The sequence below is a fragment of the Eumetopias jubatus genome, unplaced genomic scaffold, assembly GCF_037043125.1.
Source record: "Eumetopias jubatus isolate StellerSeaLion01/CBP00866 unplaced genomic scaffold, mEumJub1_p1.0 scaffold_2, whole genome shotgun sequence".
NCBI lineage: Eukaryota > Metazoa > Chordata > Mammalia > Carnivora > Otariidae > Eumetopias > Eumetopias jubatus.
Window position 1 is genome coordinate 172,548,828 of NW_028274808.1, and position 144,179 is coordinate 172,693,006.

The 144,179-nt window shown below is 38.0% G+C and overlaps 1 protein-coding gene across 1 annotated transcript; it reads right to left on the reverse strand.

Moving 5' to 3' along the window:
• Positions 1-57,350: 57,350 nt before the first annotated feature.
• DTHD1 (death domain containing 1) lies at positions 57,351-117,920 on the reverse strand. Its single transcript, XM_088021351.1, is given in 16 exon segments — positions 57,351-57,721; positions 60,617-60,674; positions 69,530-69,539; positions 86,890-87,124; positions 88,125-88,138; positions 96,406-96,570; positions 107,082-107,208; positions 107,211-107,325; positions 108,413-108,475; positions 108,477-108,592; positions 111,041-111,181; positions 111,184-111,367; positions 115,095-115,385; positions 115,388-115,438; positions 115,440-115,735; positions 117,707-117,920. Coding segments are annotated over 16 exon segments (2,451 nt in total).
• Between the last annotated feature and the right edge of the window lie 26,259 nt (positions 117,921-144,179).

Consider the following 144,179-nt stretch of genomic DNA (forward strand, 5'->3'; position numbering starts at 1 on the left):
GTCTAACAAATTTTGATTTTTTTTTGCCTTGTTGGTTAAGTAGATCTAAAATAGTTTAGAAACATGGACGAGAAAAAGCAAGTTGATGAGATTTTAGGACATCTGAAATGATTCAAACAACATAATAGCTTGTGTTGGATTCTGAGATCATGAATCGTGCATGAAGACAAAAATACACACAGGAAATGAGGTGGATTAGTGAGTAAGGAGAGAGAATCTAATTTAAAACTCATTGTAAAAATTTACCTATTAACAATTAAGACACTACACATTCACTTATAAGTGTATCTTAATAGACTACAAAATGAAAGAGAATTTATGAAGTGTTTAGCTCACAGCATAAAGCTACTGGAGCTGACAAGTTCATTTTTAATATTTGATTTGAAAATCCTGGGCACAGCAGTAGTAAGTTAAGAAACATTAAATTTTTCAGGAAACAGGAGAGATGCACATTTTAATTGAATTTCCCATGAATAAAAGTTTATTAAGTCCCTACTGGAGGGAAAGCATCATTGTTTTACAGCCTGAATTTACTTTGGATGGTTTGGGAGGAAGTCTTAATGTTCTCCTTTTTTTTTCTTATTTTGTTCTCCAGTTTGCATTAAGAACCCCCCTGCTGTCTCAGGGTATTGTAGGAAGGATGAGCAGGCCATAAGTTTTACTTTAAAAGCAGTCAGTTAGTGACAAAGGAGGCTAAGTAAATGAGTTCCCTGTGATAGGGTCAGAAGTGAATGCCTCCAGAAAGGCAGTGGTCTCAAGGACAACTGCCCAGGTAACATTGGGCTTGGGTTTGCAGGTAAAATGCAATCTGCAAGCATTTTTTTGTGAGAGATCTCAGGGAGCCTAAATTGAAATTTAAATCCCTTATTTCTTGATCAGCCAAAGGTAACTACCCTTTTCCCTGACATATGTAGCTCTCCATAACTTCATATTCAACTCCTAAGAGAAATAAAAAAGGTAAAAAAAAGATTGCTGTTACCAGCTGTATTAATGTTGTAATGAATTACCATATTCTCCCCATGAGACACTTTAAGGCTCACGTGTAGTAGGCTTTCCTTTGATTTCTGATGCTGTGTCCGTAACACAGTAAACGTACAGATGCATAAGTTTGTGAAGAAAAGAACAGTAGAAGGAAAAAATGGCATCAGGGATTAAATTTTGAAAGGGAACAGATTGCCATGCTTTTTTATTGAGGACAGTGATGAGATTGCAGAGTTCATGTCCCAAAGCAATGTCAACAAAGAAGCCCACAGGATGGGAGGTGAGAGTGTGTGGCTTAGGTCCAGGGCCCAGGGCTGTCATGTTGCATCTGTGTGCAGTCAGTCCAGGTCTATGCAGAGCTGGTAACTACAGTGGCAGGGAGGACAAGTAACAAGTGAGGATAGAGACTCTGAAGCAGAGCAAAAAGAGATGTCTGATGTACAGTGACTGATGGAAAATTTAGATACAAATTTGTAGACAACTAGTGCAGAGAAATATGCCATGCATTTTGTATATCAACTCCAGTTGTTTTTTCCTGTTTTTTGTTTGCTTGTTTTGAGAGGGAGAGAGAGGGAGAGAGGGGGGTCGGGGGAGCGGCAGAGGGAGAAGGAGAATCTTAAGCAGACTCCACACACAGAGTGGAGCCTGATGCAGGGCTCAATCTCCTGACCCTGAGATCATAACCTGAGCTGAAATCAAGAGTGGGTTGCTTAACTGACTGAGCCACCCAGACTCCCCTAACTCCATTTGTTTTTAATTTATTTTTTTGTACCTTCCCACAAATTTAATGTTTTGTTTGTCCTTGAACAAGCAGTCATCTGCAATTAAAACTAGATTTATGGGCACCTGGGTAGCTCAGTTGGTTAAGTGTCTGCCTTCGGCTCAGGTCGCTATCCCAGGATCCTGTGATTGAGTCCCACATTGCGCTCCTTGCTCAGTGGGGAGCCTGCTTCTCCCTCTCCTGCTGCCCCCCCTCTTTCTCCTGCTCTCTCTCTCTCTCAAATAAATAAAAATTCTTAAAAAACAAAACTAGATTTATAACACAAAAAAGGGAAGGAAAGAAACACACTACTGATAAATACTATATTACATACAGTATATAAAGGCCAGGCAAAATTCAGTGTTGCATATGATGAACAAAGAAAAAATTTACATTTTGATATATTTGAGATATTTGGAATTCTTCCAGTATAAACCTCTGGCATCAGGAGCTTTCTTCCCTTCTTATAATCAAAGACATTTAATATATTGAAAATACCTTTCAGCTTTTACTTTTATATCTCTGATTTTGAAACTCAATAATCATTTTACCACTTGTGAAATATTTATTGAAGTTTTTATTACATGTATGTAAGGATATGTAGAGTATATGTACACATGTATATGTAACTTATGAATACAAATAGCATATATATAGGGAAGGAGATTACATAAACTTTATTATTTACTACTCTGATGAAAACATGAAGTTGATGTTTGTATTGTTTATTCTAATTGGTCTAATGCATATCTTAACATATTACATTAAACAGAAAGCTAGTTGCACTTCAATAATGGAACTGTCCTCATTAACAATGATCCAGAGAAGAAATTACATTTCATCAATTAGTTCTGCAGCTACTCCTAGGAAATGTAAGCTATTACTGTGTGGGATTTTTGCATATTTAAATATTTATGATTGGTTTATAAATATTTATACTGCAATAATTCTGTGGATTAAAAGTAAATGAAAGCCTGCTATAAATGTATACTAAGATTGGACAATTAAGTGAATGGATGGTGGGTGGTAGGTGCCAAGTTTCTCATTGTTGTTGTAGGAGATTACAGATAAGCAAGGGGAAGGGGCAAGGATGATCCATGTAGTAATGGAGACATTAGAATGAACTCATTTAGCTGAATATAGATTCAAATGGTTACATAATGGAAATACATATAGGGGTGTGTGTGTGTGTGTGTGTGTGTGTGTGTATGTACGCATGCATGCATATAGGAGAATATATACACTTGTATCTCCTTTCTTCCTCAACTGAAAGAACCTAGAAGCAACTCACTAGCAATGAACACAACTAGTGCCCTATCTTGGTTGCTAAAAGCATTCTCAATGAAAGGATCCAGAGCTCCTGGAGTTCTTGGAGAAGGGATGATAATAACAAGGTGGGTCTGGAGCATTTTGTGGTGTCAGAAAGTAAGGAAATGCTAATTATTTTTAAATAAAAATAAACACTATTGATAGGGGTATATTAAAGGGACATAGGAACCAAATGAAAGGGTTCCAAATGGCCAAACTGTAATATTAAATGATAACCATAAGTACAAAGTAGTTACCAATGAGGCCATACTAATTTAAATAAATAAGACTATAATTCCACACCTTTAAGTGTGTATTGCACATAGCAACTGTTATGGGTTGAATTGTGTCTCCCAAAACTTCCTATGGTAAGGTCCTAGCTCCCAGCACCTCGGAATTTGACTTTGGGAGTAGGGTCATTGCAGATGTAATTAAGATGAAGCCCTAGTGGAGTGGGGTGGGCTTCTAATCCAGTATGACTAGTGTTCTTACAAAACTGGGAAATCTGGACACAGATAGAAGCTCAGTGAGAATGCCAAGTGAACATGAAGGCAGAGATCCGGGCAGTATGTGTCTGAAGAACTCCAAAGATGCCAGCAAACCACCAGAAGCTAGAGCAAAGTCATGGAACAAGTTCTCCCTCATCATCCTCAAAGGGAACCACCCTGTCGGCACCTTAACTCTTGGACTTTCTCACCTCCAGAATTTGGGGACAATAAATTCTGATGTTTACGCCAACCAGCTAGTGTCTCGTGGTTACAACAGCCCTTGCAAACTACTAATGATTTCCTTTCAAAGACTAAGAGTATGAAAAGAGAAAAAAAAGAGTAACTTTACAGTGGAGAAACCTGACAAACACTGTCTCAGCCAGGTGACCAGGGTTAACATCAGCAGTGATGAGGCACACTGATAATATTTACCCTCAATATGACATGAGAAAGAAGACACTTAACCTCTGTAGTCTTCCTCACAAAAACCTATAAGGACAATCTAGTCATAAGAAAAATACCAGACAGGGGCGCCTGGGTGGCTCAGTTGGTTAAGCATCTGCCTTCAGCTCAGGTCATAATCCCAGGGTCCTGGGATCGAGTCCCGCATCGGGCTCCTTGCTCAGCAGGGAGCCTGCTTCTCCCTCTGCTTGCTGCTCCCCCTGCTTGTGCTCTTGCTCTCTCTCTCTGACAAATAAATAAATAAAATCTTTAAAAGAATTAAAAAAAAGAAAAATACCAGACAAATCCCAATCAAGGGACTGTCTACAAAATACCTACCCAGTATTCCCCCAAACTGTCAAGGTCATCAAAATTACGGAAAGTCTGAGGGACTGCCAAAGCCAAGAGGGGCCCTTATAAGGAGACATCATGACTAAATGTAATGTGTTATTCTGGATGGGGCCCAAGAACAGAAAAAGGACATCAGGTTAAAAGTAAGGAAGTTTGAATAACTTACACACTTTAGATAATAATATGCCAATATTAATTATAAAAAGTATATCATATAAGATGTTAATAATAGGGAAAAACTGGGCTGGGTTATATAAGAAATCTCTGTATTCTCAACTTTTATGTGAATCCAAAACTGTTCAAAAATGAAAAGTGCATTTAAGAAATAAATGAAAAAAATGGATCAGCTACACGTTTATTAATGTCCTTAAAATGCATAAAGCAAAGTACTGTGAAATACAGGTATGTTTTACGTTAAATTCAGTTTGCAATAATTCCCAACATAGTCATAAAAGCTAATGTGCACATTAAATAAAAGATAGTATGATCATAAATTATTGATATAAATTATTCAGTTCAGTGAGGCAGAATGTATATTTCAAACACAGCCTCCGAGAGTTTTTTAATCCTTTCAAAACTATAACTAATAAATTGTTTTCCCCATCAGTTTACTAGGAATCATAAAATTCTTTGACATATTATTCTCAGACAGTCACATAAACAACTTGCGGTTCACTTCACTTCAGTTGAGCAATTTTTTTATGTTTTGCAGTAATGACTTAAAGAAGTAGAGTCAAAGATTTAACAGTAACCTTTATCTTTTGTATTATATTTAAAATCAAACCTGTCTGGGGATTTGGGGCAGACTTGTTCTGTCATTCCCTGCCTTGTCAATTTCAGGCAATTGCTTCTTAAAATGAACAGAAGTCAAGGTGACCATTTAGAAAGACATCTGAGGCACTGAAATATTAGGTCATGTGTGGCATATTAATTTTACCAATAGACCGACACTTTTTTTTCATAGTTTTTTCTCTGTGTGTGTGGTGACAATATTTAAGCTCTACTCTCTTTTAGCAGCTTTTGAGCATATAATATAGTTGCTACCCTGTCCATTAGATGCTTATAAGATGCTTATACAAGCATCTTATAAGCATCATATAAGATAAGAAAGTTCACATTCTTTGACCAACTTCTTTCCATTTCCCCCAACCCCCATCTCTGCCAATTACCATTCAACTCTGGATGAGTTCAGCTTTTTTAGATCCTAAATACAAGTATCCCCTGCTTTTTTTATTATTATTATTACGTTATCTTAGTCACCATACAATACGTCATTAGTTTTTGATGTAGTGTTCCATGATTCATTGTTTGTGTATAACACCCAGTGCTCCACGCAGAACGTGCCCTCCTTAATACCCATCACCAGGCTAACCCATCCCCCCACCCCCCTCCCCTCTAGAACCCTCGGTTTGTTTCTCAGAGTCCATCGTCTCTCATGGTTTGGCTCCCCCTCTGATTCTCCCCCTTCATTCTTCCCTTCCTACTATCTTCTTCTTTTTTTTAAACATATAATATATTATTTGCTTCAGAGGTACAGGTCTGTGATTCATCAGTCTTACACAATTCACAGCGCTCACCATAGTGCATACCCTCCCCAATATCCATCACCCATCCACCAAAATAAGTCAATCAGAGAAAGACATGTATCATATGACCTCACTGATAGGAGGAATTCTTAATGTCAGGAAACAGACTGAGGGTTGCTGGAGTGGTGAGGGGTGGGAGGGTTAGGATATGCCCTGCTTTTTGAAAATTCACATTATGTTGCTTCACTTTTACCTAAGACCCACATTAGTACCTGTTTTTGCTAACTGTGAGAAATTTGAAGATGATTTTTACTTTTACAAAAAAAAAGGTGAAAAGCAAAAATTGGGTCCAGCGTTTATATTTGCAGGGAGCCCAAATGGAGGCAGTGCACAGCTAAGCAGCAAGAGGGGCCCCACCAGGCTCCTTTCTGGCAACCACTCTCAGCCTCTCTGCATCAAGCCACCGTAGCTTTGAACTGTGTCTGTGAACATCTGTGCTATATCTCAGTTTATTTTGTGCATTTGTTATTAGGACTTACCCTGTGGTATCAGGAAAGCCTAAGAGAGGTAATTTTTTGGGTCTGGGGACACTCAAAAATTTTTCCATATGAATTAATGATAGTCACATCTTCACTTTATGCCATTTCAGCTTATAAATATTTTCATAAGAATACATTCAGATGGCCGGGAAAACCTATATAAGTGAGATCATATATTTATCTTTCCCTGTCTGGCCCATTTCACTTAGCATAACACCCTCAAGGTCCATCCATGTTGTCACAAATGGCAAGATTTCCTTCTTTTTCAATGCTGAGTAATATTCCATTATACACACACATGTACACACATACCAATGTACACATACACCCTCTATCTTTTTCCATTCATCCATTGATAGGCACGGGTTGTTTTCATGTCTTGGCTATTGGGAACAAGGCTGCAATGAACAGAGGGGTACAGACATCGCTTCAAAATAGGGACAACACTTCTTAAAAAGAGATTATAAATATTTTTGCTGAGAATTCTATACCTGGGAATAAATAATTGCCATCTTGCTTCCCGTTTTACTACTAATCATCATTCACTTCTTGTCGGTGAATCAACCCAAGTTGTCAGTAGAGAAGTGTCAGTTGGAATGTTTTGGAATAAGAGAGGGATTATAGGAAGTAGAGCTTAGACAATTGTTGGAAAATACTGGTCCAGAAGAGGGGCTTCTGAATCAGAGATTGAGTCACCAACCGGTCAATCAGAGAAACTATGTACTACCAGCTATAGATTAGAACCATGAAAGGTGTGCTTGTGGAGAAGCCTATGAGAAGCCATTGTTTCTAAGTAGCTATTGAATCAATGAGTCCACAGCCAAGTGTGGGAAGAGCCTGGGGTCACTGTTGGTCCTGGCCAGGAGTCTGGAGGCCTAACTGGATAAAGAGCAAGCACCTAGGTGAATGTCTGTCACCATATATGATTGGGAAAAGGTCTTCAGAGAATAATGGATGTGGCCTTATTTCTGGATTTCAAGTATGCACAAGTCCTTTTGACCATGCTAATTTGGAAGAATAAAGGGAAATATAACTCCTAGCCTAATCAAAGTGATCACCATAAATGTCATATATGTACTCTGTCCTTGTAAAAATCAGATAAAGCTATTAAGTGTGTCTCTGCTTGAAATCCTAGTCTATGTGCAGGTTAGTAGAACACATCTTTGGCCTTTTTTTAAGTTTTTATTTTAATTCCAGTTATTTAACATACAGTGTTATATTAGTTTCAGCTGTACAATATAGTAATTCAACAGCTCCATATATTACCCTGTGCTCATCATGACAAGTGCACTCCTTAATCCCATCACCTATTTAACCCATCTCCCTACCCCCTTCCCTCTGGTAACCACCAGTTTGTTTTCTATAGTTAAGAGTTTGTTTCTTGATTTGTCTCTCTTTCTCTCGGTCTCTTATTTTTTTCCTTTGCTTGTTTGTTTTGTTTCTTAAATTCCATGTATGAGTGGAATCATATGGTATTTGTCTTTCTCTGACTGAGTTATTTTGTTTAGGATTATACTCTCTAGTTCCATTCATATCATTGCAAATGGCAAGATTTCATTCTTTTTTATGGCTGAGTAATATTCCATGGTGTATGTGTATATATACATACATATATTGGTATATATACACATATATATATATGTATATATACACACACACCACATCTCCTTTATCCATTTTTCTATGGATGGACACTTGGGATGCTTCCATATCTTGGCTCTTGTAAATAATGTGCAATAAAGGGTGCATGTATCCCTTTGAATTAGCATTCTTGAATTCTTCAGGTAAATGCCCAGTAGTGTGATTGCTGGATCATAAGGTAGTTCTATTTTTAATGTTTTGAGGAACCTCCATACTGTTTTTCAGAGTAGCTACACTAGTTTGCATTCCCACCAATAGAGCCAAAGGGTTTCCCTTTCTCCACATCCTCATCAACACCTGCTTTCTCTGTGTTGTTGATTTCAGCCATTCTGATAGGTGTGAGGTGATATCTTATTGTAGTTTTGACTTGCATTTCCCTGATTATAAGTAATGATGAACATCTTTTCATGTGTCTGTTGGCCATCTGGATGTCGACTTTGGAGAAATATGACACAAAGAAATGGAAAGACATTCCATGTTCATGGATTAGAAGAACAAGTATTGTTAAAATATCTATACTACCCAAAGCAATCTACACATTCAGGGCAATCTCTATCAAAATACCAATAACATTTTTTCATAGAACTAGAACAAACAATCCTAAAATTTGTATGTAAGGACAAAAGACTCCAAATAGCCAAAGCAATCTTGAAAAAGAAAAGCAAAGCTGGAGGCATCACATTCCAGACTTCAAGTTATATTATAAAGCTGTAGTAACCAAAACAGTATGGTACTGAAACAAAAATAGACACATAGATCAATCAATAGAACAGAAAATGTAGAAATAAACCCACAATTATATGGTCAATTAACTTTAACAAAGCTGGAAAGAATACTCAAGGGCAAAAAGACAGTCTCTTCAAAAAAGGGTTGTGGAAAACCTGTACAGCAACATGATAAAAAATGAAACTTGACCACTGTCTTATACCAGACACAAAAATAAACTCAAAATGGATAAAAGACCTAAATGTGAGACCTGCATAAAAATCCTGGAAGAGAACAAGGTAGTAACTTCCTTGACATTGGCCATAGCAACTTCTTTCTAGATATGCTTCCTGAGGCAAGGGAAACAAAAGCAAAAATAAACTATTAAGACTACATCAAAATCAAAAGCTTCTGCACAGCGAAGGAAACAATCAACAAAACTAAAATGCAACCCATGGAATGGGAAAAGACATCTGAAAATGATATGTCTGATAAAGGGTTAGTCTCCAAAATATATAAAGAATTTCTAAAACTCAACACCCAATAAACAAATAATCCAATTTAAAAATGGGCAGAAGACATGAACAGACATCTTTGGCCTTTTAAGTTACCAGAATACATCCCTTATTGGACAGCTGAATGGACCTAGATAATGTTATGTTTAGTGAGGATCCTACAAGTTGAGATCTCACAGTAATGCTGCTTCATGAATGCCCTCAAGAGAAAGGTAAGAAAGAAAATAAGAAATACTAGCAGTGCTGTTATGATTATGTGTATGTCTGGGTAAAATCAGCAAATGTATTATAGACAAAAACCTATTATGTAGTAGAAATATCTGTGGCTAGAGCAGAGGACATAAAGGCAAATTGGCAGCCTGAGGTTAGCAGTAGGGAGCCAAGGAAATCACAGAACACAAATGGTATGGTAGGAGCCAGCACCTTAGTGTGGGAAAGCATCAGACCCCTAGACTTCAGGCAGGCCGGCTACTGCAGTTTAGCTCCCTTGCTTCCTGGTTACTGGGCCCTGATCAGTCCTCCTAAGCCTCACTGTTTTCATTCTAGAACTGTAAAATACTTGCCAAAAGAGAGACTATCTGAAAAAAAAACTATTCCTATTATGAAGAATAATCATAAATGTTTATAAAAATTCAGCCACAGTGTCTAGCACACAGTCATAAACTGCATGCAGGCAGGAATTTTTATCTGCTTTGTTCATTACTAAATCCTCAGCTCCTGGCACTTAGTAAACTTTTATATAATTAAATAATTAATGGTAGCTGCTTGAATTGCTGTTTTGTATTTGTTGTTAATGTAAGGTCATGAGGTGTACAATATTCATAAGGAGAAAAAGCACATTTTTTTAAATCTTCAAACTATGGAGGTATGTACTGTCCTCAAAATGTTTAGGAGAAATAGGTTTGCTGTTAGGTTTCCAGCATAACAGAGTCTCTACCTTCTGTGTGTAGCCATGAGAGTCAGGCTATTTTAACATCCTTATTGCTCAAGAGCATTCCTCCCCCCCCCCCAAAAAAAACACTTCACATGAATGATCTCTTAAAGGCTTATGATGGGGGGGTGCCTGGGTGGCTTAGTCATTAAGTGTCTGCCTTCGGCTCAGGTCATGATCCCAGGGTCCTGGGATCGAGCCCCTCATCGGGCTCCCTGCTCCATGGGAAGCCTGTGTCTTCCTCTCTCACTCCCCCTGCTTGTGTTCCCTCTCTCTCTGTGTCTCTCTCTGTCAAATAAATAAAATCTTTAAAAAAAAAAAAAAGGCTTATGATGGTTACTTTAGATTTTTACTTCTGGCCTCGGGCACTGTAGCATCTCTTTGCTGAAAAAGTGCTCTTACTTCCCAGCTCTCAGAAGCTATTTCATAGCACTTGAAATCATGTGTCATGCTGTCTTCTTTTTTTCCGTTAGCTCCTAGGAGTAGCAAATGCCATCGTTGTTTCTTGTTACCCTTGCAGTGTCTTGCATATAAAGTGGGGACAATGTGTGCCATTTTAAAGGCCACAGCCATTTCTGAAGTCTGGGGTGAATATCAACATCCTCCCTTGGCTCTTATAGGGAGTGGAGAACTGAAAGTGCACATACTTCAGATCAAGCTGTTGTTATATATTTAATCATGTAAAAGGCTCTGCTTATTTTGAGTTGAGTTAGTGTTTGCAGAGATTATTCTGTTTTTCAGGTATATTGATTTTCTCTGGCTAAGGGAAGGCAATGAGGGTGAATAAAGAGCTGAGAAAAAACGAATTCATCCCAAAGAAAGAGAGTCAATCCCCAAGTTATTCCAAGTAATATGGAAATAAGCCAGCAGCTAAGAAAAATGTATCTAGTAGAAGAACTTGAATCAAAGAGAATGCCCAGTATATTAAAGGAAGAACATTATCAGATAGTTTTTAACCTTTCCTTTTCTACATTACAATTTCCTTCCATTTAAGACAATGGACTTCATGGTCAAACTGCCTGAGACTATAAAGCCTGAGTGAATAACTATTAGTTACATGTTTGGGGGGAATTCATACACCCTTTCAGTGCTTCAGGGTTTTATCTTGAAACTAGGGATAATAACACCTATAATATAGGATTGGTGGGATAATTAAGTCACTATTGAAATGCACACATGCGCACATGTACACACACACACACACACACACACACACACACTAGTGTCTAGTCCTAGCAAGTGCTGAATATGAGATTGTTATTTTTTTAAAGATTTTATTTATTTATTTGACAGAGAGAGAGAGACAGCGAGAGAGGGAACACAAGCAGGGGGAGTGGAAGAGGGAGAAGCAGGCTTCCCGCCAAGCAGGGAGCCTGATGCGGGGCTCGATCCCAGGACCCCGAGATCATGACCTGAGCCGAAGGCAATCGCTTAACCAACTGAGCCACCCAGGCGCCCCTGAATATGAGATTGTTATTATTATCAGCATTGTGATTATCCCCAAGAGTCAAAAAATCTTAAACATGAGAGCATTGCTCTAGTTGTGTTTAGGCACCTTTGTCCATCTTTTGGAATGGAGTATGGTTGGGAATGAGAAAGTAGTGAGAGACAGCTGGAAGTAATCTGTAAGGAAGAAAAAGAAGTGACAAGCAAGGAAAGGTGGATTTCTAGGACACACAAGGGGTGATCTCAATAAAACTTGGGAAAAGAATTAGACTTCCTGCAATTATCCAGTATGGGAGTTCACATTATTGTTGTATATATATTAAAAGAATAAACACCCTAGAGGTCTAGGGAACTTTGGGACACTGAGGTTTTAATTATTATTTTAATAAAGATTTATTTATGTCACAAACATAATGTATTGATTACCCATGTGAGCCTGACACTTTACTAATTGTTGGAAGTATAGCTAGAACTTACAGTTTCGTTGGGGAGAAACATAATGATACAAGATAATGACAAAGATAATTATACAAGATAATTACAAATCATGGTGAGGTCAAGAAAACAGGGCATAATGATAAAGAGTAATTTCTGAGCATATATTAACATAAGGTGATTAGGAAAGGATTCTCTGAAAAAAAGAAATGTTTAGCTGAAATCTGAAATATGTTAAAGAGGAAGTCAATAAAAAGCCAAGAAAATAGTTTACCAGGCAGAAGGAATAGCAAGTGCAAAGTTCCTGGAGCACAAAGTTCCTGAAGCACAAAAAAGCCAGATGTATGCAGGGTACAGAAAGGAAACCCGTCTGGTTGGAGTTTAGTGTGGCAGGAAGAGTGGTAGGAGATGATACAGCCAAGAAAGGTAGAATCCAGGTCAAATCCAATCCTTGGTGAATGTAAGGGTAAGGACTGTGGATTTTGTTCTCAAACAAAGAGAAATCATTCATAGGTTTTAAGTGGGGGGAATTAAATAACAGATTTTGTGACTTAAAAGTACTGTAGATGAATTTTCCATATTTCTAAAGCACATCTCTCCACCTTTGCCCTAGATCAAGGACACACAACTTGACCTAGATCAAGTTGCCCTCTGTAGTGGATTTTCCCCAGCAACACACAAGTATGCTGTTTTTTTCCTACCATCTTAAAAAAAAAAAAAAAAAAAAAAAAAACTCTCACTCCCTCTTCCCACTTTAGTTACCATCTTATTTCCTTCATTTACTTTACATTATAAAGAAGAGAATGACTGAATGGGAGAACATATTTGCAAATAACGTATCCGATAAAGGGTTAGTATCCAAAATATACATAAAAAAACATATAACACAACACCAAGAAAAACAAATAATCCCACTAAAATATGGGCAGAAAATATGAATAGACATTTCTCCAGAGAAGACGTAGAGATGGCCAACAGACACATGAAAAGATGCTTAACATCACCCATCATAAGGGAAATGCAAATCAAAATCACAATGAGATATCACCTCACACTTGTTAGAATGGCTAAAATCAAAAACACAAGAAACAAGTGTTGGCGAGGATGTGGAGAAAAAGGAATCCTTGCGCACTGTTGGTGGGAATGCAAACTGGGGCAGACACACTGGAAAACAGTAGGGAGTTTTCTCATAAAGTTAAAAATATGAATACTATATGATCCAATAATTCCACTACTTGGTATCTACCCAAAGAATATGAAAACACTACTTTGAGAAGATACATGCACCCCTATGTTTATAGCAGCATTATTTACAATAACCAAATTATGGAAGCCACCTAAGAGTCCATCAATAGATGAATGATAAAGAAGTGATATATATATATAATGGAGTATTAACCATAAAAAAGAATGACATCTTGCCATTTGCAACATCATGAATGAATCTAGAGGATATAATGCTAAGTAAAATAAGACAGAAAAATACAAATACCATATGATTCCACTCCTATGTGGAATTTAACAAACAAAACAAATAAACAAAGAAGAGACAAATCAAAAAACAGACTCTTAAATATAGAGAACTAACTGATGGTTACCAGAGGGGAGGTGAGGGGGGGAGTGAAATGGGTGATGGGGATTAAGGGTGTCCTTATCATGATGAGCTCTGAGTAATGAACAGAATTGTTGAATCAAGTTATTGTACACCTGAAACTAATATAACACTGCATGTTAACTATATTGGAATTAAAATTAGAAAAGAAAGAAATGACTTGAAAAGGTTGTACTCTCTGATTGAAGTTTACTTCCATTCTCTCTCTCTCTTTAATTGAATCATAGTTGACACACAATGTTATATTCGTTTCAGGTGTGCAACATAGTGATCCAACAATTCTATACATTACTCAGTGCTCACCATGTTAAGTATAGTCACCATACAACAGTATTGCAATATTGTTGACTGTATCCTTTGTGCTCTAGTTTCCATTCCTGTGACTTATTCATTTTATAACTGGAAATTTATACGTCTTAATCCCCTTCCCTCATTCTCTCTTAATCTCACTCTGAATAGACTTTCCATTGCACCATTCTACAGAAACTGCTCTTTATCGTGGTCATCAATGACATCACTGAAACCACTTTGTCTGTTCTCAGTCTTCACCTCACTTGACCTGTCAGCGCCCTTTGCCACTGTTTATGCCATCTCCTTCTGGAAATATCTTCAGGATCGGCTGCCAGGATACCGCATTCTTCTGGTATCCCTCCTACTTTTCAGGATCTTCAGTCATTTTTGGTGGTTGCTTCTCACTCTCTAAATTTTGGCATCTCCTGGACCTCTTCTTCGTGCTCTCTGTACTCCCTCAATTATTTGGTCCATTCTCATGGCTTTTAAGTATCATCTATATTCTGAAGTCTCTCACATTTATATCTCCATCTTGAACCTCTAACCCTGAACTTCAGACCCACATATACAACTGTCTCCCTCACACCTCTGATGTCTAATAGACATCTCAAACTTAACCTGTTAAAGACATAACTCCCACTGTCCATCCCCACCCCCCCAACATAAAGCAACAGTTTCCTTTCTATCAGTGGTAGTTTGATTATTTCAGTTGCAAGGGCCAAAAACTTGAGGTCATCTTTGATGCCTTTTCTCTTTCTTCATCCAATTTTTTTTAAGTGAGAGAGCATGGATGCATGCTAGCAGAGGTGGGGGAGGTGGGCAGAGGGGGAGAGAGAGAGAGAGAGAGAAAGAGAATCTCACGACCCTGAGATCATCTCCTGAGCCAAAATCAAGAGTCAGAGCTTATCCAACTGAGCCACCCAGGTGCCCCTCTTCCTCCAATTTATTGACAAAATATACTCACAATCTCGCTAGTTATTTTACTTCCATTTCTACTACCCTAAAAAAAAAAAAAATCACCATCCTGTCTTGCTTGTGTGCTTATAATTGGCTCCTAGTAGATCTCTCTGGTTTTGTGTCATCCTAAATACATTCCAAATATAGCAGTCATAGTGTTATTCTTCAAACAAGATTCTTATATCAATCATCTCCTTGGAGAAGAGTGGCTTTAGTGGCTGAATGGCTTCCTTCAGCACTCAAAAGCCAACATTTTTTGGTTTTTGGTTTTCTATAAGTTAGAACGCCATGCATGATCTAGCCTTTTTTTGAAATCTCTAAATGCTTGTTTCTCATTCACTTTTCTCCAACCACAATGGGTTCCTTACTATTTTTCAAATATTCCAGGCATGTGTCTGCCTTAAGGGCTTTGTACCTGCTCTTTGCATTGATGGGACAGTTGTCCGCATAGACATTCACATGGATAGTTCACTAATTTGCTGCAAATAGTTATCAGTCATGAAACATTAAGAATATTAAACTAAATGTCTTGATGAAAGACATTAAATCTTTCCACAGAGATTTGATGTGGAATTGGTGAAGCAGGCACTGAAGAACAGGGACAGCCAAAGGCAACAAACAGTAAGGTTAACACAGATCTAAAGGCACCAGGTGTCTAATACTCCTACTACTAGGAATAGCAAATGGAAGCGTTCAGAGTTATCAGACTAATAGCTCAGGGGAGTGGCCATGGAGTCTAGGCTCAGACTTCTGAAGATGGTGCACTGATCTTCTGGTTTGGGGACCTTAGGAGCTCAGAATAGGAGTCCTGCAAGATTTGGTCTCCTATCTCAGAGGAGGGACCATTGCCCATCTGCATTGATGCCTCGGTTTGATCCAGTGAGGTGCCTGGAGAACTGGGACCTGGATCACTGAGAAAGGAACTTTTAGGGGTTAGAATGAGATTGATTCTGAAAGTGCCAATTAAAATTGAAGACTGGAATCAACTCTTTCTTTCAGGGTGAAAGGGTCATTTCTAGAGTGATGCCAACAGGAACAGAAAGCAAATAGGAAAAAAGAAATCCCTCCTTTCCTCCTGCCACATTCTGGTCTCCTTCTAGTGAACTCTACTGAAAGAAATGGTAAGAAGACAGCTGACAATGGAGAAATATAATTTACAGAGTCCCAAACATCAATATGCAGAATATAGAATCAGAATCACTTCATTTCTGGACTCTATTTACAGAATGTCTGATTCAGTGGATCTCAAGTAAGCACCAAAATCTGTATTTCTAAGGTATCCAATTGATTCTGAAGTTCAGCTAGATGTGAAAAACACTGATGGAGAACAAATGCTTCATTTTGTAGTGAGGAAACTGAGCAAGAGAAGTGAAAGTTCTTATGGTCTGTGATGGTTCATTTTAGGTATCAACCTGACTGGGCGGTTGGGTTTCCAGATATTTCTGGATGTTTCTGTGAGGATTTTGGGGGATGAGTTTAATATTGAAACTGGTAGACTGAATACAGCAGATTGCCCTCAACGATATGGCTGTGCCACTAAATCAGTTGTTCCCTATAGGCCCAGATACAACAGAAAGGCTGAGCTCTCCTCAAATAATAGGAAACTCCTCCTCCCTGTCTTTGAGCTGGGACATTGGTTTTTTTCCTACCTTTAAACTGGAACTGACACATCAGCTCTTCCTTAGTATCAAGCCTGAAGGGTTTGGGACTAAATCTACACCATTGGCTCTCCTGGTGGTCAGTTCTCTATACTTGGACTGGAACTATACCATTGGTTCTCCTGAATCTCCAGCCTGCCAAATGCAGATATTGGGACATGTCAGGCTCCATAAATGTGAATTTCTAATTCTTATAGTATATCTCTGTATGTATGTATGTGTGTGTGTGTATGTGTGTGTGTGTATATATATATATATATCTCCTATTGGTTCTGTTTCTCTGGAGAATCCTAATAAATGGTCTGTAATTCTGAAGTTCTGGCTAGATGTAAAAAAGCATTAAGACTTAATAAAGATGAAATCCTAAAAATTTGCCATCAACAATCACTGTCTGCTTAGCATAGAACATTTGTTCTCCCATATTTGGTTTATTCACCCACTGGGTATAAACTCTGTGGTTCACATTAGCTTGAATGTATATTAGATTATAGTGATGCGTTGTGTTTTTCCCAAATAATTAGGAGATAGCCAGTAAGGTACCACAAAACCGAGTACTTACCCCAGTGATGTCTATTGAATTCATAAGGTTCTGAAAGAGAAAGATAATAGTAAATTGATAAACTATGGGAATTATATAAAGCTTATAAGTGATGCAGCTGATAGCAAAGGGAAATAATGGGATAAATATACCTGCAGGGGTGTTTATTTATTCAGAATTCAGAATTTATTCAGAACAAAGTAGATTCAATATGAAAAAATCCCCGTATCAATGTAGTATGAAATGAAAAAAAAAATTCCAGTAAGATATAAGCAGGCTTACACCAGGATGTGACTGTCCTTTTCTATGTGACGTGGAAAACTACTTTTCCTGTGTTTAACAGGCAGATTTGGTAGGGAATAATAACATTTCTTCAGTATAAAGCATTGTCACAAATCCATAAGATTTAGTTTTTTAAAAATACCCCAGATCCTTGATCAAAAGAACAAAATCAACACCAATGTAAAGCACTCTAAATTTGCCCGAGCCTCCATACATATTAAACTGAGGGTTAGAATACCAATGGAGAATAATTAGAATAATTGTATTTTAACATTAAGATACAAATCTGGGAATATCTGATTACTTCTCTTCCTGATTGCTCCTCCTCTCCCAAGTGTATTAAATATCTGGTTCTTTCTCTTTCCCTCAAATATATCAAATTATAAACCATTTTTATTAAACGTGCTATTTCTTCTCAAAGAAAACAAAGATAGTTCTTGGTGTTACAAGCCCTTGAGAAATTTTCCTTGAATTTCATACACTATTGTTATTCTACTGACAACAATAAGCAGAAAAACACATGCACAGGACTTTGCATGACATCTGCTGGTTAAGGGTGTACATGATGCAAAAGTTCATTTTTCTTTTTTTCCAAATACATCACTGGATAACTTCCCCAAGGCTACCCATGAAAGGACAATACCCACAGGACTGGGAGGCTTCCTTTCACCCAAAGTGTCCCACAGATCCATTCTTTAAACCCCAAGATTTCATTTTACACAAACATTAATAAATTAGAAGAGAAAAGACAGTCTGATTGGAACATCCTAATCTCACCTTTATTATCTCATTATTTCTTGAGTAACACAGAAGGTCTGTGATAAGGTTGACAACTCATAAGAGATCAGTAGTGATCTGAGAGTCAGAGATCTGACTGTAATCCGAGTGATCTGAGTCTTCATCGACCCAAAATATTTAACATTACTTTAAATTTTACTATTAGAAGATTGTATCTTCCCTCTATTAGTATGTAAATAATTTATACATTTGCAAGATTTGCAACATAATTTGAATTATTTTTGTGCTGATAGCTCTCCATTTGCCTCAGATCCAGTCTCTGAACTCTGCCACCCCAAATATTGACCACAGCAGGCTTCATCACTCAGGTGCCTTTGCTGGCTGGCTTCTTAATTGGTCTGGCCAGTGTGAGGCACCAGCATGAGAACTGGTGTCAGGAGGAGGTAGATAGTCATGGTATTTTCCTTACTGCCTCCCTGTTTGGGTGCTGTGCCTTTGGCAGGAGCTGTGTCTCTCCATGAGAATAGCTCCTATCCAAAGCCTATTTCTTCAGGGTTTAGGAACGTGTCATTGTTAGTTCTGAGTCCCCCCACCATCCTTTGGTATTCCCATAGCTTTAATCATGCCTCTTCAAGTAGTGGCTTTAATAAAGTCTCTTTATTTATTGCCTTTCTTTTTTTAGGATTTTATTTATTTATTTGAGAGAGAGAGAGAGAGAGCATGAGCAGGGGGAGGGGCAGAAGGAGAGGGGGAAGCAGGCTCCTTGCTGAGCAGGGAGCCCAATGCGGGGCTCGATCCCAGGACCCCAAGATCACGACCTGAGTCGAAGGCAGATGCTTAACCAACTGAGCCACCCAGGCGCCCCTAATGATCTCTTTCTAAAGGAGACCCATCTTATATTAAGGGGAAGAAGCAAAAGGAGGGAAGGAGGAGCATAAGAAGGATGAAGGGCAATAAACGGTCAAGAGGCTACAGGGTGGACACCATATTGGTTTATTTGGGCCTGGGCATTCCCAAAATAACAACATCTGGTTATGTGAAAGTCCCTACCATTCAAATCAATATTCTGTGTCTGGGGTAATTTTTGTGTATTGCTCCATTAGAACTTAAGCTCTCTGAGAGCATGGTAGTTTTGGGTTTTGTTGTTGTTGTTGTTGTTGCTTTTTGACTGTTTTGTCCACAAATAACCAAATAACCTAGAGCTGAGCATATAGTAACTGGGTTATTGTTTGAATGCATAAATTAATAGATGTATGGATGGATGGATGGATGGATGGATGGATGAATAATTATTGACCGATTCTCTGTTTTCTTTAAATGGCCAGCATATCCTTGGATACTATCCTGACTGTTTTTTGAGGTCACAGTGGTATTCACTAAGGTTGTATTCAAGAAAAATAGGGGACTCTGAAGAAATGTGCTGTAGTAGGGAAGGGTTCTACCTAAATACATTTAACCTAAATACATTGTATAGCAATAAAGAATTAAATTAAGCTTCCTGGTTATTGCAAAGATTAAAAACTTGCTTATATATTCATTACAACAAACATTTTTATGGAGACAATTGAATCTCTATTCTGTCTTTTGAATGACTACTTCTCTATGTTTCCATTCATGTATTTAATAGGATACAGGAGAATATAATGGTGACAAGCAGTGATGTGCTAATAAGTGTTTAAAACTGTCCCTCCAGGAACAAAACATAAAAGCCAATTTATACCATTTGTTGATTTCTGTGGTGTAAATACTCCCACTAAACCCATAGTTTTATATTGCTGCCGTAGCAATTTCCTTTCCACACTGCATCTCATTGACCCTGCTTCTGTTTTTACTTTTCTTTCTCTGACTACAGGTGGGAAAGATTCTTTACTTTGAAGGATTCATGTGAATAGATTGACCCACCTGGATAAACTAGGATAATCTCTCCAGCATCCTTAACTTTAATGACATTTTCCAAGTCCTTTTTGCCATGTAATGTATTTACAAGTTTCAGGGATTAGAATATGGACAACTTTGGGAGACCATTATTCCGTCTACAACACCCACTACAAAGCCAGCTTCAAGCTGCCGATATGACATCAATTGACCACAAAATTCCTGAAAATTTAATAATCAGCTTATGCGCCAGAAGGAACTGGTTTTTCTATCAGAACTTTGCTATCTTAACCCTGCAGTAAACCAACTGTGTAACTGAATAAGTTACTTCTACATATCTCAATCCTTATCTGTATAATGACAATGAAAAAAAGTATTATTTCACTGGGTATTTGTAAGAATTTATAGCATAGAGATAATACATGTAATTAGAAAATGCAAGTACTTGATATATGTTAACTTTTATTTTTTTATTTGTATCATTTTTTTCATCTCATCACTGAGATTAGGAGAATGAATGTTCCTTATCACAGTGAACTAAAATATTAAAGCCCCATGTATATCGTGATCAAGGCTCAAAGCATTTGTTTTCTTCCCAAGGCACATGTAATTTATGTTCATAATAATTATTCTAAAATGTATCAAGAGGCTTATGGGCCTTCTGAAATTTTAAAGAAAGATGCAATCAACTTGGCAGTGTTGAGTTACTTCTACTTTGTACTAGCCAAGTTCTTGGATACACTGTTATTAGAATTTTCTAGGAACTAGAATTTCAAGATTTAAGAAGAACAAAGGACCCTAAAGTAGACAGTAAATTTGGAATAAAATTGTAGTGCAGTATAACCTTGGAAGAGAGAACAAACTAGCTCCTTTGGAGTCTACTCCTCTCAGTTTAGACATGGTGAAACATCAAGGAGGGGCTGAAGGAGCCAGGAAAAAATCTCTTCTAGGTCCTACAAAATTCTGACAAAGCATCGTCCTGAGCAAAGGCTAAGTTACAACATTTTGCATATTTGAGAAGAGGTCAGAGAAATCACCCTATGTTTTTCTCAAGCCTTCTGACCAAATAAAAATTCCTTAAGGATTTTTCTCAAATATCCTAAATATTACATATCTTTGGAACCATAACAAGACTGCCAGATGGGACAAAATTCACTCATTCATTTATTTAATTGTCCAACAAATATTTATTATGAAAATGCAGAAATTATTCATAAAAGAAGCCAGAATAGGACAAAGCATGTATGAGGCCCAGATGGGATATGCAAGTTTGCATGCTACTCCAGCTGGTTCCTAAATCCATTTGATCCAAATGTAGAGAGTAGTTTCTGAGTTACCTAAGGTCATGGCGTGCTTTGGGCATTGATTCTCTGCTTATTCCATGTGATGGATATAGAAATATGTGGACGAGGCATTCCTGATCCCTAAAAGTTTATGACTGATGTGGGAAAAAGATGAGAAATGTCTTCCTGGGTGATCTAAGTCATGTTAAAGGAAAAGTCCAGTAATCATAAAATTTGAAAAGGTCAGTAAGCTTCATCTAACGATTCATGAATTGAGAAGCATCCAGTCTAGAAAATAAAAAAGAGCTTCAAAGAGTGGTACAAGGTGAGAGAATGTTACAGACCAACATGAGCAGGAACCAGGAAGTTATCCTGGGCATTTGCTGATCGGTTAAAACAAGGTTACTTCCCACATATGGTGCAGAGGGAAGTCTGGGAGGGGGTCAGGTAACTTGTGCTGAGCAGGCAAGCCTGATTGGTTGGGGTAGGGCTTCCTTTTTTGGGAGAGCAGAACATAGACTCTTAATTTCTTCTGGTCTGTGATGTGGGGCTTAGCATAAGTACGTCTATCTTGGGTCCAGTCTGGACATTAACAATAATAACAAATAAGTGATCTAAAAAAAAAAAAAAATCACAACGCAGCATATGGTTAAACAGAGAAACCAGTGATAGAGACAAGCATAATGAGTTCAGAGGAGATCACTGTGTTTGGAAAAGCCATAAAGGAGGGAAGATTTGAGAAATATTTCATTGGGCTGGAGGTCAGAAGGGAAGAGAGTTTATTGCGTGTAGAGATGATTAGCATGTGCAACAGGCCAATGCTATATATAACATGTTTGCAGGATTGTGAGGAGAATAATTGGATGACCTCTCCTTTCATTAAGAATCTTCCACTACCAACCTGGGATAATAGATTTTCATTTCAATTGTCTCAACCACACTTTCCAGCTTTTCTTTTTTTTCTTTTTTTTTTATTATTATGTTATGTTAATCACCATACATTACATCATTAGTTTTTGATGTAGTGATCCACAATTCATTGTTTTCATATAACACCCAGTGTTCCATGCAGAACGTGCCCTCCTTAATACCCATCACCAGGCTAACCCATCCCCCCACCCCCCTCCCCTCTAGAACCCTCAGTTTGTTTCTGAGTCCGTAGTCTCTCATGGTTCGTCTCCCCCTCCGACTTACCCCTTTCTTATGAAAAAAAAAATCAGAAATAAAAAGAAAAATCATAGTCATAAAAACCAGCCATAGTTTTTTATTTTTCTCATGTGGGGGCTTTCTTGGTGTGGCCTCTACTTAAAATCTATTATTATTATTTTTTTAATTTCTATCCTCTACTAACAGTGTAAGATAAAGGAACCCTAAACTCTAACTTCCTGCCCAGATTTTTAGGAATGCCAGATGTCAGAAAACAAGACAGTCTGCTGGAGGGAGGTTTCCACATCAAAAAACCTAGCTGTGTCATTATTCTATTTCCTTTTAGGCTCTTTGTACTGTTTCATGTCATTTCAGTGTGAAAAACAGTGTCTTAACAACAATATACAGATAAAGAGGATTTAAAATATTTTTACTGTTTTTCTGAGTTTTTTCATCAGTTTTATATCTATAGTTATAATTATACTTTCCAGAATTCATTCTGCATTGAACCTAATATATGTTTCAGCATAACATGGTGATATGGTAAACATATATCAGATTAATCAGTTGACCTAACAATCTTCATTTCCAAGGCAAAGATTAACTGTGATTCCTCTCCCATGTGGTAAAGAGGCTTCTCCCTTCTCTCCCTGATTCTTTGTTGTTGTTGTTGTTGTTGTTATTTGAGTATAGTTGATACACAATGTTACAATAGTTTCAAGTGTACAGTATGGTGATTGGGCAAGTTTATACATTATGCTCTGCTCCCCACAAGTGTAGCTACCATCTGTCACCCTACTATGCTATTACAATACCATTGGCTATATTCCTTATACTGTGCCTTTTATTCTTATGACATCCATTCCATAACTGGAAGCCTGTACCTCCTACTCTCTTTCATCCATTTTTTTCCCATTCTCTCACTCCCCTCTGACAAATATCAGTTTTCTCTGTGTACTTATAGGTCTAATTCTGCTTGTTATTTGTGGGGTTTTTCAGATTCCACATATTAGTGAAATCATGTGGTATTTGTCTTTCTCAGTCTGACTTATTTCACTTAGCATAATACCCTTTAGGTCTATCCATGTTGTTGCAAATGGCAAGATCTCATCCTTTTTATGGCTAGATAATATTCTTGTGTGTGTGTGTGTGTGTGTGTGTGTGTGTGTGTGTGTGTGTGTAACATCTTCCTTTTCCCTTTGTCCATCAATGGACACTTGGGTTGCTTCCATATCTCAGCTACTGTGAATAATGCTACAATAAACATAGAGATGCATCTATCTTTTCAAATTAGTGTTTTGTTTTGTTTGGATAAATACCAAAATTAGTGAAATAACTAGATCACGTGACAAATATGTTATTAATTTTTGGAGGAAAAATTAATAACACTGGACTCTTCCACAGTGGCTCTGACAATTTACATTCTAACAGTGTACGAGGGTTTCTTTTTCTCCACATTCTTGCTAACTCTTGTTATTTCTTGTCATTTTGATTTTAGCCATTCTGACAGGTGTGAGGTGATAACTCATTGTTGTTTTGATTTTCATTTCCCTGGTGATGAGTAGTATGGAACATCTTTTCATGTGTCTATAGGCCATCTGTATGTCTTCTTTGGAGAAATGTCTGTTCAGGTTCTCTGCCCATTTTATAATCAGATTGTTTGGGGGGGTTTTAGGTGTTGAGTCGCATAAGTTCTTAATATTTTTTACATATTGACTCCTTATCAGATATATAATTTGCAAATATCTTCTACCATTCAGTCAGTTACCTTTTTTTGCTGTTGTTCATGGTTTCGTTTGCTGTGCAAAAACTTTTTATTTTGATGTAGTCCCAGGAGTTTATTTCTACTTTTGTTTCCCTTGCCTTAGGAGACACATCTAGAAAAATGTTGCTATAGCCAATATCAGAGAAATTACTGCCTGTTCTCTCTTCTGGGATTTTTATGGTTTCAGGTCTCACATTTAGTTCCTTAATTCATTTTCAGTTTATTTTTGTGTGCAGTGTAAGGAAGTGGTCCAGTTTCATTCTTTTGCAAGCAGCTGTCCAGTTTTCCCAACATAATTTACTGAAGACACTGTCTTTCTCTCTCTGATTCTTTAGTTCTAAAAGAGTAAGTTACTTTGCTGGGAGCAACTAGCCTGCTCCCGCACCCAGAAGCCACAGGCAGAGAACCTGATAGATTTTATTGGTATTCTCAGTGAAGTATTAAAAGAAAACTCTGAAATAATGAGGGCAGAGGTCTGGTCACATCTGGTTTGTTTACTATTCTATCCTTAGGACCTAGCATAATATATGCCTTAAAGTAGACATTTAAATAATATATGCTGAATGAAAGAATTAATGAATAAAACTTCTTGAGAAAAGAACCTTTTCCAAATTGCTGAAGTCACAGCATCTAGCTTGGTATTCAATGATTAATTTAATGGAAAAACAATCATGAATGACTGACTAAATGAATGAATAAAATGATCTCCATTAAAAAAATGCACAATATTCAAAAGGCATGGATACTACCTTTATTTTCTTCTGATATTTTGTCTAAGAGAAAAGATATCCAAAAATTTTAATCTATTTGTGGACTCTGTCATCTGAATATATCCAAATGGATACATTCTCATTTGGCCTGGTGATCAGAGTACTATGGAAGGCCCAGGCTGCAAACTGATGAATGGGGAAGTACTACCCATTGACACTTGCAACCTGTGCAGGGCAAGATTGGCTCTGTATCTGTTACTGTTGCTCATGATGCCAGTGTCATCACAGGGACACTTACTGAATTTTCAGCTGCCAAGGAAGGTATGTTTGCAGATTACAGGGAGAGATGGATGTGTTTTCAAGCATGTCTCTGGTGTTCAATTGTTAGATTAATGAATGGAGCAGATATGTCTTCTAAGAAAGAAAAAAATGGTAGAGTGGGATGTCCTTCTCCAAAGCAAGGACCACATCCATCAGTTTCATGCTTCTGCCAGAGCTCAGGGCAAGGCGCACTCCTGTTCCTACCTACTTAGCTTCAACATTGATCCAAGTGCTTCCTACTGGATAGAAATCATCATTCAATTGTAGTGCCCTTCATAGTTCATCATAAGTTCTCTGTACTATGACTCCCAATTGCTAGGAAGATCCTGTCCAGAAATGATGTCTCTTATAAAAGCATTGACATTTAGATTTTAAACTACTCAAAAACATTTTTCCCTGATCCCTGAGCAGACACTAATTGCACTCCTTCTCTATCTGTGGAAAACTAAAGTAGAGGTATTTTAGTTCTCCCATACTAGAATATGATCTTCTTGAGGACAAAAACTGATGTATTCATCTCTTTGTGCCTGCAAATAGTAGATGCTCAATAAATGTTTGTTGATTAGTGTGACGGATGGATGGAGACTGAGATGGACAGATGAGAGGGGCCTGCAAATAACAGAGCCAAGTAGCCCTCCATATGGGCAGGGTGAGGATAAATTTCATTTATTTGCCCTAGGTCCTAGAGATGTAGAGATAAATAAAACATCTCTCTAATTCTCCAAGAGCTTACAATCTAGCTGATAACTGATGTAATGGAGATTTTGCTCACTCATTAGCCTTCCACAAATACTTCCTATAAATGGAAATTCTAAAAATATTTTGGAGAATTTGTATCTGGTTGGTGATTACAGCAGCATCTTTCTCAGCCAGGAGTAAGCAAGGTGGCAGGTGAGGTGAGATTGGAAGGTAATTGACGGCCTTTGGCCTTGGGATGAACCATACTTAAATTGGCATATATGGTAAGTCAGAGGTGATTCAGAGCTTTTCCAGAAATCAGGCCTGGGATTACTGCCAGGCTAACTGAAAATGGTTTTTTAAATTTGAAAGATTGACATTTGGTCTCTCTTTTCCAATAAAAAGTATCCTATACTATACAATGGAAATTCTTACTCTCTATGTTTATCTAATTTTTTTTTGTTTTTTTCCATCAACAATGATAATAATGGTAATATGTTTTCACTCACAATTTTTTTTAATCTAGGAGTTGAGTTTTTGTGTGTTTCGTAAAAGATTTTGGTGAACTGTGGTCAACTAATCTTCAACAAAGCAGGAAAGGATATCCAAAGGAAAAAGATAGTCTCTTCAACAAATGGTGTTGGGAAAATTGGACAGCCACACGCAGAAGAATGAAACTGGACCACTTTCTTACACCACACGCAAATTAGATGAAAGACCTAAATGTGAGAAAGGAATTCATCAAAATCCTAGAGGAGAACACAGGCAGCAATCTCTTTAACCTCGGTTGCAGCAACATCTTGTTAGACACTTCTCCAAAGGCAGGGGAAACAAAAGCAAAAATGAAACTATTGAGACTTCATCAGGATAAAAGCTTTAGTACAGTAAAGGAAACAATCAACAAAACTAAAAGGCAACCTATGGAATGGGAGGATATTCACAAATGACATATCAGATAAAGGGCTAGTATCCAAAATCTATAAAGAACTTATCAAACTCAAAACCCCAAAAAACACAAAAATCCAGTTAAGAAATGTCATGAAGACATGAATAGACATTTCTCCAAAGAAGCCACACAAATGGCTAAAAGACACATGAAAAGATGCTCAACATCACTCATCATCAGGAAAATACAAATCAAAACCACAACGAGATACCACCTCACACTTGTCAGAATGGGTAAACTTAAGAACTCAGGAAACAACAGATGTTGGCAAGAATGTGGAGAGAGGGTGGGAATGCAAACTGGTGCAGCCACTCTGGAAAACAGTATGGAGATTCCTCAAACAGCTAAAAATAGAACTACCCTATTACCCAGCAATTGTACCTCTAGATATTTATCAAAGAATAAAAAATAGTGATTCAAAGGGGCACATGCACCCCAATGTTTATAGCAGCAATGTCCACAATAGCCAAAATATGGAAAGAGCCCAGATATCCGTTGACAGATGAATGAATAAAGAATATGTGATATATATGTGCAATGGAATATTAGCCATCAAAAAGAATGAAATCTTGCCATTGCATCGACGTGGATGGAACTAGAGGGTATTATGCTAAGTGAAATAACTCAGTCAGAGAAAGACAAATACCATATGATTTCACTCATGTGGAATTTAAGAAACAAAACTGATGAACATAGGGGATGGGAAGGAGAAATAAAATAAGATAAAAACACAGACAGAAGCAAACCATAAGAGTCTTAACTATAGGAAACAAACTGAGGGTTACTGGAAGAGAGATGGGTGGGGGATGGGGTAATTGGGTGATGGGCATCAAGGAGCATACCTAATATAATGAGCACTGGGTGTTACATGCAAATGACGAATCACTAAATTCTACCCCTGAAACTAGTAATATACTATATGTTAACTAAATTGAATTTAAATAAAATAAAAAAAAGATTTTTGCGAAAATATATGAAAACCACCAAAAAGGGGGGTGCCCGGGTAGCTCAGTTGGTTAACAGTCTGCCTTCAGCTCAGGTCATAATCCCAGGGTCCCAATATTGAGCCCACATCGGGCTCCCTGCTCAGTGGGGAGCCGGCTTCTCCCTCTCCCTCTGCCACTCCCCCTGCTTGTGTTCTCTCTCACACACACATTCTCTCTCTCAAATAATAAATAAATAAATAAATAAAATCTTTTTTTTAAAAAAAGAAAAGAAAACCACCAAAAAGGGCAGCCCTACCATCTGCCACCTGTCAAAATGTCTGAATTTGCCCATAGAAATCTATATATTTTAATATTTAAGTTTTTCAGACTCTCAGAGCCCCCTTGTGAGAGTGATAACATTTATTAGTGTCAAATAGTCTTCAAATTGAATTTTCTAGGTATATGACACTTGAGCCCTCATGGCATTATCATTCTCTGTCCCTCACCCTTAAACAGCTCATATGGCCTCAGAATCCTCAGGACATGTTCCTGGGCAGCTATCACAATGGGACTGGAATTGGCCTACGAAATGATACCTATTTGCTCTCCCAGCTCTAAGCAGATTTAATAAGAGCTAGCGGAGATCAAGATATTCATCTGCTTTGATCTCAATATAAGGTAATGCAAGTAATCACAGAAAAAAAATCTCCCTGACAATTTTGGTATTATTTTTTTTATTTTTTTATTGTTATATCACCATACATTACATCATTAGTTTTTGATGTAGTGTTCCATGATTCATTGTTTGTGCATAACACCCAGTGCTCCACGCAGAATGTGCCCTCTTTAACACCCATCACCAGGCTAACCCATCCCCCCAACCTCCTCCCCTCTAGAACCCTCAGTTTGTTTTTCAGAGTCCATCGTCTCTCATGGTTCATCTCCCCCTCCGACTTACTCCCCTTCATTCTTCCCCTCCTGCTATCTTCTTCTTTTTCTTTTTTCTTAACATATGTTGCATTGTTTCAGAAGTACAGATCTATAATTCAACAGTCTTGCACAATTCACAGCGCTCACCATAGCACATACACTACCCAATGTCTATCACCCAGCCACCCCATCCCTCCCAACCCCACCACTCCAGCAACACTCAGTTTGTTTCCTGAGATTAAGAATTCCTCATATCAGTGAGGTCATATGATACATGTCTTTCTCTGATGACCTATTTCACTCAGCATAACACCCTCCAGTTCTATCCACGTCGTTGCAAATGGCAAGCTCTCATTCCTTTTGATGGCTGCGTAATATTCCATTGTGTATATATACCACTTCTTCTTTATCCATTCATCTGCTGATGGACATCTTGGCTCTTTCCACAGTTTGGCTATTGTGAACATTGCTGCTATAAACATTGGGGTGCACGTACCCCTTCGGATCCCTACATTTGTATCTTTGTGGTAAATACCCAGTAGTGTAATTGCTGGATCGTATGGTAGCTCTATTTTCAACTGTTTGAGGAACCTCCATACTGTTTTCCAGAGTGGTTGCACCAGCTTGCATTCCCACCAACAGTGTAAGATGGTTCCCCTTTCTCTGCATCCCCGCCAACATCTGTCGTTTCGTGACTTGTTAATTTTAACCATTCTGACTGGTGTGAGGTGGTATCTCACTGAGGTTTTGATTTGGATTTCCCTGATGCTGAGCGATGTTGAACACTTTTTCATGTGTCTGTTGGCCATTTGGATGTCTTCTTTGGAAAAATGTCTGTTCATGTCTTCTGCTGATTTCTTGATTGGATCATTTGTTCTTTGGGTGTTGAGTTTGATAAGTTCTTTATAGATTTTGGATACTAGCCCTTTATCTGATATGTCATTTGCAAATATTTTCTCCCATTCTGTTGGTTGTCTTTTGGTTTTGTGGACTGTTTCTTTTGCTGTGCAAAAGCTTTTTATCTTGATGAAATCCCAATTGTTAATTTTTGCCCTTGCTTCTCTTGCCTTTGGCAATGTTTCTAGGAAGTAGTTGCTGTGGCTGAGGTCGAAGAGGTTGCTACCTGTGTTCTCCTTTGGGATTTTGATGGACTTCTGTCTCACGTTTAGGTCTTTCAACCATTTGGAGTCTATTTTTGTGTGTGGTGTAAGGAAATGGTCCAGTTTCATTCTTCTGCATATGGCTGTCCAATTTTCCCAACACCATTTGTTGAAGAGACTGTCTTTTTTTCCATTGAACATTCTTTCCTGCTTTGTCAAAGATGAGTTGACCCTAGAGTTGAGGGTCCATTTCTGGGCTCTCTATTCTGTTCCATTGATCTATGTGTCTGTTTTTCTCCCAGTACCATACTGTCTTGATGATGACAGCTTTGTAATAGAGCTGGAAGTCCGGAATTGTGATGCCGCCAGCTTTGCTTTTCTCTTTCAATATTCCTCTGGCTATTCGGGGTCTCTTCTGGTTCCATACAAATTTTAGGATTATTTGTTCCATTTCTTTGAAAAAGGTGGATGGTATTTTGATGGGGATTGCATTGAATGTGTAGATTGCTCTAGGTAGCAATGATATATTCACAATGTTTGTTCTTCCAATCCATGAGCATGGAACGTTTTTCCATTTCTTTGTGTCTTCTTCAATTTCTTTCATGAGTATTTTATAGTTTTCTGAGTACAGATCCTTTGCCTCTTTGGTTAAATTTATTCCTAGGTATCTTATGGTTTTGGGTGCAATTGTATATGGGATCGACTCCTTGATTTGTCTCTCTTCTGTCTTGTTGTTGGTGTATAGGAATGCCACTGATTTCTGTGCATTGATTTTATATCCTGCTACTTTACTGAATTCCTGTATGAGTTCTAGCAGTTTTGGGGTGGTCTTTTGGATTTTCCACATACAGTATCATATCATCTGCAAAGAGTGAGAGTTTGACTTCCTCTTTGCTGATTTGGATGCCTTTGATTTCTTTTTGTTGTCTGATTGCTGTGGCTAGGACTTCTAATATTATGTTGAATAGCAGTGGTGATAGTGGACATCCCTGCCGCGTTCCTGACCTTAGGGGAAAAGCTCTCAGGTTCTCCCCATTGAGAATGATATTCACTGTAGGTTTTTCATAGATGGCTTTTATGATATTAAGGTATGTACCCTCTATCCCTATACTCTGAAGAATTTTGATCAAGAAAGGATGCTGTACTTTGTCAAATGCTTTTTCTGCATCTCTTGAGAGGATCATATGATTCTTGTTCTTTCTTTTGTTAATGTATTTTATCACGTTGATTGATTTGTGGATGTTGAACCAAACTTGCAGCCCAGGGATAAATCCCACTTGGTCATGGTGAATAATCCTTTTAATGTACTGTTGGATCCTATTGGCTAGTATTTTGGTGAGAATATTTGCATCCATGTTCATCAAGGATATTGGTCTGTAATTCTCCTTTTTGATGGGGTCTTTCTGGTTTGGGGATCAAGGTAATGGTGGCCTCATAAAATGAGTTTGGAAGCTTTCCTTCTATTTCTATTTTTTGGAACAGTTTCAGGAGAATAGGTATTAATTCATCTTTAAATGTCTGATAGAATTCCCCTGGGAAGCCATCTGGCCCTGGGCTTTTGTTTGTTGGGAGATTTTTGATGACTGCTTCAATTTCCTTAGTGGTTATAGGTCTGTTCAGGTTTTCTATTTCTTCCTGGTTCAGTTTTGGTAGTTGATACATCTCTAGGAATGCATCCATTTCTTCCAGGGTATCTAATTTGCTGGCATAGAGTTGCTCATAATATGTTCTTATAATTGTTTGTATTTCTTTGGTGTTGCTTGTGATCTCCCCTCTTTCATTCATGATTTTGTTGATTTGGGTCATTTCTCTTTTCTTTTTGATAAGTCTGGCCAGGGGTTTATCAATCTTGTTAATTCTTTCAAAGAACCAGCTCCTAGTTTCGTTGATCTGTTCTACTGTTCTTTTGGTTTCTATTTCATTGATTTCTGCTCTGATCTTGACTATTTCTCTTCTCCTGCTGGGTTTAGGCTTTATTTGCTGTTCTTTCTCTAGCTCCTTTAGGTGTAGGGTTAGGTTGTGTATTTGAGACCTTTCTTGTTTCTTGAGAAAGGCTTGTATTGCTATATACTCTCCTCTCAGGACTGCCTTTGCTGTATACCAAAGATTTTGAACAGTTGTGTTTTCATTTTTATTGGTTTCCATGAATTTTTTTAATTCTTCTTTAATTTCCTGGTTGACCCATTCATTGTTTAGTAGGACGCTCTTTAGCCTCCATGTATTTGAGTTCTTTCCGACTTTCCTCTTGTGATTGAGTTCTAGTTTCAAAGCATTGTGGTCTGAAAATATGCAGGGAATAATCCCAATCTTTTGGTACCAGTTGAGACCTGATTTGTGACCTAGGATGTGATCAATTCTGGAGAATGTTCCATGGGCACTAGAAAAGAATGTGTATTCTGTTGCTTTGGGATGGAATGTTCTGAATATGTCTGTGAAGTCCATTTGGTCCAGTGTGTCATTTAAAGTCTTTATTTCCTTGTTGATCTCTTGCTTAGATGATCTGTCCATTTCAGTCAGGGGGGTGTTAAAGTCCCCCACTATTATCGTATTGTTGTCAATGTGTTTCTTTGCTTTTGTTATTAATTGGCTTATATAATTGGCTGCTCCCATGTTAGGGGCATAGATATTTATAATTGTTAGATCTTCTTGTTGGATAGACCCTTTAAGTAGCATATAGTGTCCTTCTACATCTCTTATTACAGTCTTTGTTTTAAAATCTAATTTGTCTGATATAAGGATTGGCACCCCAGCTTTCTTTTGGTGTCCATTAGCATGGTAAATGGTTTTCCACCCCCTCACTTTCAATGTGGACTTGTCTTTGGGTCTAAAATGATTCTCTTGCAGACAGCATATTGATGGGTCTTGTTTTCTAATCCAATCTGATAGCCTGTGTCTTTTGATTGGGGCATTTAGCCCATTTACATTCAGGGTACCTATTGAAAGGTATGAATTTAGTGCCATTGTATTACCTGTAAGGTGACTGTTACTGTATATTGTCTGTGTTCCTTTCTGATCTATGCTGCTTTTAGGCTCTCTCTTTGCTTAGAGGACCCCTTTCAATATTTCTTGTAGGGCTGCTTTTGTGTTTGCAAATTCCTTTAGTTTTTGTTTGTCCTGGAAGCTTTTTATCTCTCCTTCAATTTTCAATGACAGCCTAGCTGGATATAGTATTCTTGGCTGCATATTTTTTCTCATTTAGTGCTTTGAAGATATCATGCCAGTCCTTTCTGGCCTGCCAGGTCTCTGTGGATAGGTCTGTTGCCAGTCTAATATTTTTACCATTGTAAGTTACATATCTCTTCTCCCCAGCTGCTTTCAAGATTTTCTCTTTGTCTCTGAGACTCGTAATTTTCACTATTAGATATCAGGGTGTTGACCTATTTTTATTGATTTTGAGAGGGGTTCACTGTGCCTCCTGGATTTTGATGCTTGTTTCCTTCCCCACATTAGGGAAGTTCTCTGCTATAATTTGCTCCAATATACCTTCTGCCCCTCTCTCTCTTTCTTCTTCTTCTTGGATCCCAATTATTCTAATGTTGTTTCGTCTTATCCTATCGCTTTTCTCTCGAATTCTGCCCTCGTGATCCTGTAGTTGTTTCTCTCTCTTTTTCTCAGCTTCTTTATTTTCCATCATTTGGTTTTCTATATCGCTGATTCTCTCTTCTGCCTCATTTATCCTAGCAGTTAGTGCCCCCATTTTTTATTGCACCTCATTAATAGCCTTTTTGATTTCGACTTAGTTAGATTTTAGTTCTTTTATTTCTCCAGAAAGGGTTTCTCTAATAACTTCCATGCTTTTTTCAAGCCCAGCTAGTATCTTTAAAGTCATGATTCTGAACTCTAGGTCCGACATCGTACTAATGTCCGTATTGAGTTGGTCCCTGGCTGACAGTACTACCTCTTGTTCTTTTTGCTGAGGTGATTTTTTTTGTCTTGTCATTTTGTCCAGAGGAGAATAGATGAATGAGAGAACAAAATGCTAACAGGTTAACAATGTTCCCAGCAAATATACTCTATACAAATCAGAAAAGACCTGAAACCAGGGGAAAAGAAAGGGAAAGAAAGAAAAAAGAAAGAGAAAAAAAAAAAAAACAAAAAGAAAAAGATAAAAACAAAAACAGAACAATACAAAAAAAAAACAGAATATGATCAAATATGTTCAGGCTAGTGCATAGATCAGTGCCACACACTAGATTTTGGTTGTATTTTGGTCTGTTAGAAAAAAAGTGCCTCCAAAATTTTAAAGGAAGAAAGACTTATATACGTACAAAATAAGGGTTGATACAATGAAGGGATGGAAGATGACTGTAAAGATGAAAATTATAAAAGATTTTATAAAAGGAATTGATAAGATAAGAAGTTGTTTGAAAAAAGAAAGAAGAAGATTTAAAGAAAAAAGGGAGAGAATGTGATCAGACAGAACACTAGAACAAAGCCATACACTAGTGATTTAGGGTATATTTTGATCTTTTAGAAGAAAGTGTATCTCAAAATTTTAAAGAGAGAACAACTTATATATGTATATATATATGCCAAAAGTAAGGATAACTATGAAGGGATAAAATATGACTCTAAAAATGAAAAATAAAAAATGTTTTTTTTTTTTTTAAAAAGGGATTGATAAAATGTTGGTTGAAAAAGGGAAAAAGAAAAATTAAAAAAAAAAGTTAAAAAATTAACTTTGAAAAACTAATGAATCATGGTTAAAAAAGCCATGAATTCCATGTGCAGTATTCCCCTAGTGCTGGAGTTCTCCCGTTCTCCTTGATCTGTAAACTTGGTCTTGGCTTGCTGGCTGTTCGTGCTGATCTTCTGGGGGAGGGTCCTGTTGCCATGGTTCCCAAATGTCTTTGCTGGAGGCGGAATTGCCCCGCCCTTGTCCCTCCGGGCTAAGCAAGCCGCTGGGGTTTGCTCTCAGGAGCTTTTGTTCCCTGCAAGCTCTGGTACAGCTTTGGAGGACCAGGGTGAAAATGGTGGCCTCCCAATCTCCACCCGGAGGAGCTGAGAATTCAGGGCCCCGCTCCTCAGTGCACCCCCAGGGAAAAGCAGTCACTCCTGTCTCCCTGGTCTCCGGCCGTACTCCGTGCTCACCCAGCCTGTGACCGAGCGTTGCTATCTCTGGCACCCGACCCCGTGTGGAGTCTCCAAACCCAGCAGATCCCTGCGGTGCGCTCCCACGCCGCTCCTCCTGGGGGAGGATCTCCCCGGATCTGCCGCTTGTTGGGTCCCTGCTGGAGAAGCAGTGGCCCGACTGGGCCGCGGATCACAGTTTATGGCCACCCCGAGCTGCAAGCCCGCGCCTCGGCTCCGTCTCTGCAGCCGGCTTCCCCGCTCCGATACCTGGGAGCTCTGGCGCACTCAGGCTCCCCCGGTCTTTCTGTGACCCCGAGGGTTCTGAGACCCCACTGTCCCACAAGGGTTCCTCCCCCAGCTTAGCCACTGGAGCAGCGTCCCTCAGCGGAGCCGACTTCTAAAAATTCTGATTTTGTGCTCTGCTGCTCTATCACTTGCCAGAAGTGGCCGACGGAGGCCCCCTCCCCCGCCGTCTATCCTCCCGAATATCGCCTCGGATTCACTTCTCCGCACGTCCTACCTTCCAGAATGTGGTCACTTCTCTGTTCAGAGAGTTGTTGCTACTCTCTTCTTCGATCTCCTGTTGAGTTCGTAGGTGTTCAGAATGGTTTGATCCCTATTCAGCTGAATTCCTAAGACCAGACGAAATCCAGGTCTCCTACTCCTCCGCCATCTTCCTCCGCCCCCTCAATTTTGGTATTATTAATGATCCAAATCTTGAAGTCACGCTAAAGAAAAATATAGCTGTAATATGGTCTTCTTAACACTTGAGAGAAATTAGTAGTACAAAATTAAAGAAAAGCACAAAGAAACATTCATCTTCATAGGAATTGATTTTGTGAATAAATGCTTCATATTCATTTTGAACATTGTCATACAGGATCCCAAGGGAACTGAAGAAAGACATATGCTCTGTCCTAATGAAGCTTCCGATCATAGAGAAAGTTCTGCTGTTCAGCTATGGAAACATAAAGCACTGTTAAGGAACTCCATAAAAATATAGACCCAGGACAGAGAAATTAAGAATTTTTTTTCAATAAATTGGCAAATAGCATGGCATAGTATAGACACTTCACGGTTTTAATGAAGTGTTTCCCAAACTTCATTTATTCCTATACTGCCTTCATATTTTTATCATTTATGTAACCTACATAATTTTTTGAGGTTTAAAATAAAATTGTCTATTTTAAAATATTTTATTTTTGAATAGTTTTAGGTTTATAAGAAAATTGTGAAGATGGTGCAGAGTTCCCATATACCCAATGTCCCCTATCGTTGACATCTTTTATTAGTATGAAACATTGTCACAATTCATGCACTATTACTCATATATTACTATTAACTGAAGGCTTTAGTTTATTTGGAAATAGTTTTTACTTACTGTTCTTTTTATGTTACAGTACCCCACCCACAATCCCACAGTATGTTTAGTCATCATATCCCCCTAGGCTGCTCCTCTTGGTTACTGTAGTTTCTCAGACTTTCTTTGTTTTTGAGAACATTGACATTTAGGGAAAGTATGAATCAGGCATTTGGTATAGTGTCTCTGAATTGGAATTTGTCTAATGTTTTTCTCATGATTAGACTGGAGTTGTAGGTTTTTGTGAGGAAAACCACAGAGGTAAAGTGCCCATTCCCATCACATTATATTATTATATACTATCAATATGACATCTCTGTTGATAGTAACTTATTTATTTTTCACTGCAACCTTATCTAACTAGTAGAATATGGATCACACATTTGGTTGGCTGTTTATGTTTTTCTAATTCATTTTTCACTCTTTTTTGGTGTCTCAATTTGGGCAATTTCTGTGGACCTATTTTTCAGATTCACTGATTTTTTTCCTCATCTGTGAAAGGTCTACTGATGAGCCTATGGAAGGCATTCTTGTCCCTGCTACTGTAATTTTACTTCTAGCATTTCCATTTGACTTTTTCCTCTACTTTTCATCTCTCTGCTGAAATTGTCCATTCATTCATCCTTATTGACTGACCTTTCCACTAGAGCCTTTGATATATTAATCATGGTAATTTAAAATTGCTGTCTGATAGGAGGTGCATGGGTGGCTCAGTTAGTTAAGCATCTGACTCTTGATGTCAGCTCAGGTCATGATCTCAGGGTCTTGAGATCAAGCCCCATGCTGGGCGTGGAGCCTGTTTAAGATTCTCTCTCTCCCTCTCCTTCTGCCCTCCACCCAAATAAAATAAAAAAGAAAAAAAATGCGTTCTGATAGTTCTAATATCTAGTTTATATGTAAATATGATTTTATTTATTGCTTTGTCCATTAACAGTATGTTGCTTGTTGCTTCTTTGTGTGTCTTGTAATTTTTGTTGAAAATGTACCATTGTTAGAGGACAGTAGAGACTGAAGTAAATAGTATTTATTTCTGGAAGTGGGCACACCTCTTCTGCTAGTATTTTAGTGAGTAGAGGCAGGGAAAGGATTTTATTATTGCAGTGGTACACTTTCGGGACATTGCTGGCTTCAGTTTCATCTCCTCTCACCTTGTGCTTATGGTGTGGGCTGGTTTGCTGGAAGGGTTTTCACAGTGTTCCTGTTCTACCTTCAGCTGTAGACCTTCCCTGTAACTATTTCAGAGAGGCTCTCTCTCCACGCTTTTGTCCCTTCCCCAGCAGAAGATTGCTAGTGCTGGTTACTAAGTGCTTGCTAGTCCAATGGGTGAGGGAAGCTGAGTCTGCCCTTCACTTGATTCAGCCTCAGTCTTAGGCAGGCTATGTATCACTGCATCTCAGTGATCATTTCCCTCCCTCACAAGGAAGAGATTTCTTATGATCTAGGCCCAGGAAATTTCCTGCCCCTGCCAAGATGTATAGAGTGCTTTTCTTTTCAGTTTTCTAAGCCATGAAGAATCTTGGCCCATGTGATAGGATTTACTGCCCTTCCCTCAATAACATAGGGATATTTTTTTCCACAGGGAGTACATCTAGGTGGACTTTCTACCTTTCCTGTAGTAGTAACTTCTCCCTTTATCCAGAACTGGACCATGAGGAATACTTGCTTTCTTTTCTCACTTGCCCCTGATCTTCTAACCTTTCTTGTGAGCGCCCAGTGGAGAGCTATGGAAAAGAACTTCTGAGTGGGTGCAAATTCCCCTTGTATCCTTAGTTTCTAGGGGTTCTATACTCTCACATTTGCCCTACACTCCATCTTTAGCAACTTTTAATTAAATTTATTTTATTTATGGCTGAATTCTTCCTGCCAAACTTGCACGGAAGCCCCATCTTCCACCCATGATATTTCACATAGGGTCAGTGCTATGGCCTATACCTCCTTGAAATTACCAGTTGTTCCTTTACCTTCAGACTAGTTGGTTGCAACCTCATCTCCCTGACAGATTCAAGAAAATTTATGATTTTGTAGATTATCATGCTTCTTTTGATTGTTGGGTTATAAGCAATGCCCTTCCCAGATTTTTATATCCTAAGCAGAAACCAGAAGTCCCCAATGCATTTGAAAGTGAATGCATAATAATTTTTTTAATTTTCATCTGTATCCACCTGGACTCATCTATTTTGCCACCAGCATTATAAGAATCAGACTTTGTGGGGCTCATGGGTGGCTCAGTCAGTTAAGCGTCTGCCTTCAGCCAGGTCATGATCCCAGGGTTTTGGGATTGAGCCTTGAGTTGGGCTCCCTGCTCGGTGGGGAGTTCGCTTCTCCCTCTCCTTCTGCCCCTCTCCCCAGCTCATGCTCTGTCTCTCTCTCCCTCTCTCAAGTAAATAAATAAAATCTTAAAAAAATCAGACTTTGAAAAAATGCTGCTATACTGAAAGATAAATGAACTAGATATCAAGAAACCTGTATTCTACCCCTGCTTTGTCAATAATTAGGTGACAGGCTATGAAAAGTTATTTAAATACTTTGAACTGTAGTCTTCTCATATGCAAAATAAAAGTATCATATCATATTGATCTCTAAGGTTCTTTCCAGCTCCAATTTCTGTTATATTTCATATTTTTGGATGGAAAATATATTTTTACTTGCTTATAATTGCATGTACATTGTTTATTGAATAGGGATTTAAAGTCAGAACTCAGAAAGACAAATTTTCCCTATAAGCAATCTATAGGAAGCAGTTGGTACTTGATAAATTGCACTGAATGCTAAGTGTTACTTTAGGAAGTGAAGGTATTAGGCAGACCACAAGAAGTACCTGTGCTTTACTGGCTGAGGAGTCCATTAATTTTAACAGTTGATTAGATTATTGGCAAAATGTAGACAATAGTAACTCCACAAATTAAAAAATTATAAAAAAAGGTAAGTTTTCCCTGAATACTATCCATAGAATTGTACCTCAGATTTCCAAGAGGAAGGTGAGTTTATAATTCATAGGAAATATTAAATTATCCAAAATCTGAATATTTTCATAAAATATATATATCTATGTGTTCCCTTTGTTATTCATTTTTTAGACTAAAGGAGATATCCAAATAAATACTGCACTTATTTAAGTGTTACTATTAATCTTTTAAGATTTCAATTTAAGTCTTGATTTAAAGCATACATAAAAATTATTTGTTGAAGTTTTACTAAAATGAGAAAACACAGATTTAATATAGTTTATTACAGCAGAAAGTATGTGCTAGCATACTTATTCCTTGGCTTCCCATCTCACTGGTGTCTCCAGAAGCAATATCTAATTTAAAATCTACATTGAATCTCTTCTTATTCTCTGACTTCACCTGATAAATGTTGACATAGAATTTATGTGAGTGTCAAATATTACATATTAGAAATATTTTCATTTATTCAAGTAAAATATGGGTTTTTAACTGACCATACCACTCACCTGTCATACTAAACATTCCTTAATTATTTAAAAGAGTGGTGCTCCTGATTGATCTATGGAGTGGTTTCTAGGTGAAAAGTGAGGCAACGTCCCTCAGTTTCCAAAAGCCAGACTTGAGCCTTCCAGATGTGCTAGTCTTAAACCCCTACCCTCTCCTTTGTGGTGTGTGTCAAACCCAATTAAATTTGTCCAGTGCACACTATTCACAAAATATTAGGTATGAGGATACAGTGAGGCATATACAAATATGTGAAACAGTTTTTGCTTTTAATATGCTAGCAATTTCAGGAAAGAGGAGATAAGCAGGTACTCTGTATTATAAGGATGACTGCCAACACAATCCAAACAAGCTCTGTGGTTTCAAATGTTTTACCATACCTTTTTGCAGCGCTTTTTAGCAATGATTCTGAAACCTAACTAATTGTCAGAATTACCTGAGGAACCAACTAAATCATAATCACCAGCTTTGGGCCTAGGAATCTAAATTTTTAGAAAACTCAACAATGATTCTGATGATCGGCTGGGTTTCACAGCCAACGTTTAACAAAGTGGGAAACATTTTGTTTAACTTATTCTTTTCTTCTGGTAAAATAACCATAACAGTGTGGAGGGAAATTATTAATGCTGAAGTGTAGAAGAAAGATGAGTCTCCCACCCAAGCCTGGGGCTTGTTGTTACCAGAACTCTAGAGGAGAAGAGATGATGCTTAACATAAGCATTAGCGTGGTTGGATGTGTTCATTGCTTTGTTCCTTGTTCCCATGAGTGTCCCAGCACTTGGCACTCTCCTGGTCATGAGGATATGTTCAGGATGGTCCAAGTACTGTGAGATGAAGACTCTTGATCATTGCTTTTGAGTAAGATTCCTTCCTTTCAAATACATGTGAAAGAAGTTAGCATGCTACAACCATGGGTAAAGGCAGCCTATGAACAAAGACAACTCATTAATAAAAGTAGGTTTGACAGAATCACTGAGAATTAGTGTAAGAACCCTAAAGCCCCTCTTTATAGGAGAGGATGCTCTAAATCCCTCACAATCTATGCACTTATCAGTGTGAGAACTAGTAAGTTCACTCTATTATCTAATCTAGTTTGAATTAAATTTTGTCTTCCTTGCAATCTAAACTGACTTAACCAATTTATTCATTAAATATTTATTGAGCACCAATTATCAGTCATGTACTGATTTCAGCACTTGGGAAATATAAATGAACAAAAGAGAGAATCTCTGTGTGTTATGGTAACCAATTGCCCACAGCTGTACCACAAGTACTAATAACTGGAAATAATTATCTAGTTGCTTCTTTGAGGATGGAGCTGCTATAGTGTCCACACCTCGCCAATAAGTCTAGTCATTGGATTAATGTGATCCTTTATTCAATAATGATTTATGGGAGCCTAATGAACCAATCATATTAATTAATCCATATTAATGTACTTTTTAAGTAATGTGCTCCTTTTTCCAGATACTAGATTATTGTCACACAGTTCAAATACCTCTGCTTCCAGGAGGAACTTTGAATGAGGATAAAAAATATTTCAACTTCCTACAGAGGATGTCCTGCTATATGTAGAAAAGGACAGACATTATTTTCACTCTCAGTCATGATTTTAGATTTGCCAGTGTTTACAGAATACGTTATTTTGAAGTAGATGCTCTTTCCCATTGGCTGGCATGTCCTTCAGGCTCCCATTTAGGTCATCTTCCACTCAATTCTATCAAAACTTCCTCTCCGGGAAGGATTGTAAAGATGCGTTGCCCTGTGGGAAGACTGTACCCAGGGCCCTTTTGGCTTGAGCAGCATCCGAATAAAGTCCAATCCAGCTCAAACTCCTGTATTGTCCAACACCATGGAGGTTTGCGCTTCTGTACTCCCTGCCTGGCTCCCCCGTGTGTGGCTTTCCGCTGTCCCAAGACAATGACTTAACGACAATGATTCACATGTTAGTGAGAATTTTGTTCAATGTATTACCCATCCGGAATATTTGTCCTTTGTCTTATTTCATCTCGCAGTAATAGCAGCACGCGGTGAAGGACACTCGCAGGACAGGAAAGCATCCTGGTATGTGGGCACATGCCACAGGTGTGCTCACCAGCTCCACCCGAATGTTCCACCTTGCTTCCATATACGCTGCTTTCTGCTAAAGATACCAGACCTTTTTTAAAACTCTTTAAATCATTCATGTTCACTGTTTGATATTTTTTCTTTGTTTTTCGTATTAGTTCCTGTCAGTGTAGATGCCCTTAGGAAATTCCAAAGGCACCGACAGCATTGTCGTTAATAGGCTCTTCGGTATTTTCATAATTATATTCTTTGGGTTTTTTGTTTTGTCTTGTTTTGCTTTGTTTTAAAGTATTTTTTTTAAGATTTTATTTATTTATTTGAGAGAAAGACAGAGCAGAAGCAGGGGGAGCAGCAGGTAGAGGGAGAGGGAGAAACAGGCTCCCCGCCAAGCAGAGAGCCCAATGCAGGACTCGATCCCAGGACCCTGGGATCATGACCTGAGCCAAAGGCAGATGCTTAACCAACTGAGCTGCCCAGGATCCCCATTATTATATTCTCTGGGCTATAAATTCCCAAAGGAAAATTGTTTTCTTTCAAGACACCTTTCCACTCTTAAAAATGAAAAATCTCAAAGTGCTCTTTTCAATTTTGGTTTTATCTAGCTATATTTATCATATTATAAATTTAAACAAATTTTTGATGTATGTATTGATTAAGGCATTTAAAACAGCAATTATAAATCCATTATATGTTAACATAGATAACATTTTCATTAAAAATAACTATTTTCTCAACAAAATAGAGAAGCCTGGCATTGTTTAAATTATAACAAATATTTTTAATGTAAGGTTTGATTTAAAAAAAATACAGCTGGACTCTCATATCTGCTTTTATATTCAATCATCACACATCATGTACCCTCTGGAAGATTCCACTGCATACTAATAAGAGAAAGAGAAGGAAAAGGGAAAACAAAATATTAGTTATATTACAATGAGTTTTTACTTCATCTTCTCAGATCCCCTGGGAGAGTTTCAGGGACCCGAACACCATTACCGTATTTTGAGAATCATTGCTTTCAGTGATAGTTAAACAAAAAGAAATATCAGTGGCATTTCACTGTACAGCCATCTACAATAGCAAAAACGGCAAGGGAAAGGTAAAATGTAATCCTTAGTGTCATTTGTCCAGTGATGTAGCTTAATATTTTCCCGCTCAGGGGCAAAGATGATTAGAGATAGACTTCCCCCAGGACCTTCAGTCCTGTTGCTACCAGATCATTAGATGATGCTTGCGCAACCATAATGGTGCTAATGGGTGGAATATAACTTGATCTTCTTAAAGTCTTTGTTATCCCATCCTTTAGGAAGGGAGTTCGTGTCTCCTGCCAAGGACACTTCAGGCAGGTAGAGGAAGTCTACAAATTACATTCAAAGTGAAGTTTTCCATGTTTAAAATAAAATACATAAAATTACAAAGGAGAAAACATACTGAAATAAAGGCATCAATATATTTTGTATTGAGATATAATAATCTTTTAATAAGTTGTAAAGTAACAAAATCTAATGAGAGGAAAATAACCAATATCATGTCAAAGTAGTGATGTGCATCAACCGTATTTCAAGAGATCTGAGACAGTTGTAAAGTGATATGAAAATATCTCTGATTTCTATTAGGACAAAGTCAGGTACTACCACTATTTTGGTGGTTTGTTGCCTTCATTCAGAGTAGGTTAGTAAAAATGCGAATGCAGTCTTTCATTTTATCTTTGATAAACTCTCTGAATTCTATCCATAGATGCCATTGAGATCTGTGAACTCTAAGGAATGTTCCTCTAGAGAGCAGTGGTTCTCAAAACGTGATCCTAAGACCAGGAACATCACAATCACCTGGAAACTTATTAGAAATGCAAATTATTGGGTCCTACCTCAGACCTGCTGAATCAATACTAGGGGTGGGGTCCAGTAATCTGTGTTTTGACAGATGCTGGTACACACCAGTGTCTTAGAAGGCCATCTACTCAGGAACAAAGTATAACCTGCATTAAGGAAAGCAGAGGCAAGCCAGGTACATAGTGAAGACCTGGAGCAAAATGGAACCTTTTTTAAGGTCATGCAAAATTCCTTGCACAGAAAGATGCATGCAGGACTCATGGAACACTAATAAAATAGAAGAGGACTTGGAGACCATCTCCATCTGTTCCATCTCTCGTTTCATGTGAAATGATACGTTAGCTGTGTTAATAAGTATGTTGAAAACTGCTGAGTTTAAGCATGAAGATTTTGGTTGAATTTGAATGAACGAATGGATGGACGGTGTTATAATCAACTATCTGTTATGGGTATGTGTAGGGATGGGAGGAAAATAGCAACCCTCAAGCAGTATATATCCCAAATACATCCAATCTTTTCATCTGTAAAGCGAAAAACATTATGACAGAGGTATTAAGGGACTTGCTAAAAGTCAGCTGTGAATTAGTTTCAGAGCCTGAAAAAGGAACTCAGGATATCTCATCTCTTGTCTAATACTGATGTTCTTATATGTCTTATGGCAGTAGCTTCACAGCCTGTACCATGCCATTTTTATATACTCTAATCCAGACTCTTCTCCAAAAGGCAGAGTTGTTTCTCAGCAAATGTTAGTTTGCTATCTCTGGAACTTCCCAGGTGAAATCTGAATCCCCCTCCACACAGAGGGTAAGGAGAGACTGCAGAAAGAGGCAGGCCATGCTAGATTGGTAGGTGGCAGGTTGAAAAAGCAAGGGAACTTACTTAGGTTTGTCTTGGGAGGTGCAAGGTGAATAGATCTCTGCACTTGCCCACCAAGTCTGAAGGTTTTACATAGAGGCCTTGACTGGGCTCAGTCATGTAGACTATCCAGATGGTCTCAACCGCATATTTCTATCTCAAGTCCTTGAGGAGCTTCTAGTGCAGGGAAGGTAAGCAGAGCATAAGTTCTTAAAACAGGGAAAGCGGTGAGGGACCTCCAGTTGTTGAGTCCGGATCACAGGTCTACTAGCGGTCACATCCTCTCAGTGACCTCCTCCAGCAGCAAGATTTTATAAACTAGGTAAACAACTTCTTTAGAGCTGCTTGCAGTATTCTACGCACTGACTTAGGACTGGCAATTTAAATTCTTTATATGCTAGTCTAAAGAGTGCAAACCCTAAACAGACAAGACATGAGCAGTTCTCTTCTAGAAAGACAACTTGAGACATTGAATTGAAACAATGTTACTGAATCCAAAGATAATTGCATTCCCAAATATATAAGAAGAAGAAAGAAGGAGATTGTTTTCCTGAACAGACACATATAATTCAATGGGACAAGTTGCAGTGAAAGAGAAGGAAAAGTGAACCTGGGTGGAGGGCAGCCTGGCAGTGAATGCTAATGAATAATGGAGCACTCTTCAGGGAAGATACTAGAAGATCCACTACTTAGGAAGCCTAGAATAATTTCTCATGGCAAGATTTCATTTCACAAAACTGTAGGTTGGATGACCCATTTGCAGCTTTCGTGCCTTATTTATGAACTTAGCAAACTTTTAAGATCATGTGGTTTAAACCCTTTTATATGGCATATTGTTCAAACCCCTCTAATAATACCAAGTAACATTTAACATAGATCTTGAAATAGGGAAAGAATTCTCTTAAAGGTCATTTATTTTCCATGTATTTTATTTAAATGATATTTTCTTACAAATGCATGAGTAGGGAAATATTATTCATGCAGCTTTTGTCACAGAATACTAAGATTAAATTAAAAAGGATCTTGGACAAAAATTATGGGGACTTGTCAAAAATATCTCAAATGGTCAAAGAATATTTCATGTATGCTACAAAAATAAGAACAGAGGAAAAGCATAGTGAGGAGAGGTCAAGTTTAGTATAGGAAATATGTACATTGAAATAAAAGACTATAACAATGAAAGTGCCCTTATATTTGTTCATATTATTCTCATGAGAAAAGCTTTTGAATAGACTTTTGAGTCTCACATAAAGGATAGAATGAAGAGGTCTCATCCAACCGCTGCAGACACTTGTGCGGTCATAACAAATTTTTTAAAAATGGAAAAGTCTAAATTAAATAACTCAAGACCCTGAAAAATATCTCATGTTCAAAGTCATTATATTTTCGGTGGACCACAACTGCTGCAAACATTCACCCAGAGTCAACAAATAACTCAATTAGCGTATCTGGCAAAGTTAATAAAACCCATAAAATAACTTTGAAAAGGACTTGAGAGGTCATGAAATCACAGGAAATACAATCATAAGCTCTGGATTTGGAAGGGAGTTTAGTGATCCTGTATTATAATCATGCCTTATCATTTTTCCATTTCTTTTTTTCCCTCTTTTTGCCTTACTCTCTGTTGAATGAGCGTATTTCTAAACTCTACCATCATACACAAGCAGATAATTCTGAACATAAATTCTACTTTTAGGGGTGCTTGGGTGGTTCAGTCGGTTAAGCACCTGCCTTCAGCTCAGGTCACGATCCCAGCGTCCTGGGATTGAGCCCTCCGCATCCGCATCCATCTGGCTCCCTGCTCAGTGGGGAGTCTGTTTCTCCCTCTCCCTCTGCCCCTTCCCCCGCTCATGCTCTGTCTGTCTCTCTCTCTCTGTCAAATAAATAAATAAATAAATAAATAAATAAATAAATAAATAAAATCTTCTTAAAAATTCTACTTTTATTGATGATTCAAAGTTATCAACCTAAAGAATATGTGTTGATTTTCTATTGCTGTGTAACAAATTATCACAAACTTAGTGACTTGAAAAATACCTACTTATATGCTCACAGTTTCCTGGGTCAGGAGTCTGTCACATTTTAGCTAGTCTTTTGTGCAAACTTGGTTTCAGAAGACTGAATTCAAAGTGTTGGCTGGCTGTATTCTCTGGAAATATGATTAGGGATATTCTCCCAAATTCCAACGGGCCATTGGCAGAATTCACTTCCTTGTGGTTATAGGACTGATGTCCCTAATGTCTTGCTGGCTGTCATCACAGACTTCTTTCTTCGCTAGAGACTACACTTAGATCCTTGCCATGTGGTCCCCTCTATTTCAGGAATTAAGAACCTTTGTCATCTTAAATCTCTTTCATGCTTCAGTTCTAATTTCTCCCTCCAAGACCAGTTCATGAGATTAGTTCAGGCCCACCTGAATAATCTTATTTTAAAGTCAAATGGGTCATGTAGCATAACCTCTTCCTGGGAGTTAAATCCATTATATTCATTATATTCCTGGTCAAAGTTTTTATGACAGGAGAGTGGGAAATCTTGCGGGTCATCTTAGAATTCTGCCTACCACAGTTTTATGGAATGGTGAGAACACACTTTGAATCAGATAGGAAGGGGTTTAAAAACTTAACTTCACGACCTGTTATGTAATAGGTGCTTAATAAATACTTGTTGATCGAATTATGATTGAGTGAATAAATGAACAAATAAACAAGGAAATGTGTAAGTAAATGAACCTAACCTTCAAGACCTATTTCATCATCTAGGAAAAAAAATAATGGCATCTAATTGAAGAATACTTATAAAAATGAAATGAAATTATACATAAAAATTTCCTGGTGGGCACCTGGATGGCTCAGTCGCTTAAGCATCTGACTCTTGATTTTGGCTCAGACCATGATCAGGCTCCACACTCAGTGGGGAGTCTGCTTGGGATTCTCTCTCTCTCTCCATCTCCTTCTGCCCCTCCTGCTTGCAAATTTTCTCTCTGTCTCTCTCTCTCACAAATAAATAAAGTCTTTTAAAAAAAAGTTCTTGGCACCTAATTGGCACTCAATAAATCAGTATCTATTATTAATCTTTCTACAGTGGCATTATATCTGGGCTTATCATTTCTGTAATGACTTCTAATTTCCCCATTTGCTGTGGCAATCTGCCGTTAGTACCAACAGGTATTCCGATCTTTGAATTTTTGCTGACCGTCTAATCACTTTTACTTCCTTTTGCTTTGTTTATAGAGCCTATGTCTCAACTCCTTTTCTTAAAGTCTCACTGATAGCCAATAATATTGTTTTCTTCCTTATGCTTGGTAAACTATTTACATCAGTCAGATAATAGGGAGTCACACCAACAAAAATATATGTTGTATATATATTTTTCATGCTATGTGTCGCAAGTAGGCTCTGGACCTCTTTCATGTATCAAGATCCAGGCTGATGGAAGAGTTTTCACTGGGACATTGCTGATCTCAAGGCAGAGAGAGAAGATGATGGAACCACTCAATGGCTCTTAAAGCCTCTGTTCAAATACGGCACTCCTTTCCTTGGGCACACTAAAGCATATCATCAAGGGTTACTTCAATGGGATGGGAACGTAGCATTCTCCCACAAAATGAAGCAGCAAAAATTTTAGTATACTCAATCACATTTCAGTGGTCATTTTTGCATATTTGACCATTTCCAGTTGTGCTGCTCATTTTTGCTTTATATTTAGGGGCTGTTCTATTGCCATTACAACATTGTTAGTTTGTGTGTCTGTGATGCTTTGTGGAAGAAGTAATAATCAGCTTATTTTAGAATTTATCTCAGGAGATATATTATTTTAATATAATCACAACTAAAACTAATATGCTGAAAATTATCACCTGATTATTTTTAAATAATCTTAATTTAGAAATTTATTTTTAATGTATGTTAGCCACTTTTATTTACTGACAAACCATAGGAACACTCCATTCAAAACCTTTCAAAAATTAGAAGGCAGGGCGCCTGGGTGGCTCAGTTGGTTAAGCGACTGCCTTCGGCTCAGGTCATGATCCTGGAGTCCCGGGATTGAGTCCCACATTGGACTCCCTGCTCAGCGGGGAGTCTGCTTCTCCCTCTGACCCTCCCCCCTCTCATGCTCTCTCTCTCTCTCTCTTTCTCTCTCTCAAATAAAGAAACAAAAAAAAAATCTTTAAAAAATTAGAAGGCAATTCTTCAGAAATCACATCCATCAATAGCATTTATCAGAAAGTTAAGCGAATCAAAAGTATATTTATTCCGTGGTACTGTCAATCATGTATACTTCCAATTTCTATTCTTAGACAATTTCAACAGAATGACACACATCAGTTCCAATGATCAATAATAGATTGCATTGTTATTTCTATTGCATTAGTTGAAGAAACAGAAGGTACAACGTAACATAAAGACCTGGATAGATGCAGAAATTTCTATGTACTTCATTTTTTCACATCAAAAGGGAATTGGGTATTTCTATTAGACCAGAAGTTAGGCACAAAATGATGTACTATTACATTAACGATGTGTTGACCATAGATCAGATTATGCCTTCTACCCTAAAACAACTTTATTTTTTTGAACCTCGCAAAACACTTCAAAAACATAAAGGAATTTTCTCTGTAGTCTTAAATGATTCCTTAATTTTATCTGAGGCACAGAGGCCCTCTTGTGGCAACCTCTAGGTATTTGCACTATTTCTGAAGACCAGTTTCAACTTTTAAGACACAGACACAGGGCCTATTGCAGACCAAGGCCTGGGTTGCTTTGAAGTTTTGAGACCCTCAGTGTCTGTAAAAATCACCAAAAAGAAGTCTAAAAATAATATACTCTAATACAGAGCATTTTAAATTCTTTAGCACACACACACACACACACAAAATACAGTAGAATAGAGTTTTGCTCTTTAAAATGAGAGATCAAAAATATTAATTCCCTGTAAGCTTGGTGTGCAGTCCATTAATGGGACCAGATTTAAAGGGGTACAAGAATCCACTTCCAGGGAAGTCTGTCCATCTTTGTGATTGTGGCATGGCTATTTTCATTAAGAGAGACTTTTTAAAACTCTGTGTTTAAGTTCCTCTGTTACCATGAGGCCTGGGTCAAGTGCTCCTTCTTCCCAACTATCCCAATTCCCTGCCTCAGCTCCCGACCCCACCCTGCTTCGTCTTGTGAACAGATAAATTGTCTCAAAATATGCCCATAAACTGAAAGAAAAAGTCTTGTATATTCAGCACAGAACAGAGCCTTCCCTGTTCCCTTCTTTTTCCCTCCTATGCTACTCTATGTTCTGTGCTAACCATGAGAAATAAAAATAAAATTGAGAGTGCTTGGGACAGGAAGTAAATAGCAGGCAATGTCCTTAAACTTCTATGTGCATAAACATCCCTGAGGGAGTCCCTAAGAATACAGATTCCTCAGTTCTGTAGCCAACGACACCGATTTAGGGGGCTGACTCGTGGTTCTGGGAAACCGTGTTTTAACAACCCTTCCGAGTTTTTCTGGGGCCATCTGGCTAGAAAAATGGTCCTTTGACCTGGCTGCAGAATCAGCTGGAGAGTTTTAAAATTCTGATTGCCAGGACCCACCCCAGATGACTTTAATCAGAATTTCTCAGGATGGGGCCAGGCACCCCCTATTGATTCTAATGTGCAGTCAATTTGAAAACTCCAGGCCAGCACACCGAAGCATAGATGTCAGAGCCTGATCAACCAAAGACTGCCAGAACACACCTAAAGGTCAACAAAGTCAGGTATAACTGACTCATTGCAGTGAGGGAGATCGCATGCCAAAGCAACAGTGGTGTTTCGGTAAACAAAAGAAAAGATAGAGTTATTTTAAGACATAGACATAGGGCAGAGCTGAGTATTTTCATGGCCTCACAGCAAAGCAGAGCTTGTGTAAAGGGACTGACATCGGGTCCGCCCTGCAAATGGACCCAGGGTCCTGCTCCCTTTAAAACAATAACATTGAGATAGATGTGCAGTGTTGTATCCAGAAACCCTCTCTCTGAGGCTCTGCACCTGGATTGTCAGTGAAGACCGAATTTCTGGGTCAAAGTGTCTTAGATCCTCCAGGCAAGAGAGGAACATTTCTTTCTTACTGATATGATTTCAAACAGTGAAGTTTGTAATAGTCTGTGATTTTGAAAAACAATGTTTTTCAGTGTATAAAAAAGCAACAGTTACTCAAAGAAAGGCACATCTTGCAGCTGCAGTATGTTCTTGGGAGAAATAGTGGATCCTGTTAATTTTGTAGCTGACTTCATCTCTGTCTGCTAGTCTAGCCTGATAAACGACAGGGCAGATACTTACAGTCCAAGCTAACTTTTATCTTTTTAGACAAGACATCTGCCCCACAGGGTTGCTTTCAGAAGGGAAACGGAATAGGAAAAGAGGGTCATAGCATGTCAGCATGTAGATGTCCCTCACGCATTAATTCAACAGGACTAAATGAGTGCCTACTATGTGCTGGGACCTGTGCAGGGTATCAGAAATTCAACAATGACAAAACTCGGCCCCTGCCCTCGAGATACTTACAAACTGGTTGAAGAAAAACACAGATAAATAGGCAATTACGACAGAGTATGGAAGAACTGAAACTAGACTTCAGAGTAGCCATGAACAATCAACCCAGTCTTGGGTATTTAGGGAACTGGAAAAATGTTACCTGAGGTTATGGAAGATAGAGGACTATGGGGGTGTGGTCAGGGGGTGGAACCAGGGGCAGAAAGTGGTAGTAGAGGAAAAAAAAGACTTTGAAAACAGATTTGTTTGGTCTTTAATTCAGACTCTACACTGGGTATCACTGTAACTCTGAGTTGCATTTTCTCATCTGTAAAGTAAGGATAAGAAAACAGAGAAACATGCATGGCATGCCAGAGTTCTAAGTAATAGGATTACATCAACGAACAAGAGACAAGCTCTCTGGCCCTTAGAGAGCATGCACAAAGGTGGGAGTTTACCAAAAGTAAATAATAACCATAATTGAAATGTAAATTATTTAGCATGTTAGGCCATAAATGCAGAGTGAAGGAAATTGGACACACCAGTAGAGAAAGCCCGGCAGAAGCGGCAATTTGAGAATTAAATGATGTGACGTCTGTCAAAATGCCTAGACGTCGCACAGAGGAATTCTCATGACGCTGAGCCCCAGAAGCCATGTTTGGCTCAGCTAAAGGGGAAACCAGTGCCTGCATGTCAACCACTACTTTGACCTCACTCAGCATTTCCCTTTTCTTCTGAACTACCACTATTCTACCTTTCGGGGGCCTGAATTTGTACCTTCAACAAACTTCTCCTTCTATGGCACAACTCTGGATTATAACTCGGGAGATTCCTCAGTGAGAATATTTCTGGGCAAGTCATCAGACAGCCATTGACATTTTCATAAACACTGATACCAGTTGGGGAATTTGAAGTTGGGCCCTCTTTTCCACATAACACTCTAAATTTCCCTTGGCTTATTCTGCTCCCTTTCTTTTATGCCCTGCTCCTAGCCAAAAGTTGATTGAAACAGTAGTTCTCAACACCCTCCCTTAAGGTCTATGGCACCCTATTCTTAAGTCTAGTGATAGCATTTCTGTATTCTCCCAACACCCACCCTCCCCCTGACTGGAACTGAGTGGAAGGAACTTTGTTTCTCATGTTTACTGGGGTGAGGGAGTGCTCTGTGCCTTTGGTGGGCAGAGGTCAGGGATGCTAAATGGTCTTCAGTGCATGATCCAGTTCAGGTCACTTAAAAAAATATATTCCATTCAAAATGTCAGTAATACTCCCCCCTTGACAAACACTGGGTAGGAAAAAAGAACTTTCCCCACAAAATTTCTATATTTGGAAAATTGGATTATGATGGCTTCAAAGTCTATCTAACTTACCTGTTATGATGTTTCTATCTTACTCTAAAATACTTCAGAATATACAATGTGATATTGTGTATGTGTTCATTTACGCTACATTTTTTAGGAGTAATCAATTGCTGTAATCATGAATTTATGCTACCGATATAGTATGTGTTTGATTAAGGTAACTATAGTTTAGTGGCGCCTGGGTGGCTCAGTCATTGAGCATCTGCCTTCGGCTCAGGTCATGATCCCAGGGTCCTGGGATAGAGCCCCGCATCAGGCTCCCTGCTCAGCGGGAAGCCTGCTTCTCCCTCTCCCACGCCCCCTGCTTGTGTTCCCTCTCTCGTGTTCTCTCTCTCTGTCAAATAAATAAAATAAAATCTTTTAAAAAAAAAGATAACTATGGTTTAACATTGTAAGTTTTGTTAATTAGAATAATAAATGTTAGAAGCTTTTATTTGAAATATTTACTGCTTAATAATTAGCAAAATGATGGTTGGAATGGGTTTTCATTAGTGAAATTGATGTTATTCAAGGTATGTAGATTGGTCTGAATGGTAGAAACATTCATACCCCTCTGTGGTATAAAATTATTTTTATTAAATTATTATTAATTGCTAAATAAATGTCCTGTTTTGCAGCCACTACTTTGAAGGGTTCTTGATGTGCCTGAGTAGCCAAACTGTGGCAAAGTAGCTCTGATCATTGGTGACTGCTCATATCTGCCACAAATAACCCAATATTTATACGTCACCTATTTTGTGTTTGGTCAATTTGCAATATTTTCCTAAACTGCCAGTCTCTTAAACAAGTCTAAGAGAACATTTAACTAATTGAACTGGGACAAATATCAACGTTGTCAACATCACACATCCCTCTCACTTCCTGTTCTTTTCCCCATCCCCATCCTCAAAATTCGAATCTATTTGTACCACTGATGTGAATTAGAAATGTTGTTTGGCAAAATGAGAAGTAGGATAATGGAGAAAGATATGTCCACTCCCTCTCTTTCTTCCCCTGGCATGGTGGCAACATGCTATGGTGGGAGCCAAGCCAACATTTGATTTGAATCCTGGCTATGTCACTCACTTATGACCTTAGGCAAGGCACTCAATCTTTCGAAACTCCAGTTTCCTCTCATAAACTGGGGGCTATGTGCCTACCCCACAGGGTAGTGGGAGTATTAAATAAGTCAGTGCTTATAAAGGGCTAAGCATGAAGAGTCTGGTTCATTACAGGAGATAAACTAAGTGTTGATCTCATTCGTTTACTCTTTCTTTGCATGGAAAACATACCTCCAGGGAACTCTTAGTCATTTCTGTGCTTCTAGTGTTGAACAGATTGCCAGACCCAGAGCTTGTGATCAATATATATCTATTGAATAAATGAATTTATTTAACATTTCTTGCATTGGAATTTGGCTACATTTTGACCCCATAAGCTCTCTGACATTCTCGAATTTGTCCACATGTATTATTTCTCCCTCTGATGCTTTCTAAAATAGCAAAGTCAATGGAATATACTCTATCAGTTGGTAGGGAAATTACTGTAAAAAATTTAGGCCAAAATTTTTTTTCTCAGTAGAGCAACTAAAGACAATCCAGGCTTACATAGTCTGTAGAATTTAATCTGTAGGATTTAATCTGTAGAATTATCTGTAGGATATAAAATGGCAATTTGGCGATGTATATCAAGAGCCTTTAAAATGCTTTTAGCAAGTAATCCCAGTTCAAAAAACTTATCCTGATGAAATAACAACTCACATACATGTGTAGAAAAATAGCCATTGCAGTAGGTGTAGAATAATGGCCATTATTTGTATGAAAAGAAGGAAGTCACCTGAGTTACAACAAAAGGGGAAAGTTTAAATTAATTATGGTTAAACAATCATTGCACTCTTGGGTTTATACCTGGAAGAAATAAATATATATGTCCACTAAAAGGCATGCACAGAATGTTCACAAAACACTATTCATGATAGCTCCAAATTGGAATCTACTGAAATGTTCGTCTGTAAGTGGAATAGATCTGTAATTTGCAGTATATCCATATAATGGATTAGTATGCATTAAGGAACTACTAAGGAGAAGAAACAAAGTATTGCCACATGAACAACATGGATGGATTTTAACAACATAAAGCTGAATATAAGAAAGCCAGACATAAAAGAATATATACTGCATCATTCTATTTTTTAATTTTCAAAAATTGCTAATACTAAAATGGCATGACTATGAAATGGGATAGTCTGCAGCTATTAAAACACTTAAATATATTAGAAAATGTTCATAATTTAATAAGACAATAATATTTAAAGTTGTATGCATAATAGATGACCCCCATTCTGAAAAAATCATGTATATATATATGACCCCCATTCTGAAAAAAATCATTTATATATATATTTTGATATATATAGAGAGAGAGAGAGAAAGAGAGAGAGAAGTATCAGAGTCTTGATACAAAATATATAATAATACTCAGAATAATTAAAGGAGGCTTTATCTTAAATGATGATCAGGGGGTAGAGGAGCCACAAGGGATAGGGCAGCAATAAAGCTGTTGCTTCCCCTAGACCTGAAGAGACAAGAGAAGGGGCAGATCCCAAAACCCAGGAGATAGTTGCCCAGAGGGGAGAGGAGTGGTGGCCTTTGGGTGAAGGTTACAGCCTTCAGTGAATTTGAAGGGAGGAAGACAGGAATAACCTAACTCATTCTCCTCTCTTCTCCCAGTCTCCTGCTGGGGTTTCCATTACCCAAACCCATCAAGAAGCCAGAGGCACCGCTGATGAGATCCATACAGGTCAGCTGACAGAGAGCAGGGTGCCTAGGGGTGGGGTGTGGCCCACTGACCACACGAGGCACAGGCTACCTATCAGGCGGATTCCTTTGATAACCTAGGTGAGAACCAGTGCCCAAGAGACGCCCCATTTGTTTCTATATATACATACCCTTATATTGTTTTACCATTGCAATAATATATGCCTGTTTTTTTAATTCTGGAAAGATGTATCAGAGTGTGTGTGTGTGTGTGTGTGTGTGTGTGAGTGTGTGTGAAGGGGTGGGTGCCTGTGAGGGTATATATGTGAAGTATGGCAGTGGATTTGTGTGTGAGAAGAACGGGTGTTTGTGAAAGTGTACAGGCAATAGGTGTTATTTATGTGTGTGCATGTCTGTGGAGTATGCATGTTAGTGAGAATTTGTAGGAAGGGCTGATTGTGAATAAGTGTGTGTGAGAGGTGGGAGTGGGCTGTGTGCTAAGATGTGTGTTTGTGACAATGCACGCATGCGTGTGAGGACACACATGGATGTAAGACTGTGTACATGGACGGGATAGTTAGATGTGTTCCAGGGTGTTTGTGAGAGATGTGTGGGAGGGTGTGTGTACGTATGGGTGGTAGTGCCTGGGTGTGAGAGAGATGAGGACATGGAAGGGGGTATGAGAAGAAATGCATGAGTAAGGAGGGGGATGAGTGTGGCAGTATGTGTAAGGGGATTTATAGATAGCATGTGTGTGCATGTGAGCACACAGGTAAGTGTATTTACATACATCCATACACATAGCAATAGAAACATTTCCTTCTAGGAAAACAGAAAAACTGGAAGAAAATACTCTAAAATGTTCATAATAGTCTCTAGTGTTGTTAGAACAGGGATCCTGGCTACTTCACTCACTTATGACCTTAGGCAAGGCACTCAATCTTTTGAATCTCCTTTCCTCTCTTGTAAGTTGGGACAGTGTACCTACCTCACAGAGCAGTCGGAAGGATTAAATAAGTCAATGCTTATAAAGGGATAAACATAAAGAGTCTGGCTCATTACAGGCAGTAAACAACTCTACTTTTCTGCTACTTTGTAGTCAGAAAAACAATGAACACTTCAGTCTTTTTTCTTCATTCCAAGAGCACATGAAAAATATTGTACGTTTCTGGAAACATGTAATAATAATACATATCTTGACCAACAAAATATGTCTTAATAAGAATGTATTTGAAAATTGGAATCCTCTTTTTCAATATGTAGCCAAATAGATATCTAGGTCCTTGGTTAATCTGTAGAAGGAAATCTTGCCTTTAAAATTCAGATCCATATGAGTGTTTAATTTTTCATGTGATTTCATTAATTTTCTGGTATTCAATAATCAAAACTAATCACAACTGATGCTGACAAGCCAAGGCCCTGATGGTTTTGCATTAATGAAATGGTAATATGAATGTAATATCCCATTCATATCACATTGTTTTAGCTAAAACTAAAGTCTCAAAGCTTATGCACTAGGGCATTAACAGGGATTACCAATGATGGAGGAGCTTTAGTGATTGTTATTTTTTTCTTTTAGCTTTGTGTTTTTTATAGTTTTTTAATGATGAACATATAGGGCTTATATAACAAGATTTCTACAAAAACTGATTTAAGAGGAAGTTGTTGTCCTAAGTTAAAAAGGCCCTAAATTCTTTCACTTATACTTGACTTTCTCTGCACTGACTCATTTCTCTAATAATAAAATAATAAGATTTTCCCTATTCCAGGGTCCTTTTTCTTAAAAAAAGAAAAGCTTGTGGCAGCAAATGGCCGATGTTATTCTACTTTTAATTTATTTCAAGCTTGTCTGTTTTCTTACTGATTTACTATCATCAGCATCAGGTCTCCGCAACCCAGTTTATTTTGTGTTGTTAACTGCAGGCTCCACAGTATATGCATAATGTGAATTAGTTGCTTGGGGTCCTGCATAACTAGTTTACTTTTATGTAGATAACAATAAAAAAGGGGGATTCTGTATATCATATCTTTCCTTCCCACTCAGAAAACAACCTCCGCTATTAAAATGTAAACACAGCAAACTCTATTACAAATGCTATTAAACTTGTCTGAACTTAAGACAATAATTCTTGCAGAACGTACCTCTCTGAACCGCAAAGAAGCCCTCAAACCCAAGAATGCTTTTTATGATCTGATTAGATTTTCCATCTGTCTCCAATAGCACATCTATCAAAGACTCAGTTCAAACAACTTGACTTGGAAACTTGGTAGTAAAATGTTGACAGAAACCTCCTTAAAACCAGCTACGACCCTTCTCTAGGGCAAAAGAAAGAGCAACCTGGCGTTACTATGCTGAATCAAACCACTGCTGTGGCTCCCTGAACACCTTCTTTTCCCACTTGAATTTGAGCTCTTCGGAAAGATCGCTCCTGCCGATCTTGTGGAGGTGACAAGCCAGAAGGCGAGCTTTGTCAGTGGAATTTGGAAGTGATTTTTTCCAGAAGCAAAGAAGTTCGTTGATCTGTTCTGTGGGATCACCGGGGTTCTTCAGTCTGAGAAGCTCAATGGTGCTGCGGCTAAGAGGGAGGGACCAGGAGAGATGCGCGGCGTATTCTTCGAAGAGCTCCTCCGCCAGCCAGTGCAGCAGGTTGTCCCACAGGCCTTCTGCCAGGCACACGCGGAACACGCCGCGTTAGGACTCTTTCCCGGGGGCAGGGCTGATCTCACCCTCCGCACCTCCTCCCAGGAAGTCTAAGGGCTCTCTGGTTTGGCCTCTGAACGGTGGAAAGATCTGGAACCACCCCAGTGGACAGTTGAAAGCCTTTGGATCCCTGCCATTTCTGGGGTCTCCTCCCTGGAGGGAATGACTGATTGCCTAAGACTAGAAATGCTTCTCAGATTTTAACTCCCCTGAGATCCAGGAAGCCTTGTTAAAATGGATTTTAGGCTGTTCCCCAGCTAGTCTAATTAAGTAAAGCTAGAGTAGGGGCAAAATTGGGCATTTTTAACAAACTCTGAGGTGATGTTGACATTAGGGTCCCCAACCATACTTTGAGCAGCACTATGTTAAAGGATACTTCTGGGTTCAAAAATATTTTTTTCGTAATTAGTACTAATCTGATGCATAAATTGTACCAACAGCTACACAATCCTCTCACCACCAGCCCCAACTACACACACACACAAACTCACCAAAATCCAACCCAAAGAGGAGTTCTGTGGAAGGTCCTTTACGCCAAAACATTTCCCCTGGCCTCTGGACTATTGAAACCACAAACATCTCCTTTGAATATATCCTGTATTTCAGCATACCCCTTCCCTTATCCTGTGACTCACGTCTACCACCTAAACTTATGATTCCATTTTTCTCTTGTTTGGTTGGTTGTTTGTTTTTCTTTGTGTAACTCCAAGCCATCACTCCCAGTAAAGTCCCTGAGCCCCCCATCCCCCAGCCTCTGTGCCCCAGCCTGCACCATTCTCTGGCTAACTCTTGCCTGGTCTGATGGGAGGTAAGAATACTGCATCTGCCACCTTTGACTCCATGATTCCTTCCATCTACCTACTCACAGAAATTGCACATAAATTTACATTATGAATCGTGCCACTTTTCTGGGAAAGCTACTCAGGAAATGGAGTCTCCATTACTTTTAAATCAACATTCTGCTTCCATCGTGCAATATAGGCTCATGATGAAGGGGCAGGCCTTCTCTCCCCATCCACATCTTCTATCTCCTGCCATTGGCTGGCAGCAGCATCAGTAACCCTGTTAATCAGTCACACCTCCGACCACATTGTTCCTTCATCTTGTTGACATCAATCACCTGTACTGTGATTCCACATAAGAAACTGACTTTCATGGCCAATCCTCAGGTTTCATCTCCCTCCAAGGCATCAGCTTCTCAATATTACTGCTGACCACTACTTCCTAAACTTCCACAGCTCTGTGGTGTTCCTCCTACCTAATATGCTTCTTGCCCCTGTCACTGACGCAGCGAGTCCTTTGATGACCATCACTCATCTCTACTGGGTCTCACATACCTTCATACTATTAGAAGCACATGCTGCTCCTCATGATCAGCTATGTACGTCAACGACCGCCTTGCATCCACCTTGGGATCTGTTGTCCTTTTTAGCTTTCATCGTTATCAATTTATCAATTGCCAATCCTGCTTTACTCACCCTATACTCAACTACAGAGATGTTCAGGGTTATGAAACTATGCCAGATGTCATCAACTAACTCTGTGCTCTGTACACCATTCAAGTCTTTATAGCAGCTAACAAACCCATTAAAAAAAATCTTCTCCCTAAATGCAATCTTCCCGGCAAGTGCAAGAGGGGTGGGGGTAAGGGTAGAGGGAAAGGGAGAAGCAGACTCCCCACTGAGCAGGGAGCCCAACACAGGGCTCCATCCCAGGCCCCTGAGATCATGACCTGAGCTGAAGGCAGTCACTTAACCGACTGAGCCACCCAGGCGTCCTACAAAGCTGGGATATTTCACATCAGAGGAGATGGTTAGGGCAGTAAAAGTTGATGAATTCATTGAGGGGAGAGGACAGAGAAAGAAGAGGCCTGGGAGAGGAAGTAGTAATTCAGCAGAATCAGGAGGAAGAGAATCAACAAAGGGGAAAGAGAGGCAGGAGGAGAACCAGGGCAGGCTGTGGCACCCAAGGGAAGGAGTGAAATGCTTTCTGGAAATCAGAGAAGATGCAGACTGACAGTTGTTTGCTCTGAGTTATAATTAGGAGGGTGCCAGGAAGATCAGAAAGAGGGTATCTTTTGAAGACCAAGATCAAATAATAAATGATCTGAGGATCAATAAATTATTTAGTGACCATTAACATTATAAAATGAATTGTTTCAAAGGCTAAAATAGAATAAAAATGTCAAATTCTACCCTGAAATCTACATCACTGTTATATAATTGAATTATGTATAACCACAATCAACTATCAAATGTTTCCTTTGTTGTGGTTTCATACCCACATACCTCTATTTAAAATCTACTGGCTTCGGGGAGCCTGTGTGACTCACTTGGTTGAGCAACTGCCCTCGGCTCAGGTCATGACCCTGGAGTCCCAGGATCGAGTCCCACATCGGACTCCCTGCTCAGCGGGGAGTCTGCTTCTCCCTCTGACCTCCCCCCCCTCATGTACTCTCTCTCTCACTCATTCTCTCTCTCAAATAAATAAATAAAATCTTTAAAAAAAATCTACTGGCCTCAAACATGGAGTTGAAGAGACCACACTTTGATTCACAAATTAATTGTCAACATTTCAGAAAAAACTGTCGTTGTTTACCAAAGCAAGCAATTACTTAGTTATCTTAGTAAAATAATCCTTAGCAGGGTTCATATTTCTTGTAGATTTCAAAAATTTTAATTACACCCATATTTGAGAATTGTGCATGACTTCCAAAGGAAATTCATTTATTACGCTAATAAACATAATGATTATTTAATTGCAAAATCACTTTCTCCTTTTTTTATACAACGATTCACATACATATATACGAGGAAAAATAGTGCCACTGTAAGGAGGACTGAGCAAATATTTCATACCTACAGGATTGGTAGAAATTCTTTCGGTACTCTGTGGATGGTTGATCAATTTTTTATGCTATTGGAAGGAAAGGACACAGAATAAGCAGAAGAATTCATTAATTTGTGAACAAGCTACAAATAAAAATCCATCTGAACCTTACCCATATTTGAAAGAAGTACTGAACTGCACACCTTGTAAAAGTAGATTGTGTATTTGTGCATGCATGCTCAGCAATTGCTTTCCTAAGATAAGGCAAAATACATTAACCCAAATCTCTCAATGAATTTAAATGTAAGACTACACATTTAAATATTAGTATAGCAATCATGTTAACTCTGAATAAATATTTTCCAACTAAAATTTGAAACTGTTAAGACCAACAAACACAGAGCAAGCTACCTGTATGCAACAAATGCAATATTTTATTAAAGCCCTGATGGGGAAGGCACCTTGCCCCAGCACTCAGCACGAGGCCTGGGTTCTCTAACAATAATTTTTGGGAATGAATGAGTGAACCAAAGTGCATACATGATGCCAAAAATAATCATGTTTTTGAGCAGATATTATTCTGAAACCAATATTTTATCAAGAATATTCAAATATACAATTATTACTTTTCTCCACTGTCTGCAGAACAGTTTGTTCTCAGTGAATATGGGATCATGGAAACAACACAGGAGATAAAGGAACAACATCTGGGTTTGGAAAACTGTTCAGTTGTCTGGACAATTTATTTACCTCTCTGGTCTCAGCTCTGAAATGTGATTTATTAAAAAAAAAAATCTCAAAAACCTGTATACAAATGTTCGTAGCAGCTTTGTAACAGCCTCAAACTGGAAATAATTAAAATTTCCTGCGGTAGTGAATGGTTAAACAAACTATGGGATATCCACACTATGGGGTGCTATTCAGTAATAAAAGGAACAGATCATTGATACAACCAACAATTTGCATGGGCCTCTGCCTAATGGTTGAGTAAAAAAAAACTCCAGTCTTAAAAGGTCACATATTCTAGGATTCCATCTATATTACATTCTTAAAATTACAGAATTATAGAGATGGAGAATAGATTCGAAATTGCCAGGAGTTATGTATGGTGAGAGGTGACCATAAAGGAGTAGCACAAGGGAGATCTTTGTGGTGATAAAATAGTTCTGTATCTTGAATGCAGTGGTTACACAATCTACACATGTGATAAAATGGCCTAGAACTATAGACACACATTATATCAATGTCAGCTTCTTGGTTTTGAAATTGTGGTATAGTTATGTAAAATGTAACCACTAAGGAGAATGGGGTAAAGGATAGCCCAGACCTCTCTGTACTCTATTTTCCAACTTCCTTTGAATCCATAATTATTTCAATAAAAACCTTTTTTTTTTCATAGAGTGAGTTTAAATACCTTTTAATTATTTGGAAAATTTTGGAAAATACAGACAACCCTGAAGGAAAAAAATACCTTCTACAAATCATTTTCCAAGCTTCATGTAGGTTTTTAAAAAGCTGTCTATAAAACCTGACATAGATTTACTTACATGCAGATGCACTGGTGACAGAAAATGCTACAGTAGTAATTTACAGTGGAACCAAGTTTTGCATGCATGCACAGTAAAGAATATTTCAGTGATCCCACTTAAGGTACTGGTATGAACAATAAAGTTGTTGAAAAGCTAGTATTTCTCATTAATACTGTCTAAATGGTCAAAATAATATACACATGAAAGCATATGAACTAATATATTAGGAGCCACACAGGATTTCAGAAAATTAAGACTGGTAATCAAAGTTAATTTTTAAAGATTTTATTTATTTGTTTATTTATTTGAGAGAGAGAGAGAGAGAGAGAGAGAGAGCACATGAAGGGGGCTGGGGCAACAGGAGAGGGAGAAGCAGACTCTCCGCTGAGCAGGGAGCCCGACATGAGGCTCGATCCAGAACCCCGAGGTCATGACCTGAGCTAAGGGCAGACACTTAACCCACTGAGCCACCGAGGTGCCCCTCAAAGTTAATTTTTAATGACAACGTATCCATAAAATACTCAATGGCACCAATTTTTATTGTGAAAATGTCATTAGCTATAAATGCCTCCTTCCTGTAAGAATGTTCTCAAGGGCAAATGCCTCTACCATTTAAGATAAGAGGTGAAATTTTTCTTATATTTGAATATTTTCCTCTCTAAACTATTGAATTGCCAAGTGCCTGATCAAAGGCAATCCTCACATATGCTTCAGTACCTCTCAAAATAAAAACATTCTTTTAAAACACTTACTTCACAGCAATGATACAAGGATAATCCAAGTGTGTTACACCAACTAACATAGCACACTGCTGGTTCATAGGGAGATTTCAATACAAGTGGTTAAATCTGAATGTCGTACTTTGTAGGTATTCTTGTCATAGTCATCACATAAACATGTATATAAAATTTCCATTGAGGAGCTTTAATGGGGGGAAATTAGGAAATAACATAAGAACAACAAAATTTCAAGTGTATTAATATTGTGGAACTGAAAAGTAAGTGCACATAATTTTTGAAACATCAACTATGTGCTTAAACCTCACGAAACAAAAAATGAGAAATAGCAATTTAAACAGTGAAGCAGATTCTATCTTTCCCATCAAAGGGCACATGGCCTGGATTGAGAGTGAGACAAGAGACACTGTGTTATTTCTTTGTATAAATAAATTTCCTCCCTCAGTCCTTCTTTCTTCAGAAATGTCTCATAGCATTTTGATGCACTGAGAGTGAGTCTAGTGTTTAAGGATATGTATTTTTTCACATACTTGAAAATTCAAGCCCGGTCCTTCTGGTGCCCAATGGTAAAAGTAGTGGGTTGGAACAGCATGGAAATCTCTGGCTAGACTTGAAGGCACTATGCTGATCTCCCAATTGGCCTCTTCATCAGGGACGTTCAGTGCTCCCTTCACTTCCTTTTTCTTCCCTTTCCCTTTTTTGTTTTGTTTTGTTTTGTTTTGTTTTTGCATGATTTTTTCTGTGCACTATTTTTGCCCTGCATATCACCTTTCAACTCTCACTAGTGCTCAGGGTCAGCTCCAGGCAGAACAGAGAAGCCTCTGCTTGTCCTATATCGTGTCCCCTCCCACAGATTCCCAGTATCAAGGGGGTCCCTGGATGCCTTCCATGGTGGCCCTGACTCCAATTTTTTCCTACTTTCCTCTCTTCCCTCTTCTAATCCAAAGGTGTCATTCTGTTGCATCTTCTCAGCTTCTACTATTTGGTGAAGGAAAGTTTGCTATTTTTCTAAGGTTACCTGCTTTTATATTAATATTGTGTATTTTATTTTGCTGAATACCATTTGTTAAATGCCATGTGGAACATGTCACTGCTCAGGAAGATTGTTGGCAAAATCTAAACCTGGCTTCCAAGCTCTCCGTAATACACACCTACCTTGTAAAAGAGTGTAGTGGGGTGTAAGTAGCAGTTTTACCTTCACCATTAGCCTCGCAAAGGCATCAGTATAAAATTATAAGTAACTCAGATATATACAGATGTGTCCTATTTATACTGTTCAGTGCAGTGCAGGCCTCATTAACTTAAAAGTGATTAAAAAAATTGGAAGCAAAGAAAGCCATTCACACCTGAAATGGTGTTGTGTTTCGAATTTTATAGGCCATTGTTGTTAAGACTCCTTCAATTATTATTCTTTCTGCATTGCCTAAATACAACCCTGTTACTGAATTCTTAAAACCAAGCAAACCATTTTTTAGCTGAGCTCATATATGTGCCATCTTGATCTTCTTGTGTGCAACCCAAAAAACTGGACTTGAGCACATTTATTATTTTACCCAACATTATTTCCCATGGCACCTTCAAAACTTTCCCTTCATTATGTTTTCACCACTCCAAGAACGTGCTATGATCAGTCTTGGGTCTGCTTGTTAGGTTGGAATGTCTTTGAGAACCAAAAGGCATCTTGTTCCTATATTAATTCTTCACAGCGCTGGAAATGGTATTGTATACAGAGGGTGGTATAAACTGTTCATATGATGATATCTTCTCTTGACCTGAATGATCTCCTCCTACAAATCCTACCATATTTTTAAGGCACCAGTCAAATTTCACCTCTTTTATCAACTACTGTTGTCCGTGCTTTCATATTTGGGAAGTTAGGTACTATCATTCAATTTATCTTTTAACTTAATACTGTGTTGTTGTTAATGACATTCTTGTATGCCTGTTTTCTCTCCCCAATTTAGCTTTCAGTGCTTTATTGTATCCTTTTTCTTTTTCAAGAAAATAAGTAGCTTTATTAACATGGCAACTTTTTTCCCTTCATAGTAGGGTTTGGACCCCAAATACTTATCAGTTCTGCTATGTAAATGAACTTATGGCTGGACTACTTACAGAACCTTGAAGATACCTATTCCCTGTCCATTGTAGGGTCCGATGTAGACAGTCCTCAGTTTTCTTTCCCAGCCCCTCAAAAGCTTCTGTAAATATCCCTTTCATTTTATGTCCAGAATCCCCTGAAATGCATCAGGGGATTCCATCAACTTGTATAGAATACCAAGATCTTGTCTTCTGTTTTAGGTTCTATGTCAAATAAAGCTGAGTTAGGCTGTCCAAACAAACTGACCAAACGGTGAAGTCAGTTAGTGTGTCACATGAAATTTAAATTTTGAACAAAACACCTCTCTCCTCCTTTGGGCTCACCCAGAAATTAAAGTCTCAAAATATAGACAATACCATCGTCTGCTCCTTCTTCTGATTCATCCTTCCTAGCCATATCAGCCCCATTCACATCCCCAGCTGAAGTCTGGTCCCTTGTTCAGCTTCTTCAGCACTTGTTGCATGGAGTTGTCATCTAGAAGTAATGTAGCTCATTCAGTGCCTCCAGAGCTGGAGAAATCCAATTCTGAGTCTCATGAATCACACTCAGACCCAAAGTTCCAGGGAGCTCTCCAGTCACACAAGAAAGAGAAAAGCACCTCAACATTTAGAAATAACCAAACTCCAGGAACAAATCCAATTCCTGCAAGAGTTTACAATCTAGGCCCTAATTCTCTTGTGTGAGAGCATTTTCAAAAAAAAAAAAAAAAAAAGTTACTTTCCCCAAACAAAATATTTAACAATCCAAATTCATCCTGAAGTCATCAACCACAGACCAACCATCAGAAACATAGTATAAGTGAGGACAGCATGTAGACAGAGAAGAGAAAAAAGAAGAGAAAACACAGAAGGCTCTCTAGTTTCAGCTTCTCTACGGTGTCAATCTCCATCAGTTGACCCGAAACCACTGGCTGTAAACTGCTGATCCTCCAAGATGATTTATTTGCTTTTCTCGGTCTCCTAGACTAGGTCAATCAATGCCTCACTGCCATCTTTATAATCTCTTTGGCCTTCTTTGCATTGTTTAGTCACTCCTCGACTCCATCTTTTGGGTTCTAAAGATGATCCAGCGTGCTTTCCTCCGAGGCATTCTCATGGGTTTTTATTTGGATGAGCAGACCTTCCATTTCCCACAGCATGCTCCTATTCTTGCATCTAAGCTCTCCCCTGCACTCAAGTGCAAGATGTTATGTCCTCCTGCATCTTGCTGATGATTAGAAGAAGGAATTGCTTGAAATCTTCCTTAGACTCCAGCGCTTCCACTTTCCCTGGGACTGATAGTTTGATGATGACCAATGGCTGTATTTTTCCTGCTACTCCAGAATTACAGCATCAATGTGAGCAGAGAAGCAGCAACAACATGGAGACCCAGCTGTCAACGAGAGCTCTGCATATTGAGGCCCCTTTCAAGACAAGACTGTGCCTCTGTTTAAATAAATCTTTAGGCCCATGATGGAGATGCTTCTGCCCAGGGTGCAAAGTCAGAAAACCAAAACTTAGATAATTTTTGTGTCTCTGTAAATGTACTGCTTGACCAGAAATGCAGTATATCCAGCTAGATAATCCCCAAAGGCCAAGCCAATTCTGGGCCTCTCACCTCAAACAAGATTGATTATGTGGCCCCAGGCAATCAGATATTTTCCATTTGTCTCTTCCTTATTCTTTAGTCATCCTATAAAAGCTTTTTGCCTTCCATCCCATTTTGTAGTTCTCTGAGACAGCCCACTTCATGAAGTATTAAATAAAGTTTGTATTACCTCAATTGTCTTCTTTTTTTTAATAAGATTTTATTTATTTATCTGAGAAAGAGAATGAGAGACAGAGAGCATGAGAGAGAGGAGGGTGAGAGGGAGAAGCAGACTCCCTGCTGAGCAGGGAGCCCAATGTGGGACTCGATCCCGGGATTCCAGGATCATGACCTGAGCTGAAGGCAGTCACTTAACCAACTGAGCCACCTAGGTGCCCCCTCAATTATCTTCTTTAATCATTTTTAATACCTCTTTATGGACTCGCTGCTCATAGAACCCTATTATATCATTTTCTGTATCTTCTTTTATATCAGTACTTATATTTACCAAACGGTTGCCACACCATACCTCAATAAATACGTCATAGCCATGAGGACCCTCTGTGGACAATCCTGAGGATTGTTATCATCGTAAATTTAAGGTCTTCTGTTTCAGCAGGGACTAGGGCTGCTCAAGAATGTTTTTACGTATCCCTGAAGATTCTTCCACCATTCCCTACAGTGGATACTTCAAACCTTTACCACTCTTTGCAAGACCTCTACCTCGCCTCTAACTGCCACTCTCTCAGCAAGGGGTTTTATCTTCTATTCACTGAGAAAATAAAGGAGAAGTTCTCAAACTTTAGTGTTCATGAAAATTAATCTGAAATAAAAGGCAAAAATAAAAAATAAAAATAAGCTCACAGCTTGATTCAATGGGCCTCAGATAAGGCCATGTTCATACCAAGCCAAGTGGGTGACTCTGATACTGAAATATGGTGGCTGCCCTTAGAAAAACACTGTCAAGTAGGACATACACCAGTTATCAACTTGTACCCCAAATGGATCCTACCGAGTGCACAGAAGAATGAAAGAAATAGCTTTATCCAAAAAATGACAAAGATTTCTAATACCAGGACCAAAGGGAAATACGGCTTGCTTCTTACATACCCTACACTGTAGGAATATAGTAGTCATAATCATGGCTAATTCATACATTACCTTACAGGGGTGACACAGATGTCTTAGCTCTGGTGTCCGCCTCCTCATCCAGAAACTCTAGCTTCTGGCACATACCTGTCCAAGTGTTCCGAGCAGACTCACAGGCTTTATTCTCTTGGCAGCCACACCGTTCCACTAGCTACCCCTCGATGTTCAGCCAGGCAATGCAGCCACCCATGCTCCTTTTGTGGACACAACTGTCTCCCTTCCCAGGGCTTCCATGTACACTATCATGTAGTGTGCCATGATGGTTTCTATCCATCCTGCACTCTTGCTCCAGAGGTATCATATAAGCAGAGTTGTTGCACACTAGTGGTTAGCTGTAAGTTTGTTCCACTGCGGCTCTGCCATTATTCAGACGCATCCCGACTGGCTCCGTACGGAGCTCATGGTTGTTCCTCGTTTTTTCCAACGCAAAGCAATTCTCCACTAGTGGCCACCTTAAACCCTCCTAGTATGTATGCCCTGTGGTAAAATGTGATGGAATGAAGAAAGCAGCTCCCTACCCATTGTGTTACATGATAGTAAAGTAATATTGACTGTGCCCTGATGTGTCACAGAGTTTAGAGAAAGAGGTCTTCCATTTTTTAGTTAAAACTTTGGAAAACAGTGTGGAGGTTCCTCAAAAATTTAAAAATAGAGCTACCCTATGACCCAGCAATTGCACTCCTGGGTATTTACCCCAAAGACACAGATGTAGTGAAAAGAAAGCCCATATGCACCCCAATGTTCATAGCAGCAATGTCCGCAATAGCCAAACTGTGGAAAGAGCTGAGATGCCCTTCAACAGATGAATGGATAAAGAAGATGTGGTCCATATCTACAATGGAATATTACTCAGCCATCAGAAAGGATGAATACCCAACTTTTACATCAACATGGATGGGACTGGAGGAGATGATGCTCAGTGAAATAAGTCAAGCAGAGAAAGTCAATTATCATATGGTTTCACTTATTTGTGGAACATAAGGGATAGCGTGGAGGACATTAGGAGAAGGAAGGGAAAAATGAAGGGAGAGAAATCGGAGGGAGAGATGAACCATGAGAGACTATGGACTCTGAGAAACAAACAGGGTTTTAGAGGGGAGGGGGATTGGTTAGCCCCGTGATGGGTATTAAGGAGGGCACATACTGCATGGAGCACTGGGTGTTATACCAAAACAATGGATCGTGGGTCACTACATCAAAAACTAATGATGTTAATGTATGGTGACTAACATAACATAATAAAATTAAAGAAAAAAAGAGCCCCTCAAAAAAAATAAATAAAAACTAAAAGCTTTCTCTTTAGGACACAATCACATATCCAAGGGGCTGAACTGAGAAACACATTTCACTAATAACTATGACACTCGATTCTGATAGTTTCTGATGCTTCAAATGTATATTAATATGCTGTGTATTTAACATAGAATATTTAATACATATATGTATTTAATAAAATATATTTATATATTTAATATACAGTTGACCCTTGAATGATACAGGTTTGAACTGCACAGATCCACTTACACATGAAATTCTTCAATAAATACAATATAGCACAGTAAATGTATTTTCTTTTCCTAATGATTTTCTTAATAATATTTGCCTTTCTCTAGCTCCCTTCATTGTAAAAATACAGTATTAATCCATATAACATACAAAATATGTCTTAATCAACTATTTATATTATCAGTAAGGCATCCAGTCAATAGTAGGTTATTAGCAGTTAAGTTTTGAGGGAGTCAAAATTTACATGTGGATTCTCAGCTGTGCAGGGGCCAGCACCCCTAGTCCCCACATTGTTCAAGGGGTAACCGTATATAAATACGCATGTGTGTTTTTAGGCAAATCCACCCTGACCTCCACAAAGGGAATTCTGTCAGATCATATCACATTTACTCAGTTATTTCAGACCCAGTAAACACAGGTTAGTTTCTTACCCAGAAAGTACCTCAACTTTCATATAAAAATCTTCTAAGCTGGTAAACCCTCAGCACCCATTTATGAGGCAAGTCTGAAACTCTCAAAATTGAGCCTGCTTCATTGTTACTTACAAATTCTTTTTCTTCTCGGTTATCTCATCTATCTTTGCCCAAAATACTGTGAGGAAAATGAAGGAGCTCTTACTGTTTTCCTCTCTGATCAGTGAGGATAGCAAGGCTCAAGAGTGGTTGAGGTCTCATGGCTGGGACCTCGGAGAGTTGAGTGGAGGGTTGAACCCCGCTGTGATTAACTCTAAAGCTGGTGCTTTCTTTCCCTAATACAAGGCTGCTTGAGCATGCAGGCTCTGGGGGACTTCTGAGCTTAAAGCCCACTCTGTCAATTGTTGGTTCCTGAGAGTCAATTTGTGCCTCAGTTTCCTAAACCTTAAATTTACTATCCTTATCTGATCTACTTCTTAGGTTTGTAGTGAGCTTTGAATGAAATAAAATAATGCACTTTCATTGGCATAAAATGGAATAGCTTAGTTGAGTTCCTTGCACACCGTGGGTGCTTGACAAAAGTCACTCGTTTCGGTCACCCCTGTCTTACAGAACTAGAGTCTCATGTTGCATGCAGAAAGGCTTTATACACCTCCCAAATTCAAATACATAGATGATTGTCCAAAGATCCATTTGTAACTAAAGCTAATCCTGTTAAGTATAGCTTTATGTATAGCAACACGTGATCTGAGTGTTGCCATGACATAAAAATCCTGGAGACCCTCTCTTTTCTGGTGGTTTCACCGGGGTCAGGCACTGCTGACCACCTAGTCTCTGACAGGGCTTAGAAAGAAACATAAAGTTTCCATCTTGGCCAGGATTCACCCTCCTGTTTTGCTTTCAGGATGCTTAGGATGGTGCCGGTGTTAACTAAGTTAACCTCACTCTAGAAACATGCGCTTGAAAACAAGAAATGAGAAGCAAGGCAGTGCAAACAATTGCCCTGACAATTGCCTCTAGGGCTGATTTGTTTGATAACATAAGTCATCATCGTGCACCTGTCCCCCCTTCCAGCCTAGGACAAACTTGCATCAAATGAGGGAGTTCCGCAAGGATGATGGGGTGAAATTCCTGCAGAGATCACTACAATAATCCACGAAACTTAATATAAAAGTAAGAAAAGGGGGGGGTCAGAACAATTATAAATCCTTCCCATTATTTCACACATATTTTGAAGTGCTAAGTAGAAACAATGACATAATATGATGCTATCTTTGAATCCCATAGGAATATCCTATTTGGGGGCACCTGGGTGGCTCAGTCGGTTGAGTGTCTGACTCTTGGTTTCAGCTCAAGTTATGATCTCAGGGTCATGAGTTCAAGACCCTCGTCAGGCTCCACCCTCAGCACAGAGTTTACTTGTCCCTCTCCCTCTGCTCCTCCCCCTGCTCTCTCTTTCTCTCTCTCAAATAAATTAATAAAATATTTTTAAAAAAGGAATATCCTATTTTAAATTGTTATCAGGTGCTAATTCTAAGAGCACCCACAATAATACTATTGGTATGGGCAGATATAGAAATAATAAGTGGAGGTTTTCTCTTTAATTTCTACCTGTCTACTAGTTTTCAGGGTCTCTACTAGAGAACCAGTTTTTATGTAAAGTAACATGAAAACCTTCTGACACTTAAAGCACCATCTAGCATGGATGCCACCTAGCACTGCAGAATGACGTCAGGGAAATATAACAAACAAACAAAAATGCCATGCTGATATTATTATTTTATATTTACCCTATGGGCACTTTTGCATAAAAAGACTTTCACTGGTTAATTATTATGATATCTTGGGACAACAACTCCTCCCTCCCGTCTTAACTCCCACACCCTTTCTACTTCCACACACCTACTGCAGGTTTTTCTGGTAAATGGGTCATTTATTTTGTAGTTAGAAGATATCCAAGTAAAAGTGTATGAATAATAATAGATCAGGGAAGTATATATAATTAGAATGTTTCTGTGTATCTTTAGCACAGATTTTACCAGAAGCTTTTAAGATACCATAACCAAATACTGGCTTTCACTGCTTACTTTTACTCTGATTTATCTTGCATAGAGATCTCTGCAACTAAGTAATTGCTGCCATTTGCTTAACCTGAGTTCATTTATTGCATCATAATAGCAAATTGTATATTCTCAATCTTTCTAATGTACAATTTCTATAGAATTCTTAATGCCTTTGCACTGTAAATAAGTTAGATAGAATATTGATCAAAGAAGTAATCTGGTACAAATGATTAATGTTAGCATAAAACTGTGCTGCAGTTATGCATGCAATGTAACACCAAATCAAAGTTGAGTCAATATCAATGTGGAGCGAGGATGTACTGGTGTGAAGAAGTGGCTAGACTTCTAGTTTCCAGTCAGGCATGTAAGAAGCTGGAAGTTGCCACTCTGTCCTAATAAGTAAAAATGCTGACAAACTGAAAAATCAACAACTCTTTTTAGATCCATCAGGCAAGTGAGGTCACAGGGCGAACCTCTGTCCCCAAAATTGAAGAGACTGACCGATGAATACAGAGAATCACAGCTTACCAGAGTGGAAACTACCTCCAGATGCAGCGCCAGGTAAGGAAACCTGAACTATAATTGACAAATTGCTGGAGGCTTAATGTGAACAGATCTAAGAGTTAAAAACTTCAGAGAGACCCAGTCAAGGGGAACTCACACACTTTTGTGAATTTTACCTACATGAACTTCAACCAGGTTCTCATAGTGAAAGCTCAGAAAAATTCCCCCTGCTTCCAGCAGGGGGAAGGGGAAAAGAACCACTTTAAATATACCAGAAAGTTCTGTAGAACTTAGTAGAAAGTTCTTAGTAGAAACTATATAGCCAGAGTCTAATCTGCTGGGGTTTTATTAGAGTCTAACTGACTGGGGGGGTGGAGGGAAATGCCCAACTCCCCCCTCCTCTAGACATCCTGCTCCCCAGAATGGGGAAGTTAGGAGGGAGACTGAGGGACTCATGTGAGGTTCATAGTCCAGAGGTAGAAGATCACTGAATACTGAGACCTTATCATAGGGCTATAGAACACCTCCCCTCACCCAAATCTTACCACCACAATACTCAAGGCCTATTTGCAGTAGTTCCTTTTACCCAGTACAGTGTGTTCAGTTATCAGGAAAAAAAATGACATAACATACTAAAAGGCAAAAAGACACAATTTGAGGAAATGGAGCAAGCATCAGAACCAGATTCAGATATGGCAAGGATGTTAGAACCAGCAGACCAAAAATTTTACAAAACTAGGATTAATATGCTAAGGGCTGTAATCGAAAAAGTGGATAGTACATAAGAGCAAATGGGCACTGTAAGCAGAGAGGTGGAAATTCTGAGGAAGAACCAAAAAAGATTGCTAAAGATCAAAAACACTGTAACAGAGATGAAGAATGCCTTTGATAAGTATATCAGTATGGCTGAGGAGGGAGTTCCTGAGCTTGAGGATCTCTCAATAGAAATCACAAAGTTAAAAATGAAAGAGAAAAAAAAAAAGATAAACAGAACATCCAAGAACTATGGAACTACAAAAACCATACATGTAATAGAAATTCCAGAAGAAGAAATATATAAAGGAACAGAAGAATTATATGAAATAATAGTGAGAATTTCTGCAAATGATTGTCAGAGATGAAACCACAGATCCAAGAAGCTCAGAAAATACCAAGCAGGACAAATGACAGACAAATACAGAACTATTATTATTTCATTCCAAACCCATGACAATAATTTGAATAACCGTCATCTCCGTTTCCCAGATGTAACTTCTCCAAGGTAACATGTTCTTAAAACCTAGGTCTGTTTAAAGCCCTAACTTAAACAGTGAATCATATTGCCTCCAGACAATGATATCAGCTATCATTTTTTGTTATTTACCATGTACGGATAATTACTCTAACCGTTTAAAGTATATCATATAGCCTCAGTATAGTCTATCTACAACCTTGTGAGATAGTTGTTATTAGGTCTACTTCACAAATGAGAAAACTGAGGTCTAGAGAGGTAAAATCATTTAACCAAAAATATTTAATTTAACACTTGTAAGAATACTGATCCTTTATTTTTTAACCTGTAAGTTAAAACTTGTATGTAAAGTGAAGGTTGAAAGTGTAAGGCAAGATGTTCACTCAACCATTCTAGTACTTGTTGTGCTATGCTCCCCATTTACATAAATCGACTTTACCAGTCTGGACTGCGAGCCAGTATTAGGTGAAGGGAAAGAGCTCAGCTCAGCCTAATCATACTACTTATTAAACTTGAGATCTTAAAGTATTCCCTTTGTGCCTCAAATTCCTCATGTATAAAATGGGCATGATACTAGTACCTGCTTCATAGAGCCATTGAAGGTAACACTGAGTTCTTTTTTTTAAATTTCTACTTATTTATTTTAAGTAATCTCTATACCCAAAGTTAGGCTTGAAATCACAATCCCGAGATCAAGAGGCATACGTTCTACCCCTGAGCCAGCCAGGTGCCCCAGAAACACTGAGTTCTATCATGTAACTTAAAGCAGGACACATTGTATGTAGTAAGTACTCAAAATAATAACTGTCATTACTTAATATTTTTCTCTTTAAAATTGCTCTTTTTTACCTACACAAATACATTTTTAAAAGAAACATATTTTAGTCATTAGTGGAAAAACAATTTCGCTTATAAAACCACACGGAAACCTTAAAAATAAATACAATTAAAACAGTACTATTGAAGTCTGTTGCCAACCAAGATTTCTGAGCCTAAGAATTGTCCTCTGCTTATTAACAGGGAAGATTTTGTGTTAGAGAGATGTGAAAATACGCTAACATTAACCTGAGATCTACTCAGAGGGTCAGGGAAAGGATTAGAGAGCGAATAGCTTCCTCACCATGTGAATCCATTTTATTTAAAGCTGGTGTGTTACCATCCTTAAAAAAAAAAAAAAAAAAGGAAAAAAAAAAAGCTCTTGCAGTTTGGAAAAAAAGTATAACAGAACATTCCCTTTATCTGCTGGGAATCATATCTTTTACAGTAAACATATATGGAAAGTATTTTTGTTCTTTTAAAACCATAGCGAATATTTTGAGGGAATCTGAATTATAAATCATCAACAAAAAGCAAGGAATGTGAACTTATAACCTAAGCCAGAAAAAGCTGGAGCCTTCATCATATGAAAGGGATAGCAATTATCTCTGCTCTGAAATGAGGTGTTATGAACTGTTGTCACCACATGAGTTAGACAGAGGACCTTACTGAGCTGTTCAGAAGTGACTATGCATTTAACATCAAGATGATAGAGAAAGTCTGCTTCTGCCTCAGAAGCAGAAAAATCCCAAATAACAAAGGAAACCACCATCCGAGGCTATGGCAGCTCTATTTCAAGGCTTAGCTACAACAAAAGGTCCAACCAGTCTGGCTCTCTGAAAGGCCTAGAATTGCCAAACACGCTGAAGGGGCAAGGGATATGAGAGGCAATATGACATGGTAATAAAAGTGGCAGCTGTAAAGTAAGCAAGGATCTGGCTTGCTCAAGGAACAAGGGGACATGGAACAGTATGAAACAGGAATGACTTTGAAGTCTGGGTCCTAGCACAGCCTCTGGCCCTGGGAGGTGGTGCAAGTCCAGGCAAGTCATCTACACTCTCTTACTAAACTCTCTGAGGCAGAGACCATGGATCCTACCTCTAAAGTATGCTGAGGAGAGATTGAAATAAAGTCCTTAAAGGACATGACCTACACTAAAAATTCAACTGTGACAGAGACACACACAAATACAATCTGTGGGCACTTTTTGAAACTTGTTTTTGAACAAATTCACTATAGACAGAGAAAATTGAGTTAGTAGGTAAATATAAAACATAGGCTGGGTAGTAGATGCTATTAAGTAATAATTGCTAATATCATTGGTTGTAGCAATGGTACTGTGTTTTTTTTAAATCCTTACCCTCTTAGAAAACATACAGAATTTTTTTACAAGTAAAGTGATACAGTAGCTTTAAGTGATTTGCTTTAAGAGATTCAAACAAAAAAACCCAATGCTATTAGGTGAAACAAGAATGGCAGGGGCGCCTGGGTGGCTCAGTCTGTTAAGTGTCTGCCTTTGGCTCAGGTCAAGATCCCAGGGTCCTGGGATGAAGCCCTGCTCAGTGGGGAGCCTGCTTCTCCCTTTTCCTCTGCCCCTCCCCCCCTGCTCATACTTGCTCTCTCTCCCTCTCTCTCTCAAATAAATCAATAAAATCTTTTTTTAAAATGGCACAAGATGATGGGTCCATGTAAATTCATTATGTATTTTCTCTATTTTTGTGAACCTTTGAAAATCCCCACCCCCCCATAAACTTTTAAAATAAATAGAAGACACCAACAACAGTCAATACATATCCTCTTGTTTTCAACGTGGATATTACTGTCATTGTACAGTCAGTGTAGAACTTCCTGAAGGCTTCGGCAGAAATGCTTGGCCCACACAATAAAAGGAAGTGCTTCTACACAGAGAAATCTGAAGACCAGCATAAACCCACAGAGAAGTAAGATTCATGTAAGAGAGAGAGGGGGGGAAAAAAAAAAAAACAGGTTTAGAGCAAGAAGAGTTGACCGAGAGTGGTCTAGCTTGGAGAAAAATCTAGAAATTAACTTTTTTTGGAAATGAAATCAGACTGCTACCAATCCCAGAAGAAATCCCAATCCATATCTTTGTTTAAACTCAGGTCTTTCTTAGTCTTAAGCCTGTGTTCATTTTACTGCAGCCAAGCTTATGTTTTTGTTTCTCCAGCAGTTCTTTCAGTTGCTTCTTAGAAAATGGTTCTTTTTATTTAGGGCTTTAATTTGATAATGGCTTTGTCAAGAGGACAGGAATAAATCTCTCTCAGCCTTTGAAGAAATCAGTCACGAAGGGAGAGAGCTTCAGGACACTGGTAACTAGATAGACCAATTCAAGAAACCGCACCTGATGTAAGGAGCTGGGACAGATGGAACGAACGGGCTTTCAGGGATGGCTGCAGATATCACATGAGCAAGGTTCTGGATAACTCAGGAACTGTAGATAGGACATACATGGAGTCAATAAAAAAAAGTTGTCAAAATCAGTCCGGAATAGATAAATATAATTTTGAAATTAGTGTCTCTGTGTTCACTTTTTTTTAATCTACCAAAGGGCAAAATGGTACATATACAACAGTTGCAGCAAGGATCAAATGACATAAAACATACAGAGCACTTCCAACATGCCTGGCACACAGCAAACACTGGGTAAATGTTAACTATTGCTAAAATACTTGAAACTTTGCTCACTATTCCAAGCAATTCTGGCAAAAGCAGATGCCTTTGATCCATAAATGCAGCTATGTGGGAGACACTATTGATTTTTTTTATTTGAATTATTTTCTTTTTTATTATGTTAATCACCAACATCACATCATTAGTTTTTGATGTAGTGCTCCATGATTCATTGCGTATAACACCCAGTGCTCCAGGCAGAACGTGCCCTCTTTAATACCCATCACCAGGCTAACCCATCCCCTCACCCCCCTCCCCTCTAGAACCCTCAGTTTGTTTTTCAGAGTCCATCTTCTCTCATGGTTTGGCTCCCCCTCCGATTTTCCCCCCTTCATTTTTCCCTTCCTACTATCTTTTTTTTTTTTTTAACGTATAGTGTATTATTTGTTTCAGAGTTACGATCTGTGATTCAGCAGTCTTGCACAATTCACAGCGCTCACCATAGCACATACCCTCCCCAATGTCTATCAGGACACTATTGATTTTACAAGCAGCTCAGCAAATCAAAGGTAAACAACACCGTTCAAATTTATATGAACTACCTCCTCTTTATTGTTCCACTTTTAAATTATAATCCCAATGCGTTTTTGTCAGTCCTGAAGACTGTCAAAGTGCCTGTTCAACTTGGAGCATTGTTTTTTTCTGGCATATTCTAATTTCTAGGTTCTCGAATTAGATTCTAATATCTAATTCCAATATTCTTTTGTAGAATTTTTTTCGAGTTTCCTGATTTTTTTTTTTTTTTTTTTGCCTTGTTTTGTTTTTTTGGCTTATAGGTAGGAGTAGCCTTTCCAACAGAAAGAGTGATATGAATGTTACCAGGAGAGGCCTGGATCGCCACAAACATCTTCCTTCCAGGTCTGGCCACAACTGTAAAATCTCCACATTAGTCATTCCTTTGAAGGCATGGCAGGCTTCTGCTAAATGTAACTAACCATTAGCTGGGAAAGCAAACACATAAAGCTTTTGTGGGCTATAAAGACTCCTCCTTCAATTCGTTTATCAATTTCCCCAGCATGCATTCATTTATTCATTAAACAGTTCAACAGAACATTATTGAATCCATACCCGGGAGATGGGGGATTGCAAAATGGAATGAACTTGGCTTCCAGCTCTGAGGAACTCAATTACGGAAGGAGACTCTAGGTATCACAGTGAGGAGTGCCACCACTGGAATCAGACAAACTGGATTCCAACAGTGGCTTTGCCATGCTCCAGCCATTTTCCCTTGAACAAACTGCTCCATTCCTCCCCATTCTCTGAAGTGTCCTAGAACTTACCATCTTGGTCATTCACTTGCAGTTAATCATCAGTTCCTGTCCTGTGATATGACTAGATTGTTGTAGTCAATTATTATTTATCTATTGCATTGTTTTATAACTTTTAAAGTATTTATGCTTTACTGCCTGAACTGGATTGTAATTTCCGAAAGCTGGGGCTTTGACCACTATTACTATTATCTTTTAGGTCTTATGTAATATCCCATATATAGTTGGCATTTAATTAGTATTTGTTAATTGACATGTTGGCTGATATTTCTACAGAAAAACATTACAGTTGGAGTTCATGAACTGGAAATTGTTTGAATTAATGAACATCATTTTTTTTACTTACTAGATGTTACAATTTTAGGAGAATACATGTAAACATATCAATTGTTTTTTTGTTAAAATTTTCTGAGAGAGGGAAGAATTTATGTGTTTCCTTTGTAAAAGAATTCTTGAAATCCACAAGACAATATGAAACACAATTCCTGGTTTAGTTATACTGTCTGCTGAGCAGAGAAAAACCTTTCCTTGTATGAACAGTCAGTGAAGGAGGGGGAGTGAGAAGGAATAGAGAAGGAGAAGGGGGAAGAGATGGGGAAGAGTGGAGGAGAATGGAGAAAGAGGGGGGAGGAAAAAGAAAAAGAAGGGGTAGATAAAGAGGAAGGAGAGCAGCAAGAGAAGGGAAATGTTCTCTTATGATTAAATTGGTAGGCAAAGCCCCTTCCAAAAAGGGATCCTGTTTCTGGCTAAACCAGTTTTGATCATTTTCTTCCTTAAACATCTCATATACAATATAAGGTAGATTTTTCAGTGGTATGGTCAAGGCTGTCTTTGAAGGTCATTCTGATGGCTTAGAGGAAAGTAAGACTGCAGGCATGGAAGGCACGTCCAGGAAGAGCCAAGGAGAGCTAGAACTGCAACAGTGGCAAGCGGGAGAAGGCTTTGTAAAATTTTCACAGGTTAAAAAGATTGACATGATATCTCTACTTACCAAGATTTTAGTGACTTTCTTCTATAATTGATAGGGGTGGAACATAAAGTAATATACATGTTATTACAATTAGCTCTAGTGAGGAAAGCATGAAACTAAGTCACAGAAAATTCCAAAACCACCATGAGGTTCATGATGCCTCCCCTCCACCCAACCCCTGTCAAATACACACACACACAAAAGCCAACAAAACTCTGATTTCTCTTATCCAGTTTGATTTGAAAAGCATACACCTGGTAAATTCTGCTTTCTTCACAGCAAGCAATGGGATATGAAATTCCATGTCATCCTTGAACCTTAAAATAACTTTGTAAATCATTACAACTAAAAAACCTAAGTAGAATTGAAGAACCTGTGAATGTAAAAATTTTCCATAGCTCCAGATCTTCTCATTTATATAGTTGAGATTATTCTTTATAGTATTTCATATGCTTAGGTAAAAAAAAAAAAAAAAGGCAGGGCAGGGAGATGGCCCTGGAAGTCCAAAGTGGTGAGAAGGTGGTGATTGTGGAGTAAATGGTGAACCAGCCTCTGCCTGCTTCCTCCCTTTGACAAAGTAAGTTATTTAATGTGGTGAGAAAATAAGTGTTGAAGCAGTATCATTATTTACTAGAAATCACATGTCATGAGTTCAGTTAAAAAAAAAAAAAAGAGGAAGTTCAGGCTAAGCAAAACTTGGGTCAGCAGATGGCTTACGTAAATATGTAAGTGAGGTATGATTGAGAAAGTAGGGCCCCTGCAGAATCCCACAGAAACAGCCTCCAGACCCAGAACCCTTCTCTCCTTCAGAGCAAAACTTCCAAGCACAGAGGAAGACTAAAAGGCAGTCACAATAGCACAAATAACCAAATGGCAGTCACCTATGTGACGCGGTTTCAGAAGCACACACATACGCACACACCACTTCCTTCCACCTAAAAAAACCTTTGAGAGTTTTTTGAAACTTGCCTTGTTTCTGCCAAAGTACAAATAGAAATGGTGTAAACTGAATTCACTTGAATATTTTGTAAAAGAAGGAAGTTTGAAGCACAGCTTAGGAAAGACTTAGAGACAAATCATTCATCTTTTCCACCAGAAGTTTACACATATATTGATTATGTGACCATTTTCAGAAGATCATATTGAAATGTGAATTAGCATGAGGACCCTCTTTATCATTCAAATCAATTCACCTCTCTCTTCCCCTCCCATGAGCATTCGCCAGGGAGTCCTTGATTAAAATTCATGCCCATGGCAGTCTGGGTACTTGCTGTTTCCCTCACCACAGTGCTCTCCTGGCCACACAGACAGATGAGTTTCCTGAGTTTCCTCAGCCCAGAAGGCACTCCACAGTGAAGCTTCTATAAGCACACACTGCAAATTCTGTCAACCCTCCAAGGCTAATTTATTTTCCTTCTTGACACTTCTCACTTTGCTCTTCACACTTTGTGTATTTAAAATACAAGCTCTACTTATGAATTCATTCATTCAACAAAACCTTATTTGATCTCCTAACCCATGGCAGCCGCTCTTCCAGGGCCTTGTAACTCAGCAGTGAACAACAGATAAAGGTTCTTGCCCTCAAGGGGCTCATGTTCTCATTGTGAAGTAGTAGTGCTCCTATGATAAACATAATAAACAAAGAAGTAAATGTTAATATCAATGCTTTAGAGGAAAGAAAAAAAAAACAGGGCACGTTAAGGAAGATCAGGAGTGTCAGGTTGTGTGGGGAGCAGTAGACTGAAATAAGAAATAGAATCAGAGTAGGCCTCAGAGAGAAGGGGAAATTTCATCAAAGAATTAGAGGACGTGAGGGTGTTGGTCTTGCTGGTTTCTGATGGGTGGAAGAACACTCCAGGCAAGGGGAACGGCTAACATAAGGACCTGAAGTAGAAGCATGTGTGGCAAGTTCCAAGAACAGTAAGAGGGTCATTGTGGCTAGAGTTGAATAAGGGAAGAGTGTAGGAGAGACTGTCCTGGAGTCAATGAGGGCTAAGTTCATACTGAGGAAGTAGTCTTTTACTGTCAGTGAAACTAGGAGCCATTGCAGGGTTTGGAGCAGAGACAGGAAATGATCTGACTGATGGTTTAGAGTCTCATTCTCCTCTGAGTTGACAATAGTCTGCGGAGAGGTAAGAAGAAAATGAGACCACACATAAAGAAACACCACTGTATGTCTGGTCCATGGGATACAAAAAGTGTTGGTTGAATGGATTAATATATGAAAGAATGGAATATGGAGGCTGAGGAATGAGACACAGAGTTCCTCACAAGCATGAGGTAATGGGTGATATGTTTTCACATCTTTGGAAATCAGACAGTACATTAAGGTCAAACAATAGAATTATGTGTATGTGAATGTGAACATTTCTATCTATATACATATGTATAAATATTTACTGCTTGTCTTTTGTGTGAAAGCGCTTTTACTTTTGACAAATGCCTTCACCTAATTTACGCTACATGTACGAATGTGTGCATACCGTAGTGTTCATTAATGCTAACCTCCATATAATAGGGCTGCTTTCATTTCCTGAAAAATAGCATATTCTAATACTGTCAAGCTGAGGTCAATTTTTTTTTTAAATTCTGAACTTTATGGAAGGAATCTGTTCTTACAAACTGAAGGTCATTGTTTCAATTCCCACTTAGGTATATTAGTTTGAGAAGAGGGAAAATTTTCTACAGTCACAGATTTTTTTCCTCAACCCAAAAAACTTCTAGTAAACAGGCATGAAAAAGGGCTGAAAGAGTGGATCTGGAAAGCCCTCTACAAACCTATCTAGAAGAAAAAGAAAGGACTAATGGCTACGAACAGTAGCTTGATATATGAAGGTCAGCAGACAAGTAGAATGTACTATCTTTAAAACATGCCAATAGAGTTTCAAGATTATCACTGTCAAGACTGAACAATCTTGGGGCACCTGGGTGGCTCAGTCTTTAAGCGTCTGCCCTTAGCTCAGGTCATGATCCCAAGGGTCCTGGCATGGAGCCCCACATCGGGCTCCCTGCTCCACGGGAAGCCTGCTTCTCCCTCTCCCACTCCGCCTGCTTGTGTTCCCTCTTTTGCTGTCTCTCTCTGTCAAATAAATAAATAAAATCTTTAAAAAAAAAACTGAACAATCTTAAGGTTTGAAGAAATTGCCTCATTCATCTGACTATTCATAAATAATTATCAAGCATGTACTATATGCTTGGCACTGGAAATGCAAATTGAACAAGACAATATCTGCGCCTGTCTAATAATTACATTTCCAACTCGAGTAACATCACCCTCCCAGGAGAGAAAATTCGCTCTTGGGCAAGTCGAAAAGACTTTGCCCTTTTAATTTATAAAATACAAATATGCATACTATATATCTGTCATATTAAAATTTAATGGGGAGGGTTGATTAGAGGAAAAAATGTCTAAAAAGACTCCTTAGGAGGGCAAAAACAAACACAAAAATTGAGAAATATTTGTCTACTGGGAATCAAGTGATTATAATAAAATACAGTAACTGCAGCGACAGGGAAAGTGCAGGGTGTTGTGGGAACACACACCAAACACACCAAAGTTTATACAGAAGGAGAAGTCAAGGAAGGCTTCCTGGGAGAAGTCACACCGCAGCAGAGCTATAAGGGATGACCAGTAGGATTTGTTTAGGCAAGCAGGTGAGGAATGGTTTGCTAGAATCAAGGAAGAGGAAGAGCTTATGGCAAAAGACCTGGACAATCACTCACATGGATTTTTATGGAGCAAAATCTATATAAAACCCTAAGCCAACTAGCTTGGCTACTTTGGCTCATTGATTCATGAAGTTAGGTAGCCCGCAGAGAAAACACTGAAAACTGAAAGCTGAATTTGTGTCGTGTTTTAGACCTCACGTTTGTCCTCTCTTCCATAAGGGGCTTTCTTTCCATTGTTTGCCATCATCACATTGAGGCTCTCACTACCTCCTGCCGGAGAGTTCCAACAGCCCCCTTACCGTCTCCCACCAGTGTCCCTATAGCAGCAGAACAACAGAGTGAGCTGAGGAAGTCATGTGCTAAACTCAGCCACCTGGAGAATGTCCCCAATGTCCCCTTCCTCTGCACTGGAATCTTCACGTAGATCCAAATCAACTCTGCCAGCTAAATGTTTGCAAATGAGGCTAGAAACCACTGGTTCAAGAGAATTTGAATATTCCATTAAGTCCATAGTTCTTAAATTTTTAGAATCTAACGAACGCTACACACCTCCCCCTCATTCATCCAGTCACAAATATTTAAAGTACCTACGATGTGCCAGGCACTGTTCTAATCACTGACGGTGCAGCCAGAATACGGTGACAAGGTCTTTCACTCATGGAGCTTGCTTTCTCAAGGGTCAAAGGCAAATGGAAAATATATGAACAAATACATAAATCTAATAATTTCAATTAATGGTCAGAGTTACAAAGTAAGTTTTAAAAGGCTCATGGGTTAAAGAGTGACTCTAGAAAAGGATATGGGGGAAAAATCATAGGAGGTGATATGTAAGCTGAAACCAGAATGATAAAGAACCAGCTATATGACCAGCTGAGGGAAGCGAGTCCCGAGTGTAGTGAGCAGCAAGTGCAAAGGCCCTAAGATGGAGATGAAAATGCACAGGGGGAAAACTGATAGTGGGTGTACATTTATACAGCTATACTGTTCTTAAATGAAATTTTTTAAGCATAAGTGGTTTAATAGACTGCTACCCTACATATGCCTTCCAAGAACCCTAGAATCTCCTCCAAACCAGCAAGTAAAGAATTAATGTCTCTAAACAACCCAGCACCTCGGCTGTTATGGCTACTTTCAGTTTGACTGACCAGAATCCAGGTCATATCATTTATATAAATATATCAATTATATAAAATTATATAATTTTCCTATCACCTTTACACTAAAGCATAATACTCATGAAATTATTATACAACTGCAGGGGTGAACACGGAAGTCCTAAAATCCATCTTATGTCCTTGAGTTTATCTACATCCTGGTTTTATCTGCTTAAGAGACAAGAGCAGACTGTGGTTGCACATGTGGGAAGCTGATTTTCTGGATTTGTATCCTAGTCAGACACTTACTTAGCTATGGGACCCTGAGCAAGTTGATGAAAAGTTCTATGCCTCACTTTCCTGTAAAATGAGAACAGTGATAATGTCTCGTGCAGATTTAATAATATAGGGCATGTAAAACACTTGAGAGACATTAGAAGTTATTATAATGGTTACTATATGAATTATGAATCCCTGTTAAGCTATGCCTACCACCTCCAGGCCAATTCATTCCTTTTTGTCATTTTTTCTTCATTTCCACTGGCCAAATTTCTACCAACTTACAAAGCTCAGATAAAATGCTATACTCAGGGGCTCCTGGGTGGTTCAGTCAGTTAAGCGTCTGCCTTCGGTTCAGGTCATGATCCCAGGGTCCTAGGCTCAAGCCCCACATCGGGCTCCCTGCTCAGCAGGAGCCTGCTTCTCCCTCTCCTCCCCACTTGTGCTCTCTCTCACTATCTCTGTCACTATCTGTCTCTCTCTCTCTCAAATAAATAAATAAAATCTTTAAAAAAAAATGCTATAGCCACCGTGAAATTTCTACCAGCATCAGCTTCCAGAAAAGCTATTTTCCTCCTCTGAACAACTATGAGTACAATTTATCCCAATAGTCCAATCATTTATTGTCTTATAAGGTGATTTTGTATACAGTTAACCCTTGAAGAACACAAGTTTGAAATGCATGGGTCAACCTATACACTGATTTTTTTTATAAATATAGCACATTACTATAAATGTATTTCCTTTATGATTTTCTTAATGATGTTCTTTTCTCATTTATTATAAGAATACAGTATATTAAGCATATAGCATACAATATGGGTCAATCAACTGTTTATGTCATGAGTAAGAATTCTGGTCAACAGTTAGCTATTAATGGTTAAGTTTTGGGGGAGTCCAATACTATACTCAGATTTTTGACTATGCAGGGGTTGGTTCCCCTAAACCCTGAGTTGTTCAAGGGTCCACTGTACATGTTTTCCATACTCTGCTAGATTGTAAATCATCTAGAACAACACTACCCCATAGAAATATATTTTGAGACAAATAAGTAATTTGAAATGTTCTAGTTAGCCACATAAAAAGTCTTTTTTAAACAGGTGAAATTAATTTTACGGGGTTAAGTAATAATATATTTTATTACATTACTTATATTATGATTATATATTTGATTTAGCCCCATAACCAAAATATTACAATTTACTATAAAATCAATATAAACAAATGATTAATAACTTATTTTAGTCTACGGCCATACCACCCTGAACGCGCCCGATCTCATCTGATTAATGACTTATTTTATATTTTTTTGTACTGCATCTTTGAAATCTAGTGTGTACTTTACACTTAACAGCACATCTCAATTTGGACTAGCCATGTTTCAAGTGCCCCACAGACACATATGGATAGTGGCTATCATTTAGGACAACACAGTTTTGGGGAATGTATTATCCTCTATATCTCTGTATTTTTCATAATGCCTAGCATAGCACATAACCTATTTCAGAAGTTCAATTAATATTTGTCAAATTTATTTTATTTTTTTAAAGATTTTATTTATTTATTTGAGAGAGAGAATGAGAGAGAGAGCACATGAGAGGGGGGAGGGTCAGAGGGAGAAGCAGACTCCCCGCCAAGCAGGGAGCCTGATGCGGGACTCGATCCCGGGACTCCAGGATCATGACCTGAGCCGAAGGCAGTCGCTTAACCAACTGAGCCACCCAGGCGCCCCTGTCAAATTTATTAATTACTTTGTTAATTAAGTTAAAATCAGTACAAAAATCTAACAGTATAGAAAACATATTTCTGGTATTCATAACACAAAGCAAAAACATGAAAAAATAATTTTAGCATCTTTAAAGAATAAGTTTACTCTTTGGAGTGATAAAGTGAACTTTTCAGTTTTATTTCTCATTAAGAATATACTTTAGAAGTACTAAGTCCTGGATCATTGAAGAAAATAGTATGCATAGCAATAAAATTATTTGTTTGACCTATTTGGAGAAACAATTCAATCTTACTTTCCTGTTAAGAATAAGGATTCGGAGGGGGAGAGGAACCATGAGAGACTATGGACTCTGAGAAAGGAACTGAAGGTTCTAGAGGGGAGGGGGGTGGGGGGATGGGTTAACCTGGTGATGGGTATTAAGGAGGGCACGTATTGAATGGAGCACTGGGTGTTATACGCAAACAATGAATCATGGAACTCTACATCAAAAACTAATGATATAAGGTATGGTGATTAACATAACATAATAAAATAAAATTAAAAAAAAGAATAAGTATTTTAGGTAAGAGTAATTCACTCTTTAGTGTACAGGATTTGATAAGTCTGGATGAAAATATTTGAAGTTGTTTTCCTGCTCACCACATGACTTCTTAAATGTGTTGTGCTCTGAAATATATTCAGTGTTTCATAAATGATTTTCCAGTTATTCTGATGCAGTTACAGAAAATGAATGACATTATTTCCATAACCATTAAGAACATACTATCAGGACCAGACCAACTTGAATTATTCCTGTTAGAAAGTCGCTATGAAAGAAAGTGAAAATCCTGATATGTATTCCACCACTCTAAAACTGTAGCTACCCACTCCTTCCTTATCAAATTTAGACCTGCCTTTCTTTTTAACCTTAAGTATCCATATGCATGAAGTATAGATTATGGTAGAGAATTATGAAGAATTAACAAAATATGGTAGTTAGGGAAGTAAAATAACTTCAATGGTAATTTGCAAATTGGCAACTGATAATGGTTTTCATCAAGTGTAAGAGATTGATCCAAGTTGTGGACTACCTTTTCTTTAGGTATTTTATAAACTACAATGGTGCCCTTATAATGAGGGCAGCTATAGTTTCCAAATTCATCCACCTCTTTGATTTGGAGTTCCAGCCTGGGTTTTCTTTGTAAATGAAAAATAAGCTTGTAATCTTTTCCATAATCCTTCCCATTGCCTAAGAAGAAGTAAAATACGTTTGTTACTATTCAAATATACCACTTTGTCTTATTTACTTTTTTAAAATCCAAATAACTACTTGACTTTTTAAAACTTTTTAAGCTTTTTTGGTGTCATTGCCTTTTGCCAAAATTTAAGCAGCAATAGGCTGAGACTGCAGATTACTAAAAGTATTTGGACCAGGTGCTCTCTGGCTTCTTCTCAATCTAATAATCTTTGATTTTCTTTTTCCATTCCGTTTTGCTCTAACAAAAAGCTATTGGAAATACTCAGTTCTTTCTGTATTTAGAAAATCATTTTTACCTTTCAATAATTGTCTTTTTTATCTCCCCTAACTATTAATAGCATATGGGACCCTATCATGACCTCCCAATAGGCATTCTAGATGTATGGTAGCCACTAGCCGTGTGTGGCTTGTAAAATTTAAGGTGAAATTAATTAAAATTAAATAAAATGAAAAATCAATTCCTCGGTCACTCCAGCCACATTTCAAATATTCAATAGCAACCTATGTCTAGTAGCTACCTCATGTGGTAGTGCAGATGCAAAACATTTCCACCATCACAGAAATAGAGATGTTTTAGCAAAACTTTAAAATGGAAGACTTATTAGATTCATGTTACTGACATTTTTATTGAAACCTGATTAATTCTGCCAAATAAGGGTATATCTTCTCAACTGCTCATTGAATATAACAGAGCTTTAGTGGAGATTACTTTTCACTCATGGGGGTTTTACCAGGACAATTTTATGTTGTCATTGCAAAAGCAAAACAGACACTGCCATTTTCCCTAAGGCATGTCTGCATTACCCTTTGCAAAATTTAAATGTAAGCTATATTGTAACAGTTAAGGTAGTATGTTTCAAACTTAAAGAGCTAGATCCAAGGCCGGCCCAACTATTTATCTACATTGTAATATTTATCCAGTCCTTTCACATCTCTGAACTTCTTGGAAGCTTAACTTCCTTATCTTTAAAACAAGAGAAATAAAACTTACCTCCTAGGATTGTTCTGGGAATGAAAAGAAATAATATGGCTAAAATGATCGGCACAAGGGCTTAGCGCATAATAAGTGCTCAGTAGGTGACAGTAATAATAGCAAATGTAAGAAAAAAGCAGGATCCTTCAACTGGTTTAAATTTGTATGATAAAAAACAACCCACTTAATATTTTTTTAACATCAACATGAAGCCTTTATATAGAAGTTGCAACTTCCTCCTATTTCTAGAAGCCTGAACATTGACTACTCAGAGCTCTTTCTCATGGAAAACCTGCCCAATGAAATAAGAGTTCTGTGAGAGATGTAGATGACACCAATATTTTTCTCCCTGTTGAACTGCTAGATGTCATTTTGGCGAATCTCTAAAGCACAGTTAAATCTAGAATTTGAATAACTCCAGGTTATGAAATGTGTTGGAGTATGTCTCTTCACATAAGTTTATATTTTAGAGGCAACTTGGCTACTTGAACAGAACAATTCCTAGGACATCCTAAGAAAGGAATGACAAGCCAGGGCTTGCCTTCTTAAAAGAGTTTCACTCTGGTAAAAAGAAAAATAAATTTGGAGTCACTAAAATATCACCTAGTAAATTCGCTAACTTAGAGTTTTTAGATCACTGGAGTAACACCTGACAAATTTCTACTCCATACTATTAGAGTTGTTACTTTGGTCCCAAAAGAATACAACTTAATAAATGTCTCCTTCTATCCTTTGAAAGATACTCCCTGCCAGGTATTCAATCACTCATAAGGGATAATTTGGATGCAGGATATAAAGATTGAGGGTGAGGCATAACTACATTGGTTTAGATCTTAAGTTTATCTGCCTCCCATTGCCAGTTAATTTTTTTAAATAAAGATCTGTAATGTAAATCTCATGTTTATATATGAAATAAAGATGAAATTTTTGAGGATTATAAATAGCATTTATAAATAGCATTATCTTAGTATTATAAATAGAAAGTCTAGATTTTTTTTAAGTTGGAATTTCATTGCTGCCAAGATATAGCACTATATTTTGAATACCCCTTGAAAAAAATTTTTAAAAATTTTAAAAATGGATAAGCAGCACAAAGAAATTTCACTATTCTACTTTTTTTCTCCCACATTGGCATATTTAGAGAAGTAAAAGCAAAATTCATTTATTGCATTTCAAAATTATGAAATCAACCTTTAGTTGACATTTTGAGAACCTCGTTCTCTTCAATATATTATATAATATAGTTCCTAGAAGACCTTGGAATAGTAGCTGTTCAATAAATATTTGCCATATGAAGAAATATAGAATTTACTTATGTTACTAGCTATACCTTGTAGCAATATATTTTCTTCTCAATGAGGGGAATTGGAATATTTCTCAAAGATGACATAGAAAGTACAAATGTGGAAATATATGCTTTTGCTTAGAAAATATATGCTTATGCTTAGAAAAGTCAGATGAGTAAGTGAAAGGCTAGCAAAATAGAGAACCAGAAGAATTTTGTAAGAACCACTGGCTCAGGGTTTTCCTGTATTTTAACACATCTCCACCACCTCCACCTGTAAGCCACCACCATCCCATGCTTGGTTTATTATAATGGCTCTTTAACTCATCTCCCCAATTCTTCTTTTGCCTCTGAGATTATAACTGTGTTGAGAATCTATTCTACAACTCAGATCATGTGACTCCTCTGTTAACAAAATGGCTCCCCATTTCCCTTGGAATAAAAGGCCAACTCCTTGCTATGACCTTCAAGGAATAGTCAGTACTCACCTCCTCTCCTACAACAGTCCTCTCACTTCTCATCCACCCATTTCAGCCTCCTTGCTGTTCCTCAAACAGAGCAGGCACACATATGCCTCTGTTCCGTAGCACTTGTAATACCTCAGGCCAGGACAAATTCCCCTGAGATAGGATGATGGCTCCTTTCTCACCTTCTTCAAGTCTCTGCTTAAATATCACTTTCTCATAAAGGTCCTCCTTCATAAGTCTATTTAAAATGGCAACTTTTTGCCACTCCCTCTGAGACTCTTGATGTCTTTTCCTTGCTGTATTCATCTATAAGGCACTTCCCTCCCATCACACTGTACATTTTATTTACTTATTTGCTTCTCTGTCTCTCTCCAGTAGAAAAAATATACACAAGGGCAGGAAATTTTATTGAATGAATAAAAGGGTGCTCATTCTAACATCCTACACATATTTCTGGGAAAGACACTTCCCTGGGCCAAAGGGCATTCAGGGCAACTTTGACACACACAGACCTCTTTAGGAATTACTAGATTTGATGGGTCATGCTAAAGTGTCATTATATCAAATTTTATCTGCCCATTTCCTGGCACTTTCTGGATTTTGTGAGCACTGGGGGTTTAGATGACATGCAATAGGAAGTCTAAGTGACGAATTAACAGCTCTAACCTGGAGAATGAAAGTATATATTCAGAAGGATGCCAAAGGCTAATATAAAAAACCCAGGGGAGCACCTATCTTATTTTCTCTTAGAAGGAGAATGAAAGTACATGTCCCATGATCTCACTCAAAAGAATCATCTCTATTCTATATAAATACATATAAAATTTTTGACATTTCTCAAAAAACAGTCATCTAAATCCATTAAAGTTTTAAATACTTTTAATTGCATAATTCTATAATGTTAATGTCTTCCATTCTTCCAACAAATACTACTTCTAACTGTCAGGCACTGTACTAGGTGCTGGGGATTGACTGGTGCCCACCAACAGAACAGGACCTGCTCTCAAGGGACTGTAGTCAGAGAAACAGATACTGATCAAACAATTAAATGAATAAAAAAAGATTGTCTCTATGGCCATGTACACGAAAGAGAAGTACATAAAGATCTGAAAAAGTAAGATAAGAACTGACATAATCAGGAAAGATGGGAACACTCTTCTAAACATGATCATCAAGGTGAGGTACGAAAGTACAGTAGGAGGTAACTGGAAGTGGGTGGGGTGGATGGGTGGGGAGGAGAGCCCTCTAAGCAGACATTATCTGAATTGTATGTCTTTGAATGTCAGAGAAACTATCACAGGCTCTAATGAAAGGAGGAGGTATCAGTGTTTTCCTGGGAATCTTGCTCTTCTTAGATGGCGAAAAATCCACTGAGGCCCCAATCTGAGCACAGGTCTCTAGGAAAGGCAAAGCAGATGCTATCTGGCATCCTGTCTGATTCATTTCCCTCGCGTGAAGATGAGTTCTTCTCCATCCCCTACATGGAGAAATTGCCAATATGCTGGCCTCCTCGAGCACTCTTATTTTAGTTTATGCTCCCCCTCCCAATTACAGGCAATAATACACTCAGTACCATTGCTGATAAGAAGCACAGTAACTCACTCCTGTTTAGGGCACTAGGTAAACACAGCTGTTGTCCCCAGTGTTACAGGAAAATCACTGGCCTCGTTAGTTTGGGTGGGGCACTTCCAGTTTTTGACTATCTCTTCTTAGAGAGATTGTCTGAGGGTGGAAATGTGGTTTCTGCTTTGGAAGCCAAGTAGAAAGGGATCTCTTCTACCTTCCTTCCTCTCCCTCCTCACCCTTCCCTTTCCCTTTTTCTGATACCCTTGTCACTCACTCACTAAGTCCTGCCAGTTGACTCAGTTGGCTGGGACACTGAATGTGGAAGTGGAAAAGACAGTTCACGTTGGGACACTGTGGGCCTCATCTCTGAGATGCCAGAAAAAGGGCAGCCTTAGCTTCAAGCTGCATCATTTTTGTGACAACAAAGAGCCAATGGTGCTTGGCTTAACTTCCAGAATCAAAGAGAAAATAGGCATCATTAAAAATCAATGAGATCGGGGCGCCTGGGTGGCTCAGTCGTTAAGTGGCTCAGGTCGTGATCCCAGGGTCCTGGAATAGAGCCCCACATCACATTCCCTGCTCAGCAGGAAGGCTGCTTCTCCCTCTCCCATTCCCCCTGCTTGTGTTCCTTCTCCCGCTTTGTCTCTCTGTCTAATAAATAAATCTTAAAAAAAAAAAATCAATGAGATCCGTATCAGTTTATAAGTGAACCGAAAATATTATTCAAGTCAAGTCTATCACAAGATTCCTGGGCCAGAAATCCCCATAAAACCCATGCCTGACTTCTCCCCTACCCCTGGCTTTTGCATGCATACCTGTTAGATTCTATTCCACATCAAGGAAAGAAGTTACAGAGGGGAAGTGGTTGAATTAGTAAAAAAGAAATCACTGGAATGGCAACTTCTCCAAAAATCTTTTTTTTAAAGATTTTATTTATTTATTTGAGAGAGAGAATGAGATAGAGAGAGAGGAGAGCATGAGAGGGGGGAGGGTCAGAGGGAGAAGCAGACTCCCCGCCAAGCAGGGAGCCTGATGCGGGACTCGATCCCAGGACTCCATGATCATGACCTGAGCCGAAGGCAGTCGCCTAACCAACTGAGCCACCCGGGCGCCCTCTCCAAAAATCTTTTTAATCTCTTCTCTCATACAGCTGTTTTCTCTGTGTTCTCCTTTTTCTTTCTTTTCTCGTTCCCTTCATCTTCTTTTACCTCTTTTTTTATCTATTCCCCCACTTCTCCCCCCTTATCCTGCAACCTCTCATATTCATTCGCGCTGTTTTTCTTAGTATTGTCATATATTCACCCATTTACTGCATACTATTGAAAGCTCTTGATGTACCAAGTTCTCAACGTACCAGGCTCAGAGGTACACAGCAAGAGAGACATAGTCATCAACCTCATGAAATTTACATTCCAGTGCAGAACATAAGTATATGAATGAAGAGTAAATAAACAAATAAATAAAATAATTTCAAACTGTGGTAAGATTTATAATGGAAGCAAAAAAGCACCAGATAAATATGCGGATGAGAGGTAAGCAGGGTATGTCATCTAGATCAGAGAGAGGTTCTTAACCACTTCTGTGCCATGGACCCTTTTGGAGTTTGGTGAAACCTATTGATTGCTTCTCAGAGTAGTCTTTTAAATATACAGGAGCACCTGGGTGGCTCAATCTTTGAGCGTCTGCCTTCAGCTCCGGTCATGATCCCAGCGTCCTGGGTTCGAGCCCCGCATCGGGCTCTCTGCTCAGCGGAAGCCTGCTTCTCCCTCTCCAGCTCCCCTTGCTTGTGTTCCCTCTCTTGCCATCTCTCTCTGTCAAATAAATAAATAAATAAATAAATAAATAAATAAATAAATAATAAAATCTTTAAAAATATATATATAAAATAAAATAAGTGGAAGTATAAATAAGATAATTATACTGGAATATAGTTCTATTCACACATCTCTTAGGAGTCCACCGATCCCAGGTCAGATTCTTTATAGGACATCAGAACAAGTTTAGTTATTATTTTAAGTAAAATAAGAGATAATTGTAAGGTTTTAACAATGGGGTAATAAAGTACGATTTATATTTTTAAAAGATCACTATTGTTCCTGTGTGGAATTAGATTTCGTGTGGCTAATAGTAGAAGCAGAGGAGTATTTAGGAGGCAACTGCACTGGTATGTGAAAGCACTGATCACAAGCAACACCCAAGGAGAGAGCCATTCTCATCCAAGCGTTCTTCAAAATCAAGCATGCTGATAACCAGATAGTTAGATTCATGAGTGACGTTAATGAAACTCTTAGCAGTCAGGAAACCATTCAAACCAGACCAAATTCTAAACAGATGTTCGTGGATGAAGCAATCATCCAGGCTCAGATCAGCTCTAAATATGGCAGCATACTTTTTATATATATTTCTTATTAATTATGTTATGTTAATCACCATATGTTCCATCATTATTTTTTGATGTAGTGTTCCATGATTCATTATTTGTGCATAACACCCAGTGCTCCACGCAGAACGTGCGCTCTTTAATACCCATCACCAGGCGAACCCATCCCCCCACCCCCCTCCCCTCTAGAACCCTCAGTTTGTTTCTCAGAGTCCATAGTCTTTCATGATTCATCTCCCCCTCCAATTTTCCCCCCTTCATTCTTTTTTTTTTTTTAAGATTTTATTTATTTGACAGAGAAAGACACAACGAGAGAGGGAACACAAGCAGGGGGGTGGGAGAGGGAGAAGCAGGCTTCCCGCTGAGCAGGGAACCCTGTGCGGGACTCGATCCCAGGACCCTGGGAGCATGACCTGAACCGAAGGCAGACACTTAACGACTGAGCCACCCAGGCACCCCTCCTCCCTTCATTCTTCCCCTCCTGCTATCTTCTTCTTCTTCTTCTTTTTTTAAACATATAATGTATTATTTGTTTCAGAGGTACAGGTCTGTGATTCAACAGTCTTACACAATTCACAGCGCTCACCATAGCACATACCCTATGTCTATCACCCAACCGCCCCATGCCTCCCACTCCCTACCACTCCAGCAACCCTCAGTTTGTTTCCTGAGATTAAGAATTCCTCATATCAGTGAGGTCGTATGATACATGTCCTTCTCTGATTGACTTATTTCGCTCAGCATAACACCCTCCAGTTCCATCCACGTCGCTGCAAATGGCAAGATCTCATTCCTTTTGATGGCTGCATAATATTCCATTGTGTGTGTGTGTGTGTGTGTGTATATATATTTATATATATATATATATATATACACCACATCTTCTTTATCTATTCATCTGTCGATGGACATCTTGGCTCTTTCCATAGTTTGGCTATTGTGGACATTGCCGCTATAAACATCGGGGTGCACGTACCCCTTCGGATCCCTACATTTGTATCTTCGGTAGTAGTGCAACTGCAGGATTGTATGGTAGCTCTATTTTCAACTTTTTGAGGAACCTCCATACTGTTTTCCAGAGTGGCTGCACCAGCTTGCATTCCCACCAACAGTGTAGGAGGGTTCCCCTTTCTCTGCATCTCCGCCAATATCTTTTAAATTATACTTTAACTAGCATTACCAAAGAGTATTACTTCAAACTATGGAAGGGAAAGATAATCAAGATCATCCATTTACTACCAATGGGACAAAGAATACATGTCATAATTAAGTGGGGGTTAATATTTTTATCTCTGTCACTGTGTGGTAAAGACTGTTGTGAATGGACCCTGTTATAAGTTAAATTTTGTCCCCTCTACTCAAATTCCTGTGTTGGAGGCCTAACCCCCAGTACCTTAGAATGTGACCTTATTTGGAGATAGGGTCTTGACAGAGGTAATCAAGTTAACGTGGTCATTAGGTCCAATATAACTGGTGTCATAAAAAGGGGAAATCTGGACATAGAAATATGCATACACGCGGAATGCCATGTGAACATGAAAATGGCCATCTATGAGCCAAAGAAGGAGGCCTGGAACGGATCCTTCCCTCACAGTCTTCAGAAGGAATGAAACTTGCTAACACCTTGATCTTGGACTTCTAGCCTCCAGAATTATGAGACAATACATTTCTGTTGTTAAATCCACCTAGTTTGTGGGACTTTATTAAGGCAGCCTGGCAGACTAATACACACGTCTTTCTCTGGGCTGGATCACTACGCCCTCACACATTTCCCCCAACTCTTCTCCAGAGAATTGCCCTACAGGAGCCCCCTCAGCCAGAGCATCCCTGCACCCACGGACAAGGACTGACTGATGCAGGGCTGTAAAGCCAGCCTTCTTGGTCCTCATGCTCCAGAGCTTTCCTCAGGTATCAGGCTGAGGTAAAACTTCTACTGAAACCAGAGGTTTTCTGATCTTATTCCCTTGCTCTACTTGTTTCTTTCATTCCCTTATAGGATTCACCTAAATGTTCTCCCTCAATAAATCAATAAATTCTCATCTTAGACTCTGTTTCTGACCCAAGACAATTATAGATGTAAGATCTTCCATTTTAAAATAAAAGCTATCTTTAGCCATAGGATTGTCTTCTCTTTATGAATATCTGCTCCTCATGAGCTGGAAAACTGTCGAAAACTCTTTTCATAATGAACTGTCTAGAAAACATGGAAATGAGAAAGCAAAATGAGGACACAGAAATAATGAATTCAGTTACATATACATAGTTATGAGATGAGCATGGTATGAACAGTAAATTACTGTCTTTATGGAATTTCATAAATAAAGGTGCTATTTTAAAACTATTTGGGAGTTAAAAGAAAACTTAAACAATACATCTAAGTTATGAGTGGTTTCCGAAAGCACTTATTAAACTCTCATGAATGAAATTATAGGTAGCATATTCATATCAATTCCGGTTTACATTTTAAGCACACCCTGAAGAGCTATTGATACTCTTATTTGAGGAATAAAAATTTAATCCTATAATTCCATTTCTGTAAACATCAATTATAAATCATCAGGATATAATATCGTCAACTTTTATTGTTTACTATTGTATTACCTCTCTAAATGTTCACACAATTCAAATGATATCAAGCCACTCTGCATGTTTCTCACTACCACATCATCCAGCCCAAACCAACCACGGTCTTGGCCTCTGAATCCCAGTAATTTCAAAGATTCACAGGCATTGGTCCCAGGTTTTCTTATGGAAGCACTTTTTGTCCTATACAATGGTAGCAGAAGAGAGACTGGTAAAATCTGTGTGGCACAAATCTTATTTAATGCACTCATTCTTTCATTAAGTGAATAATCCAATAACAATACATTAAGTATATTCCATATGCCAGGAATTATGCCATGCTCCAGGAATACAAAGATAAGAAATATATAACCCTTCTCTGCAGAAGCTCATGGTATTACAGTGTTACCAAACACAGGACAAGGTGATCAGTGTGGTAATTAAGGGAAAGTGCAGGATGGTTTAGCAGCAGAAGGAAGATGCTCAGGGAAGCTTGCAGAGTGAAAATATTAATATTTGTGATGAGCTTCGGAGAATGAGAAGCATTTTATTACTGGCGAAAGAGTTAAGGGAAAACCCCAAAACATTAATAAACTCGCAGGTGTGAATCCAGATGCTTCAGAAGAGCCGAGAGTAGTGGAGGAGGCTGATGGGTAAGACCACAGACTCAGGAGCAAGACTGCCTACTTTAAAATCCTGCGTGAATCTGCATTTTACTAACTATAAAACCACGGGAAGGTATTTGATCTCTCTGTATCATCATTTTCTTATTTATAGTATGAGAGTAATAACAGTATCTATGTCACAGAGCAAAGTTAGTATTTGTAAAGCGCTTGTAATTGTAGTAAGCATTAATGGCATTAATATTCTCATCCTACTTCCTACAGATACAGCCAGTTGGCTTTCTTGCACAGTTCTCCTTCCTTTTAAACCTGCTCCACACAAATGCTCCGAAAGGGGCAGTTGTATGTACCGTGTGCTATGTTCCACCAGCAAGAGCGGAACTGACTCATAGTAGACGAATTTTCAGCACCCTACAAATTTTATCCTTTTTCTTTAGAATTTGTCTAAGAGGTTCAGAGATTATAACTTGTCACTGTCGTCCTTTAGCCGCAGTGCCCTGGGTTATGAAAATAATAAGCACAGGTATTAGTAAGAAAGGGAAAATAGAGGAGATGCTAAAAGAGAAAAGGAGAAAAATCACGTTGAAAGAATTCATGTAGTCCTAGAGATGGAATGAATAGTCTTACAATAAACTTCTCTTTTCCTGAATTCACTTAAATGGAGATCTGTTCCTCACAAAGGAAAAAAAGTCCTCGATACTGAACATCTTGTAGGGGGAAAGAAATGGTCTAATAAGGCTACTACTCACAAGGGTTTCAGAACCATTTTAGCTATCTACTAAGAACGAAGACCAAGTGTGAAACCCACATCTTTATTTGTAAATAGAATTAGTTATGGCGGGGCGCCTGGTGGCTCAGTTGGTTAAGTGCCTGTCTTCAACTCAGGTCATGATCTCAGAATTCTGGGATCGAGCTCTGCATCGGGCTCCCTGCTCAGAGGGGAGTCGGCTTCTCCCTCTGCCCCTCACCCTGCTCTTGTGCTCTCTCTAACTCTCTCTCTCTCAAATAAATAAATAAAATCTTTAAAAAAAAGAATTAGTTATGGCTTTAAAACCACCTTAATGTTTACAGGTTGAGCTGTCCTATAACCCATAAATTAGGAACTAAGCCAGATTTAAAATGTCCACTCTGAAAACTTTAGACTCTACTGATTCCTTCAGGGAATCAACCAACTTAAAATAAGGAGGATAGGGAAGAAATAGCGTTTAGTTTTGGGGTTTTGTTTTAAAACCACAAATAGAGTAAATTTTGTAATCCCTCGAAGTTAATAATTTATTAACATAGGAAGATATACTAAAACTGAATCCCAAACTTTGATCATTTACTAGAAACTTAATTAAATGTTTCGTTGATTTCTTTTTCTGATGACAATTCTTACTCTTTTTTCTACCAATAGCTTAAATTTTTGTGGGGACCTGCAGGTTCTCAGCTGTAGTGGAAATGACCCTACTCCCAGGTCCAGGTGGGTGTAAAACCTGAGCCAAATAGTGCATTTGGCATTCATTAATACAGTTTGCCAAAAAATTCCATTTTTCCCCATCCTGAGCACATTATAGGATTGCACCTCCTTTTTAAATTTTTTTTAATTTAAATTCAATTAATTAACATATATTATTTGTTTCAGGGATACAGGTCTGTGATTCATCAGTCTTATATAATACCCAGTGCTCATTACAACATATACCCTCCCCAGTGTCCATCAGCCCATTACCCCACCGCTCCCAACGCTCCAGCAACCCTCAGTTTGAGTAAGATTAAGTAAGATTAAGAATGTCTTATGATCTGTCTCCCTCTCTGATTTCGTCTTGTTTCATTTTTTCCTTTCTTCCCCTATGATCCTTTGCCTTGTTTCTTAAATTCCACATATCATTGAGGTCATATAATAATTGTCTTTCAATCATTGACTTATTTTGCTTAGCATAATACCCTCTAGTTCCATCCACATCATTGCAAATGGCAAGATTTCGTTTTTTGATGGCTGCGTAATATTCCATTGTGTATGTATATATATATATATATATATATATATATATATATATATACCACATCTTCTTTATCCATTCATCTGTAAATGGACATCTGGGCTCTTTCCATAGTTTGGTTATTGTGGACATTGCTGCTATAAACATTGGTGTGCAGGTGCCCCTTCGGATCACTACATTTGTATCCTTTGGGTAAATACCTAGGAGTGAAATTGCTGGGTCTTAGGATAGCTCTATTTTCAACGTTTTGAGGACCCTCCATACCATTTTCCAGAGTGGATTGCACTTCCTATCCCCCTATCGTTGAGGGGGGCCATATGACTAGTTCTGGTTAATGAATGGTGAATGTCACTTGGAGACCAAGAATTTAATTGCTCATGCAGATCTACCAAAGCTTTTTCTTCTGCTACCATGACAGCAGCCAGAAAGTAGTTGCCTTTCAGCCTGAGTCCTGGAGTAAGGATAACCAAGAAGCGGACTGCCTTTGATGGTAACACAGCATGTGTGAGATATAAAGATTGTCATCAGCCCTCGGGAATTCAGGTTTTTGTTAACATGCCATAACCTAGCCTAGCCTGCCCTGTATAGTGCATCATCCTTCCGGTCCCAGTGATCTGTTCAGTGATGGGTTTGTAGCTGGTTTAGAGTGAGAATAACTCTCAGGGTCTTTATGCATATCCATGGGACACCTTCCCCTTTTCCACTGAACTTGGAGGTATCAAGATGTAGCTATCTTGCCAGCATGAGGGACAAGCCTGTCAGAGAATGGAATTGGCACAGAGGTTGGCAGAAATAGAAGAGAGAGACTAAGTTCTTTCTGGTTTAAGAGGAACGTAAAGATAAATATATCCCCAGACTTTATTTACATGAACCAAATAATTCCTTTCTCCTTAAAATTTCGAGTTTGCTTTTCTGACACTTAAAATGAAAAAAACCCTTAATGATATAAAGATCAAAATTAGATTCCATTTTTTTCCAGCTTTATTGAGATGTAACTGACATATTGTATAAGTTTAAGGTGTACAATGTGATGATCCAATACGTGTATATGTTGTAAAATGATTATTATAGTAAAGTTAGTTAACACATCCATCACCTCAAATTTAGACTTTGATATGATAATAGATATACCTCATCTTGAAACTAAATGATTTGGCAGCATCCTTATTTATCCCAGCTGTTCTTAACAACTCTGCAAATAAACTCTTCCTTCTATATATGCTATTAGCAAACTTTCACATCTAGTATTGCCTAGCAATACTATTGAATAGCACTTGATCACACTCCACAGGACATTCTGATGTATTAGGAGTTCCATAAAACATAATTAACCTTTATTAAATCAATTTGTTTATTCAAGAATAATTAACCTTCCTATTTCTTGAGTTGAAGACTTTTTCCATATCAAAATTCCAGGCATTAAGGGAATTAATTGGCCCATTTAGGTTCAAGTGTTCAATTATAATTAACAGGGACATTGAAAAACGAAAAATCCCATTATGTCCACATGGATATAAAGAACAATTTCCAGAATTTGTGACACAATTCCCAACAAATAAAGTGGCTCGGCAGACAAAGCAACAGATGTCCACTCCAGACTGCCTTTCTGAGGTCTAATAGTGCCCCGACATATTTTTCCTAGATAATTGCCTTAAGGCCACACAATTAAGAGATACTCAGAAGATTTTTCCCAAGATAAAAAAAGATCTGTTCAAAGGTTCCACAAGTAGAAATAGACATTGCTGGGAACTTTTCAAGGATAGTTTCTTTTTTTTAATTCTTTTATTTTTTCTATAGCAGTTTTGGGCTTACAGCAAAATTGAGAGGAAGGTACAGAGATTCCCTATTTAGCTCCTACCCCCACATATGCATAGTCTCTTACATTATCAATATTCCCCATCAAAGTGGTACTTTTGTTATAATTGGTGGACTACATTGATACATCATAATCACCCAAAATCCATAGTCTACATTAGGGTTCACTCTTTGTGTTGTACATTCTATAGGTTCAAACAAATATAAAATGACATGTACCCATCATCATAGTATCGTGCCAAGCATCTTCACCACCCTAAGAATCCTCTGTATTCTGCCTATTTGTCCCTCCTTCACTCCAACCTCTGGCAACCACTGATTTTTTTACTGTCTCCATAGTCTTGCCTTTTCCAAAATGTCCTACAGTATGTATCATATGGTATGCAGCCTTTTCAGATTGGCTTCTTTCACTTAGTAATATGCATTTAAGATGCCTCCATGTCTTTTTTGGCTTGATAGCTCATTTCTTTTTGGCACTGAGTAATTTTCTATTGGATAGATGTTATCTATCCATTCACCCACCGAAGGACATCTTGGTTGCTGCCAAGTTTTGACAATTACGAATAAATTTTCAATAATATCTATATGCAGGTGTTTGTGTTGACATGTTTTCAACCCCTTTGGCTAAATACCAAGAAGTGCTTAAGATAAGAGTATGTTTAGTTTTGTAGGAAACCAACAGTTTTCCAAAGTAGCTGTACCATTTTATATTCCTGCCAGCAATGAATAAGAATTCCTGCTGCTTCACATCCTCACCATATTTAAGGTTGTGTTCTGGATTTTGGCCATCCTAATAGATGTGTATTGATGTGTCATTTTTGTTTTAATTAGCATCTCAGTGATGACATAATATGGAGAATCTTTTCAGATTCTAATTTGCCAACTATATATCTTCTTTGGTGAGGTATCTGTTAAGGTCTTGGGACCATTTTTTAATTAGGTTTTTTGTTTCTTATTGTTAAGTTTTAAGAGTTCCTTGTATATTTTGGAAAATAGTCCTTTATTAGATGTATCTTTTGAAAATATTTTCTCCCAGTCTGTGGCTCATCTTATTTTCTCGATATTGTCTTTCCCAGAGACAATTTTTAATTTTATGAAGTCCAGCATATCAGTTATTTCTATCATGGATTGTGCCTTTGATGTTGTATCTAAAAGTCATCACCATACCCAAGGTCATCTAGGTTTTCACTTATGTTATCTTCTAGGAGTTTTATAGTTTTGCATTTTACATTTATGTCTATAATTCATTTGGGGTTAATTTTTGTGAAGAGTATAAAGTCTGTGTCTAGATTCATTTTTTTGCATGTGGACATCTACTTGTTCCAGCACTTGTTTTCTTCAGAAGACTGTCTTTACTCCATTGCATTGCCTTTTCTCCTTTGTCAAAATAAGTTGACTATATATATATATATATATATATATATATATATATATATAGTCATATATATATATATATATATGGATCTATTTCTAGGCTCTCTTTTCTGTTCTACTGATCTACTTGCCTATTCTTTCACCAGTTCCATACTGTGTTGAGTACTATAACTTTACAGTAAGTCTTGAAGTCAGGTAGTGCCCCTCTTCCATCTCTATTCTTCTCCTGTGTTGGCTCTTCTAGGGGATCAGCTCTTTTTGATTTCTTAAGTTACATGGTAGTCTTACCAACTTGTCTATTTTATTCTTATGTGATATGACACATCTATTTCACAAATATTCTTGTATATGACTCACATGTTACATTTGAACAAGATCATCTTAAAACCAATAGCATTATGCAGAAATGGCATTCTTCATGAGCAAAATTGTTTTCCCATCTAACTCTCTAAAATATTTCTTATATAATATGGAATAAGTTTTTATTTAATAAATTAATTTCACCTTTCATTACTGTCAAGAAATCTTTTCTGGTTCATAATTAAATGACACTCATCTTTTCCCAGAAATCATTCAGACATAAAGGAAGGTGATGTATGTAATAAAGACCTTTAATTATTATTTAGGCTGTGTTTTGGCCTCAACTAGTTTTTATCTTTTTTATTTTATGAGGCATGGAGTGCTTCATTGTGTTCCGATTTCCATAGAAAATGTTCACCTATTTTCACCCTTTGATGAAAGAAGGTTAAATAAACAGCTGATGTAGGGTCCCATTTTATTGTTTTATGCTCCACTGGGTAAAGAAAATGCATCTACCATATCTCGCATTAATAACAACAGATCATATTATGAAATACTAATTTAGCATTGTTAAAAAGTATAGAAGGATTACTAATACTACTTACATTCCCACAAATGCATTCATTAATTTATTTAATTCATGCAACGTTTTTTGAGCACCTACTATGTTGTACTTGTGCTTAGTGATGCTAAATGGAAAAGATAATTTAATAATACTATAGTATGATATAGGATGTGTACAAAGAAGGGGACTGACACAAACAAAAACTCAATCCCTCCTGGATATCTTAGAATGTCTTGACACATAAGGAAAGAGTTGAGCTACCACTTATAGAATAAACCAATGTTCTTCACCTGAACATGATAAAAAAAGGATTTTCTAGCAGAGAGAGCATATACTAGGGCAAAGAAACAGAGAAGAAAAAAGAAATCGGTACTTTGGCTAATTGAATTGATGACAAATGGCCATCTTCCCACTACCTAGAAATGCTGGACAAAAATCTGTCTCTCACACACACACAGAGACTAAGGTGGAGGAACTCAAAAGCCAGAAAGAAAATCCCTTAGGTCTGGAAATTAACAAAATCTCAAAAAGCTAGGGGTGCCTCCGTGGCTCAGTAGGTTAAGTTGCTGCCTTTGGCTCAGGTCACGATCTCCAGGTCCTGGGATTGGAGCCCCGAGGACTCCCTGCGCGGCAGGGAGTCTGCTTCTGCCTTTTCCTTCCTCACCAGCTCGTGCTTACTCACACGTTCTCTCTCTCTCTCTCTATCTCTCTCTCTCTCTCTCTCTCTCTCTCTCTCAAATAAATAAAATCTTTTTTAAAAATCTCAAAAAGCTAGAATTCTCTTCTCTTCCTAGGGAACATGAGTAAATGATTCTATGGATACTCCCACCCTTATCAGTCTCCTCCAAACACACACCCTGCCCCACCAACCATGCATACACACCAGGTGTGTGGGGGCTGGAGCTTAACATATTATCAGGCACATTAGATACAGCCTCTAGCTATTAGCTGGAACTAACTCAGTCATAAAACTGGAATCCTGAAAGGGCAGCATTGGCCATGAAATGAGAAACAACAAAAACAACCAAACTCTCTTGGAACATTGGCTCAAGAAATCAACAAACATGCAAAGCAGCTCTGGGCAGGAGGGAAAGGGAGAAGAAAAGTTGATCTGACAAAATCATAATCAATACTTGGAAATGAATTTCTAAGGATGGAACCGGCATTATAGACAATGTACTAGATTACACCATGCTAATAGATAATAGTAAACATCATGTTAATAGGTAGGTGATAGAATAATCTGAATGAAACCATAAAATGAGTATGTTTATAATGATTAAAGGGATAATGAATTAGAAAGCTTAATGAAAAACAGAGTATCTTGGAAAAAAAAGATTTTTAAAATATAGCAATAGCCTTTTAGAAATGAGAATTACAATGAGTGAAATAAATATCTGAAACAACTGATTTAAAAATGGTAAAATATTTTAAAAAATGGTAAAATATATGACAAATCTAAGGAAATCACCTCAAATACAGCATAGAAGGTATTAAACATTAAAGATTTATGTAAGATGAACAATAGTATAACACCCTCCAGACCTCACTGACATGAGGAATTCTTAATCTCAGGAAACAAACTGAGGGTTGCTGGAGTGGTCGGGGGTGGGAGGGATGGGGTGGCTGGGTGATAGACATTGGGGAGGGTATGTGCTATGGTGAGCGCTGTGAGGTGTGCAAGACTGTTGAATCACAGATCTATACTTCTGAAACAAATAAGGCAACATATGTTAAGAAAAAAGAAAAAGAAGAAGATAGCAGGAGGGGAAGAATGAAGGGGAGTAAGTCGGAGGGGGAGACGAACCATGAGAGATGATGCATTCTGAGAAACAAACCGAGGGTTCTAGAGGGGAGGGGGTGGGGGGATGGGTTAGCCTGGTGATGGGTATTAAGGAGGGCACGTTCTGCATGGAGCACTGGGTGTTATACGCAAACAATGAATCATGGAACACTACATCAAAAACTAATAATGTAATGTATGGTAATTAACATAACAATAAAAAATTTTAAAAAAAGCAATAGTATAGATTATGTTTAACCCATTTATATCTATTTAATGTAACTGCTTATTTTATTTATGTCATCTTTTCTCTTTAACATCACCATGCTGTTTTCTTGTGGGGTTTTTTTGTTGTTGTTGTTATCCTTTGCCACATAAACTTTTCCTTTCTGCTTTTTGCTTTTATGAATGAGACAGAGGGGAGACTGATGTTATTCTTTTTTACTTAATCTGTTTCTGCTGAATGGATTGTTATAGAATTATTTTATTTAAATGTACATTTCCATTTTCCATGTCATGCCTATGCAGGCATTGGTTTTGTTTTGTTTTGTTTTTTCCATATTGTGTCTAGTAATCAATCAGCACTTTCTAAGTCAAGGCTTTAATCAACATCAGGAAATTAAATTCAACTATGCCTTTGATTATTGCTTCTTTTATGGTTGTTTTGGTTGCTCCTTTGATGGTACCATAATTATTAGGTGACATCATTTCAAACGATTCCTTATCATGCCCATGTCCCTTTTCATCTCTGCTTGTTATCTTTGTATGTCATCCTGTTGGCCTCATCTTTTTCTGGCCTATCTATCCTGATTGCTTTCTGCCTCTCGGAAATTTTGCTTACTGGATACTACTAAACATCCAAAATAGATTTCCGTAATACTCTCCAGGGAACTGTGATTCTCATTATTCAAGTTACTGTGAAACGTCAGGATGATGTTCTCCTCCTTTATTTCTATAGTTTGTTTTTTGGTGGTTTTGTTCTGTTTTTGAAATCTTTTTGATTGGTATTAAGTTTTTTTTTTCCCTAAGAAACCATGTAGGACTTTTTTCCCTAATCTTGAATGACTATTCATCTACCTACATCTGGTTTGGTAGCCACTTTCTTAGATTTGGAGAGCAGATCCATGTGCATAATTTAGAAATCAATTTTCAGTGTCTAATCATTTTTGCTGAGTATCATTTATCTGGATTACCACGTGTAATCTTCTCCTACCTGGGATAACTGGATTTTAAAGGTTTTGAATCAGTTAAGAGTATGAAAATGTGCCACCCTCAGCATGATTTCTACTAGGGCTCTTATTGTCTCTCTTCTTATCCCTATACTTAAGGGAATTTCATTTTGGACAATGAAAAATGCTGCCTTTTCTCTCTGCATTCCACTCTGTCATTTCTGAGGGATGTGGAATTAGAGCAAAAGAGGGGCAAAGAAACACTGATGTAATCAGTCCCAAAAATGAAATCTGTGTATTACAGAGATAAATTTATATTTCTCAGACTATGGGACTTGACAATCAGGAACGGACAAGTTATTTTTCCATCATCTTTCTTGCAAATGGAACTGCTTTGTTTTATGATGGAAAGTACATATCAGTCACAAATTATTTTTATTAATCTTTTGCCATCCGTCCTCTATATACAGTAGAAATACTGTATAATCCATTTTAAGGATTAAGTTCTTATCTTTAAAAATATATATATGTATTTCAGGGACTATCTAAAAGAGAATGTCTTAATCTATTAGACTGGTACATTTTAAACTGGAAGCTCCAGGATATTTCTGGTTTTAAATCTTACTTTACCTTCATACACAGGAATGTGGATTAACTAAACTACCACTAATATATATATATATATATATATATATACCTCCCAAGTAGCAAAATAACTGGATCACATATATATTTTTATGTTCTTTCTCACTTATCTAACACGAGGGAAAGTTTAATTTCTTCTCCCAGCCATAACCTAATATTCTACTATTGCCAGCTCCCTAAATTGCAAACATGGTGGGAAAAGACAAATAATCCACTTCTTAATTTCCAGCCTTGCAGCCCTCAAACTAAATAAATGATGGCTACACAGAGGCATGAATAGATCTAGAGATATGTGGGTGCATCCAAAATTGCACCACTTGGTAGATGTAGATACTTGGACAAGTTCTTAATGTCATTGAGTTTCATTCTTCTCGCTAATAAAATGAAAATAAGATGGTGGGGAGATTGGATAACAGGATATTCACATCATCAAGTCAGAGATATTAGGGTTTAACTCACTGGTTGAGGTAGAAAGGTATGATCCTGTTTGTTGTGGCACCAACTGTTCTTTTATGATCTATCCCAGATCCAAGAGTCTTTTCATCAGGGTGTGGAGAAAAAGGTAGGAATACAGTGACTGGCTTTGGAAAGGATGTATTGATGGGTGCTTAACATGGATCAGAGGGCTTGTGGATACTACCGGGTAGGAAGTATCTTGCCGTGCTTTCAAATATGTCACCAAAGATGGGTCAACTGGTTGGACGTAAACAAGGAAAAAATACATATATTCATATATTTTAGTAACAAAAGATGCAAAGTATCAGCACATATCTAAGCCAATTTTCTGAAAATTTGATAGAACCTAGTTTTATACATTTCTTTATGCATTGTTGACTAGAATCAACACTGCATTAATTTATAAAAAACAGATCATTTGGTCCCCCTTTTACAAAGTCTGTCTGAAATCTAGGTTCCCTGTCCTATGTTATAAATAACCGAGAAACACTCTTAATTGTAGGCAACAAAATGACCTAGAAAACAAAATAGACATTTTACATAATTTCTAATTAGAACTGTTGTTAGATCAAGTGATCTTCAGAAACTAGAAAAACAAGACTATATTTATTTGTTTCCTCTCACATAAGAATGGCCAATAAAAATAGCTAGCATGATTCTAAAATATCAAGTTTATGGAAAATATCTATGAATAAATTGCTCATAATATGGTTTTTTCCCTACTTTTTCTTTTTTGCTAACCACTTACAAAAACTGGGAGAAACAGGAGAGCATGGGGGACAGTCAAGGCTGCAAGGGCAGGAAATATTGAGGAAGTGTATCTTCTAAAAGGTGCAGTGATGCTCCAATACATCTTGTGTATACCTTGCAAATAGTGTTTTTATATATTAAATCCTCATTCCAAAAAAGGGCTGTTTTATGATTAAGTATAACGAAATAGTCATAATTATAAATATTTTAATTGATTAGCCTTCTGTTTGCCAGCCTTCAGATGCAAATCTTGACTCATATGAATGTCCCAATGTCTGGCTTCAGTTTTATCATAGATACTTAACATGTTTTTGTCAATAAATATCATTAAGAAACACACACGCACACACACAAGTAGCTAAGAAAGCTTTCAAATAAAGCAGGGATTTATTTTGGAATGAGATTCACTATGCTCTAAATCATCACTTTATCACTGATAACACTGTATGTTAGGTCATTAAAAGTATAAGAAAAGAATTCGTTTACTGGTATATTAAATAGTTGTACCTTCTTTATCCTTTTTGGACCATGTTTGCTGACCCACAAAAGCTATGAGAAGAAACTCACCAGTTTTTAATATTTACCTTTAATTGTACCAGTACTGGCGAGCCGAAAACCCCTGGAGGGTAATTTAAGGACACTCAGGAATTCCATGCTTGGCTTAAGAGTAAGGCCTTTCTTTGTTACTATGAAGGACTCTTTCTTTAAACAAGACACAACAGAAAAGACACCCAACTTGTATACTTTCACTCCACATAGGTCCCCTGTACAGATTGAGTACATGAAAGTACATTAACACAGCAGGGTTCTGGGTATATCTGCCGTATATACTCTATCTGCTCTCCCTGTAATCTCCCACATTTGGGAAAGATTTCATTAACTCCAAAGGGATGCTCAGGTAGATATTAGTTTCTCAAACTTGAACTACATGATAGAAACGAGAGAAATAAATACATTTTTAAATTTAAATTAAGTTCCCCCACAATCACATTTAGTGTTTTCACAAATATTAACTATTTTTGGAATCCTATCTTCCTTTACCAGAATAAACTTTAATATTGGCCTTTATCCAGAAAATTCAACACTGTTTTAGGGAATTCCAAATGTCATCACTTGGGTAGTTTATGCAAAAGCTAGAGCACCTGTTCTGTCAGCAGATTCTTCCTTCTGACAACGCACAATCTCTTAGTAAAGTCATTTTCTCTCCTTCATGCAGTGGAAGCTAATGACTGAAAAGAAACATTTGTGTTTCATTTTTATATAGTGACATTTAAATTTGTAATGCATATATGCACGCATGTATTCAAGCTTTTTAATCACACAAAAAAGGAGCTGAGTACATAAATGAAAACAAAATTACCTACTCGTATAATCGCCAAAGCTTAAAATGAAGAGGAAAACTTAAAAGTCCTTTGGTCTATTCATGTCTCCCCAAACACCAGCCTGGCTCCACCCCAGCGTGAGTGGATAATCAAACAGACACACACACAAACATTTCAGGGACAATCACAATAGAGAATAATCTGTCATTTGAAAACTGACTAAGGAAGACATTTCACAATATCACTTCATGAATCCATCATCGGGAAAATTCAGGGTGTGACAAATGTAGTTAATTGGCTGAAGGGAAAATGGTGAGAGGTAAGAAAAAAAGTTTCCCTGGAACTAATAGTGGGTCGTGCATTTAGAGCACATATGGCAAATGCTGGGAACCGGAAGTGTTTTTAAGCAGGGGAGTGTCATGAACAGAACTCTGATGATGGTTTATCTGACTCCAGAATTAGAATTTTTAAATGTCGTATGAACCAGGCAAAATTTTGGAAGGAATCCAGAGTTTAAAAATTTTTGAGCTAAAAATAGGGATAACTACTATTAGAAAACTATAAAAGTATATGCTTTTATATTTTCCAGTAGACAATGGTCCTCTTATTTTGTTGTCCCTTTTGCTCTGATGATCCATTTACAAAACATCTTGCTGCCCATTTTGTGAAAGTCACATGCACTATCAACAGTTTTTGCTTTTATAATGACAGTCACACAGACTGATCAAGATTAAAAAGCCACAATCAAGGCAATGTGGACCGGACTATTATACATACAGGCTTCCTAGACCAAATATAAAATATGCTAGTGACATGAATTGGAATAAATAATTAGAACAGGCTTAGCTTTCATATTCTACAGTATAACGTTGTTTGTAACTCAGAAAAGACACAAATCAGAAAAAGAAGAGATGTATTATAAAGAATTTCTTATTTAGTGGAATTTTAAAATATTTATTCCTTGCCCTTGTCTTCAAATAATGAAAACTTACATAAAGCTAAAAAGACAAATATTCTGTTTAAAAATAAATTCAATGGCCCACAGAAGAATCTTTAACCTTAGCTCCCATCAACTCTATGCTAAGTTTAATAACTGCTATAACCTGTCTTCAAAACATATGAATTTGTGACCACAGAGAAACTCCGTTACTACAATAAAGTCTACTACTAACACGTGTTTACAGGCTTCCTTTTATCTTTGTAAGTGCATTTATTCATTTAATCCTTATGACCCTATCAGATGGACACTATTATTGTATTCATTTTTCAGATAAAGAAATTGAGTCATGGCAAGGTTACATAATTTACCCACACTAACATAGCACAGAAGTACAGGAACCAGATTTCAAACCCAGCTAATCTTCCTCCACAACCCACATCCTAACTACCACATACACTGTCTTCTGTATATGAACAGAACATAATTTATAGACTTAAAAACTATCTCAAGGTGTGCACACACACACAATTGTTCAATTTTTTTTACATATTTTCCCAACTCGTGAATGATAAACAATAAAGCTAGTATTATCTGGGGATTCCAACATTCTTAAATTTAGACAGAGGTCCATCACATTTAAATGTTAGTCTATTGCTAGTCTAAGGCATGAAGCTAATTAAGCCATGATTTTGATTTCCCCCCCAACCCTAGGTGAAAATACAACATTTGCTGGGTCCTAGACCCAAGTTCTTTCCTAAGTTTGGCCAATTTCTGCTCTTTGATCATAAAGATCAAAAGATAGCAAAATATTCGTGAATTTACTGGCATTAATCTAATTAACCCTTCCATTTGTTACTGATGGAGCAATTAGATCTCTACACAATCTGGTGGTCTGAGTACTATTTACTAGAGGAGTCAAACAGCAAATGTAGAAGTAGCCAAGGATTTACCAACCTTATAACTTCCTCTCATTCCTTCCAGTGAATTTGGGGTTAGGTAACTTGATTGAAGGTTTATGTCAGACACTTTCACCATGATGTTTCTGTAATTTCACCTGTAACGTACAGTAAATGGAATTGCAATGCATATTAGAAGTGGATTTTTTTTTCCATATCTGAACACTCAACAGTGATGACATTACTGACCAACTCTTCACTATCACTCACTATTAAAGAACTCATGCTATTAATTATCTGGCATTCTAGATGTTGTAGAATATATGATGGTGCTGTAATATAACAAGATACTTGGGGGCTGGTATCAGCATATCAAAATACCTGCAGGAAAAAAATACATAATTTTTCCAATTACTTGATTTATGTACTATATGGCTAAATACGAAAAAGAGGGAAGCAAACCATAAGAGACTCTTAAGTATAGAGAACAAACTGAGGGTTAATGGAGGGAGGTGAGCAGGGGATTGGCTAAATGCATGATGGGTGTTAAGGAGTGCACTTGTTGTGATGAGTACTGAGTGTTGTATGTAAGTGATGAGTCACTAAATTCTAGTCCTGAAACCAATATTACACTATATGTTAACTAGAATTTAAATAAAAAATTTGACAAAGAATAAACTATAAAACAAATATAAATAAATAAATAAATAAATAAGCACAAGCTCTAGAGCCACCTTGTCTTACTGTGAATCCCAACTCTTTCACTTACTAACTCTGTAACCTTTTAGCAAGATATTCATCCTCTCTGTGCCTCAGTTTATTCAACTGCAAAATTATAATAAAATAATACCTATCTCATAAGAAGGCTGTGAGAATTAAATAAACTAGTATATGTTAAGTTATTAAAAACCTATGCTTGGCCCATAGTAGGTATTATATGTATGAGCTATTATTACTATTTTTACTACTGACATTACTATTATTATTTAGGTGGTGATTTCTCAGTTTTCACGTTACAAAATGAATCTGAAGATTGCTACTGCTTCTCGATAAACCAAGTACTAATAGCTGAATCATTTACTAAATTTTGAGGAAAGGAGATAAATACATATCTCGTATTGGAATTATCCAAACACATTATATCGAATGATGTTTATTATGTTTTTTTAGAAAACCTGAGAAAGGTACAAAAGTACTGTGAACTTAGGATTAGTCATGATAACTAGAAGCAAAATATTTACAATCCTCAAAGAATTTTGACCACTTGTTGTACTCTTGCTTTTTATAACCATCACCTTTGCCGAAGCTTTTAGTGTCTTAAACATTTGAATTCAAATTTGAGATCAGTCATTATTTGACTTTAAACATCAATAATTATTATTAAAATAACCAATATTTTAGGTCTCTTTATGGACTAGATTTTAGGTTACACATTGTTTCTTTTTTTTTTTAAATTTGTTATCTTTCAATAATCTCTATATACAGCATGGGGCTCGACCTTGCAACCCCTAGATCAAGGGTCGCATGTTCTACTGACTCAGCCAGCCAAGTGCCCCCACATTGTTTCATTTCATCCTCACTAGGGAGTCAGGCAGGTACTACTGTCATCACTTTTACAGAAAGAGAAACTGAGGCTTAGAAAATTTCACTTGTTGAAAATCACACCTATGGTAAGTCTACAGAATCAATAATTGAATCCATCTATATTAAGCACAAAAACCCAAACTCTGACATAATATCCTCAAATCATTCCAAAGCACTGGATTCTTTATCCATTACAAACTGAAACTAATACCTAATCCACAATAGTATGAAGATGGAATGAAATAAAATATTTAAACCTCTTATAATAGGGGGTTAGCATAAATTGCATGCTCAATAAATTAGATCTCTGCATTAAAATTACCAGCTTGAGTTTCTCCTCTTCTTTCTACTTCTTATTTCTTACCCGTGAAATGGCTGAAATATTGGCAATGTCAAAGATAAATGAGAGGATCAATATAAAATAGAGCATTAATACCCGGTTCTAGGACAATCAGGTTTTAACTATTTGTCAATTCTTAGTAATTTGAATTTTTTAATGCCCTTTAACATAGATATCTAAAAAATAATGTTGAAATTGCAGAGAAGTTTATTTATTTAGATTTATAATTCTGAACCTGTACCCAGTACATTGGTTTGTTTGCATATTCTCTGATGATGGTACTTCAGAAAATAAGAAACAATTTCTGAATGGTTTGATAGAGAATACAGTGACCCAGCCTTGTATAACTTTAAAAATGATCTTCTGTGCCTCGAAAACTATCTGCATACGCTCTTCTAAAAGACCGACAGATGAAGTGAGGAAAGAGACCTGTAAATGCTTCTGTTTCCTCTAGCCTTAGTCAAACAGATCTAGTCCAGCAGCTGAAGTAATCAGATTGGTTTATGTTTCTCTTGTTTCCCTTTGAGTCTATACACACTAGGACAACAACACTGGAAGAGATAGGTTTCTTACAGAAAGCTATCCAGGGAGGAATCACAACAGATTCCCAGCGAGGTTTTGTTTATGACACACATATTTTAAGTGGCCTGATGGTTTCTAGCCTGAAGGACTGAAAGGAGTAGTCATCTTTCATAAATATGCAAACCAAGCGCAATTGTTTTGTATGCTACAAAGAGGAAATCACCAACGAGGGAACACCTAAGGGAGGTGTTAGAGGGAGTGGTTCAGCAGTGACTCATTAGTTGATGCTTTGAGTCATTTCTGAATGTGAGAATATGAAATGTTAACGTTTTTCTCAAGTGAAATGGGCAACCACATATTAACTAACTTAATAGTTGTTTTGCAGGGGCAGTAATTCTTTCAAACTATGGGGTCTGTCAAGAATTGAATGTACTTCCATGACATCTATAAAACTCTTTAGATTCTCAGCCCTATAGGGACCTCACAGCTAACTTAACTCAACCTCTTCATTTTATTGATGAGATAACTAAGGTCAAAATAGCAAAATGAGTTGCTGGAGATTGAAGACGCAGTTGTGGTGTTGTCCTGGAAATGGTATTATACACCTGAAAAGAGCATCATACGTCATGGCAGAGAGGGGTTAAGTGAAGGTGGGAAGCACATGGGAGGTAGGGAAAGTGAGGGTTGTTGAGAGTGAAATCAATTACAAACTCACATTTAGCTCAGCATGAACATCTGCAAAGTAGTGTGGTGCTAGGCCCTTCACATGACTTTCTCATTTGACCTTACCAAATAATCCCAGGAAGTATATATTATTTCTACAAAGAATAAAATAGGGCTAAGAAACGAAGCAAGTTCCCAGGATCACAAAACTAGTATGTAAAAAAACAGGAGATAAAATCTAAGTCTGTCTGATTCCCAAAGCAATGATTTTTTTCATTATGCTCCATTGTCTTCTAAGGGTGTGATCTTTGCAGAAAAACTATGGCTGTGAATATTTTATTTTATTTGGACAAATAGGGATTATTATCCCCTTGTATAAGGGAGATAATTTATGAAGTATATCTGTCAATTTCAACATTTTTTTTTTTTTTAAGTCAGGGGCTCCTTGAGAAATCTGGGAAAAGCTTTGGACAATCTCCAAGGAGATAAAATAGGTATGAAAATATACACTCAATTTTAATAACTGCCTAAAGCTTACCCATGCCACCTAGAGTCTACAGACACAGGTTAAGAATTTATGATAATTTATAAATAAAATAAATGTGAGAATTTATTTGAGGATATTGTTAAAATAAATCTGAGGCTAGAAAATGCTTTTCTAGAATTTGAACTCTCCACAGCTTCTTAGTTTTTCTTATTATAATTGAAAGAGTAGTGATTTAGAAGAGTGTTCATGTTCTGGACAATTGTTTATTTAAACTACTTTCTTCTATAGTGGATTCCTCTTCCTTTAAAGAAACATTTAATGTTTGTTTCCTAAAATTATAAAAAAATATTAGTAATAGCAGTCGTATAATTTCACTGGAAATAATTTAAACTGAATTATTGATTTACAATATCTTTTGGAGATCTGAAATGGAAATACAAAATCCTCATCATATATAAATACTATGTATAATAACGACAGAAACACATGTATCAGCAGGGATATACAAGCACCTCTCACATCACATTTACTTACTCCTTTTCCATTATGTTATTCTTTTGCTTTAGACTCTCTGAATCACTGGAAAGATTATTCAGATACTTGCTAGAGATATCACATGTTATTGAGGATGTGGTAATCTCTTCTCTTTGGCTTTCTGAGGTCTCTTGAATTTCTCTTTCTGTTGTCTGGATTATGTCATGCATCTCTTCCTTGTTGCCATTTATGTTCTCAATAGTCATGTGTTCTGTTTGTTTATCATCTTCACTTTCAGCATTATCTGGGAACATTTTGTTCTGAGACTCCCCTTTTCAAGGGGAGTTACATCTCCATTCAATAAGGTATTGTTTTTTTTCCCCCACTAATTCTGAACTCACATGTGCTTTATTTTTTTTTAACTGGACCTGGTTTGTATAAGGACTTTCCTCTCTATTTGTGGGAGAAACAGTAGCTGTTTCTATGACATTTTGTTCCCTTCTTGCAGCAATGCCTGCTGCTTTGATATCGTGAATGGTGGACATTGTCCGCCGTGGGGTACATTCATCATGCGTGCTGCATAAATTACACATCTCCTTTTCTTCTTTCTTTAGAAGTGTAGCAGTGCTCCTCAAATATTCATTTATTTTCATGAGGCAGTCTATGAAAGTAGAGATTTCTGTATACACACAGATACATAAAAAGAACAAAATACAAAACTGAATCAAATTATATTTCTCCACTTACATCTAATGAGGTATGGCAAAATAACTTTAGAAACCTACCAAGACCCTTACCAGGCATTTAAGCCTTTCTCCCTCCTGAAGGAGAAGTCATTTGCACAACTGTCACTCTTTTAACACATTTAGGAATTGGGGACAAATTACTTCTTACTGTAGTGGCAAAGAATAAATCTAATCCCTCCTGCTCATAAAAATGCTTTGAATATTTGAAGGCAGACACCATGATCCCCCGATGCCCATAAAACTCTTCAATTGAAGTCAACATCTCCCTCAATAATTCCTTGATGATTTAGTATGATTTTGAGAACTGTTCCTTCTCCTTTGAATGTACTATATCATTTGTCAATGATCCACTTATAATTATTTGCCTAAAATTTAGCAAAACACTTCAGATTAGACTTGGATAGCCAGCATACCATAGCTACGTTATTCCTACTGGTGCAGATGCTGTATTTTTTAGGTGTTTTGTTGGCTGCTATGAGAATTAAGTTAGGTTTACACTTCTGCTGAGCTCGTGATCATTTACAATTTTCAGATTAGCCTTCCAAAAAAAAGCTCTAATTGTACAGGTTCTGATTCTCTGATTAGAATCTACACTGGCTACTCAGAGACTGTTAAACCAAGTCAAGCCTCTTCACTCTGGTGTAGACCCTCCCCATGATGTGATCTGATAGATCCTCACTCCATCCCCACGTCCTACCATTCTCCTCTTTGTCCATCCTTCCTCTGAGGTTACAGCTCACAGCTGAGGTTATCTGATCACTTCTTGCAGGCTTAGCAACTCTCCAATCTTTAGAATTCAATCCTGAACTAAGGAATATGTAATTTGTAGCCCCCATAGGTCAGTATTTGAAGAATCATCATTAAATTATCCTTTTATGAGTCTGGGTTTATCTTTGGGCTCCAGTTCTGGCGACTTGTGTTTTTGTCTTGTACCTAAGACTGTCTTTATTTTGATCTCTCTTCCGGAAACAGTGTCCTTACCATTTTCCACAAACAAGTATTTGTCTCAATATGTTGCCTAGGACCATATTCAATTCTCTTCAGAGACTAGAGTCCTGGCTACAAGCTCCAGCTGCTATTGTCTGGGTCATGCTGCCTTTGGGCAGATTTCCCTGATGCCTACCAACTGCCCGCTAATAATTTCTTAACATTATCCCCTGGATTCCTGATTGATGAGACCTGCCCACTTGCCTTGACACTATATAATTTAGAGTTGGATTTCATAATACCACTCATCTTCTTATCTGGAGTAACTGTTGTTGTCTGAGATCATATTCATCAGATACAATGTTCTTCCTGCCATACTTCTCAGCATCCATAATTGGGACTATTCCCAAGAATCTGCTCCCCTCTTAGTGTGTGTGGGAGGGGGGTCCAATTCTATAGCCCAGCCCAGCCCAGTCTTTCTAGAGTTTTGCAATAATGGGTTCAAGCTCAAATAATTCTACACATAGAATATCATATTCCAATATAGAAAAACTGCTTGTTCTACCTCAAACTAGGGATATTTTCCTCCCTTTAATCTTGGATCCTACTAATAATACCCTTGCCTGGAATGTACTTTCAAGATTCCTAATTTCCAGCTGCATAAATCCAATTCATTCCTTAAGCTTCAGTTGAAATACAGCATTCGATCTAGCAAAATTCCCTGTTTCCCACTCTAAAAGTGGAATCTTGCCTGCTTGTGAAGTCTTAATGCACTTCCTTTCTACGTCTTTAATGGAACTGACCTTAATGTCCCTTGCATTATTATGCATTTGTCTTACCTTATTTCCCTTAATATATTGTTAGTCCCTTGTGGACAAGGCTCTGTCTTAGTCTTCTTTGCCTGCCCCTTCGTACATCTCAAAGTGACTGTCCAATCAACATTTCCTAGAGAAAGAATAAATAAAAGAAATCTCTACCTGTCAGCAGAGTGCCGGCAGTGTGCTCCAAGAGCTGGTGAAGGGCCCCACTGAGCTCTTGACCCAGAAAGGCCACTGTGGCTATGCAAGTGGCACCACCAGACCCTTCACAAGGGTTATCACCCAGGAGGGCCTGCCTTAGCATCAGGTTTTGTCTCCATATCTGCTTCAGTATTTGGCTTAGTTTACCTGAGCCCATGTCCTCTGAATCCATTTATGCTCCAGGAGTGGAGTGCTTCTTTTCGGCCAGCAAAGCCTAAAGGTTTAGCAAATTCAAACTTGGCGATGGTACTTCGCTTAAAATCGAGGAGATGATCCAAGTGAGGCAGCCAAGCACTTTCTCACAATATAATAGTTCGTTCAGCTTCTTGTTGACCAGTGAAAAGTTACTAGGTGACCAAGGAGGGGCGTTCCCACACCCTGGGTGCCATTGTGTACAGAATACATTAATCACAGGGATAGAGCTAGCTCACACCATCCCACTCACCATGTTTAAGTTTTACACATTTAATATGTGTATGGGAAGCCCCGTAAGCCTTTCAAGTTTTGAGACAACAAAATATAGAAGCTGTGGTAAGATGAGAACTTTATTAACCAAGGGTAAGCTGTTTAACCATATTGACAAGATTCCTATGTGTTATTTAAAAATACTTATGAATGAAATAATTTGATGTTTGAATCACTGCCAAACAATCTGGGAGAGTGGGAGTGGTGTACAGATGAATTAAGATGGGCTGTTACTTACTTGTGGAAGCTGGATATGGTGACATGCAGGGTCTTTACAATTCTCTCTAATTAGCATATATTTATAATATTTTTATAATAAAGAGTTAAAAAAAATCGTTGGGGCAAGTCGAGGTAGGTGCTTGGACTCTTTACTCTGTGATAATTTCTCTCCAATTAGATAAAATGCCCCTTCATTAAAATAAAGCAAACCTAAAGAGTGACTTTCGCTGAACTAGCAAGGACTCTGCACCATGTATAATTAAAAGTCAAATGCAACAAGTTCTCATCACTACTGGCCCCTCAGTTGGCACATTATGCACGAGGCCATTGAAACACAGGACTTGATACATGAGAACCTGGGCGGGGGGGTTTTGGGGGAACCCAGGACAGCCTGTTTCCTCCCCTCCATACCCCCCACCCCGATAAGAGAGAACACAGCACCCGAGGGAGAGGTCAGTACATTCCAAACCGACTCATGTTCTCTCAGAAGTACTAGATAAAATAAAAGCTTTCCAAAGGGGAACCAGGCCACGTCTTCCCACAGCCATCACATTATCTCATCTAACACAGGGATTCTTAAAGCCACACTCCTGATGCCTGGAAGACAAGATAGGGAAAAAAAAACCCAGTGAATAAAGAATAAAGAATGAATAGCACAGGCCTAAATACTGCCCCGGCTGCCCGTGGTTTGAAGAGGCTGCAGGAGAAGGAAAGGAGCAGTATGCAGCAAGGTGCCAGCCAGCTTTGTGTTGGAAGTGGGGGCTCAGTGAACCTCTGTTCACCGAAAAGGCGATTTTTTTTTTTAAGATAGGAGTTCATACCACATCATGGATCACATTGTTTTAATATTTTTCACCTTCTTCTCAATGCTAAACATTTTCTGGTTCAATTTTCTTTTCTTTTTTTTTTCTTTTCCTTTAACTCCTGAAATAAGTATTTAGTTCTTGGTAATGTATATAGTGTATATAAAGGCTTTAATTCGGTGTCATTTCTGAAAACTTTCTATAGCATTTACTGTGGGTTGGGCACTAAGTGCTGGGAATGGGGTCTTTTCGGACTTGGGAGAGAGACAGATACATAACAGATTATGAAAATGCAGCTCTGCCTGTGTTGAGAGGTAGAGCAAAAGTAGAAATAAAAAGATCATGCAAGCTTTGAGGAGTAGAAAAAAAATTCCAATTAGAAGCCTGGGAAGTGTTTGGATTAAGAGCTAAAGGACAATCTGGATTTGAGCAGCCTGGACAACAGAGAAAAGGCACATCCCAGGGTAGGAAATAATCAAATGATCAAAGGCATGAAGGCATGGAATGACCCAGTGTGATCAAAAATGGGAAAGCCTGGTCTTAGAGGAGGATTCAGAGGAAGTGACTCCTCTGAAGGAGTCAGAGGAAGTTACAAGGGTCTAATAATTGAGGAGAGTCAGGAAGAGACGTTGGAATTTTGTTTGGCAGGCAAAAGGGAGAATTAAATATTTTTAAACCAAGTTAAAATATGACCAAAGCTGCACTGCTGTCGGTTAAGATGGTAGAGACCCAAGGGGGAGGAGGCTTGAGGGCCCATGTTGGAGTAGCAACAGTGCAGCCAACGGAAGGGGATGCCTCAAGAGGGGGCTTGCTGTCAAGTGACCGGCACTTAATAAATCATTAGTTAGAGGGACAGGAAGCAAAAGCATTGAAAATTCATTCATTCATTTATTTGACAAATATTTATTGGCCATTGGTGCAAGAACTGTGCTTGGTGGTAGAATGTGACTAAAATTTTTAGTTTGGATGACTGACTAGATGGTAAAAGAGAGGAAAGAAAGAAAGAAAAGAAAAGAAAAGAAAAGAAAAGAAAAGAAAAGAAAAGAAAGAAAGAAAGAAAGAAAGAAAGGAAGGAAGGAAGGAAGGAAGGAAGGAAGGAAGGAAGGAAGGAAGGAAGGAAAGAGAGAGAGAGAAAGAAAGAAAGAAAAAGAAAGAAAGAAAGAAAGAGAAAGAAAGAAAGAAAGAAAGAAAAAAAAGAAAGAAAGAAAGAAAGAGAAAGAAAGAAAGAAAGAAAGAAAAAGAAAGAAAGAAAGAAAAAACTCATTGAATTAAGGAATTTAGGGGAAAAACAGTAGACTTGATGGGTAGATAATTGGATTAATTTGGGATTTGTGGAGTTTGAGATAGCTTAGGACAGTTCTTTGAAATGTATTGGAAATTAAGAAGAAAAGTCAGAATAATCTTGGCATATTTGAATGTCATCAGCCAACAGCTGACAGATGAATCCGTAGAAGTAGAAGAGATCAGTGGAGATTTACACCATGCACATTTTAAGTGTTGAATAGAACTGGTAGTCAAATGCTGAATGAACACTGTACCAATACACATTCTTTTCCCTTTCCTTCTAGATATGTGAGAAAATTCTTTCTCAGGGGAGGGGTATAAAAAAACCAAAACATTTCTCTTTAGCCTCATTGACACTTACTATCTTGAAGTCCAAACTTGTTCTCTGTCTGGCTTCCCAAGAATATGTAATATTTGCAAAGTCAGACCTACCACAGGCCATGCTACATTTACTTGTTAAAACAAGCATCTGCATGTTCCTGTCTCTTGTTTTTGATGAATTGATGTCACTAACCATGGAAAGAACTGACATTTGCCATCAAGATTTGTGACACCCATAAACGTTAAGTGCAAAAATTCACCTTGATGGGTTTGACATTTGATTAGCATCTTCATTGTGGCTACTAGTTATTATCACTACTAAGACTTTCTTTTACTTTCTTTACTGAGAACTCTTTGCTTCCACTGACATGAAAGCAACTCGTAAGCAGTCATGAATTCATACAGAACATTATGTGGTTGAATCACAGGCCTGTACCTCTGAAACAAATAATGAAATATATGTTAAGAAAAAAAAAGAAGAAGATAGCAGGAGGGGAAGAATGAAGGGGAGTAAATCGGAGGGGGGTGGAAGAACCATGAGAGACGATGGACTCTGAAAAACAAACTGAGGGTTCTAGAAGGGAGGGGGGTGGGGCGATGGGTTAGCCTGGTGATGGGTATTAAAGAGGGCACGTTCTGCATGGAGCACTGGGTGTTATGTGCAAACAATGAATCATGGAACACTACATCAAAAACTGATGATGTAATGTACAGTGATTAACATAACAATAAAAATTTAAAGTAAAAAAAAAAGAAAAGCAACATTTCTTAACATGAAAAGCATCACAGAAAGTAGAGATGAAATTCAAGTTGAGTAGGTCTGTCGCTTGTTTACTAGCTGAGAAAGAAAATTCTGCAAGAGACTGAACAATCTGTTGATGCCAGTCAGGAGGTGAGGACAACGGAGTTTGCAGCGTGATAAATTAGGCCACTTTCCATGGAATTTATAGTGAGTAATGGTCGATAAGTCAGTTGGAAGCAAAAGAGTTACCTATGCTTGGGGTACTATGAGTCAATATTATAAGTCCTGTATCTGATTTTGTTATTTTCTTTGAGTACCTGGAGTTGCCTACATCAGAGATTTTGGTGCAGTAAGCACAGACTAAATTTGCCCCATTTGAAAACTCTTGTTGAATTTCTGTTTATCTTTTATCTGTTTTGGACAAGTTCATACAACTGCATGATGTGTGGAAGGAGGAGGAAAAGTAGTCGTTTTGTCTTTGTTTCCCCCCAGTAACTTGTTACAGAATTCTCAGTGTGCTTATCAATTTTTAAAAATTTTTAAAGAACAAGTGGTAAAAATTGAAGCTAAGAGTTCTGGTTAAACAATTTAGGTTAGATATATATTCTCTCTCTGCTTCCTCCCAAAATGCCACTGAAGAGGATAAATAATATATAAACCCGAAAGGGCAAAGAAAACAGGTGCTACTATGATAGACAAATCTGTATTTGTTGATCTTTTGGAAGATCAAAATCAGATGGACAAGTTAAATGACTTAACCGAGCAAAAGAGAGCACCTCTAGGGTAGAAAATAGGCTAGTTCTTGCCATCGAATCTCAGAAGGTACCAGGAATTAGCGACGTTCAGCCCCACTGACTGTGAGAGTGAAGTGGGGAATAGAAGCAAGTTGTTATTGAAACTCGGTTTTGGGAGGAGGTAGATTCCTAAATGCCTTCCTCAGTCCCAAATAGCTGAACAACTCTCTCTCAGATACATCAGAAGCTAGAGCTTTTTTCTATGAAGAAGCTGCAGCAGGGAGGTAGGATGTCTGGGCTGAGTCAAGAAACGGAAGGAAGTGTTATGATGATGACAAGGGTTAAGTGAAATGTGACAGTGTTAAATAGTGAGGTCCTACTCTATTCTGCTCAGTTCCAAAAGTAGGGGCTAGCGAGCACAACCCCTCAGGCAGAAGATCAACGGTTTCCTCTCTAGAGTAACTGAACACCCAGAGAGAAAAATCTATCAATGGTGGAGCTTTTAGTGCCCCTCCCCCTCCTCCCTGCCCCCAAAAGCTTGCCCCGCCCCTGCCAGGTCATCAACAAGGAAGCATCTGGTTGGTCCATCATAGGCCCCATCTATGCATATAAAGTTTTCTAATGATGCTCCTAATGCCTCACTTTTAAGAAGAGACTAACAGAACAAGGAAGTCGGGCTTTGGAAAAAGCCTCTAATACAATATTAGACACTTAAGCAAACATGAATAAGGAACTTGAAAAAATAGAGCGAACACAGGGAAGAGGAGAAAATATCAAACAAAGCTATAATTAAAATCCTTAGAGGCTGGGATATGAGAAAATAATGCATCTACAAAACAAAACAAAACAAGAGATTTTCTAAAAAAGGGAACATTTGGACAATGAGAAAGAACTCACAGAAGTGAAAATAGGATAACAGATATTTTTCAAACTGGTATATGGGTAAAAATAAATAGTCGAGGAGATCTCCCAGAAGGTCAAACAAAAAGACAAAGAGACAATAGGGAAAAAGGAGGTTAAGAAAAATTAATGGTTCAGTCCTGGTGGTCCAACTAATGTAAGCCCTAGTGAGAGAAAATTGAAGGAAATAAATTATCAAAGAAGTAATATAAGAAAGTTTCTCAGAACTGAAGAATTTCATATTCTGGTTGGAAGTTGCCAGAAAACAATACATGCAAATAATAATAATAATAATAATAACTGGTCATGTCATCATGAATATTCAAAACCCCAAGGACAAAGATCCTAATAGCCTCTGAAGAGGGAAAAAAGGTCACTTTTAAATCAAAAGGCACTGAACTTCTCAACAGCAACACTAAGATCTAGAAAATAAGAGTTGTGACTTTAATATTCAGAGCGAAACCTCTTTCTAACTTAGAATTCTGTTTCCCCCATACTGTCATGCAAGTGTGCAGGGACACAAAAAAGAAAAGTTGCTATGATGTGGTAGAAGGATTGGCCAACACTGTGGTGATAATCATATTGCAATATTGTGACATTGTGATTTATCATAAGAAATATACAGTTGGTTTTAGATCCCATTTCCTGAACAGGGCTTCTAAAACCCTTGGAATTTCCTAAGCTGTGAGAGCAATCAGGGTGTCCTTGTTACGTTAATGAAGTGGCTTTTGGAAAAGTCGGATGAGGGCTGGTTGTCAAACTCTCCCTTCCAGGGAGGCAAGAGGTTGCTGGAGGCTGAATCAATTACTAATGGCCAATGATTTCATCAATTATGCCTCCGAATGAAGCCTCCTGTCAATTATAATTCAGTACAGCTAGAAAAAATAAGAAGATATTTTTTAAAAATGTGAGGGGTGGGGGTGCCTGGGTGGCTCAGTCGTTAAGCGTCTGCCTTCAGCTCAGGTCATGATCCCAGGGTCCTGGGATTGAGCCCCGCGTTGGGCTCCCTGCTCAGCAGGGAGTCTGCTTCTCCCTCTCTGTCTCTCTGCCTGCCACTCTGCCTGCTTGTGGTCTCTCTCTCTCTCTGTCAAATAAATAAAATCTTGAAAAAAAGAAGTCTGCAGGGTGGGGAGGTCATTTTCAGGTCTACATATATCAAAAAATTTCCCTCCTATGTACATTTTCTTGGGAAGTACTAGGGGTTGTACTCATCAGAAGCAATAGAGTTAACAGAAGAAAAAAGTCTTGGGAATGAGGGCATAGAAAAGCCAGCAAAGAGAGGGACAGATGAATTAAATGCTTAAAATGAAGTCCAGGGTGGCAGCCATGCCGAGGGCCTCAGGAGCTCCTAGTCCGGGCTGCAGCAGTCATCTGAGGGTCCAGGAGGGCTGTCTGCAAGGGGAAAATGGAACTAAAGAACTATCTGATGTTTTAACCATTCAAAAAGAAGTTTTGCAATTCTATTGGAGAATTTGGGGGAAGAATCATTGATAACTGAGCAAATGAGATAAAATGAGATAATTCAAAAAATGAAATTTTAAAGGAAAGGATATTAATCATAGTATACTATATAGCCCTGCTATGGATAATATTTACATAGCCATAATAATAAAAAGAACTGTAATTACTTTTAAGTAATACTGGTGATTTTAGTACATTACCAGGATGGGCACAGGAGGCACATATGTGGAGAATGAGTATAATTGGATGGCTATGCAAGCAAAAGGCTTATTTCTATGGCAGGAAGTCAAATGTTTAAAAAAATAAATCAAATCAAATATTTAAGAATAAGAGAAAACGAATGTTTAGGAATATTTTTAGCAGAAGAAACTGCTAAAAAAAAAAAAAAAAATTGAATGTGATTGTCCCTGGTGAAAATTGTGGGGAAGAGGAAAGCAACTCCAGACCTCTAAGGGCTAGTCTCGTACTCCCTGTCAGGCCCAGGTGTTGTTAAGGACTGGCCTAACACAGCTAGTCCCTGGTATTCTCCTGTTGAACACAAAACATTTCACTGAACATCAGTATCCTACAAGGACACTCTGTGACTATAATGGATCAAGGCAAAATGAAGACCATCTATAATCATGTCTAAACACAAACAAGATAGGAACGTTGTCCTAGCCACAAAATACCAAACATCTCCCTATTTCAGCTCAATATGACTGAGGGCTACTTCTTACCAACTGTAGCTTTACTATTTCTGTAGGCTTCCCTTCCTGTAGATAAGATTTATGGAAATACCCAATCATAGAATTGTCCCCATTTCTAAACAACTTCTTATCCAGAGCGAGAAATGTCCCCCAAATCACACAACCAAAGCCCAACCCTATAATAAGTCTCTTTAACTGAGACATCCCATGGCTCCCCATGGTGTGAGTTCTCCTTTACTGAAATGAGTAATAAGTTCTGCCTATTCAATGACAGGTGTGTTCCTGGTGGTCTTTGACTGAAGGGCATTGACAGACACTTGGGTACTTGGGCTGGGAGGAGGGAAAGGAACAAGTGCTACTGATTTTCTTTAAAGTTGTCATGCTATTGATTCTTTAAGAACTACATACATGTATTATTTTGACATAAGTGAAATTTACATATTAAAAAAGAACTAAGGCCAAATGTTGCATTCATATTACAGTTGCATAACATATTCACATCCAGTGGGTTACTTCAGAACAATGAACACATATTCTTATTGACTTTATGAAGAGTATTTTGTCATTCGTAAATGCTTGGAATTCAGTGGCAGGTGTTCAAGGATGAACTTAAATTAAAATTAGTCAGTTGCAGTTGGCATGATCCTCAAACAGAGATGGAATAATTACCCCCTGGTAATGGCCCAATATCCAATAATTCATCTGGAGCACAGACTCTTGATATAGCAGAAGGTCAACAAATGTTTGATGATTAAGACAATGATGAAATGTAATAAATAATCCACCCATCCTTTAAAAAAATCATCAGACTATTCTCCTTAAAAAGTAATTTTAAAAATTCCTTAATATTATCAAATACTTGGTCAGGGTTCATGTTTCCAATTATCTCATGAAAGTCAGAAACACCTTATTTTTTCACACAAGTTTTAAAAATTTGGCTCCAAATAAAGTCCAAATAGACAACTAACTCCTTGTTAATGATTTTTCATATGAGTTAAAGAAACTGAAAAACTCATTAAAAACACGCCAATAAAAATGGTGATAGAGCAATTTAGTTATAGGTTTGAAACTTTCATTTTTGCCATTCTTATGTGTGATAAGTAGAAGTGAGAGTTGATTTAAACTAAGTCACCAGATTTGCAAAACTACAGCAGACATATTTGCAGAGGTAGTTACATTCCTTTATATGTCAATAGTCAATCTTTACCATTCAGTTACAGTAATTATTGAATTTGAGATGCCTTGTCATACCTGGGAGTTTAATACTGAAATTGGCAAGTTCTATAGTCACTATGTAAGGAACATGGCTGTTCAGCCTGTCAGGGACTATATTCGAACTGAAAAGTAATTAAGAGTATTCCATTATTTGGTTAGCAAAACCTCCTTTTTTAATAGCATTAAAAGCCTCTGAAATTAATACCAGGGTTTAGATTACGGCTTTGCAACACTTCTCTGTTGAGTCATTGATGTGTTTGTAAGGATTCTGACTCTTTATACAGTCATGGGCTGATGACATGAAACCAATGAAGTAATTTTTTTTTCCTTTAACCAATGAAGAAAATTTTTATGTGAAATAAAAACAAGATAGTTTTCCTCTCTACCAAAGTTTTTGGAGATACACTTTCAAATGAGGGTGTGCCAGATGTGTTGCTGCTGTGTACCTTATGGCATTCCAGTATTTTTCTTTAAAAATTTTATTTATTTATTTGAGAAAGAGAGAACAAGCAGGGGGAGCGGCAGGGGGAGAGGGAGAGGGAGAAGTGGGCTCCCGCTGAGCAGGGAACCTGATGGAGGATTCCATCCCAGAACCCTGAGATCATGACCTGAGCCAAAGGCAGATGCTTAACTGACTGAGCCACCCAGGCACCCATGGTATCCCAATATTTAGAATGTGTTTCTATACCTTCCTCACAGCTTGACTTCCTCTAGGGTGTGATAAGAGTTTTGAGGGTAGTTCTGGCAAAGAGAAAGAAGAAATACTGAAAGGAGAATCTAGAAAGGAGAAAAAAGAAGGATCTAATATAAACTGTATATTCCTCCAAGTTCACCTACAGGTTTCCTCCTTTCCTCCGAACAGTCATACCATAATCTACCAATAGAATATGACTATGCTATTCTAGATCTCAATTCCACAAAGTAACCCTTTACCTGTACTCTATGACATCTCTTAGAGACCTTATTCCTAGACATGTCATACAAGGACTCATCTTTTGGGAGGAGGAATCACCATCTGATTCCTCACACTGTAAAAATAAATTTGCCAGAAACAAATTCTTCAGCAGGAACCACACCTTCAATATCATGGAAACTCATTTTTGAAGTGAAGACAGGATGCTGACAGATGCATAATTTGCTGCTCTTTGGAAATAATAGAGCTCTTTCAATTAAATATGGATGGGCTAAAGACCACCTTGGAACCCCACAGTATTGTCATCACCAGGAGAACAGTATTATATACACTCAATCCTCAAGTATCTTTGTAGCTCAGAAATGAAATTCATTATAAATAGAAAGTATCAATTTCCTCAGAACCACAACTTACTCCCCTCTTAGACCACTTTTATTTTGATACATTGATCTGATGCATTAGACTGCTGTCTTAAATTATGTACATCCACTAAAGATATTAACCATGTCCAATGTCAGAAAACATAATCAATCTTAGCTTTTTCTGTCACTTCTCTTCTCATTGCTCTGATCTCCAGGTTCCGGGCCACCCTAGGATCTCAGCGAGTGGCAATGAATGGAGGAAGAAGGTGGTAATTGGCCCTTGGCAAGCATTTATATTATGAAATTATCACTGGCATCTCCTTTCTGGGACTATTTCCCCCTTGCCTCTCCCTTTCAACATATCTTCCCTGTTCTTTTTCTCTTCTGCCTTGAATCAACTGCCAAGAATCCCTCTGATAAGCCCATTTGCAATAGAGTCTTGGTAGGTCTATGAGTTTCCTCAACCAGCATTACTTATTTTTTTTTTTTTTAAGAATGAATCTTCAGTTGTACCTCTCAGCCTGTGTGTTAGGTCTGCACCGTGAAATGATATCATCAGGAACATTTTTTTCTGTCCTTTTGAGCACTGTTAGTTTCCAATGCATGATTTTTTACTATTTCATTTCTTAATTCAGAATTAAGCTATATAATTGTAAGGGCACTTTATTTGATTTTTAAAAACTAAAATTTCCGTTCTAGTGAAGGATTCATCTTTGTTAGGACACAGACGATCCAAGATGGTGCTACCTTTTAAAGATGCTTTTACAGTTCCTGATAGACCCAGATAGCAGCTCTGTTGTAATCCCAGGTTCCCATAGTGAATTAAATCTGCTTTGGGTTATTTAGGTCACATACTGCATAAACGCCCTCTCTGTGTCATTTTTCTGTAAAGAGTGAGTGTGCTTCAGTTTTCTCTATAATATACATTTATTTTTGGAGCTCATTAAACAGGTTATGGAAATTTAAATAGGTCTAGCCAGTAGACAGAAGCTAAAGCTGAAGTTAGAAGTAATCTCTGTGGTATTATCTAACACAAGATGAGGGTCGTTTTTAACTCTTGGCTGCTACCTACAAAGGAACTAAGAGCACTCTGAAAATCAGGTCTGAAAATCAGGTCTACTCTTCTAAATATGCTGTGATTGCTTAAGAATATTAGTTTTGTTTTAAAAGCAATAGAGAGTGATTGCTATAAGCAATCCTTGTCCAGGTGGGGGTGGGAGTAAGAAAATTCTAGTTCAAATAGTATAGTCCAACTGGTCTTCCCCACCATCCCTTTATACTCCCTTTATTACAAATACATGGTTGAAACCCCTCCTTAATCTTAAACTGGTTTGTATTTTTCTAAAGTCTAAGATCATTCCTGGACAAGAATAAACTAGGTGCTTAGGGATTAATTCTTCAACTGCATTTTAGTAAAGGTGCTATATGAATTCATTTAATTATACAGGACAGTACAGTAAGTCGACGCCTCTGTATGGAAAGCTTCCCTATGCTCTGACTGAGAGAGTTAACCCCTCTGTGCCTCACCTATGTCCTAGGTGGGACTAATGACCACAGGAGAAATACACCAGTGCGTTCAACACTAGAGGACTTTTCTTATTTCAAATGTGCAAGAGAAATAATGTATTCATCCATGGGAAGAGCTGACTCCTCTGTTTGGGTACTTTTGAAAACCACAATTTCATTAATTAAATCTTCACAATTTTAATGATAGCTTAGAATAGTAAAAGGGAACAATTTCTAAAGAATTGATAATTACTAATTCAATTACTGGCAGTGCAAGGAGCCTTCAGCTTTACCTTGTGGGATAAGCTATAAAACGTTAAATATGCATTTTTAACACATTCAAAATAGTCTCATTAAGAAATTCAAGATTTTTTAAAAAGTACCAGACTCCCAAATATTTTATTGTACTTCACTTGTTCTCACTTTAGCAACAAGGTCTAAGCAATCTCAGCATTCTTAAGAACCCAGAAAGTAGAGCACTTCAAGGATAGATAGCAGGGAATGTTAGGAATTAAAAAAAAAAAAAAGCCATGAGAAAATACTTTCAGTATGCTTTTCAAGAGGAAGAGGTGATCCATGGGAGGGCTATTCATGTAAGTGTGTAAGTGTGTTTTGAGGATTTTTGCAGCAGTTGAAATCCTTATCCTTGTTCAAAGGAAGAAATAGCCGTATGTTTGCATGACCATGTAGACTGATATTTTGAGTCATTACTTAATCCAGCAGCTGTGCCCATGCCCTTTTGTATGATACAAAATAAAGAAGCAGAATATAATAAGGCAAGTGAATTCTTGAGCAAGTCAGTTATGTGCATACAGCTTCGGCTTCCACAGAAAGTTAACTCTTTCAGTGTGATAGTGATGATGGCCTCTCTACAGTTTAGCTGTGAGATTTGGGCCGATAATAGACATTGCAGCCTATTTGGGGGCAACTTTAATCATCACCCATGAGCCATGACTAGCACCAACAGCAAGACGAGATCATCAGCGATAATCCACTTGAGAAGAGCTAGGTGTTTATCACCAAATCTGCTGGATAAAAGTGAGGACAAGTGACCTGTCCATCTACATATTCCAGAGAACAAGAGCCCTGAAGTGAGATATTTGCCTGTCAGTGAATATTTATTGTGTGCTGAGCATTCTTCTGATTCTGTACGTGGCTTAAAAGAAATAGTTCTTGTCCTTGTGGATCTTAAAAATCTAGCAGAAATAGCCAAATATTGCATTTAATAAGAATCGGAGGAAACCAAAAATTTACATCAAAAGAGCAATTAGCCATGTGTTACCCAGGGTTTTAGAAGAAGGAATGCTATAGACTAGATAAGGAAAGTAAAGGGAAGAAATGGCAAACAACACAGGCAGGCAAGTGAGGCAGGGGATGCTAAATATAAATCAACTTAGACATCCTCAAATGCAACTACAAACCTGTGGCGAAGTCCCTGACTTGCAGAATGAACAGTGGAACCACAGATGAACCAAGAGCACGGCAGTCAGGAGAACTTCAGGGTGAAGCCATCCCCAGGGATGCAGTCAAGCAACCACGACATTGTTCCACTCATCATGTAGGTAGACCAAGCACATCCTGTTTCCATGGGGACAAGAACTGTGACACAGCTGACATCTTGAACTTAAAAAAAAAAAAATTCCTCTAGGTTATATAACAACTTTTGTTTAATGATGAGTTTCTTCTGCTCAATCCTCAAATCTCTTAGGCTTGTGGATAAATGAATTTGGTTGGCCCAAAGAAAACTTTGTGGGTGTGAGTTTGAATGAAAATGTAAGCATGGTGGGTTTTTGGTTTTGGGGGGTGGGGTTGGTTTTTGGGATTTTTTCTGACCTGCAGTGTGGAAGGCATGGAAGGCACTGGAAGAAAGAGTTTTACTCACACCTCTAGGGGATCCTGGGATCTCTACTACTCCTCTATGTTAATTGCCAACATGACATTTTTCCCTATGTTCACTCTCAAATGATTTCTAGGATACAAAAAGGGTAAAGCGATGGAAATATAAAATATAAGATAATTACTTCCACCCCCTTTCAGTTGAATCTTGAGATTCAAAGCTTTTGGATCTCTCATAAGCCTTCAGAAAAGTGCTGTTTTTGTCCTGTGGCTGATTACATCTGCTACATAAAATTTAGCTTCCTTTGAGGTTTTGGATGATATATCTTTTGGAGAGCCTCAATACCAAGATAAAATAGAGCTTTATAGCACTTTGTAAACTCAGACTCAAGGGATTTCCCATAACTAGTGAGTTCCTTTTTAATATTTACAAGAAAACAACAGCAACCACCTTCAAACAATTGTACACTATGTCAGAAATACAACTGGCATCTAAATATACATATATATTTACATACACATTCTAAAGTGTGTTCCACATGTTGTAGAAAAATAAAATCCATCCATTTTGGTGAGTACCATAACTTTCGGTTTTAAATCCTAAATTGAGCAAGATAACCTACAAACATGTTCACTCGTTACAAATATTTATTAAGCGTCTACTATGTGTCAAATACTCTTTTAGGTACTGGACACACAAGTCCCTTTCTTCATGGAGCTGGTACTAAAGTGAAAGACTTACATCCTATTTGTGTAGTGCAGCCTACTAGGAGAGGCTAACTAGGTAACTACTTAAGATAGACCTAAATAAACAATTTCTAATGCTGTGTATTCTCCCTTTATTATGTATTTTTGTTTAGAGTTTATCTTAGTGCTACAGGTAAAAAGACAGTTCTCAACCTGTTGCAGCGTGCTAAGATTATCTGATATTTCACAACAAAGTCAATACGAAATTCTTTTTTTTAAAGATTTTTTTTATTTATTTATTGAGAGAGAGAGAGAATGGTAGAGAGAGAGCATGAGAGGGAAGAGGGTCAGAGGGAGAGGCAGACTCCCTGCTGAGCAGGGAGCCCGACGCGGGACTTGATCGATTCCGGGACTCCAGGATCATGACCTGAGCCGAAGGCAGTCGCTTAACCAACTGAGCCACCCAGGCACCCCCAAATTCTTCCAGAACTGATTGTTTTGTTTATCTTGAGTGCTAGAATAAAGTAATTGTTAACAGTTATGCTTGAAACAAATCACTCCGTTTCAAAATAATTATGAAGACTCTTCTCCCTTGTTGTCAGGCATAATATCTGTTTTGATGATACTATACCAAAAAGTGTGTTTTTAAACTGGTTTTAGTTTCACAAAACACTATAGTGCTTAAGAAATTGCAGAGATATTTAGTATCATTGTTTTCCCCATAATGAATTTGGTCATTTGACTGGTTAAAGGTCCATTTTCATGATGTCAGATCACTGAATGGAATTTTGAGTTCCTGGAACTTCAAAAGGCTCATTATATAATATAACATTCAATAATTTGAAAGGAAATGTCTCACCAGAGTCCATTTCCTGAGTGTGTCTTGTAAATAGATGCAAGTTTGGACATTCCCTCTTGCTAATGCCACCTCTTTTTGTCATTCCTGTATATGTTCTCTTATAATTAGATATTGGAATGTTGAAATCCAATAAGCTTAAACCTAAAAGGAATCATACGATTCCAGAGCTGAAAATAATCTCTGAGGTTCCCCTAGTCCCACTTTGTTACTTTATGCTGAGAACACTGAGGGAAGAAATAGCTTCAATATATGAGGTGTTAATACAGAGTTCATCTGCTGCCTGCTAGTTCCATTTCCCAGTTCTGGTACCTGGCTCAGGTGAAGAGGAAAGATGTCTTCTTTTCAATAAAAAACATGAATTGTAAACTTCCTGCACTTCCTTGAATTAGAACTGTTAAATTATTCATAACTTCTTTAAGTATTATTTATTTCTAAAATGTCGTCAATAATTTGTAATCATGGTTTGAGTAAACATTTATAGACACATAATCATATATATATATTATAACACATAATAATCTATATTATAATTATGTATATAATTTATTTAAAATTTTATAGCCTTCTTATTCCTCTCCCTTCCAAAACAAATCCAAGGGTTTTAGAGTTCTTAAACTCATAAGCAATATGATCGCTACAAATAAAACCAGAAAGATCAGAAATCATACAAGGAAAAGGAGAAAAAAATGACCAGGAAAAGAGGTAAGTTCATTCTTTTTTTCTTTTATTTTGATTCCAGTATAGTTAACATCCAGTGTTATATTAGTTTCAGGTGTACAATATAGTGATCCAACAGTTCCATGCATCACCCAGTGCTCATCACAAGTGGCCTCCTGAATCCCCATCACCTACTTAACCCATGCCCCCACCCACCTCCCCTCTAGTAACCAGAGTTTGTTCTCTATAGTTAAGAGTCTATTTCTTGGTTTCTCTCTCTCTCTCTCTTTTTTCCTTTGTTAATTTGTTTTGTTTCTTAAATTCCACATATGAGTGAAATCATAAACATTGAACTTTACATTGGACTTCCATTGCCTTCCATCAAGGCAAGGACAGGCTAAAGTGTTTTTGGTCTTATTTTTAGATGCAAAGAGGTAGGAAACATTTCTGGTACTGAATTCTAGATCATTTCAGCATATAGATCTTTAGGTAAAGGACACCAAAATAATGAACATGGTCTCCACAAGAAGCTTTTCAAAAAGCATCAACATTTCTTCATGGTTCTTTTTTTTTTTTTTTTAAATTTTATTTATTTAATTGACAGAGAGAGAGAGAGACAGCGAGAGAGGGAACACAAGCAGGGGGAGTGGGAGAGGGAGAAGCAGGCTTCCCGCCGAGCAGGGAGCCCGATGTGGGGCTCGATCCCAGGACCCTGGGATCATGACCTGAGCCGAAGGCAGTCGCTTAACCAACTGAGCCACCCAGGCGCCCCTTCTTCATGGTTCTTATATTGAGTCCAGTGAAGGCCATTTGAACATTAAATTGTATTCCTGGAAAATAATTTTTCTTTAGGGCAAAAGAGTATTACTTTAGATAGGTGTATTACTAATAACCTCAATTGAAGCAGGAATAGAGTTTGAAGCCATTGAAGCAATGAAGATTAGCTTGCTCTACTAAATTAATTAAACACTTGGCCATTTGATATGGCTCTAACATAAACAAACTATATATGTGGTGGCCTATATAAACAAACCAAAATCTAAGCTTATAAATGCCTCAAGATCATGCATTCTAAAGGCTAAGGAAAACCAATCCCAAATAGCCAACTAGGCTTTAAGCTCTAGCCAATCAAATAACTTCCTTTCTTTGCTTCTGTACTTCATATAAGATTTTTCCCTGGCTCCTGCTTGGGAAGTGCTCCTGACCACCATGGGTTAGGTGCTACCTGATTTGAATATATTTTTGCTCAAATAAATCCTTAAAAATTTTTAATGTGCTTCAGTTTATCTTTTAACATCCCTTACAGTCTTATTCAAATATTATAGAAACGATACTTTAGGCTAGAATCGATGCCAGCTCATTCAATATTGCATCGTAAACAGCAGAATGAAGGATATCTCCACCTGGGACTGCATGGGAAAAATTGATATTCTTCCCAGGATATTCTTCTAGTGGTGCCTTCATTCCAGCCAAAGTCCCTGTAGGGAGACACGAATGGGAGTGGCTTCCCTGGGCTTTCATCCGCGGGTCTAAGGAAAACAGGATTTTCTCCTTCTAACTATAGGACTCTGTAGTCATAACCTGGCTTCTGTGAGGGAGGGCAGGTTACGTAAACCACATAAACTCTACAGGCAATTTTTGTTGTGGTGTAATCAAATCATGAAGGTCCATTTTTCTAAATTAATCATCAGTTTATTAATTTTCCCTTTTTTCACTTCTTGGTGCTAGACCTTACTTTCTTAGGGTACTGACATTTTTCTTTTGCATTCATGTTAGTCCATGTCCTCCAAGAAGCAAACACCAGTATCGGATTAACCATGCTAGAAATTTATTAGGGGAATTGCCAGTGAGAGTGAAAGGTAGGGAGCTGGGAGAGGCTTGCCCTGAACTTGGGTGAAGGAGAGAGAGAGGGAAGGAAGGAAGGAAGGAAGGAAGGAAGGAAGGAAGGAAGGAAGGAAGGAAGGAAGGGAGGGAGGGAGGGAGGGAGGGAGGGAGCGTTGATTCTAGATGGGTCTTGCATTTCTAAAGAAAGTTCAGTATGGCAATGGCAATCTCGGAGGTCTTGAGCCAAAGGTTCTGCTGCCAGAGGAATCCCGGGTCTCCCAGGAACAGACCTGCCTTAGGCTTGCTGCCACACCCAGTCATTGGCTGGAGGCCAGTGGAAGGCGTGGCCAGCCCTTGGCAGCCATGGGCCGCGTTACTTGTACTCTCAGCAGTCGGAGATCTGAGAGACACATTCTCAGGGCCACCATAGCAGTATACATATAATAGCCTTACCTTACCGTGAACAGAGTTATTTATACTCCTTTCTATTTTTGTTTATTTAATATATAATAATAATCACTTTTTGAGTGTTCACCATGTGACACTGTTAAAACCTTTACATGCATTATGTCATTTCATCCTCACAAACACCCTGTTATTATGCCCATTTTACAGAAGATTACTTAATAAGTCTCCTGCACAGACACACTATGATGGACTATTATGTCATCTTCTTTAAATGGAGAACTATATTTCCCAGAATCCCCTCATCTATATGGTCCCCCTACCTGTATAGTTAGCCAAAAGAAGAACTTGCAAGAGATTTGAAAATTGGAAGTGATGCAGCAAACATTATTCTCTGAAAGTTGTTTTGCTGCCCAATGAGGTGATGGACAGATGAAGCCATGATCAGTGGGTTCCAAGCATGATCTAGTTCTCCTCTGCTCTGACAGTATGTCTTTTTATAGTCTACTGGCCCTGATGATCAACAGTGACCTCTTGTATACCTCCAAACAATTGACTGTGGACCTATAGAGTTGGCCTCCACAGAAAAAACAACTCTCCATAAAGCTCCCCGTGGGATCCCCTTTTATGGTTCTAATTTAGCAATAGGCTGTACTTGGCTTGCTAACTACTCTGATCTTCTAAACTCTGCCTTCTAGACTTTCACTTCTGCAGCTCCTCCCACAATTGTAAGGTCTAATTCCTATAATAAATCCTTTTTCCCAGAACGCACAGTGACTCTCCTCCCCTGCCTGAACCCTGACCAATAGAGTAACAGTGCAAACACCTGTTGAATGAATGGGCAATTTAGGCCTAGCCTAGGGATTGAGATGTATGCAGTCAGTCTTCCGAGTCCAATATCCTTTGTTTTGGATTAAAGTGAGCACAATTCATTTGTTTCAAATACCAAATACACAAGAAGAAAATGTTACTATAAATTATTGAAGTTAAAGTCCCTCATTGGTAGTTTCCCATATAGGAGTTTATCCAACTACCCCACAATGTATGAGACACAGGGCCAAATTTCTCCCCCCCCCAAATCAAATAAGTATGAAAACCTATAAATGTACCTGGTTGAGACTCCAGATTTTGGTGTCCTAAAAAGCAGAGGATAATATTTTAGTCAAGAAAATTTTACGAGCAGACATTATCAGCCAAGCCTCTAATATTAAAAATGTCTCATGTGTCTACAATTGCCTGCAAAATATACCTCCAAGAAACTGAATGGAGTTAATTTTATTATTTAGTAAATACATATTAACTATGTCAATATATCAACTTGAGTATTGAAAAATATCTTTCAAAAAATAAGGGCTTGACCATAATTTATATCAAGCTGTTTTTTCTTTCTGAGAATAATTTTACAATACACTTCTCTCTTTTATGCTTTTCACCTTTAATTTTTGAACAATACAGAATCAAAATAAGAAAAAAAATATCACCAATGGTGCTATCACATCAACCTTGGAGAAAAAAAATATGGGGCTATAATAATAGCTGCACACAGTTCTTTTCTGTGCTTGCTCTGTTTATCTATTATGTCTGCCCCAAATGTATCTTTCTGCAAGCCTGAGCATGCTACAGCTTCCCTAGTTGATGTCCTACTACATTGTGCTGATAGGAGTCACTAGAGGGAGTTCAGAAACGAGGGAAGGGGAAGGCAAGGGGCAGAAAGTAACTCCCTCCTCTTTTTTTTTTTCTCTTGGCAGCACCTGGCAACGGCAATCTACTCCAAAAGTGACTGCTTATTCTTACTCCTTTTGGCACTTCTAGAACAAAACTCATCAATGACCTTAAAGAAACAAGCACCAGGCAGGTGGACCCCCTCATCAGGGGTTTGAGCCTGAGCTCTATGAGGCCCCTCCTCTAAGCTGCTACTCCAGGAACCTCCATCTTTTGCCTTTTGTTCCCAAAGCCCTTGGGGCAGAACTTGCTCCTTCTCATTAGCTCTGAGTTTACCCCTGTGCTTCCCTCTTGCAGGCCTCCAACACCTGTGTCACCATTCCTTACGTTCAGTCTTTCTTGTCGAAGCACTGAATGTGAATTCTGTTTTCCTGCCAGGACCCTGTCTGATACATTCATTATTACATGGCTTCTAGCAAATAAAAGGGGTTTAGATCTCCTTCCCTGCCTCCTTTTCCCCTCCACTATTTAAGGATGTCTTTAAGGTTTCTCTTAAATGTCCTCAAGAAACATCCTGTCAGAGTTTTCCTCGACTTCTCAGTTTTTTTGTGATGTCTATTGCCAGAGCCTTGAAAGCTATGAAACTCTGATCCTGCTGATAGGCATCAAACATGAGATCTTCCCTGATGGCCCATTCTACTTATTCTGCGGCTCCATAGACTGCCCACTCCTTGCTCCAAAAATTTCCAGCATAATATAACCTCCGCCCTCCAGGGCTGCTTTCTTTGACGGCCTTTACATATTACTTTTGTGTTGGGTTTTCAGTATTTTTCAGACATGAAGAGCACAGCTTTCACTTTTACAGTTCTATTTTATTACAAGTGCTACGCTATGGCAGAGGTCTGAGTCATGAGGCTGAGCTGAAGGGCAATCCGTAACTGACAGAGTGAACCACTTAGAATTACCCACACTTTCACAGGAGGGGAAGATGTCCCACCCCCATGCTTTCCCTACTTCAACCAGATTATCATAAACTTTATTAGTTTCATTTTACTTTCCTCTGAAGATTTCATTTGAACAAGGGAGTCTTCTGCTACAAAAAGATTTTCAGAACTGCTAGCATCGAGCCTCCAGGTGTACCCAAACTTATCCAGTTACAAAGATAAAAATACCTAGGTTTCAAGCTGAGGCCACCACTATAAATGTAAAAAAAAAAAAAAAAAAAAAAAAAAAAAAATTTACATGGTCTATGATTCTTAGGATTTAATATAAAAACTTCTCCCAAGTTTTATAATATTAAAAAAAGAATGAGTGTGCCCTTTATTTGTTGAAGAGTATTGCTGTGTGCACATGGTCTCCTAGGAAACACAAAGCCTATGTTCCTTGGAATGGTAGTTGTGGGCCCAAAAACTTAGAAAAGGTATAGAGTGACATTTAATACTTTGGAGGTTCCAGACTACAAGAAAAACTTCCATCAATTAAAATGATCATGCATCAGAACCCCTGGATTTCACTAGTTAAACAAGAGAAAATGAAGTAATGTATTGAGCTTCAGATATCCCTAATAAGACATTGTAATTTGCATTAAAATGCATTAGTCCCAAGGAGTAAATGAAAATTGCATATAAGAGGGATTTGAAAGCTGTGGATTTCTAACAAAAATGACATGCAGATATTTGCAGTGCTCTTCTCAATAAAAGTGAATACCTGAAAAAATATTTGAAAAGAGAGAAAAGAAAGGTAAATGAAAATACAGAAATTTAAAAGAAATCAGAACTCTATGTAGGTGGGAGTTATATAAAGACAGGATTTTTAAGAACTGACTTATTTTGGGACACTTGGGTGGCGCAGTTGGTTAAGCATCTGACATTTGATCTCAGCTCAGGTCTTGATCTCAGGGTCTTGAGTTTGGGCCCCTCATTGGGCTCCACGCTGGAAGTGGAGCCTACTTAAAAAAAAAAAAAAAAATTGACCTATTTCTTTCAAAGTGGTAAATTCACTATACATTAGTGTCTGTTAGTCAAAATAAGCAAAATGGGAAAATTTTAGTCTTTAAACGTTGAGCCATTTACTTGTGATTGTTGCAATAATTTCTGTGTGGTTCCAAAGATTTTTTTCAAAGGAAAATGGTTCTTTTTTTTGGTAAAGATTTTATTTATTTATTTGAGAGAGAGAGAGAGAGAGAGAGAGAGAGAGGTAGCACCAGTGGTGGGGGGGAGTGGCAGAGGGAGAGGGAGAAGCAGACGCCCGCTGAGCAGGGAGCCCCATGCGGGGCTATTGATCCCAGGACCCTGAGATCATAACCTGAGCCAAAGGCAGACACTTAAACCGACTGAGCCATCCAGGCACCCCAGGAAAATGGTTCTTGATAGAAATTTTTATGAGATTTTTTTGATGTGTTCTATCCTCACAGATTTTAGAATAGATTGCTCTAATGTAGATTTTTCTCTCATACATTATCCAAGGTAATCTCACAGATAGCCTGTTGGTTTTCATATGTGTATTTAGTTGGAATATGTATTCTTTATTGCCTATGATATGACTTTTATTTAGGGAGTAACACCTTACTCATATTTAGTTTTCTTATTTATGATCCATTTAATCCAGTTGAAATAAATGAGACTGTTAGTAGTTTCAATGAATATTCCTTGACCCTTATAGACACGTATCATTCATGGGCTCATCTGCATAAGCTTATTGTTGATCCTTTAGGCTTTAGCACAACCTGTATCTTAATAGCACCATAGAGACATAGCAAGTATTTTTGACCTCTAGATTGATCCAACAATCATTTCTAACAATTTTGTAATATTTTTGAAGATGTTGGATATATCTTCCATCATGACAGAAAGATCCACCCTCTCCCATCCTTCTGAAAAAAGAATGTTTTGTTGACTCAGACTTCATGCCATTCCAGCCAACTGGCTCTACTATTCAATTTCTAGCAGGACAGATTGCCTAACATAATCTATTCTAAAGCTAAATCACAATTTTGGGTAGGGATCTGTAATTAAATAGCTTATAGCTATGACTCTGTGACAAAAATTGCTAGTTTTCCCCAAATAGTCATTCTCCCCTTATTCGTTTAGTAAAAGAACCCTGGAATTTTAACTGAGCACATGGATCCCAAACATAAGGAATTTCATTTCTCAGCCTCCCTAAAAGATAGGTACAGCCATTTGATTAAATTTTAAGCCATAGGCTGTGAGTAAAAATAATGAGCAATTTCTAGGTTGGGCCTATAAAACAGTACACTGTGCATTTTCTTCTCCCCTTTCACCAGCTGGGATATGGCTGTGAAGGTGAGAGCTTGAGCAGCCATCTCTGGCCATGAGATAAATTCCACATGTATCTGATAAAGAGCTTGATCCAGTTCTGAAATACTTTTATGCGAACTAGGAGAGGAATAAACTTCTATATTATTTAGGGAACTGTTATTCCGACCTTTGTTACCACATCCAAAGAAGTAGCATGAAACCCAAATACACAGAAGTCCTATAATGGGATATAGAATAGAGTGGGTAAATCTGACTCAACTACCAATAGATGAGTCAGCTCAAATAGAATTTGAGCAAATTAAAGTCTTTTATCCTTAGTTTCCTTTCCCTTCAATGAAATGTGGGTTGCTATGAGGATTAACATACTTCATATCTGGAAGTGCTCACCTCTGTAACTGACACAAATTAAGCCTTCAAAAATATTATCTAGTCTTATTGTTAGACCAGGATGTCAACCCATTCAATTACATTGATTATTTTTTGGCAAATAACTGTCTCAAGAGTTTCTTTGGAAGTATGTCACTAATTAAAACTAGTTAAATTAGTTATATGTCGTAAGTGTACTTTATTGAGCTCTTTAGGGCTTATAGCACATTTTTTTATCATCCACTCACCAATTTTCTAGATTAAATTTTGTTCTATTGTATAAACTTTGTGATCTTTATTTTTGGCTGTGAGTTAAATTGGATTAGAATTGATTTTTGAGTAGAAACCTCAGCTTTATCCGTAGGGACACTTTCTTTCATTTCCATGAAGAGGTGGACAGACCTTCAATTGAGGCCCATATACTAGAGGCACTATAATTTTCCTTTGAGTGTGTCACCCTTATTTCCAGGTTGAAGTCTTTGGACCTTGAACAGACATCTAGCATAGCTGTACCTTGGAAACATTTTAAAGATCATTTCCTTTTAACTCGTGCTGACCAAAATATTCTCAATAGCTTTACTATAAGAAACAATAGTCAATAATCTTCTTTGAGCATTACATATAATGTGTGGTTCCCTAATTAAACTCTATCAGCTTTTCCAAAACTGTGGTTCAGCAAACTAAAGGTGTTATACAGAAAAATGGTTTCCTGATCCAATAGACCTAGGAAATGCTAAGTGAAGTGAGATTAAATAGGTTTTATTTTGTTGTTGTTGTTTTGGTTTTTTGGGGGGGTTTGTTTTATTTTGTTTTGTTTTGCTTTGTTTTACAGGACTCCTGTAAAGGCTTTAATATGATAATGTATGTCATAAATCTCTAGGAGAGAGTATTGAGGAAAGCATTTTCAAACTTGATCAAGTAGCTCTAGTTTTCATAAAGCATTACATAGACCTAATACAAAACCTTAGTTTGGAATTGCTAATTTTATGACTGGCTTAAGCAGGGTCACTGGAGAGCTGCTTGGGTCCTCTGGGGGCATAACCATCCCATCAGACTAAGTCATTAGTCAAATGCTTTCTTGGATCTATCTTTGTTCCTTTAACCCCTTTAGACTATGAATTCAAATAATGACTATTCCTCAGGCCTGATTCTGGCTTTCTCTTTTTCCTTTGAACCTTGCCACTGCTCCCTCTGGGCCTAATAGCCAAGAACCTTAATTTTTTTCAAGGTTTTGATATGCTGTTTTGCCTCTAAAGCAAATCTACTTGCTCTGAACTCACCATGATGCTAATGTTCTTGAGGAAGACCTGCCTGATAACGTTACTAATTGAACCCATTTTTTTTTCTCACAAGCTACTATGTGTAATATGATTGTCTTCAGTGTTCAAAGATGTCATAAGGAACTTGTGAACTGGAATTTAAAATGCATAACTAGACTCCTAGAAATCATAACTAAGTAAACTATAAATTTCATGAACTATCAGAAGAAATGTGAATCAGAATATTGTTGACTGTATTATTGATGCAATTTGCAAGAAGATATGTGAAGGGGTGGGTGGATGACTTTGAAGACTTGGGTTTTGTTATTGTTTTGTTTTGTTTAATTGGAAGATTACAGTCATGTGTAGGCCTGTACCCAGGAAACACCTCACTCAGTGAAAGATTTCTATCAATAACAGAGATGAAAGCTGTTGTTAAAGTCTGTTATCTGGGCAAACCTTTGGCTATAGATGCAAGAATCCATTTAAATACCCCAGCTCCAGTCACTGCTTAAACTGATAACAGTCTGGTCTCAAGGGGAGGTGGCTTGATGTAGTAATCGCAGTGAGCAAGACTTATGCATCTGACAGTGGTACTAAGTTCGAGTTCCAGCTCTACCATTTACAAGGTATGTGACCTTGGGCAAGTTAGTTAAACTTTTAAACCTCTAAGTAACCTCATCTATAAAATGAGGCTAATAATAGAATCCAATTCATATAGCTGGTATGAGGATTATGAGAGATGGTTTATGTACTAGGCCTGCGTGTGGGTAGTTAATAAAGATGACCCCAGCATTAATAAATATGGGTAGTATTTAATAACTATGACCACCCACACATGCACACATACCGACACTCCTACATAAGTGAGACTCTAGCCTTGTGGATGGAGTAGCATGTTCTTCTTTACAACTTGTCTCTATCAAATGATGTAATTGTCCACCAGCTCTTATCTATTATTCTCAGCCATGTTCGATGTAGTATGGGCAACAGTTTGAGGTTCAGCTTGGAAAAAAGTAAGACAACTGTTCATGCACCTGACATCAATGCCAGATGTGTGTTTTAAAACTCGCTGAAGACTGCGGACTGGAGAGGTTTGAAGCAGGTACTCAAGTCTTTTGAAAGAAACTTAAGGTCTCAGGAAGGTGTTGAGCTGGGGTGTCAAAAGTTGCTGGCTGAAAGGAAGGATTTCCAGCATCTCTGGAGCATCCAGTAGAGTCCAGACTCCAGCAGTGGGTATGAGAGGCTGGTGGTGGAGTGGGGATAGAGTTGGGGAGAACCAGGAGAGGAAAAGCCAGAAAAATTAAACTGCACCCACCGCTTAAGAGACAACCTCTCCTCTCAATCTCCTTTTCCGATGGACCTGATCCGTGAGGAGTCTGATCTAGCAGCTAGCAAATGAGGGAAGAGGTGAGCAAGCGAGAAAAATAACCACGTCTAACCACGCCCCCACACCACCACCACAAGGAAGCATTTTAGACCAGAAGCAAGCTTGTGGGAAAGAGGGTGGGGACTGAGGACAGTATGTTATATACTGAATGAACTGTATTGGAGTTAGTCTGTCGTGCTAGATCAGACTGGACATTTTTATCAAATAAATTAGACTCTCCTTTTCATTGACACAGACCAGAAAATCTAAGGAAACTGCCCTATATTTCATTCATGGGCAAGAGTAGAGTAAATCCAAAAAGCATAGTTTGGAAGGGACAACGAAAGAGAGACTAAAGTTCTTTGTATTTAATTATTGCCTATTGAATTCACCTGGTTCAATAAAATATTTACCCATCTGAAGATAATGTTTTGCTTTTTGTTTGAAAATGCGCTCTGCCCTTTAGGAAGATAACCTAATGAATTAAATTGGTGTCTTTTTAAAAAATTATAGCCTTAGTAAAAATTGTCCCTACTTGGGGCATGAAGACAAGAGACTGAGTCCAGTGCTGTTTTATTTTCTTGTGTCTTCTGGAGATGAATGAAAAACAAAAAC